This window comes from Amblyomma americanum, chromosome 2, assembly GCF_052857255.1.
Source record: "Amblyomma americanum isolate KBUSLIRL-KWMA chromosome 2, ASM5285725v1, whole genome shotgun sequence".
Taxonomy (NCBI): domain Eukaryota; kingdom Metazoa; phylum Arthropoda; class Arachnida; order Ixodida; family Ixodidae; genus Amblyomma; species Amblyomma americanum.
The window spans coordinates 3,866,998-3,993,281 of NC_135498.1; the positions used below are offsets into that span (position 1 = coordinate 3,866,998).

Below are 126,284 nucleotides of genomic sequence, written 5' to 3' on the forward strand. Positions count from 1 at the left end.
ATGGCACAGTATCTGTCTCATATATCGTTGGACACCTGAACCGCGCCGTAAGGGAAGGGATAAGGAGGGAGTGAAAGAAGAAAGGGGTCCCAAAACACATTTTCAGTGCATTGTTTTGCCTGTTGGTTGCATAGAATGAGTTATAGCGATGCTATTAGCATCGGTCGTACTGCGTATACTGCGGTTTTTATTATTTTAATTAGATCGCAAAAACAAATTCGTGGCGCTGACGGTGTCATCATACAGTGATATATGACATCACTTAGTGGGAGCTTGATGATTGGACAAAGAGTAAATATACTGCAAATTGTGTTAATAACTAGAGATACGTTTTGTCAAGTTTTTGTCTTTTATATTACATTAACAAAACCAACTTGTTTGCTCTAGATAAAAGCACTGTAAATAAAGTAAAACAAAATACACCACCAGAGGCTCTGGCTACTTTTTGCATCGAAGGACTTTGTGCCTCTAGGTAAGTATCCTACGATCAAGTACTCAACACTTATGGCTACTCTCTATGTATCCGAGAGCGGCTTTGCGGAATCGATCCGATCGAGCCATTGCACTCTATAAGCGTTAGTTTCGGTCCCAAGGAAGGATGCATTCGTTTCACATTTAGCAGGCAGTGCGCATCGTCAGTTTGTGGAAAATCACCGAGCGGTGGCGCCAGATGGCGCCACGTTCCCGTCAACAGCGCGCGCTCCTTGCTCGCCGTGGCCAACCAAGAGCGACGGGCAATGGCTGGCGGTAAGCAGTAGCGGTACGCGCTATGCTAAATGTGTCTGATATTTTCCGCAGGCTGTCACACCGTCGCAGTATCTTTCGCTCGAGTTCGGATCCATAAGTAAGGGAACGACACTGATCAGTGTTCCCTTCTGAACCGTCGACGTGACAGTGAAGCATCGCTGGGTCAGCTGGGCGTTCACGTGGTTGTTGTAACCATGCAAACGGCGCTGCCAGCCTTGGCATGAACGAGTTACAAAGAACAGGCAACCATGGAGTGCAAACTTCCGCCACGTGCTAAGATAGGCTGTTTTCGTCATAATAATAAATATTATATATTTCCCATCTCACTCTCCCAATGACGACACTCAGGGCGACCAATCAAAACAAAAGGGTAGAAACTTGGGCTTGTTGGTACATTTTCAAGGATAGAATTGGCAGCGCAAAAAAACACAGGGACACAGAAAGACAACACCACAAAGCGCTAACTTCCAACATAAGATTTATTTCGTGAAAGACGGGTGGTTTTTATACTGACTTATCATGCACTACTCTCAGACCACCGCTAGCACCGCATATCAGACAAATATAGGATCTCCTTTGGCAACAGAGCAACTGAAGGACTACTTACACAATCATCATCCAACAAAGAAATCCATTCCGCTTCAATTATCTCTCTAGTTAAGCGGTTTTTGTGCATTTTCAAGACCACACATTTTTTTAGGAGTGGTACGCGATGACACACACGGCAGCGGGCTGACAAACCTTTTCCATGCATATCACTTACATCACGCCCATGTTCCCGAAGCCTGTCATTCAGGCATCTGCCTGTTTGCCCTACATACTATTTGCCACAGGAAAGGGGTATCTGATACACAACATTTCCAATGCAGTCAACACATTTGTTTTTATGTTTCTTAGTACAGCCAACCGTCTTTTTGAATTTTGTCAAATTTTTTGTGCACAAATAACTTAACTTTTTAGGGGCTGAAAAAACCACCCTGGCTCCCGAACGCTGCGCTATTTTTTTAAGATTATGGGAAAGCCGATGAAAGTAAGGAATAACTGCTACTTTCTCTTTCTTAAGCGTAGCCTCTTGAGTGTCTTGCGTTTTTTTCCGGCAGAAGTTCTTTAAAACGCCTTCCGCTACTGAAACCAGAACATGGGAAGGGTAACCGGCGTTTTCCAACCGCTTGCACTGCTGTGAAAAACTTGCATGCATGAGGTGCGGACAGGACTTCACTAGAGAATTAACAAAAGAAAGGTGAACAATGGAACGTTTTACGAGTTTCGAGTGTGCTGAATGAAAAGGTAGTAAAGGTTTTTCACCTCGAGGTTTAAACAACCAGCAAGTCCGATCATGATGTAGTATAATGTTGATGCGTCAAGGAATTTGATTGCCCCTTTTTCAGGTAGTTCAAACGTTAGTTCTAGAGGACGGAAATGGTTACGGAACGAAGTGAGGACATTACGAACATCATCCTTGAAGGAACCGTCATTTCTGTTAAGTACAATAAGAAAATCATCCACATATCTAAAAATCTTGATGACATTGGTATCTTTTACTATATCCGCAAAAGACCTTTTAGCTGTTTTTAGCTCAGTTGGACAGGTTGGACACAAAGAATTCATCTGAAGTGTAATCCGAGACCTACTCAACTAGAGACCTGCACATTTGGCACTGCTCCAGGGCGCACCTTCTAGTTCATGCCTTTTGCCGCTAGGGAACGGCATCTACGGGCCTCTTGGCGCTACAATAGGTGAGTCGCGTTTCCGAAGTGGACGCAAAGAACCACGGGAAAATCGTCTGCCAGCTACTTACGGTTTCAAATTCCTCGCGCACACTGGCTTTTGAATAGCGATTGCCGTGCATGCATGCATTGTTTATTCACTCATTTATTTGTGCTGCGACACCGCTTATTGCAGAGCAGCTCCGTAAGATATGCGCGTGCAGCGTATGAACGCGTCCTGAGCGCAGAAATTGACAATAACGAAAGTTAGGTGTGTTTTGTCGTGGTTATGATATGCCCGAGTTGGCTGTCCGCTCTGCGTATGCACGGCAGTGAGTTGAACTAGTTTAACGCGTTGGTCGTTATATATTTGTTTTTTTTTTCGCCGCACTACGATATGCCAGCGAAGGGCTGAAACGTGTGCAGTTTAGCAGGGGATAGATGTATTTTCCTCACAGCATGTAAGAGCTGCAAGTGGGCTGGCAAGCTATCCACACATGCCATTGTGCGCACACCCCGCCTAAGCACATCGCACTGAATACGCATAGAAAGCCTCCTACCATTTACAATATATTGGTTGCATTTCGTGCGAAAAAACACGGCGAAGCATAGCAGAGTCGATGTCACGTTGGTCTTGCGATGATGCAATACAATAAGTGGTGTTTGCAGTGCAAATAAATTAGTGTAAGGAGCGATGGAGGCTTCATGACTGCTGTGAAGCCAGCGAGAAGGGGGAGAAATTTGGAACCGGAAGTAGCGGTAGCAGACGACGTTCCCATGATCCTCTGCGCTGAATCAGAAAACGCACCTCACCCATTAACAGATGACGTCAGTTATTTTACTTCAAGGATGCAATAGTTTTGTCATTTGTCTACATTGTGAGTATTAATCATTCATCCATTGCCTAGCAAAGATGCCAGAAAGTACCTTGGAAAGTCTCACGCCAGGCATGCGCGCAAACAAAATATTCACCGCTAGGATTTGAAGAAATGTCATATTTGCATTGTTAATTACTAGGTTTCAAAATAATAAGACGGGACATATGCACATGGAGGCAGTGAGAGAAGAAAAATCATTTGTCGAAAGCAGTCGATGATGATGATAATGACAGACGATAGATGGATGGATGGATACGGCTGAACCTTTTAAATCGGGCGGTGGCTCAAGCCACCTAGCCATGTCTTGTGAAATTTTACTCTTGTCTTGCTTTTAGCCAGCCCTGCCGCGGTGGCTCAGTGGTTAGGGCGCTCGACTACTGATCCGGAGTTCCCGGGTTCGAACCCGACCGCGGCGGCTGCGTTTTTATGGAGGAAAAACGCTAAGGCGCCCGTGTGCTGTGCGATGTCAGTGCACGTTAAAGATCCCCAGGTGGTCGAAATTATTCCGGAGCCCTCCACTACGGACCTATTTGTTCCTCTCTTCTTTCACTCCCTCCTTTATCCCTTCCCTTACGGCGCGGTTCAGGTGTCCAACGATTTATGAGACAGATACTGCGCCATTTCCTTTCCACCAAAAACCAAGTATTATTATTATTATTATTATTATTATTATTATTATTATTATTATTTAGCCACCAATCGTATAACCTTCGCTTGGTTACTTCTACCCTCATAGCAGATGAACAGGTCAACTGAGCGCCTTCAACGGCCGAAAAGTTAACGAAAATTGGCGCACGCAGTCCCATACATAGGTGCGCCAATTTTCGTTAACTTTTCGGCAGTCTTTTACGTGCACTGACATCGCACGGGCTAAGGCGCCCGTGTGCTGTGCGATGTCAGTGCACGTTAAAGATCCCCAGGTGGTCGAAATTATTCCGGAGCCCTCCACTACGGCACCTATTTCTTCCTTTCTTCTTTCACTCCCTCCCTTATCTCTTCCCATACGGCGCGGTTCAGGTGTCCAACGATATATGAGACAGATACTGCGCCATTTCCTATCCCCAAAACCAATTATTATTATTATTAGTCCTATACATAAAGCTACTACTACCAGTCCCATAGGACCCCGCCAAATGTGCAGGTGTCTAGTTCCGTAGGTCTTGGTGTAATCGGCATCCGTTCAAGCGGTGTTTTGCAGCCCACTCATTAATTTGTTTGCTTTTTATGAATCGATGGTTAAAATTACTTGCGTGAGCGCAATCAAGAATTAAGAACCGCGCCACGTCACCGCCTACGTGTAAAACTAATAATAATATTATTATTATTATTATTATTATTATTATTATTATTATTATTATTATTATTATTATTATTATTATTATTATTATTATTATTATTATTATTATTATTATTATTATTATTATTATTATTATACGATTCGTTTTTGCCCTTAGTAAAATGGCGGAGCACAAACATTACTTCAAGCATGGAGGAAGAAAACCTTCATTTCTCCATGACTTAAGGATCTCTCACTCGTCATGTGCGCGTTTGTTCTGCTGCGAAAGGCGCATGCTAGCCGCGGATAGCGTCTATGTTATTGTTGTCGCGGTGCGATAGTTTTCACAGTTTAGGGACCTTCTCTTAGGTGGCCTATGCACTGTAAAGCATGTGGGAACCTTGAACGTAACTATATCAGTTAAGGTAGTCTCTGCGTTGGTAAGAAATGGACAAGATGAACTCTAAATCGACGCCAACGTCGGAGCGGTGAGCATTGGTTTCGTTGAACACATCTCGTCACTGTATTCAAATGAGCGACATTAAAACCATTTAAAGGGGACAGATGGGCTACTTGGTGATCTTTAGATTCAATGCACATGGTAACTAGCGCTAAAGACAAGGACAAAAGAGAGACGGACACCACGAGCGCTAATCCGTTTCTCTTCTGTCCTTAATTGTCTTTAGCGCTAGTTACCATGTGCATTGAATCTTAAAACCATGATTGAAGAGGACTGATACGATCATCGATTTTCCCAAACCTGTCGCCGTTTTTGAAACGGCATGACTTAACAGCGCTTATAATCCGTACGGCTCGACTTGCGCGAATTATAAGCGATACAGCAAAAGTAAGGCTGTGGCTGAAGTTCTAGTCGTAACAGAAATCGCGCTCAGTTATTTCCACACAGAGCAGTGGCTGTCACTAACTCCCCTAGTAACAACGAACCTAACCTGACAAACCAAAACCGCACAGCAGCTAATATTTATAGTACGTTTTGTAATGCTATGCGCTAGTACGACTGGACGGAACTCTAGCAGCGGTTATACTGTTCCGTCTGGATGGAACTCTAGGCGTTCTGTATATATAAAAAAAGGACCTTTGTTGGAGTTATGTCCACAAGCTCACAACTAACCTAACATAACCAAACCTAACCGCTTCAGACGCAAAGGGTATGAAAACAAACCACGCATCATCGTACATGCTGTGATGGTATGTAGTTGTGCTAGCCTGATCAAAACCGGCTGGAACATTTGACACTAGGTGCTGGTCCCAAAATGAATGTGAGATCCGGTATGCATATCAGTAAATGCTACGTCTGTAAATGTCAGTAAATGCTACCATCTGGACAGAACGCCAGACATCCCGTAAAAGGAAAAGGGACTTCGATTGTGTGTAAATTTGGTTTCGAAATCTTGTTTATTAGCTGTCCGGTAACATCAACTTTGAAAGTGCTTGCGAAAAATGGTGCATCGCAGGAAGCAAGCCATCTTGAAAACAATTGAGAGGAGAGACAGCTGCAAGAAGAGAGCTGCGCAGGTTGTGGAGGAGTTGCTGGAGACTTCTCTTTCAGAGGAATGGCTGCTTGGAGTTGTAAGTACTATTGGCCCATGTGTTGCAGGTTTCACAAAATTCTGTAAGGTGCTGAGAATGCTTCAACGACATTGACCTTAATGTGCAAGCACATGCTTATTGTTTAGGTAAATGTAGACTGGCACAGTGTAATTAAAATGGTGCCAGACCCCTCTTGCAGTCTCTTTCCTGTGTCTTGTTCAGTGCTTCACTGTTCTCTGTTGCTTCTGTCACATTGAGATGGAGCTTAGTGTGTAGTTTAAAATGAAATGCCTTTTACAAGAGCTGCAAATTTTTATAAAAGAAAAAGATGTGGTGGAAAGCTATGTAATTGGCTGAGCATTGGGAGTGCTACTTATTGTGCACTTTACATGCACCTTTAGTTTGCAGCGTGGCATAAAATTAGGCAATAGTCTTACAGACAAAGAAATGTCCAGCTTTGATGATAGGTGGTTTACTGTTTTGAAACATTCAGTGGTAGGCCCTCTGTTTTTTACTACTAGTTATTGCGTTTCAGAAGACGCAGAAAAGTTGCACTCACGAGGGTTGCAGAATTATTTTATTCCTGATGTTCTTTGTTCTCACAAATATATGGAACATATCTGTTTGGATTTGTAGCCACTGGTTAGTAATGGGTCCACTTGGAAAGCGAGTATTGGTAGCAAAACAAATACTCTTGATACAATGCTTATTGATTGTTACAAAGCAACATTACATTTACTTAATTATTATTATGTTAGATAAAAGGATAACTGCTAAGCAAGAGAAGGCAAACTTTTTTTAGTCTACAAAAGTGTGGTGGGAGTCTGTGGGGGTGCAGCCTCATCAGGTGGCCTTCAGCCCTTGCCGTTTGGCGACTTCTATGGTGCTGCCCACGATCCATGGTTGGACACCCAGGTCGCAGCTAAGCAACACGGACTCCCACTGTTCGGAGTTTGATAGCTGCAGGCCCTCCAGCGGAATGTCCTGAGGGCACTTATGCAGAATATGTACAAGGGTGGCCTTGGTTTGACTACACAGCTTGTAGGAGGAGGTGTATTTGCCTTATATATCATGGAGTATCTGTAGGGGTTTGGGAAGGTAGTGGTTTGGAGTTGGTGCCAGGTGACCTGCTGGGGTTTTGTGAGAATTTCTTATGGGGGAGGGTAGATTTATCTATCATTGCAATAATGTGGAGTGGTCTCGGGGTAGGATACCATATGCTCTCTCGCCGACCGCAGGTAAGGGCAGCTCAAAGCCCAGTCGATGAAACTGTAGGCAAAATTGTGGGCTGCCTCATTATCATGGTTAGCTGAATGTTCCGGAACCAAGATATTTTGAACCTGCGGTTTTCGAGGGAGGTGTTACGGAGGAGTTTGATAGTGGTTTGGTAGATGCTTCCCATTGCAAAGTGTCTAACCGCAGTTTTAGAGTCGGTGAGGATTACTGTTGTTGAGGCGTGAGCGATGGCAAATGCTAAAAAGCGATGACCGCCTCTTTGGCCTCAGCCGGGCTGTCGAGTAGGATGGAAATGGCTAGGAGGGGTACGCCTCTGTGATTGACAGCAGCTAGAGTGTAAGCTTTATTGTTGGAATGTTCACTGACATACACGTGAACTGCCTCCTGCCTGTGGGCGAAGTTTGTGCGGGGCTTTGGATCGAGCCTAAAAGCAGGCTATGTGATGCAGAGTGCGTGTTCTTTGGAATTGGGTTTATGATGAGGTGTTTGAGAATTTCTCTAGGGAGGGAGCGGAGTGGGGCAGTTGAGAAGGACTAGCCAAATCCTAGTTAGTGTAGGATGTGTCGTCCTGTCAGGCTTAAAGTGAGCTGTTCATAGTGCGCAGTTCTTTGGCCTCTGCCGGCTCTATGATGCTAAACAATCCTCAAAAAGCTACAAAAATTCCAATGAGGAAAGTAATTTTATTTTATGCCTGAGCTAATATGTTTAAAGGCATGGTAAAATTAAGAGGTAGAGCCTTGTTTGCCAGTGGTGCTTGGAATGAATCCTGGTGGCTCCATAATTATTCTGCAGTTAAAGAAAAACTGATTGCCGGGGGACCTGAAACCAGTGCTGAGATGATCCCTGATCCTGATTAACAACTCTGAGGACTAGTCAGGCTATGATAGTCAAGGTGCAACCATGCTAGGAAGTCTTGCTGATTGAACAGCAAAAATACATTGCTTTGCCATAGCGAGAGCTGGTTGCCCTGATGCAGTACTTGGCCACTGCTTCTCATAAACCTTTTCAAAAAGTACTCCCTGCATACTGCCATATTGCTTGCTGGACTGTAGTGTCGACTTGGAGCGAGTGGAAGTGCAAACGCTCTGTATGTGTTTGCAACAGTCCCTTGAGAAAGCACATATTTCTGTCCTGCTACTTAAGCAGTGTGGATGTCTACATGTGCACATCAACCCTTGGACCCCGGCCAGTGTTGAGTGACTGACTAAGATTATAGCCGGACCTGAATGCTGTGCAGGGTGCTAGGAATTTCTCTTGACCTGGACAGGCCACTATTGTGACTGAACCTTGAAACATTTATGGACTTGGGCCAGACATGTATGCAGAGAGCAGATAACTGATGGTGCCTCATGGTGGTAGAATGGACTTCAAGGGAAGGAAAGCATAGCCAGGGGTGGCCGAGAGTCAGACAGGATATAACTGAGGTAGGGTGGCTCGTGCTGATACTGGACAAAGCTAGTTGGAGAGGTCTACTATGGCCCATGGTAATGATAATGATCGTGAAAATTCATTCCTTTTGACTAAGCAGTGCAGGGAAAGTGATAGTTGTTGCCATCTTGATGACTGCGTCTGTGGATGCTGTTTCATTTGCAGCAGATTGGAATAAAGCGTTGCGTGCTGGAAATGAAATTATTCATGCTTACTGGCAACTTCGCTACCACGAGGCTGAGAAATTTGTTCAAATGGCACAAAAAATGATACTGCCAGTGGCCTGAATTGCCTTATGTTCATTGTGTTAAATTTTTGAGTCTGCAGCCTTGCTTTTGTTCACCTTATGAGCTGTAGGCTTGCATTTATCACATGTCAAACTCTATCAAGTTCATAAGCCCGACCTTCAAATGCCGGCATATTTATATGAATCCAGCGAAAGCAAGTAGCATAGTAGTCAAAGCCATATGAGAAGAGTAGTTCACTGTGAAGGTGCGAGTGCATCAGAACGCACCAGTGAGGGCAAATTGACGCAAAGGAGTGCCTGCGCTGTATGTGTGCAAGCATCTAAAGCATGTAAAGGCAGGATGGAATTTGTTTATTGCCTGGCATGGACTGTTCACCGCTAACTGCAAATATGAAAAGCAGACATAGATAGCTCCTACAGGCAGTGATTGACATTTACACTAATAAGCTCACAGTGACAAGAATGGTGCGAATTGCCCTCATGTTTATTTGGGAGTATTTGACTGACTGACCTGTCATCTTGTGACTTGCTGTTGTGAAACTGACTGTATGATGTTTTTATTCGTTACACTTGTTTATGTTTTGCCTTCTCAAAATGCCTGCATGGATTGCTCTATTATGCACATATTAATGTCAATATTTTTCACTATAGTTTCTATGTATGAGCATGAATGAGAATGTGTTATTTATATGGCACTTGATGAGCGTGAATGAGGATGTGTAAAGGTTATGTTTCAAGTGATGCCATTAATTCTAAAAGATAATGTCACCATCTTTACTTCTATAGCACAGCTCCAACTTATTGTTCCAGTTAGACATGCTCTCAAAGGAAAACTGCAGTATAGAGTGCAAATGTTCATGTGGCTTTTTCTTTAGCTGCATGACCTTTCTCAGCAAGATTACCAGGATGCGGTGGAGGAAAGAGTAATACTTCTTCTTTGTGGATATCCCCTATGCAACAAGAAAATAGCTGAGGTGAGTTTTGGTACTTAGCTGTGCTAATATCATTGAAGCCTTTGTTGCATACTTTGAAAGATGTTTTGGTTTGGTTGTTTTTTGCTTGAATTGCTGCTGTTTTTAGTGAGTACCTGAAAAACCTTTCCTTCCTTGTTTCGTGTTTAGTTGCCGAAACAAAAGTATCACATTTGCGTTAAAACCAACAAGGTCTACGACATCACACATCGCAAGGTGAGAAAAAGTTGCCCATTGGTAGCTTTGTTTACTCAAGTAAGTGCTACTATACTTGGCAGCAGCTTCTTTTGGCAGTGAAACGAAAGCTGCAGGGGTGAGTGCCCACAACTGTATCATTCCGCCAAGTAGTTCGGCTGTGCGACAGTCCGCTTGGCCACCTGGCGTGTTGCTCTCCCTGCGGTAACTATTCTGTCGATAAAGCAGCTGGCATCATCTATTGAAGCTTCTTGTAACAAGGCGTGTTTAGCAGATTTTTTGTAATCAGGAAAAGTGTGCTTTCTTTGACTTTCGATGTTGAAAGTTGGCAGTTGCATTAGAAAGATGCCTTGAATAAGGGATACTGACAAGGTACTATGTTTTAAAGGAAAACCAAAAACTGCGAGCAGGACACTGCATAGGAAGACGGGGCATGTTTCAGCTCCGTAGCTGCCGCCCCACTGCCAGAAAAAGCTGTCATGGGGTATAGGAATGTATCGTGAATGACAATTTTTGTGATGGCCTGATTCCTAAAACTCTTGCAAGAGCTGATGTGGTGACTTGCATAATGAGCACACCTTTTCCACCAAAATTTATGAAGATTTTAGGGTGCATTCATTGTCTAAGGTAATAATATATCAACAAGAATTTATATTTCGACAAGCAAAATTGCTGGTGCATCCATTATGCTAGCAAATATAGTTATTTTGCAGTTTTCATGAAACTTAGGTGTAGTGCTCAACAAAGGTCCCTTTTTTACGTCTTAAGGTATGAAGTGTGTAGCTATAGTGCAGGAACAGCACTTGCACTTGGCCCAACTGGTTTATAATTAAGAAGCTTGGCAGGGCTAGAAAAAATGGGACAGGTGAGGAACCACTGTGCCTGTCCTGTCTTGTCTTTTTGTACTGCTAAGTTTCTTGACCGTAGTGCAAAAAGTTTAGATGCATATTAAAGCCTTAAAGGAACACTGGGAACTAGAATATCTAGTTTTTGCTCTTGGTTGAAAGTGGTTCCATGCTTCTCTTTGGCTATGTTGATATTTGTCCGGCTGTGAAAGTGTTGTTTATTGCTAAGAAAATTGGAGTTATGAATGGAGCACTTTTTTCTCTACCTCTTGATATGAGACTTGGTCAAGACCGAAAGGGACTCCATTGATCACCACTTCAAGGTGAATTGTGGTGTAACCTAGCCTCAGGGATCCCTTTGCCAAAAAGTGCCTTGATGCATTGGACTTCGCTTGTGAAATGGCCAGTAGTGGTGATAACCATCTTTTCTTTTTTGGCCTTTTCTAGCTTGTTGAAACTCTGTGCCATCAGTGGAAATAACCTCTTTGTCATTATAACGGTGTAATCATTAATAAAGCCCAACTTCAGTTTGTCCCCAGTGTCCCTTTGATCTTGATGGTATCAATTGCTGTATATTATGACAGCCGTGGATGTTATTGCCCTCCAGTTAGCTTTGGCAAAATGCTTAAGTATTGTTGACTCTGCTCTGCTCTAGCAATTCTGCAGCAATGCTTGCTATCGTGCATCAACATTTCTGAAGGCTCAGCTCTGGGATGGACCCCTCTGGCTTCGAGATGAGGCTGACAGCAACACGAAGTACAGGATTTACCGGGAAGAGGAGCAAAGCATGCAAGTGTAGTGGTCACTTTGCTAACCTTGTTCTAGAAAATTCAGTTCCTCTTCAGCCCTTGCGCCTAGTTTTTTTCACTGGGAAGGTGAAACCGCTGCAGCTGTGCTGAAGCGGTGGAAGCTTTGGGTGGTGTATACATTATAGTGCACAGGTGTTTATGGTATGGCCACCAGTGACAGCGATGTGTACATTATTACCAAAATACATTCAACATATGGTGGTTGTTTTGCTTAATTGATTGAATCAGGATGTCTGCTGCTAATTTTCAGACCATTGTGGCTACATAGCAGCTATGAGGGATAGTAAGAATGTCGAAAAAGTGTACTGTACTAAAGTGATTATTTGTACCTTATTTACTAGTGTATAGTTTGACCTGTTTTTTCAGGATCACACTCTGCAAATTTGGAAGGTTGACTAATGGGTGATTCATAGCCGGGATGAGGCGCAGGCCTGGTTACAAATTCAGACAATGGAGGCAGAATGACACTAATGCGGAAAGTAGCGAATTTTGGCCGTATTTGAGCTCTCACAAACTACAGCAGTTGTTAAACTTTTCACGTGCTCCTTCTTTCTAAGAGAGCCGTGCTAAACATTCTCAGACAGGACCAGTACGAAGATAAGCTCAGAGTCCCACTGTGCTCTCGCACTGTGTCATTTGCTGTAAAAACAAACTTCTGTCAATCGCTCGGCCATGTAACAAGTCATGCTTCCCAAATGTAGACAGTCATTCTTGGCAGTATATAAAGAAGCCACACATTTAAAGGCATTAAAAAAAAAAAGGATTGAGAGCACAAGATTTTGATGCTGCCAAAAAGTGTGTCAGAGACTGGGGCAAGCAGTGGGAGTTCCTTTCAGATAATGAGTTTCTCACGGCATCACCACAGCTCCAGTAAGTGGTGCACTGTGCCAGTTGCTTTAATTGCACATGTTTGTGGCTTGGAATTTTCGTTGAATGGCCAATAAGACATTCCAATTTTTTTTTCTTTTCAAGTTCTCGAAGTTAGAGGGTTGACCTACGTGACATATCAACCATTGTGCGAATAAGTACAGTAGAATGACTTTAAGAAGTGCATTTTATATTCTCATAGCAGTTGGCATTAAGGTGCACAGCTTTTCATGTTAAAGGAATATTGACACCGAAATTTTGCTTGTGTGCTTTCTTCTTTCAAATGAAGTGTTAGACATCAGGATGCGTGGATCACCGCTTGGTACAGTAAAACCTTGTTACAAGAGATGCGGTTACAAGAAACATTCGGTTATAAAGACATTTGAAACTGGTTTTGTTGCTTATCCTATGTGTGCCATGTTAACAATATTGCACACAAGAGACGCTATTACAAAAGACACTTGGTTCTGAAAGCAACATTTTTAGGTCCCTAGAATAAATTCTTCACTATTTAATAGAGACATAACCCAGATAGGCTTATTATTTATGCTTACACAACAAATTCTACTGCCAAGGATTTGGATTTAGTTGATGCGCTACTGGCTTTGGAGTCCACAGCTGTTTTGATATCAATCTCTGGGGGACAAACAGCATGATGCTGGTGATTTATCCCCACGTTGGCGAGAGCCAGAAATACAAGCATTTGTTGTTCAGCTGTGTGGCATCTCGTGATGAAAAACTGGCTTCTCCTAATACTGCATATTTGATGGTTGTGGAGTGCTGTCTGAAAGCATGAAATAAAATCAGGCATAACAAAGAAGAATTAACATTGAGCAGTCTATATGAAGTGAAATATATATAGGTTGGTAACTTGGTCTGTATGTGCTTTGTGAGGACTTTGTGAACCTGTCATTACAGGTGTCAGCTATGACTGAAATTATTAGGCTACTTGGGTACGATGATGCCTTGCAAACTGTAACTAAATGTGAAAGAATTCTCACCTTGAAGCATGCACTGAAGACCTCACCCACACTTGCTTTAGCTTGCATGTACTAGTGTCCAGTCATCTGTTGTTTTACCCTTTTTCAAATGCGAGTTTTGCAAGCGTTATGCTCCTTGCGTGTTTTTCAGTCTTTCTTTATGCATTGATACTTCGCTGTTGTGTAGCATGTGCCAAGGTCACATGCTTGCATTGTCAGATTTAATTCCTTGATCACTATATGTCTGGGATACTCAAACAGTTTCGCTTCAAGAAACCTCAACAGCTTTCAGTATGTGCTAAGGAACCGGTGGACCATGCACGGATCTCACAGAGCTGGAATGGGACGTCACATGATGTCTGGTCCGTCTTGTAAATCCACCTTAAAGGGATAACTCAGAACAATTATTGCTCCAATTAAAATTGATTCTCTGGCTCTTTATGACAGTGGTGACATTTGTCCAGCAGCAAAAGATGCATGTATGCTGAGAAAACTGGATTTAAAAATCTTCCTGCCAGTTGGCTTGAACTTGTGACATCCTTTACTGAAAAGTATGGATTTCCACTGTTTTGAAGCGAATGGCAATGTAGCATAGCCTCTGGATCTGCACCCAGAAATCAGTGTCGATGCACGTGTTTGCGAAATTGGCGGTGATGGTAACACCTGCATTTCGTTTTCTGGGCTTTCCTAGCTAATAAAATCTGTTTTCGGTGGAATTAGAATGCGGTACCCTATCGATTAGGTCAGCTTGTATTTGTCCTCATTGTCTCTATGAAAGGGTGTGGGTGCTTGTGGAACCCAGTTTGAGAACCAGCTGCCACAGTGGCTCAGTAATTATGGTCCTCGGCTGCTGACTCGAAAGACACGGGCCCGATTTCAGCCGTGGTGGTCACATTTCGATGGAGTCCCATGTACTGTGTGACATCAGTGCACGCTAAAAAACCCCAGATGGTCGTAATTATCCGGAGCCCTCCACCGCGGCATCCCTCATAGCCTGAGTTGCTTTGGGACATTGAGCCTCACAAAACTGAACCAAGCCCAGCTTGAGAACCCCTGTTGTACACTATCAGCAAGAGCGAGTATGAGGTGCATCTGCAGACTGGCATGTTTTACTGTTACTGTCATGCATTTATCAATGAGCTAGACCCTAAACGTGCACTCTCATGTTTTGTTTATTTTGTGTTATGAGGAGAGCTTTTCATTTTCTGATTTCATATGTTTATATTGTTTTTTAGCAGGAATTTCGGAGGAGTGAAAATTGAGCTTCATTTTTTTTTGATAAATTGGGTGAGAATCAGAATTTTCTTTAATCTGTTCCGTGATTCCGATTAGAATTCTTTTCAGGTTTACAAAATTACGTGAAATTCTTTCATTCCTTAAAGAAGCTACTAAAGCTAGGATGTGTAAAAAAAATGTTTGCAAACTTGGATATTGCAGTTTTTGCCTTTTTCGAAAACTTTTTTCTGCTTCGTCTGCATTTGTTTCCCTTGTTTTCCCAGTCTAAGCCTGCTGGGCTTCTCTATGCACTGTACCTGGCAAAACAATTTTTGGGCATCATAGTTGCCAATTGGCAAGCGCACAATACAGCGTAGGAAATTGAGAGACGGCGTTTGCTGCAATGATGCCAAACTCGTGTCTTGTGAGCTGGTTTCCAGCAGGCACTGTTCTAGCACATCTCAAAGTGGGTATACTTGCCTCGAATGAGTGGACTGTAAGAGGGTCGAAACAGGGCAGCAAGAATCGAAGCACCAGAACTGCTGAAGGCTTTTTCAAATGATCTTGCGGTTGCCGCCGCTAGTTTCTGCATGGTTGTTCAATTCCTGCTTGTTCCCTAGTGTGAAGAAGGATGGCCGTGGCGATGAAGTGGACCTTGGTCACAGGCGTGTGACCCAGCAAGATGCCGACGGGCCTCCAGATAGCACGCCTGGAAGGATACTGAAACCTACCAAATACATCTTGCCTTACGTGACACCGGATGCCTTGAAGAAATTGGCGGAGGGCATTGACAGTATGACTCTGGATAGTGCAGCTGAGTCAAGGTGTATATTGACAGTATGTACATGTATTTCAGAGCCAGGTTGTGCAGTATTCACCATACTTCTGTTGTAGATTGTGAGGGTTGCATGAAAAGTGTTGTGCAGGGATGTCTTTGTGTGTGAGCCTTTTTGTTTTTGTTTCTCAGAACAGTGGCCTCTTATTTATGACATTGACCTTGTTTTATTCTTTTGTGCAGCTTTGTGTATAAACAGCAGCTGCAGTAGCAAACATAAGAGAGGCTAATGTTAGCATTCAGAGCCACGCCTTGAGGAAGGACACACGATACTGACATTCCTGTATGGAATTATAGTTCGAGACTTTAAATTGTTAGCCTGTATGTCTTAATCTCTTGGCTGTGACATAACAGACCTTTGGGTGTTCCGCACTGTAGAACATGCTGGAAAATAAAGTTTTATTAAGCATTCTGGGTGCTGATCGTTAGTTTATGTGGGTGGGTTGCATCTGCAGACCGGCGCTGCATGATGGATAACCAGTGTTCATGTCATGTGGGAGAATGCTATCATTTGAATTTATTTGTTTTCTTAATAATAATTAAATTGAGTGCACAAGTGTGAAAAATTTAAGCTTGAAAGCCACATTATAGATTGGAACACCTTACATCTACCTTCAAAATTTTTGCAGATGTAATGTCGCATCTCTGTAGCTAATTGTTTTCCTGTATATGTCTCAAGTGCTGTTAAGATAGAGAAGCACATTCAGTGTCATTTGCTAAATAGTTTGGTGAGAACCCTTTTAATTGCTTTTATCAATAGGATTGGCACACTTCTTCAAAGTCTGGTGTCAGGTGGTCACCAGACTACTGAGAAGTCAGTGGAAAATGGTTTGTGTGTGGTACTTTCTGTTTCAGGGAGATTGAGGAATCAGACCCTGATGATTTGGACATGAGTAAGTCCACTTCCTGCTATGTTTTTATATCTCCCAAATATGAAGCAACATGACTGGCACATTAAGGTTTTAGTGTCCTAATAAAGTAATGCTACTTTGTGAGTCAATCAGTGGTTTTTACACAAAGATATGCCGAACCTTAGGGTCCTTGATTATCTTTTAGGTCCTTAGAGCTCTTGCATTTCAGGGAAGCCTGGTATTTTATTCCTTGGCTTCACTATGGAACCAGATGCAACCAACTGTTTACTCAAGTGCAGCATAGGAATTGTGTATTTTAGGAACACTTCTTGCACACTTACGAGCAGGCGTTTTAAGGTCAAGTGCTCCAACATAGACGCACAAAGTGAATTGACACAAATTTCTTGAATTGTTGTTTTGTGTATGCCCATAAACCAGTTTCAAATCTTTATTATGTTTGGCTACATCATCCAACACATTGCCAAAGTACATTGTAGTCTGTGCATTGTTCACCTTGGCCGAATATCTTCACTAGTGCTTAAGTAGTCCCCGTATTGAGAACCACGCTGATTTTGTGAGAAACCGGCCTCATATTTTTGCAGGCGATGCACAAGAGCACCTGCAGCCTCATGAAAGCACAAGGCAGACTGCTGCAGCTTCAAGTCAGCCTAAGCATGATGCAGGAGCAGGTAGCATTCCGAGCCAAAACCAGAAGGCGTGGCAAAGTGCATTGGCAAGTGAGCAGCAGAGCAGAGCAGCAAAGGCTTCCCCGACCAGCAGTGAAGCACCTGGGCTCCCCATAGAAAGGGTTGGGCATGCCCTGAAGCAGTGGATCACTGCCAGGACAGTCGCGTTTCTTGTCGGAGAGGGTGCTGCCAGGAGGTTTGTGCTCAACAATCAAACACAGGAGGAAGCTGTCAAGGCTGAACGCTATCGGATGCTGTACTCAAAGCTTTGCAAACGACTTGACGAAGAGGAGAGGGCCGAAATGAAACTTGCTGCATCCTGTCTGGACTCGGACGACGATGAAGACGTGCAGGTGCCAACAAGACCAATGGCTCCAATGCCAACAATGAACCAGCTTAAACAAGATTCGCGGCTGAGCAAGCTGCAAGTTCATGAAAAGAACCAGGACCAGTTTGAGAAACAAAATGAAAATGTCAAAGCAAAGCAAGCTGCTGTTGCAGCATTGAGGAAAACAAGCAAGGCTTTGAAGGAAAAGCATATGGAGGTGTGTGGAGGACTGTTTTTTTTTTTTTTGTTTAGAGTTGTGTTTAACCTTTTAACTCGTGACGTCGATAGGGCCTTATTACAGTATTACAGATCGGTGTAGGTCTAAGCACTCCCTGTTGGATGCATAGTCAAGTGTTCGTGGTTAGCTCTAACGGCCGTGTGCGACTGAACTTAACTGCAACAATGTTTTCAGGTTGCTGACTGTGCACATACGTGTGAACGACAGCCTGTTCTTCCCCTTGTTGACAGCCACGCACAAAACGTTCACCGACGCAGGATTGTGTTGAACTGGCTAAGGAAAGTGTGAGTACTCCATGCGTACTCTGTGTTGAATTCATGTGTGCTGCAGATATGTTCTGTGGATTGCCTTAGTAGCAGTGTTTCATAATTATGTAAAGATAGGGCTTAACAGCTCCACATCTTTCTTTACCAAAACCCACATTAACACCAGCTGTGTTAGCAACAAAAACGTCTTAGTCTTTGTGGTGAAACTGCAGTCTGTTGGCGTGCTGCGCATAAAGGATTGGACACTGAGTCAGCTGTGCGGGCACACGAAGAGCTTTAAGGACGTGAGAGTCGAGAGACGGGAATGGGGAAAAAAACAAAACGCAAAGTTACAGTCACGCACCCAGTACAGTGTCACTCAAAAGGCCTGTCGCCCCCAGAACACGCGTCACAGTTTGATGGTGATCCGGCATTGATCCTATGGTGTCTGATGACCTAGCAGCGGTGCGGCGGCTTCCTGATGGTCCTTCTGTCAGACAGCAACGAGGTCGCTCCGGCCTGGCTGGCTCTCGGCACGGTACAGCTGGCTCCTGGGGCTGCGACCATGGCCCAGGTTATAACATGGGGGGCATAGCCACGGTTCGTGTGTGTTATGTAGCGGAATGTGCCCAAGTGATTCCTGTAATAGCGCTGCATGTACTTGTGAAGTAATAACATGAAAGCTTAGCACTTTATTTTCATTTTACTGATGGCCAGTAATGCCATGTCGTGCAACAAAAGTAAAAACAGCGCTAATTTTTACACACACACACACACACACACACATAAAGACCAGACAGGACGGGCGCTTCTGGTATTTCTGTGTGTTTGTGTAAAAATTAGTGCTGTTTTTACTTTTGTTACACGATGTTACACCAACTAGCCCAGCAAGAGGTACCAGTAATGCCATATTAGGACAATGTGCAGCGTGGGGAAGCCAGCCTAACGAATTATGAAAAGGGTCCTTTGCGAGTTTTAATGTTATTAAGAAAAAACACCCCCTATGCTCTTTGGTTTCGGTGACTGTTGGCTTCCATCTGGCATAGAGAAGACAGTTTGAATTGCTTATTGTACATGGCAGGGCACACATGTTAAGAGCTTTGGTTTCACCAGAAAAATAATTAGTGCTTAGGTGTATTATAGTTTACATAAAATGTTTCCATATCTATTTATATAGGAAATAAATGTTTAAAAATGTCTATTTTTGTGTTGAGATGTATGTGAAGAACATGTCTTGATGCTGGTGGAAATAAATCATACAAGAGTACAGTAGCTATGAAACGTATACAACTGTGCTTGTTTTGAGCTGTGAATTTCTGCTTTTAAGGAAGCGTGTGGAACGTGTACAGTGGTTGCTTTCAAAGACTATGGCCACTGTGGCTATTACTTTGAAGACAAGACTCTAAGCCATAGTGAATGTGTTTGAGCGGTAGAGGGGTTTAGTTGCCACTGTGTTGTACTTCTGTTGTCAGAGCAGTTACTGTACAAGGAAAGCCATTTCACTGACATCTGTGCCTTGTGGGCGTCTGTTTGGCTGCGAATTGAATTCACCGCCTCCTGAAGCTTAGCACACATATAGCTGCTAGATTGTTCACCACCTGAACAAATCACGCCATGCAGAAGCAACCAGCTACAGATTCAGACCTAGCACCATGGAGGCTTGTGGCTAACAATGAAAAGGCCTCCACTGAATGTGCTGACAGCAACTTGTGGGTAGTTTGAACTCGTGCATTGAAATGGCAGTCGCTGCTGTGAACTAAGCTGCACTCGGTGACAACTGAGGAGAAATGCAAGCTAGAATTCAGGCAACTTGAGAAGTGGCATAGGCAGAAAAACAAAACAAAAAAAAACAGTTTTTTTTTTCTACAAGTCGCCGTATTCAAGGTTGGGTGAGAAACATTATCTGAAGCTTGCTTCATTTAGCTCTTCACAGCAGTATTTGCAGGTTTGCAGTATATTTGGCACACAAAATGACTGGCGCATGCAAGTTTTCGTGGCTGACAAACAGGTGCCTTGTTATGCTTGTGTTATCTGATCACAGTTATGGTTTATGAGGGTTTAACGTCCCAAAGCGACTCGGGCTATGAGGGACGCCGTAGTGAAGGGCGCTGGAAATTTCGACCACCTGGGGTTCTTTAACATGCTCTGACATCGCACAATACACGGGCCTCTAGAATTTCGTCTCCATCGAAGTTCAATCATTGCAGCTGGGATCGAACCCGCGTCTTTCAGGTCAGCAGCTGAGCGCTATAACCACTGAGCCACCGCGGCGGCTTGGTCACTATTACAATCTCGTAATATTGATAAGTGTGCTACCACTTTTGAATAATTGCACTTTGGACGTGGTGACAGCTATCCCTATATTCAAATTCTGAGCATAAGATCTGAGGTGTTAATATGCACCCGGCATACATTTGAAAGGAGGTGCATAAGATTGCAAATATGGTTAAGTAAAAGCAGTTTCTTTTTCAGACTTCCAGATCTCTTGGACATGTTATACATGGACCTCTCGGAAGTATCTTGTTATCTGACGGAATTGGTTCTAACATTCAGGTATGCAACATTACTCACAACTCTAATACCCCTGTAATGCCTTTGGTGCTGTTGGGCTTGCATAATTAGGTAAATAAAAATTGGAGCAAACGGTTCTTATGAGATTTTAAACGCCAGATAGATGTTATTGCAATTTTTTCTTGTAGATGCACGATGATGCAAAAGTCTGTACATGTGTAAGGAATCTTCACGCAGACTTAGCTATCTACTTTCAAGTTAGCATATAGTGGCATTGTGTATCCACAAAAAAATACCAAATTTTTACTTAAGGGAGACATTATGGGTTTGTTTTTGGCACTGCCTTTGACTGTGTGGTTTTTTTTTCTTCAGGCTTTCTGCTGAAAACATCACCTTCAGGCTGGAGACATGGACACACATAGCAGCAGCTGTATTGATCATGTGAGTTTCATGTTGTGTGATCCACTGCCATGGCTCAGTGGCTGTGATGTTCAGGAGTTGAGCATGAAGCCATGTGTTCGGTCTTAGCTGTAATGGTCACATTTCAGCACAAGCGAAATGCAAGGCTGCCTGTGAAAAGAAGTTGAGGCGATTGTAATTAACCTGGAGCCTTTCACTGCTCCACTGTGGTGTGCCTTAGAGCCAACAGTAGCACTTTGGCATGTTGAAACTCTTTTGTTTGTTAATTCTATCATATTGCATTATCACTGCGACCTCGTGGTAATTGTTTCATGTGTACAAAATGCGTTGCATGGCCCAGTTGTGTGCTGCTGTTTAGTTCTGCTTCTGTAAGGTTGTGTTAGCTGTCGAAGATTAAGTGCATCTGATGAGCAACAGTTGTGATGATTTCTGTTTTGTTGCTTTTTGAGGAATCTGTATTGAGCTTTTTTGCATATTTGTAATAGTAATACTGTTACACCAGGAAGGTTAAACTGTGTGGATAAATTTGACAGAGTGAATATATCTGTTTGATTCTCTCCTCGCCTCTTTTGTTCCACTTGAGTTTTGCTAAAGTGGGCACTGACGGCAATTGTATTATGGCATTTTTGATGGAAGCCATGCATGTTGAGAGAAATCTTTGGTGTGCAGTTGCATTCCTTTCGGACACTGTATCTGCTTTGCTTATTTCCACTGTGGAACTTGTCACCTCTGCACAACTTCACTAGTGTTTCATGCCAGAAAGTCTTGTTTGGTGAAGGTGACTTTACAGTTGCTTATTTTTTTTTGAATGATAGAAATCCAAATTTAGCACTCGGTTTGCATTTCGATCATCATTCTTGTGATGTGTATAGGTCAAGGACTATAGACACGAAATTTTTGCTTGCATGATTTTTTCTTTCAAATGTAGTAAAACCTCGTTGATACGTTTTTTTAAGTGCGGGAAAAACGGATTATCCTGGAAAACGTATGTTCCAAACCACCTGATTTTGAGAAATGTAAGTAACTGTTGAATGAGGCAAAAATACATTTATTGACAATTTCACTTGATAAAAATGTCGATTGGCATTTTTTTGACACAAGAGCTGAACAGATCCTATTCCAGTGCTCGCTGAATTCAGTCCGCGTTCGCGCTGTCTGTAACGCATCTGGTCCGTCGACAGCAGTGACGAAAGTAGCTAAAATCTCTTCCTTGTCATTTTCGGATGCTTCGCTCATTTGCTCCGAAGTAATGTGGGAAAGCCACCGCGGCGGCTGATCGTCGCATCGCCGTAGTTAGTAGAATCTTCACTTCCTTTCCTTTATGCTCCGCGAAGAAATCTCAGCGTTTCTCCTCGTCATATCGCGTCCCCACAGAAACGGCCGTCGCGACTGCTAGCGCGCCGTTTTTATTTTTTAAATTGCTCTTGGTGGTGGTGGTTGTGGTGGTGCTTCGCCTCGTCGCATCGAGGCATTGCAGAGAAGCCACCACGGCGGGTGACTGCCGCAAAAACATGTTGCGTGACCTCTCGTTCGACCTACTTGTATGTTTGCACATGTGCGGCTGGTCAATAAACGTATTATACGACCGCAATTTGCCGGAATTTTAAACGTAGTAGCCGGGGAATTGTGTTTTCCCGGAACGTATTAACTGGCGGAAAAAATATAGTGTAGCTCTATAAAACATTTTTAATGTCCGCGATTTTGAGCGTACGAACCGGGAAATCGTATGAACCGGGAACGCATCAACGACGTTTTACTGTTACATGGATCTTTGTGTAATATTCGCCTCCGACTGCTAAATAATATATAATCGAATTTCTTCTGGAGGCTGTTTCGGTTTCATCAACCGAACGATGCCTGTGGCATTTAGTTGACCTTTAGGTGACGTGAGGCATGAAAGAAAAAGGTAATAACTGCTGATACATCGCTTGTTGTCATTTCGGCTCTTGGAGCAGGCTGGTTCGAGTGTTGTAGTGAATTAAAACTATGTATCAGCATTTATATTGCAGGTTTTTATGTGTTTCACATTGCCTAGAGGTCAGCTACACATCACAGCCTTCTTTCATCTGATAAAACCGAAACAGCACGAAAGAAGAAATTAAATTATAAATTATTTAGTGATCGTAGGCGAATGCCCCGCCGTGACCCATGCATTCTGATATCTTGCGCATCATTTGAAAGAAGAAAACAAGCACCGAAAATTAAGGGTCTACGGTCCTTTAATTTACAAAATTTGTCTTTTCTGGATCTCCTTCTGAAGAAGCTTGACAGTAATGAGACTAAGGTTAAAGGGGCACTGTGGACAGCGCCATGCAATTATTCTGGCTATGTAGATGTTTGTTCAGCAGCAAAAGGCATATTTATCCCTGAGAAAATTGGGATTTCAAAATCTTCTTGCGGTTGATTCAAACTTGTGATATCTTTACGAAAAGGACCGGTTACTGTCGTTTTGAAGTGAAATCGCGGTATGGTGTAGCCTTTCATATCCGCACCCAAAATTCGGTGTCTATGCTCACATTTTGCTTCCGAAATCGGGTGGTGATGGCAACACCTGTATTTTTCTTTTTTGCCTTTTCTAGCTTATAAGCTGCCGCAGTGGCTCAGTGGTTATGGCGCTTGGCTGCTGACACGAAAGACAAGGGTTCGATCCCAGCCGTAGCGGTTGAATTTCGATGGAGGCAAAAATCTAGATGCCTGTGTACTGTGCGATGTTAGTGCACGTTAAAAAACCCCAGGTGGTTGAAACTTCCAGAGCCCTTCACTACGGCGTCTCTCATAGCCTGAGTTGCTTTGTGACGTTAAACCCCCATAAACCATAAACCAAATCTTTGCTAGCTTATAGGAGCTTCATTTTCGGCAAGAGTGGTCTCTTTGTGTTTAGATCATAGTATGCTACCGATGCAGGCCAACTGCAGTTTGCCCTCAGTGCCCCCTGTAAATATACTGAATTCAGAGGCAATTCTTGTACTGTGCAGAGGTAGCTGTAGTGTGTTTAAATAAAAATTAATAAATCAGCTCATGGGAGAAAGTTTGTTCTCTCGGACACTGCCAGTTAATTAAATCTTGCACCACATGGTACGAAATTTTGTCTGTGGCTTAGAAAAGAAAAAAAGAATCGATGAACTGTGCTCACCGACAAAGCCACAATTTTAACTCAGGTTCTCTAGTTTTTCTGCAAGACAGTAGAGCCTTTTACCCTTGGAACAAGGTTTAGAAAAGCCAAATTAGCATCATTCTGCTTCCGCACTAAACATAGATGCAGTATACCACAGCGGTCGCCTAATGGTTTGAGCACCTGCCTCGCATGTGGGAGGTTCTGACTTCGATCCCCAGTACCGCAGGGTGCCCATCGGTGGTACAGTGGTACAAGCTTTCCTCTGGCCTGGTGCTCTGCTTATTTGTGGTGAAATGCTTGGGAAATCGGTCTTTGACCCCAGCTTGTGTAATGAAGGCCACCTTGTGCCATGGCGCTCTTTGGCCAAAGCTGCCTTTGCGCTATAGGTGTGCAAATAGTACTTTTTCCAAACTGAATTGAATACGAATAGCGTAGCTAAAAAACTAATCAAATATTAGGACTAAAATTTGCTACGTGTTTGAATATTGATACGAAACAAGCAATCATGCGAAACATTGATGCAATAGTTCTGGCACTGCTGTTTACTGCTATAAGTTTAAAAATTATGAAGTTACAGCTACAGCTGCTAAAAGACTCTCAACACTAATCTTCATTAATGGGTCACAACATGAATTCACTACATTAACTTGATCTCCCATTGATGAAAACCACAAATTAAAAAAAAAAAAGACATCTCCTATGGTCCTTGGTTTCAGTGACTGTTGGCTTCCGTCATGTATGCCATAACGAGCACCTCTTTCTATTCCCTTGTCTGCTGAATAGTTTAACGAGGGCCTCGAATCTGGCAGCCTTGATACCATAGGTGGCATAAGAGGGTTCTCGCACAGCTTCTGCCCTCACCGTTTGATCACATTCCTGCTTGGCACTCGAGGTAATACAGGACGTACTACGTCCGCTGCTATGAACGAGGGTAGCATTGGTGAACACACTCAAGGTTCGGTTACACCATACATAAACACCCCTGAAAGCAGGAGATTGGACAGCCGTCACTGTAGCCGTAGCTTAGTTAGTTAGCAAAGCACTGTTTGTGAAATCAGAGGTCGTGGGTTTGGATCCCACCGGCAGCATGTGGTTGTTTTTTGTTCTGCTTTTATTAATCTCCCATTGATGAAAAACACAAATTGAAAAACAAAAGATCCCCTGTGCTCCTTGGTTTTGGTGACTGTTGCTTCTGTCATGTGTGCCCTAGCCCCTTGATAATATGAAAGTACCGCCAACCATTGAACTTTGCCGCCGCCGTGCGACCTCCTCGCCTTCTCCTCGCCCCTTGCTCGCCCCTTCCCTGAGGGTCAGCTCTCCGCCCGATTTCCTGAGCGACAATTGGTCTCCCTGCCGTTGCCCTTGGAAACGCGCAAGTCCGGCGTATTGCTTGTGTTTTAATTTTTCCTCCGCTCTATTTTTCTCCTACGCTCGGCGAGCGAATATTACAGCGCCGTGCTTTTATCGCAACGTGCAAGCGCTATGGTGTGCTGTTGCGCGTACAACAGCAGCAAGCGGCCTGATGATGGTTATGCGGTATTAATGATACCATATATATTCTCGTTGGGGGATTTTCACGTTGTTGAGGTCGGTGCTTTGTGGTGTCTCCCCTCGTGTCCGTGTTCGTCTTTGCGCTGTGAATGTAAGCATGGAATACCAACTCGCCCGGCAACTCATTTTAAGGATTAACCACGACGTCATAAAAAAATGGTTGACACCGTTGGTTGGAAGGCATCATTCGAGGGTTGTTTGCTGCTTCGTTTTTAGGTTATTTTGCATGCGAGGCCAGAACGGAACGAATCTCCAAAGCATTTGAGCATTGCATCTTCTCTGGAAATAGCGACTGGGCTCAAAACGTGCTAGTTCTTGCACCTGTAGCATCGTCTTTATAACAACAAATAGGCAATTTTTAACAGACAGTCTTTTAGCCGAAGATCCCATTGTCCATTAACTTTCGCTTGCATGAAACTGCTGCATAGATGTACAAAATGATGTTGATTTGGGCTATGACATACACCACTGTTGTATTTCCTTGAGCATGTTTTTCTCAACTGTCATCAATACTGCATAGCACATTTATCTACACTAGCGTGGATGCTGAATATTATGTGATACTGCCGTCTGTTACGTGTATCTTGTCAATCAAGGTTCTTTTGCGTGCGCGATAATAAATCACCCTGCTGATCATGCTCTCATTTTCTTTAATGATACATTTTAGGTGATGCCTAATCAAAATACCAGCTTTAGATCACCTACTACATACTGGAACGAAATTTGAGTGTCAAGTATAATATTACATTACCGAGAGGCGTTCATCTTGCCTGGAGATAACAATGCGTTCTCTCATAGGTATACCGAGTATATTCTTACGCTTCCTTGGCACTAGTGCCTAATAATGTTCGATGAATGGTTGTCCGCGCTCCTTGATCACATTGAAAGTGCGCAATTAAATGCAAAAGCAAAGAAAAACATTTCGAAGCATTTCGTGTTAAGCCTAGTTAGAATGTTAGCTCTGTTTTTGTGAGGTTTTTCTTTAAGTTTGGCCAGCTAGCATAACGCGTTTACGCTTGCCCTTAGTTTTCCATCTATAGCGCAAATTTAGGATTTAACAGCAGTTAAATATTCAGCACTAATTAATTCGGGCCGATAACTAGCACACCTCATTTGCACTGAACCTAAGCTTTCGAAAGGTATATGACTCGATACTACAATGCAAAGGGTGGTTTTGATTGCATATAGCTCAATAACGCTAATTAATAGGTATCGTAAACTAATTCAGAGCATTTGCATTCATTCTAAGCTTTTCAACGGTATATGACTTTAGCAAGGTGGAAAGTTGGGCTGGTTGGTGCATGATTTTGCGACAGGAACAGCGCAGCACGAGACAAAGCGTCGTGTCTCTCCTGTTCCTTCTTTGTCTCGTGCTGTGCTATACGGTATGTGGCTTCATCGTCTAGCTCATTGTTTGGTTTTGTAGCAAATTAAATAATTAACGCAGATTAATGTGGATCGCTGACTAGCACGGTGCCATTACAGTTGGCCTAAGTTTTCCAACTGTATATGACTCGATGCTGCAGCGCAAATTTGGGTTTTAATTGCAATTTACTAAATATCAGTTAATTTGGCTTCCAGTAATTAGTCATAATAAATATATAATTAACCAGTGATCCAAACTCACGGTTTACCACGGGACATATACTATGCCTAGACTCGTAGCTTGACAGTAGCGAAACAGACTAAGTCCCGCTTTGACCTTCTCTGATCTTGAAGTTCAGAGCACCAGCCCAGGTCGTTTTCCGAAGTTTTACTGCGGCGACAGAGTTCACGCTCTAAAAAAACAAACACAGACAAAGTCAGAGGCAGTACTAAATCAGGAGCACAAACTAAAACACCTTATCATGTGACTTAAATGTCTGCAGTACCGAGCTCGCCTGAAGGCTTTGTTTACGTCAGTATTCCCCATTCACACACTTCTAAGAAGAAACCATTCTCTTCATGAACGTTACTTTCGGCATTCTCAATGTTTTTCTTGCAATTTTTCAAAGATTTTGTGCACTCCTGGAGCGCAGAGCTGGCCCAAAAACACTCGCTTCGCTGACTGCTGCGGTCGGCCGGCGGGCGCCGAGGAGAAAAAGCGTGTCGTGCGCAGAGCTCGCAGCCGCCGCGCGAGGAGAATCGAGGAGGAAAGCGCAGTGCGGAGGAGAGTGTCGCTACTTTCAAATTATCAAGGGGCTTTAATAACAAGCAGCTTGTAGCAGCCCTCTCTTGTGTGGCACCGGGAACCCGGATAGCGCACGCCACCTGGCGAAAACAATAAAGACGGCACCTCGCCGTGGCTTGTGCAGCCACGGCTCGCGAGCCACGGCTGACAGTTCTGTTCTGATGTCGGTTCGCAGCAGTGGTCTTGTTCCTTCGCTCCTGAGGCGTTAAGCCTACATTGGTGACCTAGGACGAGCAATGACCGATCCCGCAGCATTCACGGAACAGGACTCATGTCCGCAGGATGTCTCGTCACTGCAGGTTTGCCTCCCACCTTTCTGGCCCCAGAACCTGCAAGTTTGGTTCCACCAGATTGAGGCGCAATTTTGCCTTTCCCGCATCAGCACTACCATGTCGCCTCGAGCCTTCTTCCTGACGTTGCCGGTGAGCTCTCCGACGTTCTCTCTGCCCCATGGGTGCTACACCATATCAGCACCTGAAAACCAAGGTGCTGGAGAGATTTATGCCATCAGAACGCACCCACCTCCAGCAGCTCCTTGCCGAGGAAGACCTTGGCGACCGGCGCTCTTCCCAGCTTCTGCACCAGATGCGACAGCTTCTCGGGGAGCGCGATATCCCCAACCACTCGGCGCTGATTCGAGAGCTTTTCCTCCAATGCCTTCCCCAGCCCATCCGCCCCGTCCTTGCGGCGGCTGGTGACGTCACCCTCGACCGCCTGGCTGAGCTCGCCGACAATGTTCATGTGGCTACCTCCCCGTCCGTCACTGCTGTTTTGCCGCCTACAGACCCGGCGATTTCGCACCTTGAGGCACGTCTCGATGAGCTGGCCATCTTAGTCGCCGCACTCCGCAGCCCACCCCAAGAGACCCGGCCTCCTCGTCTCGATCATCGCGCTCTTTTGCACCCACGTCAAGCTCGGAGTCCCAGCCCTCCGTCTCTCTGCTGTTACCACCGGTGTTTTCAACACCGGGCCACGAAGTGTACACCGCCCTGTTCGTGGCCGGGGCAATGTCCGCCGGGATCACTAACGGCGACGTGTGGTCCCGCCAGTCATCCGAGCCGCCTATTTATGGTAACTGACAAGTTCTCCGGCACCTGGTTCCTTATGGACACGGGCGCGGAAATCAGCGTGGTTCCACTGAGTAAGGCTGATCGTTCCAAGTCATCAGGGCAGTCGCTCCGTGCTGCCAACGCCTCCTCGTCTATCGCCACGAACGGACTACGATCTCTTACCCTCGACTTTGGGCTTCGCCGCACTTTTCGATGGGTCTTCGTCATCGCAGACATGATCGTCACCCGATCATTGGCTCCGACTTCCTCTCATATTTCGACTTGGACGTCAGCGTGCGGCATCGTCGCCTTACTGACGGTCTGACTCATCTCTCCATCTTGGGAGTCTTGTCCGACCTTGCTCCCATGGGCATCCGCACACTGATACCTTCCTCTAAGTTTGAAAAAGTGTTGGCGGATTTCCCGGAGCTTAGCAAGCCATGCAACCTCACTCAGGCACCTAAACATACGGTGACACACCACATCGTCATCCGGGGTCCACTCGCAGCTGCTCGACCGCACCGCTTGTTTGGAGACCGTCTAGCTATCGCCAAACGTGAGTTCGACCACATGCTGCAGCTCGGCATTATCCGCCCGTCGCCCAGCATGTGGGCGTCTCCGCTGCATCTAGTGCCCAAGCGTGATCCCGGAGACTGGCGTCCCTGTGGCGACTATCGGGCGTTGAATGCCAAGACTGTCCACGACAGCTATCCGCTACCCCACATCCAGGACCTTACGTCGCGTCTCGCCGGCTGCACCATTTTCAGCAAAGTTGACCTGGTTAAGGCGTATCACCAAATTCCCATCGAACCTGCCGACATACCTAAGACTGCCATCACGGCACCCTTTGGTTTGTTTGAGCACGTGCGGATGCCTTAAGGACTACGCAATTCGGCTCAAACCTTCCAGCGGTTCTTGGCTGAGGTCACGCGGGGCCCATCGACTGTATGCGCGTACCTTGATGATGTCCTCATCGCCAGCCCTATGCCTGACGATCATGAGCAACACCTACGTGCTTTGTTCAAGCGTCTACAGCAGTACGGCCTGATTGTGAACGCCTCCAAGTGCGTTTTTGGTGCATCGGAGCTCAAGTTTTTGGGTCATCACATATCCTCAGAGGGTATCCGCCCTTTCGCGTCCCACGTCCAGACCATCGAGAATTATGCCCAGCCTTCAACACTGCGCCACTTACGACAATTCCTGGGGCTGGTTAATTTTTCCAGGCACTTTATCCCGCACTGTGCAGAGCTGCTTCGCCCGCTCACCGACCTCCTCTGGTCAACCGCTGGCCTGTCCTCCGCCATTTCTTGGTCATCAGAAGCCCAGGCCGCCTTTACTGCCACAAAGCAAGCAGCCGCGAACGCCGCGCTTCTCGTCCATCCGCGCAGCAATGCCCCTACGAGATTGATGGTGGATGCCTCCAGCGTGGCCGTCGGAGCCGTCTTACAGCAGTACATTAACTCCGAGTGGAGACCATTGTCTTTTAACTCTTGGAAGCTACTTCCTGCTGAGACCCGCTACAGCGTCATCATACAGCACTTTCGGCATTTTGTAGAAGGATGCCAGTTTCACATGCTGAACAATCATAAGCCATTGGCATATATGTTCCGCACCAACTCATCGAATCTGGAGTAGCATGCCAGGCCGACAACCAGGCAGACATCTCCTATTCCATTAAAGTTAATTTTTTTCCTTCCTTCCAGCTCATCGAAATACGTGTCACGCGAACTCCGTCAGCTCGCTTCTCTCTCGGAGTTTACTACTGACATACGCCATGTGAAAGTTGCCACCAACACCGCCGCTGATGCCCTCTCTCGTATAGCCGCGGTAGCCACTCCATCTCCCACCATCGACAGGGCCGCATTTTATTCTGCCCTGCAGAATGACCATGACCTCGTCGCTTTTCGAGAGAACCCTCGTTCTCTCCGACTACGGCTTGTGCCGCATCCCTGCTCGCCTGAGCTCTTGTGGTGCGATGTGTCAACAGACCTTCCCCGCCCTTTTGTTCCAGCTTCACTACGTCGCCCCATCTTCCATTCTCTACATGACATATGCCACCTAAGCATTCGGGCTACTCAGCGCCTTCTCACCCAGCGCTATGTTTGGCTCGGCATCAATGCTGATGTGCGCGCTTGGACGCGCCTGTGTCTGCCCTGCCAGACGACCAAGGTCGGTCGTCACACCAAGACGCCTTCCCAAGCCTTCCTACCACCTGGCCGTCGTTTCGACCATGTACATCTCGACATCATGGGCCCTCTACCCGTGTCTCGAGGCTACCGTTATATCCTGACCATGGTCGACCGCTTCACTTGGCCGGAGGAAGTCCCCATTCCTGACATCACCGCAGAGACTGTTTCCCGCGCCTTCATTTCTGCGTGGGTATCTCGATTTGGTTGTCCTGGCACCGTGACAACCGACCGTGGGTGCCAGTTTAAGTCCTCCCTGTTTGCTTCCCTTAATCACATTCTCGGCACCAGGCATTGCCGTACCACTGCTTATCACCCGTGTGCCAAAGGCATGGTGGAACGCCTTCACCGCCAATTGAAGGCCGCCCTAGCTGCCCGCCTCAGTTGCGCCACCTGGATCGATTCCTTGCCCCTTGTGCTTCTTGGTCTCAGGGCCGTCATCCGGGAAGACTTGCAGTGCTCAGCTGCAGAGCTGGTGTATGGCAGTGCTATGTGTCTTCCAGAAGACTTCTCTACATCCCAGCAGCTCCTAGCCCAGCCCCAAGAATTCCTTCGACGCCTACTGGACTGCGTGAAAGACCTCCGGCCTACTCCACCAAGTCCGTCCCGCCACCATACCATTTTCGTGCACCCTGACCTGGCCACTTCGACCCACGTTTTTGTGCGCCGCGACGCTGTCTGAGCTCCACTAACATCGGCCTACGACGGACCTTTCCGCATTCTTCGCCGCACCCCGAAAACCGGCACCCACCTGCAGAACGGCCTTGAAGAGACCGTCGGCCTAGATTGCCTTAAGCCGGCTTACAGGGAGACTGCACTGGAAAGTCTCGCAGCGCTGCCTGACCTAGTGCTCCAGTGCCAGCGCTGGCCCTTCGTCTGTTTCGACTTCCAGTCTAGGCGGGGGTAAAGTTACTGGAACGGGAAAAGTACCGCAACCAGCCGCCATATTTGGTCCAGCGCCGCTTCCTGTGCACGCTTATCTCGGCCCATAAGAGCAAGTGCTACGTAATGCTCCGGATTATCTGTGTGCCGGCGGCCGCGAGAAAGAAGCGAGCGGACCATTTATGGCGGGGAATGACCGCGTCACCGCAGAGAACGAATCGGGAACGCGCGCGCGCTGGCCGGCCGGCGCGGCGGCGAGAGAAAACGAATGCGGTACTTTTCCCGTTCCAGTGACTTTAGGCGGGGGGGCCCTGTAGCGCCCTCTCTTGGGTGGCGCCGGGAATTCGGATAGCGCACGCCACCCGGAGAAGACAATAAAGACGGCACCTGGCCGTGGCTCGTGCAGCCACGGCTGGCAGTTCTGTTCTGGAGTCGGTTCGCAGCAGTGGTCTTGTTCCTTCCCTCCTGAGGCGTTAAGCCTACAAGCTCTTTCCACTCCCTTGTCTGCTAAGACCATCAAGTTATAGGTATAGGGAAATTACTATTTGCTCTGTTTGGTCGAATACACTTTTGCCAAGCATTTCGCCCCAGAAAAGCTGAAGCACCAGGCCTGAGAGTCCTTGCACCCGTTAGAAAACCAGTGGGCACCTGGTGGCACTAGAATCACACCGTAGAAAACGAGACTGGTGGCACCTATGTATGAGCCTCCGAGATCGAGCATGAAGGCAGGGTTTTCGTGGATTTGCCCGAGTCCTGCCGCATTGTTCAGCCTTAAAGGCCATGTACACACAAATAGACTGAGTCAAGGCACTGAACCCTTCACCTCCATCATACTTTTCATGGAAGGATGAAGCACAGCATTGTGGGGTTTATAGGCGAGATATAAATACGTATTTCCTGTTTAATCGCGGCTGACACAGTTCAAAGCTGCCCGGACCGCACCCCATGATAGCGTATGCTACCGAATGCACGGTGACCATGGCGGGCCTTGCTCTGAGGGAAACAAAGGAACGACACTCTGGCTGACACAAACAAGGCATTTGTTGCTACAGCAGCAATAACGCCAGCTAGCAAGAAAACACGGTAAGGAATCGAGGTCGCCCGACTCACAAGCAAGGTTACAAGCGAATATTCGTTTGTCCACACTATGGCAAGGGGAAACTCCAAAGCCGGATGGGACTAGATGCGGGAGAACGTTCTCCCCGCCACTTTCTTGCCCCGATGGCGAAGAGCGGAGCATGCGCCGAACGGTCCGTACGTGCTAACGATCCCAGCCTAAGAGAGAGTGTCGTCTTCCCCGCGCGCGTGCTTGGCAGTGATGCTGCACATGCGCTTATGTCGCTGTGACCCCCCGTTAGTTACGGTAACTAACAGGGATAGTCATGGAGTGTGCCCCTCCTCGAGGCGAGGCTGCTGCAGGGTGAATCGCAGGAAAGCAAACCAAAGGGGACATCGTGGGCCGTTCTTGGAACATTCATTGAAGAGAGAGAGATAGAGAGAAAAACTTTATTGACGTCTCTTAAGAGATTGGCGGTTCGGTCTTCATCTTCATCGCTGTTGACGCTTGACCTCTTTCAGCAAGGTTGGGCCCCTATTTCAGGGCTCCACTGAGCCTAGCTGCTTCGCTTGCGTGCTGCACTAGTGCCCTTTGGGCAGTGAGCTCGCAGCTGTTGAGCCAGCTCTCCCATTGCTCCGCTCTCGGGGTTTTGTGTTGGTGGAATGTGTAGTTGCGTTCGCACTCCCAGGTGATATGGTATAGCGTGGGGGTTGCCCCGCACCACGGGCATGTGTCCCTGAATTGTGTAGGACACATTTTGTGTAGGATGTGTAAGTTAAAGAAAGTTCCCGTTTGCAGCCTCCGCCAACTAGGTGCTTCTTGCTGTGTTAGAGAATTATGCGGAGGAGAGTATGTACTCCTTCTTCCTCTGTGAAAATTCAATATCTCCGGATATCCGATCTCAACGGTATAGTGGTGACCCAGGGTTTGTGGCTGCTGAGCTCGGTACGTGATCTCGTGAGTTAGGCTATCCGCCTTTTCGTTATCTTCTATTCCCGTGTGTGCTGGAATCCAGATTATCCTGTGGGTTGTGTTGTGTTTGAGATGCCCTACTTTACGGAGGATATTTAGGGCGGCTCTGCAGATTCTACCCTTCGTGTAGTTTCTGCATGCTTCTTTTGAGTCCGTAAGGATGTATAGTGACTTGTTTCTCCGGTAGCCTTCAGCCGCCGCCAGCGCCACGGCGACCTCCTCCGCCTCAGCTACCCTATAGCTTCCGGTGGTTGTGCAGGTAATCAGCTTGCCCGTGTTGTCTACCACTACGGCTGCTGCTCTAATGCATGTTGAATTCCTGTTCCACGGGTATAATGTTGCGTCCGTGTACACCGTGTTTTCGAGCTTGGCTAGATGCTGTTCTACGTAATCTGCCCGCACCTGTCTCCTGGCCGCGTGGAGATTCGGATCCATGTTTTTCGGTATAGGGCTGACCTGGAGGGTCTTACGGATGTCGTCGGTTACGTCAGCAGATCGATCGAGGCGTCCACTCATGCCTCGACCTAACCTCGTCAGGAGCGCTCTTCCTATGGCCGTGTCTGTGAGTCTATTTGTGCTCCAAGCTGCGCTTCCACCAGCTCGCTGAAGGTGTTGCTGATCCCCAGCTGTAGCAGCTTTTCGTTCGGTGTGTTCTTCGGTAGGTGGAGTGCCGTCTTGTAGGCCTTCCTTAGGATTGTTTCTACTTGTTCCCTTTCACCCTTGTTCATGGGGTGGTACGGGAGCGAGTAGGTCACCCGGCTGACTATTAGGCTTCTGACGAGTTTCAGCGTGTCGTCTTCTTTCATCCCATATCTCCTTTGGGAGACTCTGGTTATCATGCGACTCAGCTGCTCCGCTGCCTTGTTGAGCAGTCAAATCAAGTGGCTACATTTTCTGCTCCCCTGCAGCCACATTCCCAAAACTCTTATTGTGTCCCTTTCTGGAATGGTTTGCCCCTCCAGCTTCACCTCGAGTGCTGCCTTGGTGGGGTGCCTTCCTACTCTCAAGTGTTTTGGATTTCTCCGTAGAGCAGGCTAGTCCTCTCTTCTTTACATACTCTTCTACACAGTTTGCCGTCTCCTGTAGCCTCTCTTGTTTTTCTCCCAGGACCCTTGGTTCACCCAAACCGTGATGTCGTCTGCATACATCGCGTGTTGAATGCCTTGGATTTGAAGAAAAATACGGCGGGCCTTATTCGAACCTTCTGCATTATTTGAAAACTATTCAGAAAGTTGAGAATGTGTTCGATTTGTTTTGAATAATTTTGAAAATACAACGTTTGATTCATTAAAATAATCAAATAGAAGGATATTCGATTTACGATTTGAAATTTTTGAATATTCGTACACCCCCTACTTTGCGCCATAAATATGATCATCGTCATCTGAAATAGGTCCTGGAATTTGAAGATGAAGCTCTATTGAAGATGAAGCTCTATAGCAACATTTTTTTCTTCCCTCTGGTAGGGCCTAAGTGGCTAAAATTGATAACCTTTTGGCCCACATGAAATAGTTCAGTCATTTTTATGTGTTGTACAAAACTTCTGAGTGTGAAATGTGCAGTGCTGAAGTGAGAATGATCCAAGTTGTTTATTTTCGTAAACTGTTCTACTGATTCCTGCCATCAATATAACGAAGTATTATTGTTGGCAGTACTAGCTCATTTATTCGACTTCCATTAATTCGGAAATGAGGCTACGAACTGCCAGCTTGGTCCCGGCCAACACCCATGCAAGTCTGTTTCATCGGACGCTTGCTAGTTGCCAGCTTGGTCCCAGCCAACACCCATGCAAGTCTGCTGCATCAAACGCTTGCTAGTTGCCAGCTTGGTCCCGGCCAACACTGCTGCAAGTCTATTGCATCGGACGCTTGCTAGTTGCCAGCTTGGTCCCGGCCAACACCCATGCAAGTCTGCTGCATCAGACGCTTGCTAGTTCCTACGCCACCAGACTTGCACGGGTTAATTGAAGGCGTCCAGGTATGACAGGCGCAGTAAGAGATCATCGTAGTAGCCCTACTTAAAACCGACTTCCATGCTGCAGAATTGTTCACGCACCTCTGACATGCAGGCTACGGCAGGCGTGATGACGACGAAGAGCAGGTTGACTGTTTAGTTTCGGTTTCTCTTTTCTGAGCTTTGTGCCAGCTCGCAGTGATGGTGTCTCAACCAGCCAGCATCAGCCTGCTAACCGAACCCGTCTTAACACCGTTTCGGATGCCGAGTGGTATGTTCTTTTTTTTCGCTTCCATCCGCGTGGTTCCATTCCTCCAGTGCGCCAAAACTGCACGCTCATCACGTGTCATTGCGTACGGTGAAGCCTCCTCATATGGGACGGTGCCACTTATTATGAGTGTGGTGCAGTAGTGGTGGAGCCCCACCGTGTTGCACTGTGAAGGGTGTGGGGGGCCCTTATGGTTTCGGAGCAGTTCTGCTTCGTTGGTCCCGACAGTATGCGTGCAATAAAGCACTGATGGAAACGTAACAATAGTCATTGCCACGCTATTCTCATCTCAAAATCAGGCAACCATTGCCCTGTATTTCATCAAATAAATTTACCATGGTGCAAGCTGTTCTTGACAGTTTTTCTGGGTCATTCAATAATTTGTACTTTTGGATAATTTGAACATTTTTTTCCTGGTTCCATGAAGTTTTAACTAATGTTCCCAGTTTGGAATATCAATGCTTCTGAATTGACCAGCTTTCTATATTTTGTGCATTTCAGAGGTTAAAGCAAAATTTAAATGTCACCAATGTTGAAATTCTCACTTGCTGTGTTATAATTATTGAATTTAATTCCAATTTATGCCGACAACAGCAGCACAGATTTGTGCTTATGTGCACTTAAAATTTTTGGCTACTATGGTAGAGCTACCAAGTGTTTTAAATGTTTGACTACTACGTATTCAGTCTGTCAGCTATGCTGGAGGTATCTGAAATGACACTCAATATCTGATCCATTTTTTTGCATCTGGGCTGTTTTGTTTGAGTCTATACAGGGCAGTTACAATATTTTGCAGTTTTTCTTGACTAGGCTTGGAGAAAGTGTGCCAGTTTCTGTCTTTGCTGGCTTGGTTCTGATCCCTACTTCACAGGCTTTCAAGGAAGTGTCCTGCATTGAACTCTGCCATCATGATGGAAGAATCAAGGAAGCGCTTCTCCCTGTTCTTAGAAGACACTGCGATTTCTCTGCAGGAAATCACGTGTGTTGTCGATGACCTTCTGGGCAGCTAACATCGCCTGCAGGCTATATGTATTTGAAGTAATAAAGCTTATTTTGCCATGCTCTGATGATATAATAGCTCAGGATGCGAACACAGTTTTAGACTTGCTATATACTTGCACAGACCAAGTTTGTTAGCAGGGCCTTGAGCTTAAATTCACATTGGAAAGTCGCTTTGTGACTGGTTTTAGCCAGTTCTTTGAGGTCACTCACTACTTTTTTGGGGCCCCGGGATCATAACAAATTGGTTGAAATCAGTCGTTTAAGGTGCACTTGCATGACGGGTGGAATCACAGGTGTCGAGGATGAACTGCGCATCACGTGGCTTGACGTCACGGATTCAGGCATACCAACTCGTGTCTGCAGGCGACGTAGACTGGAAAATGAGGCTGCTTTTTTGCTTTTAGATATGCGGCTTCCATTCATTGTGTGAATGCTTTCAGCATGCAGATGGTCCCCTGGCTTGTTGGGACACAGGGTATCTAGCGACCTGGAAAACCTGGAATTGTCGGAAATTTTGTGCACCTGAAGAAATAGGGGAATCATCTGGGATACTGTCAAAAAGTTGGAAAAATCAGGAAAATTAAGTGGCTGAAATTAAAACAATGGTTTGATGTGAATTACAATGCTACACTCTAAACATGAAAGGACTAAAAGGGAGTAAGTTGTCCTCTAGTGCCGCCCATTTTAAAGACACGGTATTCTGCCCAATCCGTTGTGGGGACCTGCCCTGCAGCCCCCTGAGTTTGCTTTTCCGCGAGGCACCGTGCAGCGGCAGTCTCACCTCGAGGCTGAGCGCATTCCCTTGTCAGTTACATTAACTGGCAAGAGAGGGTGCCAGCATCGCTGCGCGCGAGACTGCCAAAGCCCGCGCGCGGGAGAGGGGGCATGGGGGGCTTCGGCTGGGATCGTCGGCGCGGGCGGACGTGTCGCTCGCGGCTCCGCTCTTCGCCGGCGGGGCGAGGAAGCGACGGGGAGACAGGCTCCCGTACTCGTCCCGTCCGGCCGTCGGAGTATATATCCCTTGCCCTAGCGCGGGCGAACATTCGCTCGGAACCTTGCTGGTGAGTCGGACGACCTTGATTCATTAGCGTACCTTGTTGCTAGCTGGCGTTATTGTTGCTGTAGCAATAAATGCCTGTTTGTGTCAGTCAATGTGTCGTTCCTTTGTTCCCTCAGAGCAAGGTCCGCCGTGGTCGGCGAGCGCTCGGTAGCGTACGCGATCACGGGGTGGGGTCCGGGCGGCTTTGAACTGTGTCAGCCGCAATTGAGTGGGGAGAAGTACTTATCTCCCCAATTCAACCACCACACCGTGGAGTACATTTCTGTCATTAAAAATATGGAATACTTACGGTTGGCAGAAGAAACAAATTCCCTCTCCTAACATGCGGAGTTCTAGTAGTTAAACAAGAATTTAGCCGAGGTTTTAATCTCCTCTATTTGCTAACCTCTGGTGCCGTGGTTAAAAGCCTCCCATTCCTGTGTGCATCAAGTTACTATGTGTTCCAGTGGGAATATACCATTGCTGCCAAAAGTAAGCATTCTGTATATTTAGTGATCAAAATCTAATCTGGAACTTGAGCAGCTTACCCTAAAAGGGAGTGCACTAGAGGACAGCTTACTCCTACTTTACTCCCATATAGAGCTTTTCATTTACAGTGTACAGCGATCGCCCAGCATGCTATTCGTGCACATTGGCATGACATGCGTGGAAATCGTTGGCATCAAAATCTATGCCGTCAGATTCGTTGCTCTGGAAACATGGCTCTGTGGTCTGTGCTAACTTCTAAGCTATGCAGAAACAAAAACAAATATAGGCGAGTTGCTCTCTAGTTTGAGGTGTGACGGCAAGGTCATCCATAGCTGCTACTTTTTGTGAAAAATCTTCTTGTGCTAGTGCTTGTCCCACAGCAAAGCTGCTGTAGGCGTCCGAGTGAGCGTGCAGTGCCCTGTTGAAAGGCTGAAAGAATGTGTGCATTCATTCTTTTTCGTTGCTGTGTTCTGTGGAAGCACATTTCTCTATTTATTTAAACCATCTGTTTTGATTTCTCAACTGCTTGAGATAACTCGATAATTTTTATTACTCTTATCCACTTCAAGACCAAAAACTTGATATTTGCACACCTTTACTGGAAACATAAGATGCTAAGAAAAATAGGAAGAGGGCAGCCGCCTTTATGAAAGAGTGGGAAGAGAAATAATGGTTACATCATAAGTCAGATTGAATATATACTTCCTTCAGGGAGGAGAAATCTCTCTTAAGGGGAGACGTGGGTCTTGAAATGATCAAAAAATGCGAAAATTTCAATTCTGAAAAAATGGCATATTCAAGTTCTATACCCTCTAAAGTACCTGCCCAAGAAGTTTCAAGGCCTACTTTGACCTCCACTCAGTAAAAAATTATATATTTCGCGCCTACAAAGAGTGGATATGGCGATTACGGAGCGAAATGCGGCAGAACTTGACACCCATCGCTTACCACGACCACGTCCCCAATGCCCGCCATCTTAGTTTTGTTTGAAAACTGGGCCCTTTCCCCACATCCTAGTATTACTGTTGTAAAATTTTTTTGGACTGTCCGCATTCCGCCGTTTTTTGAGACCTCTACAACGACCTCCAAATGGCTGGCACGCGCACTTCAAATGCAATTTTCTCTGCTGCATGTTTCTTGCCAACATGACTAGCCTTACAGAAGTTCTTATTAAGTTCTTGTGGTGCAATTTCAATTAATCTTATACTTTTGAATTCACAAAGCAGCGGCGATTGTCTAGTGGTCTTGCGGAGCGGCCTTTGAAGCTGATCTGTTCGCGCCGCCGTGGGTTCGACTCCCAGTCGTGGATATTGATGCGATTTCTTTTCCTGCCTCATTTTTTCTATGCTCCTGATGTACACACACAGGGTGCTATCTTGCTAGGCCCTGAACCTCTGGATTAGTGCTCTCGCACTAAAAACCAGCAAGTCACATGGCCAATCCTCAAGAGTCAGCATCCACTATAGCCCTTTCCTTTTCCACTGCGCTGTGCTATGAAACGGTGCCTTGGGTGCGGTGACCCAGATGCCATACATTCTTTCTATGTTTCACCATGTTTGTAACAAATGAAAAATTGGTAGGCATGCACTTATTTGCATGCTGCACATGATGCTTTGCTATTAATGTCCATGTACTTGACAGAGTTCTTTCAGATTTTTCATGACTGCGGTTAAAGACAGTCATGTGATGCCTGCTTTCAGTCCTTCCTTTTCATGCTGTTAAATACTACACATGCGCATGCACGAATTTAGTTTTAGGGAAAGCAGAGTGGAAGGTCACTGACCTGAAGCATGACCGGACAACTATCGTCTGTGATGATGCAGTGACACTTTGCCCCTCTACAAAAAAAAATCAAATACAGCACCTTGCAAGGCCTGTATTGTGCATCATCACTAGCAAGCCCAAGTACACACTTTGCCAAGATGTACAACAAATGAGCATTACTTTACATTGGGCCTTCCTAGTCAGCCAGGGGCTTGTTGAGTGCTAAAGTGTCACTTTGGCCCGTGGCTTCAGTAGCTGCTTACAACAATCATTTTTTAGTAAACAAGTATTTTAAATAGGCTGCCTAATACACATATCACCTTCTGTGCACCATAAGTAGAATCAGCTCTCCTCGACTCTCCAAACTTTCCTTTCAACTCCTTTTTCACACAACCCACATGATTGCATCATCATTTAGCGTTTGTGTGGATAACGTCATGCTGTAAGCTACCACAGGCAGCTTACAGCATGGTGAACCAGTCCTTGCACTTGCACAATGGATTGGCCTTACCTTTACTCCTACAGCATTCAGCTAGCTTGGTGCATTTACCCTTGGTGCTACGAAATGTAACCACTATCCACCTTGGAAGTACTGAGCACATTGTGTAAAAGGAGTGCATCATAGCCTGCACTCTGAATCGCTCCTCTATCCATGCACCATTCCCATTCAGTGGGCTTGACTCAAGTGGGCATTTCACCTGGCCACCTAGCTTGGTCCTGGTGTCCCTCGACATATGCCCCACTAGTATGTCTGTGTGGCACTGCGCAACACATATCCCTTGATTGTGGAGTGAACCTGCTTCTGGCAGCACAGGAACACCATTCCAGGTTCGCCAGGTATGGGGGGTGAAATCCTCTAGTTGCTCAAATGTGACATTTCCAAGTTGTCTCTACCCCGTAATGCATCCTTTTGATTTATGTTCCCCTCTAAGAGATGCTGAACTCTATCCAGGATGCTGAGGGGTCCAGATACAATAAAAATAACATGGAGCTCACTTTTGCGTTTGAACTTTTCTCGCGTGCTACGCAGAAAAAACATGACTGTTATTTAATCTTACAAGCTAGTGCACCAGTGGCATTTACTAGTATATGTAATTAAGTATCTCACAATTTTTGCTTAAGTGGAGTTCAAATGCCAAAACTGTGCACCATATTATTTTGGTCACTACTATGTGTGTATGTACTTTCATAACCATCATCATCATCAGCCTGACTACACCCACTGCAGGGCAAAGGCCTCTCCCATGTCTCTCCAATTAACCCTGTCCTTTGCCAGCTGCACCCACCCTATGCCTGCGAACTTCCTAATCTCATCCGCCCACCTAACCTTCTGCCGCCCCCTGGTACGCTTGCCTTCTCTTCGAATCCACTACATTACACTTAAAGGGGCTGCGAAACACTGAACGGATGCCGGTTGCACTTCAGATGGATTCTTTATGTCACACAGATGCTGAATCAAAGAGAATTACAAGAATCGATGCATAGGAACGGGAATTATTCAATGAAGAAATTTCAAAATACAAGCAAACGAAATGCTGCCCTCAACTCGATTTTCGTGCAGCTTCCCATTCCCATTTCACCCTCCCAATGATGACACTTGGGGGACCAATCAAAACAGCCTATCTGAGCACGTCGCGGAAGTTCGCACTCCATGGTTGCCTGTTCTCTGTAACTCGTTCTTGCCAAGGCTGGCAGTGCCGTTTGCATGGTTACAACCATGTAAACGCCCAGCTGATCCAGCAATGCTTCATCGTCACGCCGACGGAGCAAAAGGGAACACGTTTTCCGACTTCTGGATCCGAACTCGAGCGCGAGATATTGTGACAGTGTGACGGCCTGCGCAAGATATCAGACACATCTAGCATAGTGCATGCCGCTACTGCTTACTGCCTACTATAGCCCGTTTATAGAGTGCAGTGGCTTGATCAGATCGATTCCATAAAACCGTTCTCAGATGCATAGAGAGTAGCCTTAAGTGTTGTGTGCTAGGCCGTAAGATGTGTAGAGAGAGGCGCAAAGTCCTTAGATGCAAAAAGTAGCCAGAGCCTCTGGTGGTGTATTTTTGTTTTGCTTGCTTTACTGCACTTTTATCTAAGGCAGACAAGTTGGTTTTGTTGATGTAAATATAAAACACAAAAACTTGACAAAACATATCTCTAGTTACTAACCCAATTTAAAGTATAATTACTGTTTGTCCAATTATGAAGCTCCCACCAAGTGATGTCATATCCACTGCTAAAAACTGCCACTGTATGGTGACATCGTCAGCGCCATGAATTTGTTTTTGCGAGCTAATTAAAATATTAAAAACGAGTATACGCAGTACGACCGATGCTAATTGCATCACTATAACTCATTCTATGCAACCAAGAGGCAAAACAATGCACTGATTATGTGTTTCGGGACCCCTTTAAGGACCAGCGGTTATCTTGCCTTTGCAGTACATGCCCTGACCAAGCCCATTTCTTCCCCTTGATTTCGACTAGGATGTCACTAACACGCATTTGTTCCCTCACTCACTCTGCCCGCTTCGGTCTCTCTTTAACGTTACACGTATCATTTTCCTTTCCATGGCTCGCTGTGCTGTCCTCAACTTAAGCTGAATGCTTTTTGTTAGCCTCCATGTTTCTGCCCTGTAGGTGAGTACAAGTAATATACAGGTGTTGTACACTTTTCTCTTGAAGGATATTGATAACCTGCTATTCGTGATATGAGAGAACCTGCCATATGCACTCCTCCCCATTCTTATCCTTCTAGTTATTTCCCTCTCATGATCTGGATCAGCTGTCACTTAATATTATTAAGTCCTTAATATTGCTAATATTAATATAATAATAATTCATTTTAATTATTCAATATTGTAATTACATTATATTATAAATTTTCATATAATTATTATTAATGCATTGATCATTAATATTAACTCCTTAATATTATTAATATATATCAAGGTGAACATTATAAGGGCAAATAAGGGTTAGGGGAATGGTATAGGGGAAAATATTATTTATCTTTCTCGCAAAACATACACCAAAGTGAACTACGACGCTACGACTGTAGTGTTGTATGACCCCCTAGCTGCCATCCTCTAAGTGGTCCCCCGATGATGACCTCCAGTATGATGCTCCAGGTCGCGGTGAACTTTTGAAGCAAAGAGATTTTAAGAGAACTGTGCCCTAACCTTTGGAGTCAATGATAGTCAGGCATGGGTGAATAGTTAATCACTATTCTCTAGTTAGGTTGGGAACCTAATCTAAATTTGTGGGTATTGAGGAACCACAAAATTAAGTCTTGGATGGCCTTGAATTATATCAACAGCACATAAGCACACTACAAGATGACAGTGCAACCACATAAGGACAATGATGAGGAAGAAGGTAAGTAAAAAAAATACAAAGGGGACACAGGCTCGAGTTCCAAGAATAACGTTTATTCAACTCATGGGAAGCACTCACCACGCCTTGAATCAGAAGTGGGGCATGCAGACCTTTCCAGCAAACAGCTCCGAGATGACTGTGATCCAGAGGGCGAGCACGAAGAAGATGTAGGACAGACCCACCTGGTGGCTGCTGGGCAGCTGGTATGGCTCACCACCAATTTCATCCATGCTGAAGCCCACCGGAAAGATCACCGCAGCCAGGCAGAACAGAAGCACTGCATCAACGCCATCGAATAATGCAGCCATTTGCACGATGAGCAGACATGACAGCAGAATACATCTCAACAGCTCACTCCCGCTACTGAGCACCTGCATGAATACGAAGTGCACAATCCTTCTGGAGTGAGGACACAGCCATATCAAGCCTCACAAACCAACTTTTCGAGAAATTACTGACCATAAGGTGCACCAGCAGCGGTGCTTCTACAGTCAACGTGTTATTTTAACACTGCTCCACCTTTTTGTCCAGCTCAATTGTCTGTGCCCCATAAGTGGCCTTAAATTTCAAAGCAAGACAAAACACGTTAATTCATTTTTAAGCACTAAGTGCTGCTTAATTTCGATCACACAACACAACACATGTTGGCTGACATTAAAGCACGGGTTGATGAAAATCATCTAAAGATAAATTCAAATAATACAAAAATAGTGTTATACCTGCCGAAGGGAAAAAACAGTTCGAAGCCACATAACATATCATGACTAGGCACAAACGCGTTAGAAATGATGGATTCCGTAAAAAGCCTCGGCATCATCTTTTTAACTCACTTAGCATGGAATAACTATGTCAACATCTTTGTTCCAAAGTAGCTTCAGCAGTGGGAGTCTTATCTAGATTAAAACGTATACTTCCCGACAAACTTGAAATCATGCTATATAATTCACTAGTGCTGTCTTTACTTCAATATTGCAATCTCGTTTGGGGAACAACTGGTGTCAAAAACTTGTTGAACCTACACTTACTGCAGAAAAAAAAACCTGCGATGCATAGCAAACGTTCCTTCCCGTTATCCTTCCCATGACCTGTTTTTACGATATGACATTACTCCTAATTTCAAAATGTACAGTTACAGTTTACTGGTGCGCTACAAGTCCTCTGTAAAAACCAGTGGCAACATTTTTGCGAAAATCGCAAAGCTGGAAAAGAAGGATTCGTGTCGTCACACCCGGCATGGTGAAACGTGGAATGTGCCAACGCCCCGCACAAGCTACTGCAAGGAATCAATATCATATACCCTCCCGTCATCGTTAAATTCGTTAGACCAAGAGTCATTTGACCCCTTTTGTAACTCTAATTCAAAGATTAAGTTATCTTTATCAAGTTTACTTTCGTGAGATGCCTATTGTTTGTCATTTTAGTTAGAGTGTTCGTTTCGCTAACAACTGTATTCAGATCTATTATGTTTCATTTCTTGATGTATGCTTAGTGACTAATTTAACGTGTAAAACTTGTGCTTTGTTTTTGTTTGTTTTTTACCTGTTATACACTTGTACAAGAGCTGCATCTGTATGTATGCCAATTTGTAAAAGGGCAGGACCCAAGTCAAGCCGCTTTCGCGGCTTTTAGTCCTGTCTCCTCTCAAGAAGGGAAAATAAAGAATTGAATTGCATTGGTACCAGGTAGAATACTGGCACATCAGCCATGCCAAACACACAATATCTCTATCAAAATGAACCAAATGAGGAGGCAGTAACACGTTGTGAGAATCCACTTTATCCCTCGCCCGCTCAAGGCACTTTTTTGAGGTCCAGAGTTCCACAGCAGTCAACATGTGCATGCTGTATTCTGATCATGCTGCATGCGACATTACACAAACTGCCACAAGAAAAACGTACACCATCTCAAAGCGTGCATGGGAGGCACGCTACAGCTCATTCGAAATGGTGGAGCTTACTGGCAGAGAAGCCCATCCATCGTGCGTAAGGCACCACGCGACTATTCCAGCGTGACAGGCCCAGCAGCACTGTGGTGGCCGTGATGCAGACACAGCCCAGCACGATGCAGACCAGTGCCAGCAACCACTCAGGCTGCAGGCGTGGTGGGAAGCAGGTGGGCGGACGGCCCTGAAGGGTGGTGCACGTCTGCAGCAGCCCGAGCCGCGTGTCGCCTGCACACAGGAAATGTGAACAGTATGGCAGTGGCACTTGCAAACTATTGTCGGCTGTCCCCTATGTGCGATGCCATTTTTCATGAACTGTGGCAACCAGATGCTTTACCATCAGTTGCTCATTTCATAGAATAAAATTTGCATTGAAAGCAGGATGAAAAGCTGTGAAGTGTACCTGTGATGTAAAAGAAAAAGTTGTCTTACAGATTAAAGAAAAACACTGCGCTGTTTTGCTTGTTTAGTGTTGCCCTCATTTTTACCATTTATTTGAATTGTTTATAGCAAATTATGTGTTCACATAACTTGTTTCCTTTTTATGGCTATAGGCAAAAGTCCAAATGAAATGTATTTCTGTATATTTTGTATATAAAATTGTCAGCATTCGTCTGCTACATCCTCCCCACCATATTAATTGGAGAAAAGTGGGCCTGTTAAGACATTGCAGTTTTTCACTACATACCGTTCAGTCTTTTTGCTGCTGAAATATGCTTGAAACTTGAAACGAGGTGTGCACACAGACGAGGTGTGAAATATGCTTGAAACGAGATGTGCACACAGACAAAACATGAATTGCAAGGGAGCACAACTGCATTTCTTTTGTACACAGGTTCTGACATAAAAAGACATCATTTTGTTCACAAGCAGCATGATGCCTGTCTCCAGCATGCAAGTGTGGCCATTGTGCCACTACCCAAAGTTCTGTGCCCAGGCTTGGCACTCCCATGGTGCTGATAATACGTACCAGCTGAATCACTGAAACTGTAGCCTGCAAGCTGAATTTGCACAGCTCAAACATTTTCAGTACTAATGCCACCAGTTGCAGCTTGTGATTTACTACATTTGTGTGCACCAAAGCACTGCTCTGGGCTCAGATACATCACAGCTGAATGGTACAGATAATTTCAGATACCTGATGTTCTTTAATATGACCAAAATATTAGTACCTTTGCATTTCAACCTCTCAAAATAAAGCTGCTGTGGCCAGGTTCAAACCCACAAACTCTTGCTGAACAGCCCAATGCAACTGCCTACGAGCTACTGTGATGGGTGCCATCAAATTTGAATTACACGGAAGCTCAGACGGATAAGAAGCAGCCAATGTGAGGTCCATCAGTATTATTTTACTTTTACAGCAACACCTGTATGGCAGCATTTTCTGAGATGAATCTGCTAGACAACTAGAATGCTATACAGGTGGGAACACTTGGAATTATGCATAGTAATGCGACTAGGATGAAACTGGCCCCTATGGGCTTTGGAGTGGGTGCTCATGTGTGCAGACAAGTGCAGTACCACCATCACCATTGGTTCTTTTCCCTGGAAGAGAGCCAGGAGGAGTGCATTTAACGTCTACATGCGTAGGCCTTGGCATCTGTCATGTCCAAGGCAAACCTTATCTAGGGGCTTTAATCCACAGCTTTCTGTCTAACCACAAAAATTTACTTTGCCCAGGTATAGGAAGAAGTAACAGAAAAAAAAATGACAGCCACGACAGAATATGTGGGCTCTCTATGGGAGCTCCCATTAGAAGACAGCCTCAATAGCATATATAAGGGCTTTACATCTTCAGGGGTCATAAGCAGGGTAAGGAATATGGAGTTAATCTTGAAGCAGCACAGGTGCATGTAGACTATGAGAGATATTGTAGTGGAGGACTCCAGATTAATTTAAGCCACCCGATTCATTTAACGTACGCTGGAACTGCACAGCACATGAGCATTTTTTCATTTTACTTCCACCCATACTTTTGGCCCCAGCCAAATGCTATGGCCACTGCAGTTACAAGTTAAGAAAGGCACTTGAGCTCAGTTGTGCTCGGCACTTTGGTGAAGAGTAAGTTGTGGACAAAAGAAAAGCATGGTTTTTGTCTGAAGCCATCCACCTCTCCTAGCTTGGCTGCACTTGGCATTTTGAGGCTGAGGTTACGACAACACGGAAGACACAGAGATTTCTATAGCAGTTTTGTCTAGCATTTGATTTTTACCGTGATACCGGTCAAGGAAATCCAGTGGACGTATGTGTTTCAGTGACTACATCCGGGACATGGGAAGGGTATAGGTGTGAAGAGGGAAAACAACAAAACTGGTTAGGAAAAAAGGAAAGGCGCACTAACTGTCTCTTGTCTGGGAGAAGCAGCCCTCCAACTGTGACGAGAGGGAAGGGATGAAGGAGGGAGTGAAAGGTGTGCCGTAGTAGAGGGCTTTGCATTAATTTCGACCGCCTGGTGTTCTTTAACCTGCACTGACATTGCACAGCAACAAAGACATCTTTTGCATTTCGTCTGCACTGAAGGGACATCTATTCCCGCCACGGCTAAGATTTGATGTTGCACCCTCGTGTTCAGTACCTGAATGGCATAGAGGATTCTGCAATGGCAGTAGAGAGTTTGGATGGTGCACATACAGCACTGACACATAACCAACCACGGGCAATTGCACATCGTTGGACTTTGTGTTCGGAAAGGACCTTCATAATGTCAACTCTCTAAATTTAGTATACCACTTCAGTTATAATGAGCCTATTATCTGTGTTGTGCTGTAATAAATTACAAACAGTGCTGGACAATGTGTTTTGCCAGTGCGACTGTGTGTATACTCCATTTCATACATCAGGTGCAACGCTGCGAAAGGTACGGTAGTAGTCCGGACGGGAAAATAAAGAGAAGCGTGTTACTCCGCGCTTGTTCTGTGCCCGAGTGGTCTAAGGCACGAGAAAGGTACAGCGTGACGTCAGCAGTAAGAGTCTATTTGATCAAGTTCATGACAAATGTGTCATGTAGTAAGCCTGCAGACAAAGGATTCACTATGTTTCGCTCATCGCAAGGAACGCACTACTTTTTGGTCGTAGATGCAGGCAGTGCAAACAAGTGCGTTAGCTTTGATAGCGTTGCACCTAATGTATGAAACGGAGTATAGTCTGCATGCAGCACGACATGCAGCACAACATGCAGCAGAGCTTGTAGCACCTTGGGTGACACTGTTATTCCTTTGCAGGATACAGCAAGGAACCAGGAATTTTAAAATTAGATAAAGGGCAAGGTAAAAGGGAGTAATTACTCATTAGCATCTATTCTATTGCAGCCATACGGGTACAAAGGAAAGCTTTATAGCTTTCACACGTCATAGTTAAAAAAAAATTTGTCCTGGTCCCTTATTATTAATCTGCTTCTCGGGGGATTGCCCTAAACAATGGACCTCATTTGCTACACTCTCAGATGTCGTCAGATGTTTAGGGGAATTACCCAAGGTGGAGCAGATTTGTAATAAGGGACCATGACAATTTTCGTTCAACTATGACGTGTGGAGCTGTAAAGCTTTCCTTTGCAGCCGTATGGCTGCAATAGGGTGGATGTTAATGAGTAATTACTCCCGTATTACTCTCGGATATGGTATGCCATGCCCATTCCTCGGAGTTCAGTGAAACTGCAGCCAGCAGCCAGCCTGAAGCACAACTTACGCTGTGCTCTTTGCACTAGACGTGTCCTTTTACATTTTCTAGCTGACCTGTCATTATGACTGCAACAGCATGCCTTTTGGCGTAATAAGAAAAAAAAAGTGAATCTGACAAGCACACTTTGCACTTCTAGTCTAGTAAACGATGTGTACCACAGCCCACTCTACCTGTGATAGAAAGCTTGGCCCCAGAGCACATCGGAACATATGCTTCAATGTGTGCACATTAAATGGTTGTATAATCAAAGAAATGTGGTCCTGGTCCCTTGCCAGAGCTTTGAGCGTAAATGCTGATATTTTTGAGTGATTATCAAAAGCATTACTTACGGTCCAAAAGACCAAAAAAAGGTGCAGGGTGGTCTGATCATTGAAGAGCACAGAACAGAAAGCGCACAAAAAATTTAACAAGCTTTGTTTCAAGGTGCTCTACGCCAGAAATTATGGTACGAGACTCTGAACAAATTTCAACTTTCTAAAAACATGCCAGCAATGGCTGAATTTTCTCAAATACAACACATTCTAACAACAAACAGCAGTTAGTTTGACGCATGTGCGTCTGGCTAAGTGTCCTGGGCATGCATGTTTCGCCTACAAGTTTCCCCTCTACAATATTTTTACTTATCCTTTGCGCCATGCATTTCACGTTGTATTCTTTAATTGTTCATATTGTACTTATGACGTTTTGTCCTCCTTACTCAATGCCCTTCTGGGCTATGTACGGTATTCTGAGCAAACAAACAAACACGAAGCACCAAATGCCGCAAACGCACCCAAGGCTTTGCGGCTTTGATGTGCCGCTCGTCATACCCCAGTCCTTGAAACTATCTGATCAAGTTTGCAAATCGATTCGTCCCGTGTTTCCGATACAGATGCCACAATGAACACACGCTAGAAAGTGGCGCATTTTGCTTGCAACCAGGCGACCACGATACGCACCACCGACATCCGAGACGATCCAGTCAGGCAGCACAAGGCTCAAGATGGCAAAAACATTCGCAAGGAAGAATAACGTTCCAGAGATGACAGTCAATTTATCCATTGTCGCATACTCCCGCAGAGCAACGAAACACGAAGCAAGTCACTAGCGCTTTGCGTATCACTGCTGCCTAGCACACTGTCGTCGACGGCCCTGGTTCTCTATACCGTGACGCAAACTCACGACAGATCCATTCTGTGGGGAAAAAGCAGAGATCTGTCAGTTTAGCACCTGGCAGTGCCCTCGATAGGCACGTAAGATGGGCAATATCCATGGCAGGAACTACACCAAGCAGCTGTAGGGGCCGTGCTGCGATCCGCAAAGGCACTGATGTTCCTAAGCAAGCGTAGGCAACAATATGGGAATAACACTGTAGACATTCAGAACATTTGCAGTGCAAATGCAAGCAAAAGCCACCTCACTCGAGCCAAAACTGTCAAAACAAAAACCATTTCTGCAATAGCTAGACAAATGGATGGATGAGGCGCCTGGCGCTGGCCGCTGGCCAAGCCCACTGGAAGATTGGTGGCTCAAAAGCAGAGGTGACGTAAGGTTGAAAGTATAGGAAGACGTATTAAAAAAAATGGCGAATTTTATTAACTTACAAGACAGTTAAACAAAAATAAAGAAAAAAATTGAGCATAGTGGCAACTGCCATCACTCCGTTTCAAGGGGCACGCTCCTACCTTCCATCCACCCATCCAGCCACGTCGACTTTAGCTGGATTCTAGGTAGCTGGATTGACAGCGCCATTTGAGCAAAACTAAAAAATACTTATGCAATACTATTTAAATGTTAAAGCAAATTAGTTCCCTATTTGTGTAAGTTTTTACGTGAGACGAAGCGTTTTTAATTGTTGTCATGTAGTCTAGTCTGTGCAGCGCCTTTTCCGAGATCGTTTGCCAACACTGTTACACGTGCTTTTTCTTTTTTTATTGTGTGTGTGTGCGCGCTGAGGCGCGTTTGTGCGTAAGCAGAGCGCCGAAGATGGCGTAAAGCGGGTTGTGGTGCGCTGTTCGATATCGAAGTTTCTCTTGTTCTAGACACGTTGTGGTCGTGTGAGCGGCAAGATAACCGTCTCGGATGCGCATCTTCCTTGCCCTGCATTAACACGCTGAAACGCTTGCTGAAACATCATGAGCATGAGTGTTGACGCGTACGGACCCAGCTCGCAGACGCTAACATTCCTCGACACGGAGGAAGCCAGCGACTTGCTGGGAGCTGACACGCAAGGATCCGAGTTTGATTTCACCGACTTTACGTTGCCTTCCCAAACGCAAGCGTCTCAAGCGGATGGCGGACAAACGCAAGGAACTCGCGGTGGCCAGGTGGGTCATGTTGTCGCCGGTGTGGCTGCCACTTGTGACGAGACTTGTTGGTTGCCGCGGTTCTGAACGCGCTAGGCCTACTTCGCAGGCGAGTGCGATAAGCCTCATGCTTATTTCACTCGTCATCGGAGCTCGCTCATTTCACACGTGCTATCATTCCAGCGTCGATGCTGTTAACGTTAATTTGCCACAGTTGGCATCGGTCTATGCCGTGGTTGTCTGTCCGCTGCACGATGTTAAACGCAACGCGGCTGTAGTGATCCCGGCGATTTGGTTCGCTAGTGCGAAACCGTGCTCCGAAACCGCGGCGAGACATTTTAGCTTTTGCTCAAGGGAATATAATTTGCTACCTTTACGTGTCTGCCAACTGCGGGACAGCACTTTCCGGGTTGTTGAGCGCATGTTGTTTACTGTGCCTACGACAACGTGTACCGTTCAGAACGCAGCGCGCACGTTCCGCTCAGCCGGCCAGGTCCTTCCTAAATGCCCTCGTGTCGTGGCCGTCATGTGGTTGGAGAAATGAGCCTGCCTGCTTGATTGAATGGCTGCTCATGTTGAAGCAATGGCATGGAACCGCGACCAGTAAAGACGCCTACCGACCTAAGATGTGATGTGAAGCGCGCGAAATGGCTTCAGATTTTGTGGTAGCTTAGTCGGACGTTGATATGGGCGCGCTTCGACTCCTTCCGGGTGAACTCCGGCTCGTGCAGTGTAAAACGCAACATGGGTATATGCTGGTGCGGTCGAAATTTTGGTGCTATTCGTCCTCCATAGTGTTTCACTTGACCTGTTTCCCTGCATTGCTTGAAACAGGACGAGTGATCATGAACGGTGCGAATGAAAGGTCTCAGTGGTAGAGCAGCGCCTCATTTCATCCGTGTTTTGCTCGGGGCAGTCAACTTGGTTAAAGAGAACCTCATTAATATGAAAGTGCCAAAGGAAACCGAAGCCCCTCTTGAGGCTGAAGTGCATAGTATTCACTGTGTCGCCTTTCCTTGGGATCTTACAGTGACATCTAGGATAGTGTCACCAGGTGACTTTTGCATTGCATCATTGAGGCCCAGACTCTCGGCATGAATCCGGCTGGCGTAACTTAAATGGCGGCCAGACTGCATGGCAGGTTTAGTACTCTCTGGGGTGCATGGGCAGCAAATGAGTGCTTCTTGGGGTGGAAGCTGGATTCAGTTTCTCAAATGTATAGTGAAACCAAGTAATCGTTCAGCCAATCAAGTGTGGGCTCATGAGTGTGTACTAATTACACATGGTTACAACTTCTGGCTGTACAGGGTGTTTTGTCTCTGCTGCGAGGATTGGGTGTAGTGCTTTGCTTCAGTGGACAGCTGGCCACTGGCTTGTGTATGTGGCTCTATATTGGGGGTTTACACTGTCTGTTTTAACAACAGCTTCATGTTAGACCAGTTGGTGCCAGTGGTTTAAGAACAGCACTGAAACTCAACTTCAGGCGCTCAGGAGTAGTTCAACCCACTATGGTGACATGCTGAAATTTCAAACCGGCAAGCTTTGTGTACTGACTCAAGCCTTGTAAACTGACTCATCTTGTGAACATGTTGATGTTGGTACAGAGGAGCTGGGGACACAGGGCAGAAAGGAAATAGGCAGCATGCACCTGTTTTTGTTGTTGTTGCATTTGGGCTGTGTTTGGGCACAGCAGTTACATAGCATAAACATCTCATGTGCCCAAATACACTGCTGAAAAGTGCACCCTGTATATGTAGGAGGTTAACCATTGTCTCATGCTATTACTGCACAAGGACTGCTGGCAGTCTCAAACATATTCATGGAGCCCACTTAAAATATGCCCATGCTATGTGGTTGTTTAAAATGCCTTTTAGCTGAGTGTCGTTCATTTCAACTGCCACTTGTGTGCTGCTACATGATGTTTTTCAGTGGTGTTCAGCTAAAATGTCGTTTGAGTTTATTGAACAGTTATGAAGAGCAACAACATTTCTATGCAGGCTAGCTGATGCGATATTTTGAGGTTGAAAGTCTTTGCAAAACTATCATATATAGCAGACGTAAACAGAACGAACCACAAACACTGAAGTGCGCTAGTAGCTATGCTTTCGTAGTGTGAAGATGCCTACACCCATGTATATGGGCAGAAGTGCAACAAATTTGCAAACACTTGATTAATGTCTACTATAATCTTGCTTCATAAACATGTTTGTCCATAATATTGTGGTCCAAGGACCTGAACTGTAAAAAGACATTTGAAATGTTAAGATATCTTCAGATCATACGCATGTGTGCCATTTAGTGCAGTGCCGCCATAGTAGCTAAGTAGTTATGGTGCTTGGCTGCTGACCTGAAAGGTGCGGGTTTGATCCTGGCTGCTGCGGTCGCAATATGATGGAGGCGAAATGCTAGTGGCCTGTGTACTGTGCTATGTCAGTGCACATTAAAGAACCCCAGGTGGTCGAAATTATCTGGAACCCTCCACTATAGTGTTCCTCACAGCAGAGTTGGTTTGGGATGTTAAACCCCATAAAACCAAATCATTTTGTGCAGCATCTTAACACCATAGTTTGAGGGTAAAAAAAAATTAATGGGTGGCCGTCGAAGGCTCTGTGCATTTAAGCACTAGCTTTAAGTTGGGGTTTAAAAGGGTTTGTTTCTGAGGAATATTCTTATTTCTTTTTAATCATTGATGCATTGTTCGTGTCTACTTTGAAATTGCCCAACAGGACGAGCTGACTCATGATTGTGATGATAATGATCCTTGTGGCCCTCCCTTTGTAATGTGCTATCAACGAAAGTTTGGATCAGGCCGAAATGTTAAAGAAAAAAATAAAAACTGGGTTCTGACCAATTAGCAACCCTTGGGCAACGAAGAGGCAGATGTCCCTCAAAGGAGAGGCCCTGCACCCAACGGTGTCTACCGATATTTATGACGCTGCTGTTAATTCGATTAAGCCGTGGTTATTCCCCTTTCGTCTCTCACCCCCTGTGATTTCACACTAGTAGGTCCAAAGGGACCGGTCGAGGGGAGAATCAGTCAACGCTATTGACTAGAGTAGCTTCTTGAGGGGCATTTCCTGTCTTGTTGTTTAGTTGTATCCGACTGTAGCAAGCGTGCACAGCACCTGTGGTGTGCACCAGTGCAGATGCCAGACATTTTGAAACTGGCCATGCATCCTTCAAGAGCAAATGAAAGCTCTTTAGTGAAACCTCTTTACGCCATTTATATCGGTAGCATAGCAGAGAAGACACACACAATTAGTAAATTGACGATAAAGTGGGCACGCAACAAAAAGCCAGTGTTGCCAGACAGTAAAATTAAAGAAGCTACTAGGTGGCCAGCTTATAAAAAGACTTTTATTTATTTATTTACACAATACTGCAGGCCCTTCTGGGCCCTAGCAGGAGGCCACATCTTGTGTTGTGTTAGGACAGGGGCCCCAAGTTGTTAGTAACAACTGTTTGTTACTTTTAACAATACTCCGTGCATGGTCCAGTTGTTTGCTTCAAAGGCTTGGCTAATGTTATCAAAATGAAATTTCATGGCAGTAGTACCATTTTGGCATAGTGAGTGAATGTTGAAGCCTTCTGCTGCCTATGGGCATTGTGGAGCACTCTGGAACCCTGTTTGTTTGGTCAGAATGGCATTCCAAGCCTCGGGTGTTGTTTGGCTAAAATTAAATGCCAATGAGTCAGTGTAGCCTGGGCATTTGGCCTCCACACCAGTAAAGATTGTTTCATGGGGTAGTATGCTTATACTAGTCTCATTAAAGGTAATATTTGCAGCATTGGAAGAATTGTGCGACTGAGTTAACAAGGATGAAATGTAGCAACTTGCTGCAGCACTTTTATTTGTTAACTGGTTGCTTTGTTAAAGTATTAGATTGTGGTTTCTTTTCAGTATTAAAGTGTGCAGCGTTGCTGATTGTGAGTTGTAATGTAAAATATATCAAGAAGTAGTAATTAAGTTTTAGAAGGTCTTTCTCGAGTGGCATGTTAGTTTATAGTGTATGATGTCTAATATGTGATGCATAAACATGATGATTTTAGCAAAGTTCATTGAAATATGGGTGCTTGCAGGCGTTCTGCAGATGTCTGCCACGCCCTTAATTTCTGCAGCTGTAAGTCAGAGCAGAATCTCACTTGGCCATTGCTAGGGCAGGGGAAGCTTTTTGCAGCAACTGGTACAAATGCGCATGCCTCAGCTTCTAGTGCTGATTGCAATATACACCTAGGTACCGCTGCTTTCAGCAGCCACACGATGAGCACAGTCTGGTACTGCCACAATGGCTGTTATCCTGGTGAGACATCATGTCAAGTGCCAGCTGATGAAACGGAATGAAGCCACTTTGTTGAGAAACTTCTTCTTTGTTGAGGTCTCTTTGTAAACGTTACGCTGTTAGGAACCACATTTCTAACTTGAGGTATAGAAAAAGTGACAGCTCATTTTTTTTCTAAAAGGGTATGCCTTGATTGCTCCTTTATGCATGCAGCTGCCGGGTGAGGTGCGCAGCAACGGTCTGGAGGTGGCAGCAGCTGGGCAGGCCCTGGGTGAGCTGACCTTTGAGGAGGATGAGGAGGATCAGTACTATGCCAAGGACCTGCCTGAGCATGCCTGCAAGTAAGCCACCATTGTTTGATAAACTGTTGTGGTTCTGTATCTGTCTTGCACACTCAGTAGAATGCATCTTGAAACCGCGCAATACTAATGGTCACCAACTAGCCCGTCTCTCTCTATTATACTTGCACTCCCCCAGGTGGAAGTGCAGCAACATGGCGGTGCCCTTGAGTAGGTCGGAGAAGCGAGGAAGATATTAGAGCAGTCTCTAAATGAAACAATGACAGTTATTTCTTGAAAGGAGCAAGTGAGGAACTGTTCATGGCGTCATGATTGTAAACCTAAGTGGTCAAGTCAAGCCGCATGGGCAGCATTTCAGCGCATATTCGTATGTCGCCTGTGTGTATACATGCAACAACCTTTTTTTTTTTTTCCCTGTAAAACGACAACTTCTTGGGGCTGGTTTATGGCGACACTTCATTGCGATTTCCTGCTTGAAAACTCACGTGGTTCGGGATATTGGTGTCCGTTGATGTTGGCGGCACGTAGTTGGATGTAATTTGGTAGCGACACCAAGGCTGGCAGATAACCAGGCCTATACTCGACCATTCGTTTTGGAAGCAGCCAGTGCCAGTCTGCACTTGAACTGATGCTGCAAGCTGGCAGCATCACCGCGGAACTCCATGGAACTAGTGCAGTGAGTGCAGCCAAATCAAAGAGACCTTTTGTTGCCAAAGCAAAGCTCAGGGTCACGGCTGAAATGGTTGAATTCAATGGGTAGATTTTCCGGGTCTGCGTCCAGGCTAGAAGTGTGCATATGATGTGATGTCAACTGCAAGTGCTTCATGGTATCAAGAGGAACTGTGTTAAAGTGTGGAAGATGATTGCAGTGTGCTTTTTGTTCAATGCATAGCATTATTTGTCCATTTGAGGAGCACGGGGATGAAGCTACCTTTGTTTAATGGGGTTGCCTCAACTGGTGCAGGTACTGTGGCATCCATGACCCGGGGTGTGTGGTCCAGTGCAATGTGTGCAAGCGCTGGTTCTGCAATGGTCGGGGCAACACGTCAGGCAGCCACATGGTGAACCACCTGGTGCGTGCCAAACACAAGGAGGTGACCCTGCACCGTGACGGTCCCCTGGGTGAGACGGTGTTGGAGTGCTACTCGTGCGCCTGCCGCAACGTCTTTGTGCTGGGCTTCATTCCGGCCAAGGCCGACTCGGTGGTGGTGCTGCTGTGCCGGCACCCGTGTGCCGCCCAGTCCTCACTCAAGGACATGAACTGGGACCCGGACCAGTGGAAGCCACTCATCCATGACCGCTGCTTCCTGCCATGGCTGGTGCGCGCCCCCCTGGAAAGGGACCAGCTGCGTGCCCGGCAGGTGACTGCCCAGCAGATCTCGCGCCTTGAGGAACTCTGGAAGGACAATGTGGATGCCAGTTTCCAGGACCTGGAGAAGCCTGGCGTGGATGAGGAGCCCCAGCAGGTGCTGCTCAGGTGAGCCTCCCCATTCACCTGTGGCCACAAAGTTAGGGAGCCAGGTTGAGACATTTAGGAAAGCCAAGAAATGATTTTGTACAGACTATTTATGCAAATAAATTTCACTTTTGCGTAATTTGCACACCCATATTTATTGCTTAGGTTTATTACTTGCATATCTTTTGCTCCCTGCTGCACCGGACCAACGGCTTGCATGTGGGTGCGCGCATGCGCTTTTCTGTAGCACTTTTCTTTTTCACACACATATCTGGTTCAGGTACCGTTTCTTGTTTTTATTAAAAACATTTTTTTGCCTTAATGCAGTAAAACCTTGTGAATTTGGACTTCAAGGGAGTGGAAAAAAACATCCGAATTATCCGAATGTCGAATTATCGAATGGCCCCCCAAAAATGCAAAACGTGAAAGCGAAATTTATTTTGTGGGAATCTGGGAAATTATTGTCTCCTTTTAAGATGAAAACTTCGCGAGGACAGCAATTTCTTGCGGTTCCATCAAATGTTTTAATTCGTGCGTGCTATCGGGAGTGGTGGAAGCAGAATTGCTCCAGAATGTTAAGTTTCTCCACGGTGTCTTTCAGTGTTCGAATAGGTAGCGCTGGAGCATGTGAGGAAGCGTCACTGCACAAACGGCGAATAGCACATGACGAGCGCAGAGTTTTGGCCCGCTGGAAGAATGGAAATACCACGCAGAGGGAAGCGCGCTTTGGCGCAGGAATGCTGAATGCTTTCGAAAACAAACGAACAAAAAGATCAGCAACAAGGAAATAGTTGCACCAAGCAGTGTGTGGCTTGGCTGGCTCGCTGGTATGTGCAGCCGATAGCCACCTTCCCTGAAGGCTGGCAACGACTAGTCACAAAGCTCCGAAAATGAAACTGCTGTCGGTCTGCCTCTCAGCCTATCGATTGGAACCTGTTAACTGTCAACGCACCTACCTGCCTTTGCACGCAGATCAGAACTGTGCGGGAGAAAAAGTATATTGCACTTGCACTTCAGGCCTGTGGACAAATTCTAGACGATCGCCTGTCGAGCACATCATACAGTGGAGCCCACTTATAACGGCCCCACTTAAGATGAACTTTCGCTTCTAACGAACGAGACCTGCGCGACTATCAAAATATACATTATTTCAATGGCACAAAATCACGCATATAACGAACGTCATTAAGCCCTGCTGATCGGTTACAGTGAACAGACGGCGTAAACCTGGCGCTGCGACGCGAGATAACCTGCCTCCGACCCCTTTGTGCACCCGGCGCGCAGTATGTTTCCCTGTCCCGAGCCTCATCGCAGGTGAACTGCCCGCCCCGTTTCGTGCCACTCTCAAGCGAGCTACCCTTTCCCCGCCTACGTGCCTTCCAAGATCACCCTTTCGCCCCTCCTCACAACTCCGCTCCCCTCTCCTCACTCTTTTGCAAATCCGGGTGTGGCCTCCATGATCAACCTCGCTGCCGCCAGTGCCGATCGCAGAGGCCACGCTCCGTGAAGCAGGCCTTCCTTGGGAGCCAAGAGGTGGCTGCACTGATGCTCAACGGATGCCGCTCATTGGTCTCTCCGCTGGCGCTGAGCGTCTGCATCCTTAGCTTGATTACCACCTGTGCACATTGCGCGTCTACCGCATCACGCGCTTTTGTCGCTCTTGTTGTGCTGGGGACGGTTCGTTGGTTTCGTTCAAATCTCGGGCCCTGTTTGTAATTCGGGATGGCGGACGGGTACACCGTGCCCATTTCCATCGTATTCAGTGGTAGAGATGATGAAAGCGTCCTGGCCGGAGGTGATGGCCACTTGCGTGCGGAACTGCTTCCGCATGGCTGCCTTCGTCGACACAGTTTCTGATGCCAAACCTTATACTTTGGAAGGTGACCAGCCCGGCGGCGATTTGTGGCAGCGCGTCATCGACTCCGACATGGGCGGTCATGACATTGGTTGGAATGATTTTATTTCTGTCAATGACGACGCCGACATCGCGGAACCGTGCACGAACGAGGGCATCGTTTCTGAAGTGCGGGACGAGAGTGACGCGGAGAAATCAGATGAGGGTGAAATTTCGGAGCCAGCACCCATAAATGTGCCTGTAGCAATGGGTTATACACAGTGTTGTAGGCGTTACCGAAAAAAAGTAACTAAATACGTTACTCGTTACATTAACAAAAAAAGAACGCTTTACCGCCCTACGTTACCTACAAAAAAAGGTAACGCGTTATCGTTACCGAAAAAAAGTACCGCACGTTACTTTGCCGTTACTTCATGGATATAAATTTTAAGTTTTCGTCGCCTTAAGAACTTAAGATAACAATTTTATAAAGCTCACATTTCACATATAACATCTAGCCCAAACAACGATTTTACGCCATATCCTGATTTTAACAAGAATAGTTTGCACAAATGTGCAGGAGCTTAGCAATATTATAGTGGCGTAAAGTTGCCTGTAGAGTTACAAGTGTTGGACTCTACCTCTGTTGCACATGGTGAAGCCATCTTCTGAATGTGGCATTAAACACAAAATGACACTCCATCATCAATTCTAACTTCACAAAGAAAACATTGCTGAACTCTCAACAAATTTAGAGTAATTCTGAAAAATGTGGTGTTCCAAAATGCTCGGCATGCTTCCACTCTGTAGAGTTGTGTGTATGAGTGGTTTGGGAAGGAGAGGTAGGTGAAGGCAAGTGTGTGAATGCGTGTTCGTGCAGGTGTTTCGTGCTTGATGGCTATTCTGTCTTTTTTTTTAGTTGGGTGCGTGGTCAAGGGCAGCTGTTTTCTGGCATGCATGCGAGCCCCAACAAGGGATGTCGGGAGCAGCTGTACATTTTGTTTTTTTGCATCACTTTAGGTGCTGTGCGCTTTTTTTTTCTAAAAAAGGGGGCAGAGTGGGTCACAACTGGAACAAAAAGTAACTAGTAACGTGACACCTCACGTTACCGAAAAATGTTAATGTAAGTACGTTACCCGTTACAGTTCCGAATTGGTAACGAGTACGTTACTAAGTTACCGGAAAAAGTAACGCGTTACCGGTAATGCCGTTACTTGTAATGCATTACCGACAACACTGGTTATACATAAAGAGCCTCAGACACCTTGTTTATGCCAAGGGCCTCGACGAAGAGCATGCTTCTGCTTTAAATAAACTGGAAACCTCCCTCATAGGATCTGCGCTGCAAAAACAGACGTCCATCACGGACTTTTTTGCAAAGAAAAAATTTTGTTTTTTGACAGGCAACGAACATTAAAGCTGTGGTCCACTTATTACGAACTTCGGGATATAACAAACGGATGCCGCATGACGCTCATGTTCGTTATAAGCGGACTCGACTGTATCTTGACACTGTACCCCTTTGGTGGCCCTTCCGAGTTGACCGATGTGAGCTGCGCGGTGTCCAAATAAATGAGCATTTGACACCATAGACTTGCGTGGGCGTTTGGCGGGACTCCGGCGAGAATCTGAATCCCTGAATTAACGGAGGCCGAATCTGAATTCCTGAATTAACGGAGGCCTAATAAAAGGGGTTTCACTGTAGTAGCGCTACCCTTCATACGTTTTCGGTTTCGGAATGGAGGTTGGTTTTCGGCCCGGCACTGATTTCCAGGTGATGAAAGTGACATGTGTTTCGAAAACTGACTTCAGCGCCTTTCGTGGCACGTCTTCAGTTTGAATTAACCTGTGCGCACTCAGTCTCGCACCAAATTAACGAGTGTGTAGTGCCAGTGATTTATGTATATTTTTGACGAGAGGGGGCAGGCAGGCAGGCCGAATTATCTGAATTTTTGAATTGACGTAGGCCGAAGCAATGAGGTTTGACTAGTATATTTAGTAGGCTTGTGCGAATATTCGATAATTTCGAATATTCAGTTGAATAATAAAATAAAGTATTCGAGATTCGAACGGAATGTTTAGTATTCGAAATCTCGAAGTATTCGTCCCGAGCGAATAATGTTTCTGTAACTCTTTCTTTGTACTTTGGGATCGCAACGCGGCACGCGTGCAACCAAAGCCCTGACTCCACATCGCCTGCCTGTGCTCCCGTGCGTAGGCCGGAACCAATCTGCGCATGCTCGTGGCAAGAGACGCGAGCAGGTGGAAGCATGGTGCCCAGATCTGTATTTGCCAGGTGTCTGCGGCCGCGCTGCACGCTTGACGTAACCGCGCACGGTGGCGTGCATCACAGAGAGATTTAGCATGGCGCGATCTGGTTCCGACGGGGCAGGGGTTCAAAACAGCTGGCTGGCGCCTTGTGACGTCCTCAGGGCGATCTTTCTGCGCATGCGCAGTGGCTTCCCGCGGAATCAGATTGCCATAGTGGACGCGGATCGCGCTCTAATCGGAGGGCGCGCGGTTCTCTTGATCTCCGCGGAACGAGTTTGACTGCAGGTGCCGCAGCCGCTCTTCTCCACGCGGAATTCGTGAATCAAGGAAGCTAGCACGAGGCACATTGTGATGAATACCCCTTTCCGACGCCTGACCTGAGGCAGCACTGGGCGTGCAGTGCGTACGCTTAGCAGGCATAGGCGTGCACACATGGGGTCAACGCCTTACCCCCAGTTATCTAATGGTGGCGCCAAGTTTCCCCCATGCATTTACTTTTCTGGACCTGTCCCATCATATAAAGTGCACGGTTATGGCCATGCGCAATATTTTGTACAGGGTCGTCCACTCTTAGAATGTCGCTCCGTGCTGCCGGTGCTCCGCGGGGCGCCGTAGAAACTATTGCGCAGGCGCAGTGAGAGCCCCAGGCGGGACGTCACGCGTCGTCTGCTACAATGCGCTCTGTGTAGCAGTGAAGTGGGCTTCAATTTTGCACTGCATCCGCATAACGCCGATCGGAGAAATGCTTCTGACATAACAAAAGACTGCTGAAAAGCCTATCAGTTGCTTTTTTCGCGTTGCAGGAACAGTACCAATGTCAATGTCTTCTGCTTGTCTGGTTAAGTTGAAACCTATAAATAAGGGCACTGGAGAGAAAATGCGCACCACGTAATAGTTAAACCTTTGCTACAGTTGCTGCAAAGGGATAAAAGCGGCTGATAGCAGTATTTTGTATAGTCTAAAACGCTTAGACGCTTCTGCGGTCGGCGTTATGCGGACGAAGTGCAAAATTGAAGCCCATTTCACCGCGCTACAGAACGCACTGTAGCAGACGACGCGCAAACCCCCGCCTACAGCTCTCACTGCTCCTGCGCAATAGTTTCTACGGCGCCCGCCAGAGGCATCCCGTGAAGCGCCGGCAGCACGGAGGGACATTCTAAGAGTGGACGACCCTGTACATGTTGCAATACTATCACATTGAAATAAATATTTTATAACCATACGTTGTTTTTGCACTGTGTTTGACCATAGGGCCGTTGGGGTCTGGGTGGGGAGCGCTGCGGTGAAACTTTGATACCCCTAATGGAGAACCCTGCACACTCGCTAGTAGGTGTTCATGGAGTCGTCGCTTAAAACGACACAATCGCAATTAAGACCAGCACTCGGCGGTCTCATAATAGGTCTCTATAGGGTCTCATATAAGGTCATATAGGCACAATTGAGGAAGCACGTGTCTTTCCAATATCGATATACTTGTCACACGAGCCACTTCGTGTGTAGTTACACTTACTTACCCGACACCGTTGTTACCCACTGACAATGATTCTGAATGAGCAGCCGGACAGCAGTTAAAATTTTAAGCATTTAAGTCCACTCCACTGCCATCAAGCTCAAATACCATCAGGCTATGTCCCCTTCCATATCATCGCGTCAAGCCACCGTGGGTGGTGGCTCAGCCTTCGGTATGCCTGCATATTCTCGGAATACTTAGGAAATCCTTAAGCAAGAGAAATGCGCAAAAAAGGACGGACGAGAAGGGCACAAGGAGCCCGTCCTTGTGCCCTTCTCGTCCCTGTCTTTTTTTGCACATTTCTCTTGCTTAAGTATGTGCGACCAACTCACCCAAAAACATGCACTCTTAGAACTTAAGAAATGCATGGTACCAGTCAGTGCACTGAAGCATCTTGCTCTGGCCTACATCTGGTCAGAATATCGAAACTACCTTTATTTATACCCCTGCCACACGACAAATTTAATGTCATTCTCATCAAATGACATTTGCACCTAACGCCATTAATCGGCTGCTACACGAGGATATTTAATGTCATTAGTTTGGAATGAACCTAATGACATTCGCCATCGAATGAGTTTGGTGAACTCATTCGCATTCAATCTCGAAGCGAATGTGTACTCTGGACGCCAGATACACAGCAGAAACAAGCGGCGTGAAAAAATAGCATGCGCACTGGCAAAGTTAGAAATTGTATTTATTCAGTTCTGCTAAAGAAATGTTAATTTCGGTGCGAACCTCTTGACACTAGAAGCTGTCGTGGATAACTGTTGCTCTCTGTCCCAACAGCAGCCAACGGCAGTGGCTGACCATGAAGCAGGGCCTTTCCCATGACTGTAGATCATTTTGGGTTGCGTGTTTCTTGCTGGTTGGCGTTCTATGTTCGTTTAGCTCGCAAGTACTTAAAGATGTAACTGAGCACTTCACCTTTGGAAGTCATTTCCACCCTGCGCGCGCCGCCGTGTTTGCCATATTGTTTGTTTACGTTTATCGGATTTGTGGTTGACTTTGTACTTGGCTTGGATTTTTATAGTTAAGGTGCTGGAGAATTGCCGGAAATATTTTGAGCTTATAATATTGCACAGAAATGTTCTCCTCCGCTTTTGAAACACTACATAACAATTTCAAACATCTTTTATGTGCACTGATGTCTTTCAATTGTAATTTTTTTCTTTCACTGATTGTCATTGCAATCATTTTCAAATGACATTATTTATTGCCATGTAGCACCAAAAAAGACCGAATGACATTCGATGTCATTCGATGTCATCAAATTCGTCATCAAAGCTGTTTAGTTGCTTGCTGGACAGATGTGTGCTTGTAGTGCTGGGTTGGTGCCATTTGCTAGATAAGCTGATTTCTTCTGGGTTGATAACTGTCTGTCTTGTTTTACTCCCCAGGAAACTAATTTTAATATATTTTTAGATACAATAGCCACTTGGCTAAGTGTAGCAATTGAAATAGGGAACATTTAATTTGGTTAGCAATTCATTAGTATGAGGTTGGTATAAGTGGGTGGGTGCTTACATCCCTGAACCATTCTAGTATTCATGTTGGGGGACATTTTGGGTAATATGGCATTATGTTTACGATGCTAAACTGATTTTGTGCTTGTTTCAATTACAGTTTTTGTGGCCACTGGTGAGTGAGAATGGCTTCAGTGTTGAGAACGCCGTGTGCGTGGTTTAATTTGTGTAATTGTAAATTGTGGTCATCGATACCGTAATATCCGGACTATAGCCCGCAGACTATACATATTTAAAGCAGAAATTTTCTATCATGCGGACTATCTATGTGTGCACACTATACACGATTTTATTTTTTCAGGTCGTTAGTCAGAGCCGGAGAAGCCTTACCGGTGCCTATGAAAGAAAAAAACGCCCCGAATGGGCGCCTACGACATGCTACCATGCTAAATAACATTGCAAACTCAGCTCCGATATGCAGTTAAGGGTTAACTTTGATATGCAAGGAAATGCTGTCGCAGCAGCAAAGAGTGGCTGGTTTCCAGTGCTTGTACTTGTGAGCACATGCGCAAAGCCTCACCAGTATGAATAGTAATAAATGCGGTCTTTTAAAAACCCGGTTTTGCTTCTTCACTGTAAAATGCTTGGTTACCCGTGGTATACTGCTTGTGGACAATCTAAAACACTTATTTTCACCCAAAATTCTTCCCTGCGGACTATACATTAGATGTGGGCAAGCTAAGCAAAAAAAAATTCTATTTTCAGCCGAAATTTGTCCCTGCGGACTATACACCGGGTGTGGACTATAATCCGAAGATTACGGTACATTGTTGAAATGACATTGAAGAGGTGTAGCACAGTGGCATAGGATCATTCGCATATTGTGGCTATTGCAAATGGAACTGCATACCTGCCCCTGGATGCCCTCTGAGACATGAACAATGCCAAGAGGAGAGGGACAGCTTCGATGTACTGGTAGGGAGACTTTTAACGAGGGTTTTTGTGTTTTTGGCCAGATATTGGAAGTATTAGAACATTGCATGTGCTTTGATTTTTGTGCTGCAACAATGACTTTGCACATGTAGCTGCGCTTCACATCTGTCACTTAGCAGTGTCCACTCAGCTAAAATTCGTTTTATCTTTTAATGTGCTGCGCTCAACTACACATTGAGCCTCAGTCCTTCTGCTTTATATGTGTCCTGCTGTGGTAATGGACATTACCACAGTAAAGCACTCTTCAGCATATTAAGCACGGCGGTGTGCTTCACTGTGTGCTGTCTTGTTTTTTTTTAAAATGGTTGCAGGTACGAGGATGGCTACCAGTACCAGAACATCTTTGGCCCGCTCGTGAAAATGGAGGCAGACTATGACAAGAAACTCAAGGAGTCGCAAACACAGGACAACATTGAGGTGCGCTGGGACATAGGCCTCAACAAAAAGATGATTGCGTACTTCACTGTGGCCAAGTCTGACACAGGTGAGTTAAAGACAGTCGAATCTGTTCTGTGGACTCAAAGATCAGTAGAACAATAAAATGCTGCATTGCTTTTAATGCAGTAGAACTCTATACCAGCCAGAAAAAAAAAAAAAGTACATCGTTATAAGCCCTCTCCCATCCTGCCCCTTTCTTTATTTTTTTTTAATTTCTAGTAAGGACAGCATGTTTCTGTGGAATCTGCTAACAGTAGTGGCTCTCGACACCATTCGCACGCACAGAATGTCCTAATGCCCTGTGATGCCAATCTGGGTCTGAGTTGATGGATCGGAGGCGTCAACAAAGAGGGAGGGCGCAGGGAGTGGGCGAAATTCAGGCATGTGTGTGCGCTTCTGCGTTGTTTTTGTTGCGGTTGCTTCAGTCCTATACAACCCTCTATTGCAGTCATGAAATCGTGTAATTAAGCTGGGGGCGACAAGGAAAATGCACGCGACAAACTTGACTCAGAGCCAACCCAGTCAGCAGCATCTCGTACTGCGTCATGCACTCTGTATTTCAGGCGGCACGGTTTTGTTTTCGCACCTTTGGTCATTTGCGCTCGCGCTGCAGCAGTGATGCAAGTGCACCAACAACTACAACAAGATTCTTGCAGCCTGTAAGTGTGCTCGGCGTTGGTGTGGGTGCAGCTTGTCGGAAACCGCCAACCACGGACGCTGTCCAAGCGCCATGGACTCTAGAGTTCCGCTTTGGCCAGTGTGCCATCACCATTCCACGCGCTAAGCGCAGGCTGCCAGAATGCCGGTATGGGGCTAACCACTATTGCAAGGTGACATTGGCGACTTAGCATAAGAGAAGGGAGCCTCAGCTGCAATGTAAAAGCCACGTTTCCATTGCATGAGTTTGTAATAGAGCATGGGCAGGATCGGCTGACGAAAACATAGCAGCTAAAAAAATGCAGCACTTGGCATCCATGAATGGCATCCATGAAAAAGCATCCATGAATTCTGTGAACTCCAAGGGCTCGTCGTGCCACCTTTGTGGGAAGTCCCAAGCACCATCTTGGTGTTCACTGGTTGGCTTCTGTGCATGGCCTGCCCAGTAAAGGGACTGCTTTTCAAGTTGTGGGCAGGATTAAATACTGGACCAGGAAAGAAGTAAAAAGTTGCTCTGCTCTCGCGTTTGTACCTCATCTAAATATGCTGCTTGAACTGTACTTGATTGCTACGTGGAGCACACGCAAATACCCCAAGTTTTTCTATGCTTTATAAATTTTAGGTATATATTGTAAAAGCTCTTAGTTCAAACTTCAGGGCACCGAAAAAGGTGTTGCAATTACCTGAACGTTCGAATTATCATACTACCCTGCAAAGACTGTCAAGAACTGCTTGCATTGCAGTAAATTTATTTGGTGAAATACTGGGAAATGGGTGCCCTCTCTTTTTTTGCGTTTCCATCAATGCGTTGTTGCATGCATACTGTTGGGAGCATTGAAGGAGAACTGCTCCAAAGTCATAAGCACCTTCCCAGCATGCTCCATGGTGTGACGCGGTAGTAAAGGCAGACCACTGCTACCATGTCGCATCCCTCACAAGCGGCATGTCGCGTGTGAGGAGTCTTCACCGCACAAACTGTGAACGGCACATGACTAGCATGCGATTTTGACACACTGGAAGGATGGAACCACATGGACAGAAACAAAAAACATGCTCAGGGTCTTTGATGTGGGGAGGAGGAAAAAGGAAAACCTGGCAGGGGAGAGAGAAAACACCAGTGATGCACTACACAGCATCTAAAACGGCACTGTGGGCTGGAGTTAAGCTCAGAAAATTTGATCCCGGCTGCAGCAGCTGAATTTCGATGGAGGTGAAATTCTAGAGGCCCATGTACTGTGCAATGTCAGTGCATGTTAAAGAACCCCAGGTGTTTGAAAATTCTGGAGCCCTTCACTATGGCGTCCCTCATAGCCTGAGTCACTTTGAGACATTAAGCCCCCATTAATCATAAACCATAATCAGAAAATTGAAACCAAACCTAAATGGTCGGACTGCTGTCCGAGATGGGGCCATCTGCTGGTCACCACGTCTACCGTTTCATTCCGTTGTCAGAGGTTCGCGGGCTGTGAACGACTCTGCTGCATGGAATTTATATTTTGAGTAGGGCTATTTTGACGATCTTGTGCTTGGAATTGATATTTTGAGTAGGACTATTTCGACGATCTCATGTTGCGCTGGCCATACCTGGATGCAACCTCCCATTGGGAGCCCATTCGAATTAACGTAGAAGAACGGCAGATTGGGCGAGTTGGAAATGCTCCATAATATTAAAACAGCGCTAAGCAACAAGGACGAAGAACGAAGGGAGGGAAGTTCTTGTGTACGTATAAATTGACCTGCTTACTTCAAATAAAATTTAGTAAGATCAGCGCCTTTGTGTGTATTCCCTTTGTTCTTCATCCTTGTTGCTTAGCACTGTTCTAATATGTCGAATTAACGAACATGCGACACCGCAGATTTAGATGGACATGACCGGGACTGAGCCGGCACTTCGAATTATCCAGGTTTCCGAATTAATGGGGTTGAATTAATGAGCTTTTACTTTGTCCTTGTGAAGGGTGTGCCAACACGCAGGGTACACTGCATGGACCCTTCTGTCAGTGTGTTGACTGGCCAGTGAGAGCAGCAAAGGATCCTCACCACCATTTGTGTGCCTGATGCGAGTGTCGTTTTACTTTTCCAGATATGCGGCTGATGCATGGAGATGAGCTGCGGCTACGCTACCTTGGGGAGCTGCACAAGCCATGGTCTGGTGTGGGCCATGTCATCAAGATCCCTGACAGTATCCTTTACACCTGCATTAATGCATTGGCCTGGTGTGTTTGGCAACTGTGCAGAAAGCACTGATGCCTTGTGACACTCGTTTTGCTCAAACATTCTGCACTGAGTTAGTTGGTACATTCAGAAGGATGCCAATACCAGCTGGTTTAGTACCTGGGTGAACAAAACAAAACAGTGCGAGGCAGAGTGCAGGGCTGCTAACAGCTATGGAACATTGTACTACCCCTGCAGGGGCACCTGCAGCGTGCAGATGTTGGTGAGTTGCGACACCACAGGTTCCCGAGCATTGGCAGAGACATCTCCGCGGGGGGATGATGGTAAGCAGTGCGTCACCGCAGACCCGAGCACCCGCACTTAGCGGTGCATGGCTCAGCCGTGTTCGAGGAAAAGCGGGTCCTGGTGGTTAAGCCAATGCCGAGTGTTTGGACCTTTAAGGGAAGACTCTCCTCGAAAAACTTTTTTAATTATGAAGTTAGAGGGCTGAAATTTGCACACCTGGTATAAATTAAGCTTTTGTTATGAAATATGTAATCAGTTTTTTATACCTTTAGTAGTTCAATTTTTATCCTTTATGAAATATGTAATTAACTCCTTTTTTGTGCACACAATTTTGCTTAGTAATCATTGTCACAGAGCATTTTAAAACACTCCGGGGTAGTTCATTACAAGCCACAGAATGTTGAAATCTAGGTTAAATTATTTTTGTCTGCATCTTTTTCAGCCAAGAAATTCATGAAAATTAAGGTGTCATTTTCTTTTTTACTTCAGTCTATTGGTATGGTACTCTTATAAAAATATGGTGAGACTAATTATATAAACAAGATTTCCACACACTCTATGCACCCCAAGGAACATCTGTGCAAAATCATTGTGATCCAAAAGGTATAAGATTAAAAAAATTGTGTGCACAAACTTTAAAAATGAACAAAAAAAACACCAATTTGACAAAAGCTCAATTGAAAGTTTATTTGTATGCTGGGATGCCAAAGTTCTCCTTCGTGGTAATGTGGTTCAACATGTTGGCCACTAGCCCACAAGACTAGAACCTTGTCAGGTGATCGTGTCCGACAGTTATCAAACGCGCACCGAGCATCGCTTTCACATAGATAGCGAAACTGTCGTGGGGGTTTCCACTGCACCGCTCTGTGTCGCTGCCTTCACAGCTGTTGGTATCAGAGCGTCGTGACATATACACAGCAGAAATTGGTGCCGCCGGGCATGCTCCATTTGCACATCTTAGCTCCAGGAGAGAAGCGAGGCCTTTCCTCTTGTTTTCAACCTCAATGACGGCGAGTTTGCAGGTCGGGCACATCGCACTGCTAATGAGTTTCATCAGCTCAACTTCGCAGATAAGGACGCTCTCCTCCTTTATCCCATCCCTTACAGCTCGGCTCGGGTGTCCACCGAGACGTGAGACAGATACTGTGGCATTTTCTTTCCTTAAGAACCAATTTTCAATTTTCCTTCCTAAAGCAGCTTGTGGGTAGTAGCGCGATCGGCGAGGGGTATGCGACTGCTCTAGAGGGCTTGGAAAGCGCCGTAATGAGGTCTAGTTCAAATAAACAGACGGACGTGCATAATGGACTTACACGGTCTGACTTTGTACTTTTGGCTCAAACATGGGAAGCCCACTTACTACGAACTTTGGCTATAATGAACGCAATTCGCACGACCGTCAGGTTCGTTATAAGTGGGCTTAACTGTAGATGCGGTTATGTTCACAGGCAATGTTCAAATTTGATTCCGGCCTGATAGTGCAGGGCTTTATGCCATGGTTAGTCGGGCATTGTTTGGCAACATATGCTTCCCTTTGTGTGTGGCTCCTTTCTTGACTGACCTGTTCCCAGACTACAGTGAAGAAGTGGGCATCGAAATGAAGACCAACCTCGGCGTCCCATCTGAATGCACCTCCAACTTTGTGGTGGACTTTGTCTGGAAGTCAACCTCCTTTGACAGGTGCGTGTATCTATCAGTTCTGTTTTGCACTGCCTGAGCCTATCACTTTGCTGTTAAGGCTGTGGCAAGGTTGGAACCCGGCAGTGCCCGTTGTTCTGCAGCACCAGCACATCTCTGCCTCCTTCCATTTTTTCTTTCATCCCTTCTCTCTGTGCATTTTTTGTGTCCACATTAAGCACAGCTGTTACGGTGCCTTTTCTTTTCTTGAAAATTTGTTGATACTCTATTTACTCGATTCTAAGCACCCCCTCTCCCCTTTTTCAGGTTGTGGTGCCCAAATTGAGGGGGGGGGGGGGGGGGGATTTGACAGAACATTCACGAAAAACAGGTGCAAACAGTGCAACCCACTGCTTGTGTCTGGTACTCGGTCACTCTCTCTGCTACTCCAGTCCATCGTGCCACTTGAGCCACTGCTCTCCGTATCCCACAGCAGATGTCTTCTGATCTGTCGAGGCAGTTTGTGATCGAACACTTTTTAAATGACTTGACCACAACGTCAACTTGGACCGACATTCATGTGTTCAAAATCCATGTTGTGGTGGTTGACAGATACACTTTCTGCAGTTTCCCATCAGCATCTGCTTTCTGTTGGAGTTCCACACCCACTCTTCATACTCCTGTCAAAGGTTTGCTTTAAAACACTTGTTAATTGAAATGTGGAGAGATTGCAGCACTGGCATCATTCCACCTGGAATCACCACCAGTCGCATTTACTGTTCTTGAGCCTGGTCTTCACATCCAGGGTAAGATGACTGTGAAATGTGTCTAGCAGAAGCATTGGCCGCGTGTGTGCCTTCGGGTCTGCTGAGCAGTGCTCCTGGGTGCTGCTGCCACGCGACTCGAATACAGTTGGACGTCAGCTGTCCTGTTATCCACCCTTTCTCCTGAACTCTTACGTTGACATCTTGAGGGAAATGCATTTTTTGGCATGTTTTTCCTACTGCAGAAGTTTTCGGTCATCAGTTTGGCATGGCATCACTGTGACACACTGTTTCTCATACTCTGTTGTCTCCACGTTCATTTTTCGAGTGTCTGCTTCATTAACTGTGCATGTCCTCAGCTTGTCAGAATACACCGGCGCCTCATCGGCGTTGCTGATCTGTCCGAGCCTGTAGCTCCGCTTTGTCACATACTGCTAAAAAGCGAACAGTTTTTGTTCAAAATCGGCTGCCATATTGTTGCCCAGCATCTCAAGGAAAATTCATTTCTTCTGATCATATGCGTCACTTAGTACGGCTTGCATGAACACCATGCGGGGAATCTGCATTCTTGTTGTAATCTCCATTACTTTCATCTTGATTGCATCAGCTGTGACTGCAAAGCCTCTGCATTGTTTGCTGTAAACAAACTCTCTTACTTCTTTTTCAAGTTGCGGATGTCAGTTCTTGCGTCATCTCGTGAACTGCTTATGTGCTGCGATCCCTTCGAAAATTTCGTCCCACTGCTACCTCCGCCTGATGATTCAGGCTCAGTCCACGCTGAATTCCGTGGTGGCACCGTGGCTTCCGTTACCTTTGGCAAGCATGATTGCTGTTCACTGGAACTGTAGCCGCTGCGGTGGCTTAGTTGTTATGGCGCTGAGCTGCTGACCAGAAAGACGCGGATTCGATCCTGGCCGCAGTGCTCGAATTTCGGTGGAGGTGAAATTCTAGAGGCCCGTATACTGCGCAATGTCAATGCACATTGAAGAACCCCAGGTGGTCGAAATTTCCAGAGCCCTTCACTACGGCGTCCCTCATGGTCTGAGTCTCTTTGGGACATTAAACCCCCCATAAACCGAACCATCACTTGAACTACAAAGTGTAGGCGGCCCTATTTGAACTCGTGCAGGCTTCCATTAGGGCTGTCAAACAACTGACAGCAAACAAAGCATCAGCATGCCTGCAAAACCCAATCCTGCGGAGTGCCGCTGATACCAGGTCCATGCGGCAACACGCTGATAGCGTTGTCAGGGTCATCTGTAGTGCACTTTGTGGCATTCTGTGCTGCCATCTATCATGTGGTGTCTGAATACAGCAACACAAGAAGCCGGTGATCAGGCCGCTGCGCCGCATGACTTCGACGCTTCGGCTCTACAACTGAGTGAGGAAACGTGCTTGGCTCTGTGCTCTTCCTCTCAAAAGAAGGGGTGCTTAACTCGCATGCAAACTTTTATTAGTGTATGGGGGCGGGGACAATAAGCCTATATATAGATTTGACAGTGGGTGCACGCCCCCTACAGCTTTTCCTTTGAAACAGGTCAGCGCTAAAAAAGACAAACACGGCGAGAGAACGACGACACAAGGGATGAGCGCTCGTTCTCTCGCCGTGTTTGTCTTTTTTAGCGCAGACCTGTTTCAAACGAAATGCTTAACCAACTAGCCCAGCACCAAGTTTTGCCCCTACAGCTGCTTCATCATAGTGAGTATGTCCAATAAAATGGAGAGTTAAGCTAATTGGTGCGGCATACTTTAAAAACACAGCACAACGCTCGAAGGACAAGCGAGCAGACTGGAAAAACGCTATCAACTGCGTCTTTTATTGGAATGACAAAAGTATATACAAATTATCTCAGCAACCAAGTGCGCATGTTCCCAGATAAAAAATTCATATTAACCAGTTTTATCAAGAAATTATATTTTCTCGAGGAATGAATGATAACTGATGGGGTGCTAACGCGCGTGTCAGAGTTGGTGTGAATGAGGGAGGCTTCTTCTAATTCTCTTTTTAGTTGTTCTCTTTGCGTGCCCGTGTTTAATGAAGTATCGGTGGCGTACAAGCACAAGCAAAAATGACTTTGAAAATGTCTATTGTGCCATTCAATCTTTCTTGTGTGCAAGGAGTATTTGAAATGTAGTTGCTGACTGATTTTTCGGACTTGGTGGGACCGGGAAAATGATCCGAATAATCGAACAGTCTAAAAAATTTGTGAACTTAAAAAAAAGATAACTTTTCTGCGAAAAACCAGCTCAAAATCTTGAAAATCACGCTCCTCATGTTCTGCCTACAAGTGATAATATTAGGGTGTATCTGAGCCGTAGTCATGCTTTCATCGTGTCCGCACGCCCTCATGTTATGATACCAGACAGTGCGACACTGCCACAAGTCGGCGCACTGATTCCGTTTAGAAATCCAAGATGGCACCTTTCACGGTGTTGTGGAAAACTGGTTGGTTGTGATAGCAATGCCTGCTTGCGTCTGTATTAGGCCGAAATAATGAACTTTCGGTTGAAAAACGATCTGCATAGCATTGTTGGAGTCTGTTTTAGTCTGAAAGTTTTCAATCTAACTTTTAGACTCCGTGAAGTCCGAAATATCGGGTCGTGAAAATGTACACGTTCCTATGAGGTGCACGACTGTTCCTTAACAAAGTTCGAAATATCGCGCAAGCTCTAATTATTGGAGTCCGAAAAATCGGCCGGCTACTGTATTTGCTTCAAAATTATTTGAAAGAAATCACTGTTCGCTTCGAATTCGCTTCGAACCAAAAAACCCCTATTCCCACATGCCTACTTTCGAGAACTTGTTGCTTTTTTAGCGAGACCCGAGCACTTTTGATGTTGTAACAATATCACATAGAGTCGGACCAGCATATATCGAACTCTGAAAAAAAAAAAAAAAGCTACAAGTTTGATGTAACATGTAATTTTATATAATAGTGGCAGTAAATTTAACAACATACAAACACGTTGAGGTAGGAAAAATTTTTCTGTGATAGCCACTTACTGCACACATATTACCAAGTGAGATAGTCAAGGATTTTTTCTGTTTCTTCATTTCGTTGCCCCGGAGAGAACACATTTTTCAGTATCATCGATTAACTATCGATAAATATTATTGATATTATCGACCGCAGCCGTCTTTGATGTGCAATAGTAATGAACCATGCCGAGCGCCTGAAACCCGTCGAAGCACATGGGTGCAGGTTCTCTCAAGTCCTCTGCACAGTTCGTGGTATTGGCAATGATGTCTTCATTTGCAAGCTCCCTCGTGGTCTCAGCGTAGTCGTTCACAGAGTCAGTTGCCCGCGGCTGCCGCATCACAAGTACCACCAAAAAATTGGGACAACTGGTTCCACAAATAATCAAAAGCTGCGATGGCTTCGTTGAGCTCACTCGACAAAGAATGTGCTCAGTTTTCTTTGGGAAACCAGAAAACAATGTCGGAAGCGGTTCTTATAGTTTTGCTTTTGACATCACTCCATGACCCACTGAGGTCTGTTTAGGTCTGTTCCAGTCCTCAGGTTCTGTAGGAGCCTTTCAATCAGATGTTTCCTATAAGCAACCTTCAGCGCACGGGTTATCCCCTGGTCCAAGGGTTGAAGCACCAACATAGTGTTCTGTGGCAGGAAGCGAAGTTCCATGTTACTAAAATTAGCACTGCAGTGGTAGACAGAGCAGTTCTCTTTGAGGAGGCCGACATTACGATCTTGGCCTATCACGTCGTCCCAAGGCTTCAGCCACTTGGCATAAAGTGTCACGTGCCTCTGAGACGAAGCCTCGCAATCGGAACTGAAATCCAGCCATTGAACATGGTTGTCTAACTCACCACTACTGCTCTAGAGAAAAAAAGAAGTGCCCAGGGAAGCTTTTTGCCTTTCAGGAACGCGCAGCGGAACAGACGCCTTGATTGGTGACCGGTGGTGTACGTCCGGTCAAAGTTTCATTTTTCACGCTGCCTTCTCGCGTTAGAAAATGAAAAAAAAAAAAGAAAACAAACAAAACCTGAAGCAACTATTAGATGGTGTTATAGAAGCAAACTAGGTGGTGCAGCTTGTCCAGAATGATGACTTTAATTTTTGGCGGCAGGTTCAAAACAGGCCTAAGGCGCAAAAATGAGGAGAGGCCTTCTTTGATATCACAATAATAAAAAATGTGCTGGTGCATTAGGTAAAATATCTTGGCAGTATGTTCCAAAGACCCTAAAGCACCAAATAAATAAAACCACTGTTGACATTTACAAATTAAGCACCTGCATAAAATACAATGTGAACGGTAAAACGAAATATGTGAGCATGCACAGATATCCTGGGCCTCTGAGACAAAGTTTTGCTATCGAAAATGAGATCCGAGCATTCTATTTAGTTGCCTAACTCACCACTACTGCTCTAAAGAAGACAGCATAAAAACAAAGAAAACTGCTCATTGTAGCCTTTCGCATTTGAGGAGCATGCGGCGAAACTGACTTCATGATCGGCGACCGGCGGACTATCTCCAGACAAATTTTCATTTTTCGCGTCGCCTCCTGTCGTTATAAAATGAAAAAACAAAATTGAAACCAAAGAAATGATGTTATAGCAACACAATAGATGGCGCAGCTTTTCCAGGAGCACAGTCTTGATTTTCTGGCTGCAGGTCTAAAACGTTGGTCATATATGACCCGTAGCCTATGGCACGGTAAGGAAATAGCTAGACAAACCGCAACAAACACCGTAGTGTACCAGTGTTTAATGATTCAAAAATTTCAAAATACAGTGTTAGCGCACATACAGTAGAACCCCTCTATACATAGTAAAGTCACTCGGACCAGCAAAAATCTTTTATATATCAGTTTTTGGTGACGGCATGGCTCTGAGAATGCTCTCTGGTTACTTACTAGATACAAAGTGTTTGCTTATAAAAGATGCACTCAGATATACTCTTCATCCTGGTCTTATCGACCCTTTATGTTATAATTATTTATTTTCAGTTATCACATTTTATGTTATCACGTTTTTCAATTTCGTTTACATCTTGTGGAAGTACAGCATTCGCACAAATAAAATGTGGCTACACATGTAACGCTGGTTTGATTACGTGCAAAAACCAAAAATTTGCATGAATACGGTGTCATCTTCCGCAGCCTCAGCGTCATTTAGGAGGTAATAATCAAGAAAACCATGACATGGTCAAGCGTGGCAAAACCGTCCACGCAGTTCCACCGCTGCCATGCTGCAAACGTTTGCCCTTTTCTTCCCTTCTCTACTTATTAATGCACTTTTACTAGTTTGCTTTCTTAGCAAACCATGCCGCCTTCTTTCTTTCTGCATAGCCAGCTGCCCTTTTTTTTTTCATGCACGCCGTGTGCTTTGTCTTACGGCCAAAAGGCATTTGAGAAGTTGGCTTATCCTCACTCTCATGAGCATAATGGTGAAGCCATCTCAAAAAAGTGCCTTATTATTTATTGTCTTTGGTACCCATTTCCCTCTAAACATTGGCCCAGCGATCCTCAACTTCGCGCGTGGCGCGATGTCATCATTTTGCGGGAAGTGCGTTGCCACCGCCAGTTGCACTCTACTAAGCAGTTTCCTGTAAAAAAAATCTACTATAAACAGAAAAAAATATCAGTCTATGGATGGCGAAATGGGACCGCAGTTTCACTTCACTGTGTCTGAGTTTTTACCTTATCCTAGTTTACTATAGCAGGGTTCTGCTGTATTTGGCCTAACTACGCAAATCAGCTGCCATTTTTTAGGACCTATTCACAAAATTTGCACCTAATTTGCTCACCTCCTTTTTGGAGTCTTATTTTTTAAAAAATAAAGTGCACAAATTATGTGAGTCTTCGACTAACAATATCTTGCTATAGGCTTGTCCTCTTTCGGGAAGCTGTCAGTGACAGCTTACTGCTGCAGCTGTATTCCGTTTGCACGTGGCTGAGATGACACGTGGCTGCATGGTGCAGGATGCAGGCGGCACTGCGCAAGTTTGCTGTGGACGAGTGCTCAGTGTCAGCGTACATCTACCACCGCCTGCTGGGGCACGAGGTGGAGGAGGTGGTCATGCGGTGCCCCCTACCCAAGCACTTCTCAGCTCCACAGCTGCCCGAGCTGAACCGCTCACAGGTGTATGCAGTGAAGCATGCACTGCAGCGGCCTCTGTCACTCATCCAGGGCCCGCCTGGCACGGGCAAGACGGTTACCTCGGCGACAGTGGTGTACCACCTGGCCAAGCAGAGCACAGGGCCCGTGCTGGTGTGCGCGCCCAGCAACATAGCAGTGGACCAGCTGACTGAGAAGGTGCACCAGACGGGCCTGCGGGTGGTGCGGCTGTGCGCCAAGAGCCGGGAGGCCCTGAACTCGCCTGTCTCTTTCCTGGCGCTGCACAACCAGATCCGCAGCATGGACGGCCACTCGGAGCTGCACAAGCTGCAGCAACTCAAGGACGAGACGGGCGAACTGTCCTCGGCTGATGAGAAGCGTTACCGCATGCTCAAGAAAGCCTGCGAGCGGGAACTCTTGGAGGCAAGCATTTTTATCAGTTTTCTTGGTTTTGCATGTGGCGGCACGGTAGCTCTTATTAGCTCGCTCTTTAGTTTTATCAGTGGTGTCTGCAACACTGCCTGCCATTTGTTTCGGTTGGCAGGTGTGTCAAGATATTGTGGAGGGCTAGATGCTTAATGGGGGGAAGCGAGAATCAGATCGCGAAAATCTCAGAAAAAAATCGATTTTTGGAAAGTAGGCTTTTCGGAATCTTGTACTGAAATATTTCACCGGGAAACAAACTTTGAGCACTAAAAATAAATATATTTGTCTGTGCCGGCGTCGAGACATCCTCCTGAAATCGCGAAAAAGCCGCGAAGTTTAAGGCGTGACTGCTCGGCTTTCCCGCCACGGAACCCATTTATTTTGGTATTGTTGGAAAGCCCGGCTCTTTGTCCCAGCCCTTCATTTCCTCTCCTGCCAGCCAGCAAGCGCACAAAAAAAGTAAAACCTCACGACGGCAGCACGAAGCAGCCAATGGATGCCGCGCCCCGGCTGGCTCTGCGCCACGGCGCATTGTAAGGTGCGTCCTCATTGGCCGACGCCGCGGCATAATGGCGGCCAACGCAAGGAGCGCCTGCTTTTGTCCGCAGCTGGAAAGCCTTTCCTTCTCTTGTGTCTTGAGGACTTCGACCACATGCAATGGATCGTCGCACCTTCGAAAAGAAGTACCGGACGAAGCATGCCTACGGGAAGCGTGAACGCAAGCCCGTCACAGCAAGGAAGAACCGATGATTGTCAGCAGGTGGTTCGGCCGAGCCGAGCGTCCGTTCAGAATCTGTGGAGTACGCGCCCAACGTGCTCTGTGATCTCTCGCCCAACGCGCTGTGGGATTTTGCGCCGAGTCGAGCGCCAGCCAGCGATAGTGAGATGAACCACGACCTTTCGCTGCCGAAGCGCGGGCGCAGCGCTACTTCACAGGTGACGATCGACGTGCCAGTGAGTCTTGCCGTTTACAAGCGTCCAGTCGCAAGTTCGTCCAGCACAGATCACGGAGTGGGCTTGCAACGGCCATCGCCGCCCGACTGCAGAGCATCGGAGACACGCTTCCACGGTGAGTCGTTCAACGCTCAGATGTCTCCGCAGCCAACAACCGCCAGTGAAGGCAGTACCATGCCATCGACAAGTTCCGGCGCTTCGACGGAGCTGCAATGCGGGTGCACGCTCGCTGCCACGGATGCGCCGGCGGCCATCCTTGCCGATCATCGTAGTGTTGACTGTTCGCCCAGTGAATGTCGCACTATTCAAGCTCACCTGAAAACACGATTTGTGTCCATGGAAACTGCAGAAGTGCAAGCGTCGAGTGTTCGCGAATCGCTTCGCACGGTTTCAGCAATGGAGCACAAATTCGGGCTGACTGGCTCACAGGAAAATGCAATTCCTGCATCTCCAGATGAGGAGTTTATGCTTTTTTAAGTTGCAGCTTTGAACTCGTTGATTGGTTCCATGCTTTACCCAACTTGTCAGCAGCCCGGCCTAGCAGTGAACCCCGAGACTGAACTGGGGCTAGCTGTGAAGATAGTACTTTCATGCATTGCCTGTGGTACCCTCCAGTCTGAGTAGTCCTCACAAAGGAAGAGTGGCTCTAGAGCCTTTCAGGTCAACATCAGACCTATGCAAGCGATAAAGAGCATTGGGAGAGGACCAACTGCTCTTAATGACTTCTGGGCCGCCATGAATGTCTCGCATCGTGGGCTACACCACAAAACATACGAAGAGCACCTCAAAAAGACTTTCAAGCCTGCCGCAGCGGCAAATGCACACAACATCTTCACAGATGATGTAGTGGCAGTGAAAAAGGTGTACACTGATATAGAGACTACATTTTCAAAGAACATCACAGTAGTGTATGATGGTACATGGTCGACACGCGGCCACGGTTCCCATACTGGTGTAGGCTGTATAATTGAGTTTTATACAGGGCTTATGTTGGACTGCATAGTTCTCTCCATCTTGGGTGCAGCCGACAGCTAGCAGAAAGTGACCCCAACTATGCTGAATGGAAGCAGCATCACCAGTGCCAGAAAAGCACTGACCTGAATTTTGGAAGAATAGAGGTTGAGGCTGCACTACAGCTGTTCTGGCGCTCCTTGTACAGAAATGATTTATGTTACACGAACATAGTTTGTGATGGGGACAGACGCATGTTTCGCACTCTATATGATGAAGTTTATGGTTTTGTGCATCTATCTAAAGAAGACGGCATAAATCATGTGATAAAATGAATGGGGGCTGCACTTCGCTCTTTGGTAGCCAAGGCAAAGAAAGGAGAGCCACTAGGTGGAAGGGGGGCCTGACACAGCAGCTCATCAAAAAACTGACGAACTACTAGGTCTCCTCGATTTGGCTGCACTTTCTGCACCAGTTCAGGAAGTGCGGCACTCTCGCACTCGATTTGACAGTGCAGCTAGTACCACCTGCACTTCGGCACTCGATTTGGCCTCGTGCTGCACGAGTTCTTCTGCACTGCTGCACTAGCCTCCCGGCGAGTTCTCTGCTAGTGCAAGTAGTGCAAGGTGCTTGGCGCGCTCCGTAGCAGACGGGTCCGTGGCCGCTTGTTTTGTGAACGGCGTTGAGACCATGTTTGAGACGGCCGCGTACCCGTGAAAGACGCGGCATCTGCGCCGGGCCCTCACCAAGCAGCTGAAATGACAGTGCGCGTATACGTGTGTGTATGCGCGCGCGTGTGCGCGTGTCTGTGTACGCGCGTAAGCGACTGGCTGGCATGGCGCACGTACGGAAGTACGTACTGCGTATGGGTTCGCATCTTTCTGTCCAGCCTCGCACGTTGCTTACACCATTTCTATTTTGTTTGCAATTATTATTATAGACGCAGCACGATGGAGCGCTTCCATAAGAGGCAGATTGTGAGATGTTTTACAATACGTGGGCGATCGCAACGTTTGTGGCTCGCTGCGACGTCAGTACCTCTGCTTACGACAGCGACTGGGCTTGAGGTCGCCGTCAGCCCACACCTTCGCCTGCCACTTAGCCTCTGACAGTCACGTCGCCGTCACCGTCCACCGAAAGTGAACGCGATTGAGTTCAAATATAGATCAGGCAACTCTTGGCGGACAACCCTAGTCACTTTTCGATAGGTCGGAAGCAGCCTGAATCACGCGTATGGACTGTAAAAGATTGTCTCGAGCGGTAGTCTGAATAACCTGTCTAATTAATTGTTGCCTCTTCGAAGTACCCATTGAATCAGTGACGGTCGACCGGCCTGCGCCCCTTTAAACAACGCAACGGAATGAACGGTGTCAAATTCTTCACAACTTTTGGAATTAACAAAGTTCATAGCCGCTCCACGAGATGTGCCACTTGGAGCAAATACACAGCGTGCAATGCAGCTAGCACAATCTCGCGCATATGTGAAAACACGCGACAAACACCAACACGTACATGGCCGCAGCAGACGAAAGTTTCTGCACTTTTGTACTCGATTTGGCCGCTGCACCGACAGCACTAGTGTCGGGCTACACTCGCGCCGCAAGAACTGGCACTACACTGACACGGCACTTTTGTGACCTAGTGCAGAAAATGCAGCCAAATCGAGGAGACCTACTATGGGCTTGCTTTGCGGAACCACTCAGAAATCAAGGAAATGCAAAGGGCAGTGATGGCAACATACTATCACATTACATCAACAGATGGTGAGCCCCATCATGAGCTGTGTCCCCCTGGCTCCCCTTAGCTGGTGCAGCCACCGATCAGCTGAGGCAGAAGGGCAGCCAGCGTCAGCTCACAAGTACAAGCTTTCAGCTAAAGTCGCTGAAGCACTTCTGCCTGTGTACCAGCGCCTCTCAGACTCACAGTTGCTCTCCCGGTGCAGAGGAGGAGGCAAAACGCAAAACTCAGGCTGAGAGTCTCCATTCAGTGATATGGTCATTAATATCAAAAGACCAGCATGCCTCACTGTTTGCCATGGGAACAGCAGTGCATGAGGCGATTTCAAGGTACAACTCGGGCAGTCTGAAAGTTAATTCAGACCTGTGCACAACATTGGGCCTGCGCCCTGGTACCCTCTCTCTTCAGTGGGCTGTCGAGAAAGATTCCCAGTGAGTGAAGAAGGCACACAGAGTCCATCTCCTGAAAGGACAAAGGGCTAAGAAGTCACGTGCTACCAAGGACACCAAATATTATAATGCAGGAGCATTCTAGACAGTGTGTGCCAGTATGGAATTTGCAGGCTTGTTTTCTCAAAAGTTTGTTTTGAGCTTATCACCTTGCTTGTGGAAAGCATAGCATGGCAATGGAAGCACGGATTTTAATCCTGCTTCTTTTGTTGCAATTGCTGAAGTGTGCATTATGTCAAGGCAGTCTCAGATTTACCGTTTAGGCTCACCATTTTTTATTACACAATAACTGGAGCATGGTACATTCTAAACATAAAGAGAAGGTGCATACTATGTCGTTTGGAAATAGAGCAGAGAAATTTAAAAAGAAATTAAGAGTATCTTGACTTAAGACTATACAGTCAAGCCCACATATAACGGCCCCACTTAAGGGGGGACGCGGGTCTTGAAATCGCGAAAAATGGTCAAAAATCGCAATTTTTGAAAATTGCGATCTTGAAGTCTTTAATGTCCCATGCCTCTACAAAATATTTTAGCTGAATTCCAGCTCAAGGTATGAAAAAAATGGCAATTTAGAAACCTCGGTGAGCCAAAAATTGACCATTTGCGGAAAAGTTTCTGCGCATGCGCGGTGAAGGTGCAGCTAGCGACCTCTGTAGGCGATTCGGTTTTGATTGGAAAACATGAGCTGGCCGTGCCTTCCAGCGCTGCAGTGCGGCGACTGATGTGAGCTGTAACTGCCACGTATCTGCCATGTAACTGCAACGCGTTTCTAAATGTAGCAGGAACAGTCGTTTCGAAACGTGCTCGATGCGCGAATTGCTGGCTCCATTAACGGCTTCGTGTTTTGCGCGTTGTATCTCGTCGCGGCTTTTATTACGTACAAGTGTGCAGCCGTTGGCGCAGCTCTGTGAAAGCAGCCTGCTGCTCGGCAGTCCAGACGAACGGTGTATCGTCACGTGTTAAACGGGTGAGGGGTTCAGCGATCTTGGAGAAGTCGGCGATAAAACGACAGTAGTAGGCGCACAAACCCAAGAAGCACTTGAGCGTTTCCTTTGTAGTAGGACGGGGAAACTTGGCTACGGCGGCAGTTTTCTCGGGATCGGGTCGTATGCCATCGGCACTCACAACATGGCCGAGATACTTGAGCTTTTTGTAGCCAAAGTGACATTTCTCGGGTTTAAGTGTCAAGTTGGCCAACCGCAGGGCATCCAACATGGTCCGCAGGCATTCAAGGTGTTGTTCGAAGGTTTCTGAAAACACCACCACGTCATCTAGGTAAACTAAACAGGTTTGCCATCTGAGGCCAGCCAGAACAGTATCCATCATGCGCTGAAACGTCGCTGGCGCAGAGCAAAGGCCGAAGGGCAACACCTTAAATTGGGTGTGATGAAGGCCGTTTTTTCGCGGTCACGTTCATCAACCTCAATCTGGCAATATCCGGTCTTCAGGTCGATCGACGAAAAATACTTGGCGCGGCGAAGTCTGTCGAGCGAGTCGTCGATGCGGGGCAGGGGGTAGACGTCCTTTTTCGTTATGGCGTTCAGCTTACGGTAATCCACGCAAAAGCGCAGTGTCCCATCCTTCTTCTTAACAAGCACAACGGGCGACGACCACGGGCTCTTAGAGGGCTGAATAATGCTGTCTGTAAGCATCTCCTTCACCTGCGTTTGGATAGCGTCGCGTTCCTTGGGGGAAATGCGGTATGGCTGCTGTCGTATGGGGCGAACGTCATCGGAAGTGATGATCCGATGCTTCGTGATCGTCGTTTGCCGCACTTTCGAGGAGGATGCGTAGCAGGTTTTGTACTGGAGCAGTAGGGCGCGGAGGTCACGCTGCTGAGTCGCAGAGAGTCCGGAGCTAATATCTATGCGATCCAGGGACGTGTCCAGACGGTCCATGGCCTTGGACGCAAAGCACTCAGTAACATCGGCCAATTGGTCGACCCACGCGATGGCAGTAGCTCGGAAAAGGTGACGAGGCTCGCTCGTAAAATTAGTAATCAGGAGTTCCGACCGACCGTTGCGGAGGTGGACAACACTTCGGGCCACGCAAATGCCATGTGTCAGCAGCAAGGAAAGGTTGCCCTCGGCGACTGCAGGTCCATCACGTAGCCCATCATCGCATTCGACGCTTGCAAAAACACTGGAGCGCGGCGGGATCAAGACACTTTCAGTGGAAATACGAAGGGCGGAGCTGCGTTGCCGAACGTCGGAGGTGTCGTCGGCTTCCGCTGTCGAAAACGTAACGGTCCTGTGGCTCAGGTCAATAACAGCACCATTCTCACAGAGAAAATCTACGCCCAAAATCAGGTCACGAGAACAGCCGCGGAGTACCAGGCAGCTAACTACGAATGTCGAGTCGCTGATCTGGACCCTAGCCGTGCACTGTCCAAGCAGAGTAATGATATGGCCCCCCGCCGTCCGGATCTGCACGCCAGAGCAAGGGGTTGTAACTTTCTTTAGAAGCGCAGCCAATTTGCCACTGATGATTGAAAACTCCGCTCCTGTGTCCAATAACGCACTAATGCTGTGACCGTCGAGAAGCACGGGTATGTCGAGAGAGAAGCGGTCCTTTAGTTCAGCTGCTGTCGTCGACGTCGTCAAAGCTCTATCATCGGATATCTGCGTCGTCTGCATCATCAGGGGGTCTTTACAGCGTCGATATCCAGCGACCACGCCCCCGGAGGTCGCTGTCCTCAGTTTTCCCGGCGAGGGCTGGGCGAGCGGTCCGCCGTCGCTCGCGAGGAGTTCTGCACATTCGGTGAAAACGATGGACGGCGAGGTGACGGTGATCGGGACTGACGGCGCGCCATGGACCACTGAGGTTGCTGGGTAAGGTACTCTTCAATCTCACGGGGCCGTTGGCCAAACCGTGGCCTTGGCACATCGGAGGGAAAACCCTGCAGGCCAAGCTCTCGATATGGGCACCGGCGGAACAGGTGACCGGGCTCTCCACAGTGGAAGCACAAACGCCGGCGGTCAGGGCCACGCCAGACGTCCGCTCTGCGCAGGGATTCTCGATAACTCGGGATGCGCTGCTGCCCTGGCTGCACGGAGTGTAGCAGAAGTCGTGATGGTTAGGAAAAACTGCCGCTGGATTCGGGGCAGGACGTCGCAGCGCGTCAACGTAGGTCGGGCGGCAGTAGTCTGTCTGGTTGGGCGGTGGAAATGCCGGTGGATTTGGGGTGGGGCGTCGCAGAGCTTCAGCATATGTCGGGCGGCAGTAGTCTGTCTGGGTAGGCTGTGGTTCGGAGTGTAGTAACGGAGGCCTGATAGCTTGCTGCACCTCTTCGTGGATAACGCTCATAAGGGAGCTGGCCGCTGGCTGCGACATACCACAAATCTTCTCTAGCTCCTCACGGACAACAGCGCGGATCATGTCGCGGAGACAGTCGGTATTGCGGTTGAAAACCGGGAGGGACTCCGTAACAGAAGCAGCAAGGACTGGCCGGTCGTACGCGGTGGAACGCTGCTGGAGGACCTGCTCCATTGTGACTGCCTCCGCTAGAAATTTGGCAACAGTGCTGGGGGGGCTGTGCACGAGGCCGGCGAAAAGCTGTTCTTTAACACCACGCATTAGGTGGCGCAGCTTTTTGGCTTCTGACATAGCTGGGTCAGCCCGTTGGAAGAGCCGCGTCATGTCTTCGTCGTACATGGTAACAGTTTCGTTGTGCATTTGCATATGGGACTGCAAGGCTCGTTCAGCTCGCTCCCGACGATCAGCGCTGGCATACGCGGCGAGCAGTTGACGTCGGAACTCAGGCCATGATGAAAGAGTGTCCTCACGGTTTTCGTACCATGTACGACCACCGTCCTCCAGGCTGAAGAAAACGCTCCTCAGCTTGGCGGCGTCATCCCATTGGTTAAACGCAGTGACACGTTCAAACTGGAGGAGCCAGTCTTCCACGTCCTCCAGTTGAGTCCCGTGAAAGGACTTTGGCAGCCGTGGGTTCTGGAGGGTGTAGTACGCGGTGCCTTGTATGACCGGTTGAGGAGTAGGCGCCGAGGGAGAGTCGAATGGCCTGAGCACAGGAGGCAGTCGGCCAGGCAGCGAGGTTGTTTCCAATAGCCCATGCTCAGGGGGCAGTCCAAGATTTCTGCTGCTGACCCGGTGCACTGGCGTGTCGACAGGGAGAGGTCTGGGGTCCTCGGTGTTTGGAGGGGTGTGCGACATATTCCAGAGCGATTTACCCCGCACCTCCACCACAAAATGTCACAAATGGGCTGCAGAATCAAGAGGCTAGGCACAGGCCGCAAGAAATCAAGCAGTGTCCAGCTGCAAAGAGCACGCGCGACTCACTTCTTCTTTGTCCTCAAGGCGCCGCCCGGGGACACCTGGCGGCATTTTGAGGAGAGCTCCTGCAGTGGGGAGGGGAGGGGGGGCGCTCGGCGAACTTGGCAGAGCGCCAAGACGTTGTGCGCTCCAAGCTGAAGCTTGAACATTCGCATTAGACACTCCTCACTGTCCTGTTTTTAACCTCGCAACAAGCAGTTTCTCGCTTCAACCAAGGAATGGCAGCAACCAGCAGAGCTGTTGCAGCACAGCTTGGTTACTGGCCTGGGAGCTGCCTCATTGGTAGGAGCCTTGAAAAAGATACAGAGGCTGTGCAGGTCTGATAAGCGTCACACCAATGCTGAAAAGGTGAAGAAGAGGATGGCCAAGAAGCACAAGCCTGACAGCACCCAGGACCACTGCCCAGGACTTTTGTGAATGTGTGGCAGATTCAAAGAAAATAGCAAGTGATTTTCTGAGCTTTTTTTTTTTTTTGTCAAGTGCCAATGCAATATAGAGGTTTTCACAATCTTTACATGAACAGATTTCTGTAAATTTGGTGGTATTGGGTTCAGCGATGACTGGGCTGCATGCTAAAGCATTAAATTTTTCCATATGACCAGTAAACAAAAATGGCAGAGTAAGCAAAACTTTGAATGCAATTTTCTCAGCTTTGCTTTTTCGGTCAAATGCCTTTGCCTTACGGAACTTCTCATAATGTTTGCATCGACTGATTTTATTGAAGTAGGTATCATTTTTTTCAGCAACACCTCAGCTACATCCTAAAGCTTTCCAATTTTCATTAAACACAATAGACTAGCAATTAGGTCAGATGTAAGCTAATTACTCCCACGTTTTTTTTCCTACTTTGTTATTCATTCATGACCTATGTGATGACTTTTTAAAAATTTCTTTAGCTTTAGGATGTGCAATGGGTCCTTAAAAATTACAGCATTACTTTAAAACTAGTTTTTTTAATTAAGAAATCACCATAATGGCCCGTAAGAAAAGACCTATGTGGCATAAATTATTTTGCCATATCTTCATTTCTAGACGAGATATATAAAATCTGAATATATATTTGGGATTAGCATTCAAAGATATATCTGCATGGCAATTTTCAGGAAGATATGTTGTGAAATAAAAAAAAAGTTCTCAAGACCCTCATTCCCCCTTAAGATGAACTTTCGCTTTTAACGAACGAGACGTGGGCGAGCGTCAAATTATACATTGTTTCAGTGGCACAAAATCACACGTATAACGAACGTCATTAAGACCTGCTGACCGGTTACAACGAACGGACGGCGTAGACCCTGTGGCGCGATGCGAGATAACCTGCCTCCGACCCCTTTGTTCGCCTGGCGCGCGGTATGTTTTCCAGAGTCTCATCGCAGGCGAACTGCCCACCCCGTTTCGTGCCACTCTCAAGCCAGCTACCCTTTCCCCGCCGACGCGCCTTCCAAGATCACCCTCCCGCCCTTCCTTGCAACTCCGCTCCCCTCTCTCCTCACTCTCTTGCAAATCCGCGCGTGGCCTCCGCAATCAACCGCGCTAGGGTGGCTAGAACTTTTTGAGGTGTGTAAAGCGGCCGCCGGAAGCTGCCCCCCAAAACGCACCGATGCCGCGCGGGGGCGCTGAAAACAGCGGCGCCGTCAGAGCGAGCAGCCCGGAGTGAGCCACCGGAGCATTGCTCGCAACAAGAAAGCATCGCTTGCGCTGATTTTTGCTTACTGAAGCAGATGAAGTTAAGGTGCATGGACCGCTAGATGCGTCATTTCTGCCGCGAGCTTTGAGAATGCCACCAACAGCAAAAGAAAAAAAAAGACCCAGCGCTGGTGTTTTGTGCCCACAAGCCAAATTTTACTGCGTATAACACGGGTTCACTTTTTTTTAAAGGAGTAAATCAAAAGGAAGACGAAAAGGACGGAAAAACCGTGAAACCATGCGTTCTTTAGCGGCCTTATCATGCTGTTGTGTACTACGTGGATGAACAACTGAAAATAAGCGTTCTTCCAGAAACGCGTCTTTTTCTTACTGTGCTGTTTTGCTGGGGAAGTGCCCTTGTCACACTTCTATGCTTCATGAGCTGCACTTCTTGGGAGCGTTTCTTTGAAAAGGGAATTCTCGTTTGCTGAGATTGCAACGCATGTAAAAAACTCCACGCGGTGGAAAATTAGTCCGGAGCCCCCCACTACATTTTTACTGTTTATTTTCGGCTTCGGCACGTAAAAACCCACTAAATTTCTCACAGTACAGACGCGTATGCGACACAATGTAGTCTTGACATATAATGGTCTAAGGAGCAGAAGAAAAGCATGCAACGCTATCCGAATATGTTAAAATTTTCAACACAGTAGCAGCGCAAATCTCCATGCTTTGTTTAGAGCATTTGGGCTTCAAATCAAAGCTCATGAAAAACAGATCTAGCTGCTCTGTTGTTATCCGTTGCTACTCGACGTGTGTATCTTAGCGAACCCCATCGCAGGAGGCAAGAGAAGGTGCTGACGCAAGACACTCACTTTCCACTTCATACATTTTAACGTCCCAAAGGGACTCAGGCCATATGGGGGACGCCGTAGTGAAGGGCTCCGGAAATTTCGACCACCTGGGGTTCTTTAACGTGTACTGACATCGCACAGTACAGGGGACCTCTAAAATTTTGCCTCCATCGAAGTTCGACCGCCGCGGCTTAGATCGAAACCGCGTCTTTTGCGTCAGCAGCTAAGGATAATAATAACAGCTCAGCCACCACGGCGGCTGCTGACGCAAAACAAAAATACCACACATTATTGAGGAAGCCCATCTGGAAGCAAAAGAATTTCCTAAAACTGAAAGGCTACAAGCAGCGCGAGCGAATCGCTCTAGCGGCGCGGGAAAAGAAGGGAGGGGGGAGGAGAAAAATTTTGGCACTTTTTTTTCATGTTACAAACGAACAGTCAAGCGCGCCATTCGAGCGCGTTCTTGAAAAACGTGTGGATGTATGCGCAGCAGCCTTTCACGCCAGCACACAAATCGGACCTGATAAGCTCTCCAGTTCCCTTTAAATCAAACCTTCGCAAATGCCCTGCTGAAGAAACAAAGCGAGATGATTCCAGCAACTGCTTGTCGTCTGCTGCGCAAGAAAGCGGTTCTGCTTGGTGAATAATTTTGCAGAACTCGGAGCTCATAACTGCATCGTGTGGACAAACCACCATCGCGGAGCCATTTTTCACCATCAGCGGCATCCCAAAAGCAAAGCACAGCGCGCAAATCACGCAATTAAACGCGGTCCGCACGCTTTCCAGCATGCATGATCAGCGACCGTGCGACGGCGCCTCTAGCGTCAGCGCTCCTGGCGGCATCGGTGAGCAGCGGTGCCACTTCCGGCAAGGGAAACGCACTGCGTTTTTCACACCTGAAAAGGTTCTAGCCACCCTAACCGCGCCGGTGCCGATCGCGGAGGCCATGCTCCGCGAAGCAGGTCTTTCGTGGGAGCCAAGAGGTGGCTGCACTGACACCCACGGACGCCCCTCAGTGGTTTCTCCGCTGGCGCTGTGCGTCTGTATATTTAGCTTGATTGGCTTCATTGCCGCCTGTGCACGTTGTACGTCTACCCCATCGCGCACTTATGTCACTCTTGTTGCGGTGCGGAAGTTTCGTTGGCTTCATTCAAATCTCGGGCTCTGGTTGTAATTTGGGATGGCGGATGGGGACACCGTGCCCATTTCCATTGTATTCAGCAGTAGAGACGATGAAAGCGGCCTGGGCGGAGGTGACGGCCACTGGCATGTGGAACTGCTTCCTCAAGGCGGGCTTCCTCGACACAGTGTTTGATGCCGAGCGTGATGCCTCGGAAGATGACCAGCCCGGCAGTGATTTGTGGCAGCGCGTCGTCGACTCCGACATGGGGGGTCATGATATTGGTTGTAATGATCTTATTTCTGTCGATGACGACGCCGACACCGCGGAACCTTGCAAGGATGAGGGCATCGTTTCTGAAGTGCGGGACGAGAGTGACTCAGAGGAATCAGATGAGGATGAAACTTCGGAGCCAGCACCCATAAGCATGCCTCTAGCAATGGGCTACATAGAGAACCTAGGACAAGGGCATAGAGAGTCTATGCCAAGGCCCTCGGCGAAGAGCACGCTTCTGCTATAAATAAACTGGAAACCTCCCTCATCGGATCTGCGCAAAGAAAACATTTTGTGCTTTGACAAGCAACTGTATTTAAAGCTGTGGTCCACTTAATACGAACTTCGGGATAAAATGAACGGACACCGTGTGACGCTCATGTTCGTTAAAAGCGGGCTCGACTGTACTTCTTAGTAACTATTAAAAACATATAAAGACCCATAACCCATTTTGCTGTCACGCTAGGCTTTCCACGAGCAAGCAACATGTGAGCAACATAAGCAATGATAAAATAAAAACTACTGAAGGTATCATTGTGTATCTTTGTAGCTGTCTGTTTTATGCAATTTCAAGCTGGAAAGCATTCTGCGGAAAGAGTGCAAGTTTCCGGAGCTTGAAAAGGAACTTTTGGATTACATCACAGCGACTAACAAAAAATGGCTATGCAGTATCGACGGAGATGGTCCGCGTGAAAGCTTTTTTCACACGGGTATTCTACTTGCAAATTTTAAAGCATGTAGGGGACGGCTTCGACGCTTTATGAACCAGAATGCGCGAGCTCTCCATTCGGTGCAGAATGACATTGTGCCAAAAGCTGCCCAATGAGTACGAGGACGAACTGTTGAAGTTTCACCGTTTCGTTAAGTCTTCAAAGGGAGCACGGCTATGACCCATCTCAGATAGGGAGCGCGGATCAGATGCCTGTCTGGTTCGATTCACCAGAAAATAGCACAGTTGATTTTAAAGGTGCAAAAAGCATCTGTGTGTGTACAACCGGTGCAGAACGGCTGCTGTACATGGCCATGTTGCACATCACTGCTGATGGCAGAAAGCTGCCACCATATGTGGTTTTCAAGAGGAAGACGGTGCCAAAAGAAAAGCTTGGATCCAGATGGAATTATCATGTCCACGAAAAAGGTTGGATATACGATGAACTCATTTTGAACTGGGTAAAAATGGTGTGGGCGAACCGACCGGGTTGCCTGTTGCAACGGAGGGCTTTGCTTGTCCTCGACAGTTTTTGAGACCATCTCACAGACCGTCTCAAAGCCCGACTTACCGAAACTCTTAATGAATTTAGCTGTCATTCTTGGAGGAATGACAAGCACCCTGCAGCCACTGGATGTATCTGTCAATCAGTCATTTAAAGCTGAATTTCGGCGTTGTTACTCTGAGTGGATGGCAGCGGACGTTCACGAAAGGACTCCTACTGGAAAGTTGAAGAGAGCCTCGCTGCAGCAAGTTTGTTTGTGGATTTTAAGTGCATGGCGTTCAGTGCCATGCGACACCATTGCTAAAAGCTTCAAGGGGACTGGAATACTGAACCAAATGGACGGCACCGAATACTATCTCTGGGAAGGCACCCATGAGACAAGCTCTTCAAGTAGCTGCCAGAGAGCAAAGCGACTAGGAATTTCCTTGAAAAAAGTGTGTGGTCATTTAGCAGGGTTTACATTGTTATTTAGAACAGTCATAGCAACAGTTCGTCGTTTCTGCGGTTAGATATAGGCCTGACTCGTGTAAGAGCCTCACCCCGTCAAAATCATAGAAAAAAAGTGTGCCCCTTACACGAGTATATACGGTACTTTGTGCTCGAGGGTGTGGTTGTGGCTTGTACATTCGTATCATCTGCAGTGGGGCGGTGGGTTGTTCGTAGCATCTGAATTTATACCCATTACACACAGTGCACATTAGCCAGGGCATTTTACGAATTCATATCAGCTGGGATGATATCATCGAGACTCTACTGTATTACAGCGAAAGCTGTTACGTTGGTACATGTGCCCTGACTGGCCTTGTGATCAACCTTCTTTGAGCCAATGTTGCATGTGGCTGCACTGTTATATTATTTTGGATTACTTAGTCAGCGAGGTTTTAAAAGTTGCTTGGAATCGAAATGGTGTATGTGCAGCATACCGTATTTGCACAATTGTATGTCGACCCGAATTAAAGTCTACTCCCCATATCACATGTCAGAACAAGCCGCATTCCGAAACGAAAATGCATAGTCGCTGGATTATTTGTCTTTACTAGTGCTGCCGTCGTCATCGCTGCTATGGCCCCCACAGCATATCACTTTAACATCTTCGTTGAGCGAAATCTCGTGTTTCCTCACCGGCATTACTTGTTCCGAAACGTCAAACTTGCGGTCCGACGTGCAGTTGTTCGTTTCTTCAGCATAAAGGCATCTCGAATGTAGCCGTGAACGAGTGCCAAACGCTTCCTGGCCCCGGAGCACAAATGACGACAAAGCACTACATTAAAAATGAGTAAACCCTAGCTGACAGTCAAATCAAATGCATCAAACAGAGCCAAAAAGAAACTGTGTGAGCGGCGTCGGCTGTTCCACCGTCTACCGACTTTCTCCGGAAGCACTGCCGTTCCGAGTGGCGGTGCCGCCTTGATTGGAACAGTGGCCCTTCCATCAAATATCGACACTCCCATAAGCATAGAGTGCGCAGCGAAAAGTAAAAAAAAAAATAATGAAAAATCCTTCCGAACAAGCGCGCGGAACCACCAAATGCTACTGGGTGGCAACCGCACTGTAGCATCTGTGATATCTAGTTTGTCTTGCCTTTATTTACGAAGCCATGCTTTGGTTTCAATTGTAAGTCGACCCTCCCCCACTTAATGCTCAAATTTGAAAAGAAAATAGGTCGACTTACAATCAATTAAGTACGGAACATTCTTGTATTCGTGCATGACGCTCATGGCAACACTTTTTCTGCCTTGCAGGCTGCAGACGTCATCTGTTGCACCTGTGTCGGGGCGGGAGATCCCCGGCTGGCCCGCTTCAAGTTCCACTCCATACTCATTGACGAGAGCATGCAGGCCACTGAGCCTGAGTGCATGGTGCCTGTCGTCCTAGGGGCCAAGCAGGTACTACAGCAGTCACTTTACCATGTGGTGGCAAATTGCTTTACCGTGCATCGTTACACTGGCAGGTAGCTCTCCTTGCTTCAGATGCCTAAGGAGTAAAGAAAGGTGTCAGCACTGGGTTCGAAATGTTGCCTGAAAGTGCTGCTTTTGTTTGTTTGTAGCAAGGAGAAACACATGTATGGAGCAGACACCTTAGTTCTGAGTTTAGCGTAGTGAAGATGTTCCTTGCATCTTTGGGACATGCATTAACAGCACCAGGTGGGCATATAGGCACACTACTGTTGTAGTTTGGGCTCATGAAAGTGTTTTAACCTGAGTCACTTTGTCCCAAGTGCTCATGGTGTATTGCTATCTAAAGGAGAGCCCTTAATACATGAGATCATTGCTTTACAGCTGATCCTGGTGGGTGACCACTGCCAGCTGGGCCCGGTGGTGATGTGCAAGAAGGCGGCACGGGCGGGACTGTCGCAGTCTCTCTTTGAGCGGCTCGTGGTGCTGGGCATTCGGCCCCTGCGGCTGGAGGTGCAGTACCGCATGCACCCGCAGCTGGCCCAGTTCCCCTCAAACTTCTTCTACGAGGGCTCGCTGCAGAATGGAGTCTTTGCCGACGAGCGGCGCATGCGTGGCCTTGACTTCCCCTGGCCGCAGCCCGAGCGGCCCATGCTGTTCTACGCCTGCCAGGGCCAGGAGGAGATGGCCGGCAGTGGCACCTCGTACTTGAACCGCACTGAGGCGGCCCTGGTGGAGAAGATCTGCACGCGCTTTTTGCGCAGTGGCGTCAAGCCTCAGCAGGTGGGCGTCATCACACCATATGAGGGTCAGCGGGCCTACCTGGTGCAGCACATGCAGTTCCAGGGGGCACTGCACGCCAAGCTCTACCAGGAGATCGAAGTGGCCAGTGTGGATGCCTTCCAGGTATGTTTGACCGCATTTATTTTCATAACATGTTCACCAATGCTCAAATCATGGCCTGAGCAAATCATAAACCCAGCTACAAATGAGCCTACACAGAGTACAGCGAAAGGGTCTATGCAAAGGCTTTACACACCCCCTGTTTCCAAGTAAACCAGAAAAAAGATTTTGAGATAAGGCAGAGCTCTACTGTGCTGCATTCTTGAAATTATTCTCTGCCTTCTCCCATGGCGATGCTGGAACAGAACTCAGAACTACCCTATTTACACGATTGTAAGTCGACTCTCCACCCCCCCCCCCACCCCCCCCACCCCCCCCCCCACACACACACACACACACACACACACACACACATTTCGAGAAAAAAAACTTGGAGGTTGTTTAAGCTTGGCCTTTAATAATAGAACGCGATAGCATCTGCCTCGCATAGGCATGCCAATAGCACAATCCAATACGAAAATTTGTTGGTCACAGGGCTACTCATCCACACTTGCGCCATCGTCCTCACTAGTGCTGCCGTTGTGGTCGTTGCTGCAGTCCCACAGCACCTCGTTCTAACGTCATTGTGCAGCGAAATCCCGCACGTTGCCAACAGCCACACCAGGGCATCACCTCAAACAGCTGAAAATTTTGCCTCACTGCAGCTGCCACACCTGTATCGCCCGTTGCAAACGTCGAACTTGCGGCTCGTCGCGCAGTTGTTCGTTTCTTCGGCCCAAAGAATGACAGCCATCTTGAATGTAGTTGTGAACGAGCACCGGTCGCTTACCGGACCCGGAGCACAAATGACTACTGACGAAGCAGCACATTAAAAACTTGTGAAACATGGCCGGCAGTAGTCAAATGCGTCAGAGCCAAAGAGAAGTTAATGTGTGAGCGTCGTCTCGGCTCCTCCGTTAGCTACCGACATTCCCCGGCGCCGCTGTCGTTTCGAGTGGCGGTGCCGTTGTTATTGAACAGCAGCCCTTCCATCAACTATTGATGCTCCCTTGAGCGAAGATGGTGAGGGCAGCGTGATTGTATAGTGTGAGGGCAGGTTGCGCACCGGCTACCTGCGGCACCGTAGAAGTGTGCGCCGGCATCTGTTCACTGATGAAGTCATCAGTAAAGGATGCGGTGAGTGTGTTGCGAGGAGTGCCAGTTGTGGCCACCGCTCGCGATGGCGCCAGAGTAGTGCATGCCATTGTCCATTCACGCAAGGTAAGGTGCCAGCGGATCGTCGTGTGTGCCTCCCAAGCCAAAACTCGGAGCCGCTTCCGTTTGACACTGTGTTCCATATACGGTTGCCTGCAGTTCAAATATATACGGTTGCCTGCAGTTCAAATAACAGATCAGCTGAGCTCAAACATCGCATTCCCGAGAAGGTAATCGTCGTGCAATTTTTTGTTTGTTCTGATTCAAATGATTTTTGTTATACCAGTCTAAGGGGGGCGTTTGCTCCACCTCCCGGGGAATTCCCACGCACGTCAGCAGCTGGCGGAGGGGGCGAGTGTGTGCGGCCGGTGGACCGACATTTTAGTGTGTAAAAACTGACGAGAAGAGAGGGAAAGGCGCGAAGACACGGAAATTAAAATTGACTACAGATAACTCAGCTTCCACAAAACGCATCAAAAATTTTTGCTGAAGGATATTTTTGATGCTGCGTCATTTAGCATCCTAGGCGTATCGCATCTTTGTTGAGATCCCTTTTCACAGTCCCTTTAAGGAGGGACGCGGGTCTTGAAATCGCGAAAAATGGTCAAAAATGACAATTTTCAAAAATTGCAATCTTGAAGTCTTTAATGTCCCAACTATGCCTCTTCAAAAAATATTATAGCTGAATTCCAACTCAAAGTATGAAAAAAACGGCAATTTAGAAACGTTGGTGAGCCGAAATTGAACGCCAAGCGCGAAGGTTTGCCCCATTTTCAAGCTGCCGTAGCTCCGCGCGACGCGAACCGATCAACGCCATCTTGGTCTCGTTTGAAAGCTGGTTTCCCGCTCTTCAATTTGGCGCCTCTCGGCAAGCTGTAGACCCTCGCACAGCGGAGCTATCAGCACCCGTTCGCAAGGGGGGAAAGCGTCGCGAGACAGCCGCCGATTGGGTAAAACGGCCGCCTCCTCGAGGCGCAGCCCTCTGATTGGCCGTGACGCATGCTTTGCCCCCCGCGGCCGCGTTGTCCGGCTCCTTCCAGTCTTCTGCTTTCGCCTGCACGCCCGTCATTTTTCGCGCTCCTCTTTGTTTCCCATATTTTTCGTTCTGCTTTTTTTCCTTATCGTTATTGTAGATATTTTGGCTATTGAATCGCATTTTTAGCCTCAAATTTCGTGCTTTTGCGTGTCTTTGTTCCGTGTGTCACGATGGCCCTAGACGCGCGCTTGAAAGCAAGCACGTGAAAAGCAGTCGGCAAAAAGAGACGCGCATGCAATAAGTAGAGCGCTGCACCGTCGAGAACTGCAGCTTCGGTGATGCCGCAAGCTGCTTTACCCTCGGCGCATGCGGCTGGACTGAGCTCGCCAACAACAGCACCGCCAGTGGACGCGGCTGGACAATGCCGATCGGCGTCAACTTCGGTGTTACCGCAAGTCTCTGCAGTGCCAGTGGATGTGCTTGGACTAAGCCCGTCGAAAATGTCGACTTTTGATACGCTACAAGCCGCTTCGAATTCCGTGTCGTCGGAAGCAGCCGAGCCGGCTGACCTAAGCCTAATGTCGACTTCGGCGTTTGCGCACGCCGCTTCGGTGCCAACGGACGCGGCTGAACCGAGCTCGCGTGCTCAACGCTTCGACAAGCATGCGCAGCGCGGACCTTGGCAGCACGCCAAGCCGCTGCCGCCGCTGATAACATCATTTGTTTTTTTATATATATATATTTTGAGGAGAGCTCCTGCAGGGGGGGGGTGCTCGGCGAAGTTGGCAGAGCGCCCTAAGCTGAAGCTTGAACATTCGCATTACACACTCCTCACTGTCCTGTTTTCAACCTCGCAAGAAGCAGTTTCTCGATTCAACCAAGGAATGGCAGCAACCAGCAGAGCTGTTGCAGCGCAGCTTGGTTACAGGCCTGGGAGCTGCCTCATTGGTAGGAGCCTTGAAAAAGATAAACAGAGGCTGTGCAGGTCTGATAAGGATCACACAAATGCTGAAAAGGTGAAGAAGAGGATGGCCAAGAAGCACAAGCCTGACAGCACCCAGGACCACTGCCCAGGACTTTTGTGAATGTGTGGCAGATTCAAAGAAAATAGCAAGTGATTTTCTGAGCTGTTTTTTTTTTTGTCAAGTGCTAATGCAATATAGAGGTTTTCACAATCTTTACATGAACAGATTTCTGTAAATTTGGTGGTATTGGGTTCAGCGATGACTGGGCTGCATGCTAAAGCATTAAATTTTTCCATATGACCAGTAAACAAAAATGGCAGAGTAAGCAAAACTTTGAAGGCAATTTTCTCAGGTTTTCTTTTTCGATCAAATGCCTTTGCCTTACGGAACTTTTCATAATGTTTGCATCGACTGATTTTATTGAAGTACGTATCATTTTTTTCAGCAACACCTCAGCTACATCCTAAAGCTTTCCAATTTTCATTAAATCCAATAGACTAGCAATTAGGTCAGATGTAAGCTAATTACTCCCACATTGTTTTTTTTCCTACTTTGTTATTCATTCATGACCTATGGGATGACTTTTTAAAAATTTCTTTAGCTTTAGGATGTGCAATGGGCCCTTAAAAATGACAGCATTACTTTAAAACTAGTTTTTTTAATTAAGAAATCACCATAATGGCCCGTAAGAAAAGACCTAAGTGCCATAAATTATTTTGCCATATCTTCATTTCTAGATGAGATATATAAAAACGGCTGTGGCTTAGCTTGGTTAAGCCTGGTGATTGCGAAGCAATAGTGTGTTATTCTCGGATCAGCTGGTAGTATGTATGGTGTTCTTCGAACGCTCAACGCTATTGTCTCTGCTGGGGTGTTTCTTCTGCACGCTGTTTTCTTCGCTTTTCGTTTTCCTTCTCTCGAAACGCACGTTCCTTCTCGAGCCACTGCTGCCGCTGTTCCGGGGTTTCTTGGACACGCCTCTGCCGTTTAGTCGCGTTCTGAACTAGTAGAAGGAGACTCACTGTCGGGCAAACTCGTAATTTCTTCCTTTGCTTCTGCTGTTTCCACAGAGGAGGTTCCACGTTGTCGCCGAGCTGCATACTGGGCACGCCGCTTAGAAAGTCGTTCTTCTCATTCTTCTTCCGTCTCCGTAGCTCGCTGATGCTTCCCCTTTGCATTCTGCCGAGCTGCCTTGTTCGTAGGCACCATCGTAACATCTGGCTGTATGACTGCCTTGGCGAGAGGAGCGGAGCTGTTTTATACAACTGGTGTGACGTCACTCTGACCGTAGCGCCCCTGGTGAGAGGAGCGGGAGTTAGGCCGCCGTTGGTGGCTACCGCCTCGCCTCGCGACGGCGTGAGATGGGGCCCCGTTTTTACACAGCTGGTGTGACGTCACTCTAGGTCACGTGGTGTGACGTCACGCAGCGAGGTCACGCTAAAGGTCAATGGTGCCTACCACCGCCTCGCCACGGAACGGGCTGAAGTGCGACCTAAAGTAGTATTGCTTCGCAATAAAATCTGATATTTGGGATTAGCATTCAAAGATATATCTGCATGCCAATTTTCAGGAAGATGTGTTAAGAAATAAAATAAAGTTTTCAAGACCCTCATCCCCCCTTAAGCGCGGAACTCCACTTCTCTGTCAATAATTTCGCGTGCTTCGGGACAAAATTTTTGGGACAAAACCAATTGTGGATGGCTTCTGTCCAATCATCAGGCAACAATACAGTTGAACCTCGCTACGACGAAACTGAGGGGGCGCGCGAAAAATTCTGTTGAAGTGAAAATTTCGTTGTGGCGAAAACAGCCCAAAAACACTTTCAGGTTGGGCAACATAGTCCCAAAACATCATTTATTCCCAAAGAAGTCGGTCAGGTTCTTCTGCTTCTGTGGCCGAAAAATGGTTCATTGTGATGAGAAATTTGTTCCATTACTGACTACGGCAAGCTGACAGGTAATTGGAAATATTTCATTAAAGCGACGTTTTTTGTAGTGGGGTTCGACTGTATATAAAAGTTTCAAATAAATTTAAGAGGTCGACCAGCCACCCGTTGTTCGATGTTACGTGGAACCACCCTTCTTGGTTAATACCTTTAGAGCAATTGTTGACTGCACTGATCACAATCAGTGGAAGAAAAGGGGAACTACTTCTATTTTTTAGCCTTTTTGAAACTTAGACAGTCAGTGTAAACCTGGATTGCATATGGACTTGTGGCATCTGTTTGCGTCTACGAGGCATCTTGATGTGCCGTCATACAGGCGCGCCAGTACAGCCCGAAGCTGATGCCTACCTTTCCAGTAAGCTGGCCTTTCTTCATGTGCAGGGTCGAGAGAAAGACCTCATTGTGATGTCTTGTGTGCGTTCCAACGAGCACCAAGGCATCGGATTCCTCAATGACCCCCGTCGGCTGAATGTGGCATTGACGCGTGCCCGTTACGGTCTCATCATTGTGGGCAACCCAAAGGTGCTCTCAAAGCAGCCTCTTTGGAACCACCTGCTGAGCTTCTACAAGGAGAACCGGGTGCTCGTTGAGGGCCCCTTGAACAACCTCAAGGAGAGCCTCATCCAGTTCAGCAAACCACGCAAGCTTGTCAACACCGTGAACCCAGGCGGCCACTTCATGAGCACCACTGTGTTCGATGCTCGTGAAGCCATGGTGCCTGGCAGTGTGTACGATCGCTCGTCACAGCTCAATGGCGGGCCAGACTGGCGCAATGCAAGCCGCGCCGGGGCCTGGGCTCCTCTCAAGGAGAACTTCCCTGAGGCCGCATTTGGTCGCCACCACGACCAGTTGGCCTACATTGGGCCGGCAGAACGGGCAACGGCCAATCCAGGCCTGCCCGTGCCTGTGGGCCTTTTCATGAATATGGCACATGTCCCACCTCGCTTTTACAATCAGCACCAGCAAGCACTCCAGGCTCGCCGGGGGGCTGCCGGTCCCACGAAGGGCCCCCCACCCCGCCGTACAACTCGTCAGCAGCAGCTACCACCAGCTGGGCGGCGGGCGGCACCACCAGGCTCACAGTTCAACAGCCAGGCCAGCCAGGTGAGGAAATAATGGTCCTAGGTGCAGCAGCTCTCCCACTTGTATGTGTTGCCATAGATGCACTGTCATGTTTACTTTGAGCACAACCAGATGCAAGTGTCTTGATTGCAGCTTGTCTCTCTTACTGTTGACCCCAAATGTAGCCTTGGGATGCATTTGTTGAGGCTTCAAGCCAGCAGCAGTAACCACGTGTGTTATCCGCATGACTAACCTGGAAGCATGGGCTTGCCTAAAGGCAGTCATTTGACTGAGACAAAACCTCGAATTGGTATGTAGGTGTATTCGTGATGCATTTACCCGGGTTTGAACCTGACTGCGGCGGCCGCGTTTTGATGGAGGCGAAATGCAAAAGCGCCCATGTGCTGTGTGATGTCAGTGCACATTAAAGATCCCCAGGTGGTCGAAATTATTCCGGACCCCTGCACTACTGCACCTCTTTCTTCCTTTCTTCTTTCACTCCCTCCTTTATCCCTTCCCTTACGGTGCTACGGTTCAGGTGTCTGCCAAGATGCGAGACAGATACTGCTCCATTTCCTTTCCCCAAAAGCCAATTTTCATTTTTACTTTAGTCCCTAACATTGTCTGAATAAACCGGCATTTTATGTTTTGTACATTTGCTCATCATTCCACATTCTTGGTGGGCACAAGGTTTTTTTTTCCAGGAGCTGTTCAGTTTTGCCTCAAAGGTGGTTGTGTGTGGCTGTGTTTGCAGGGGGTGCTGTCCCAGCCGGGCGGCAGCGGGCCTCTGTCGCAGCCGGGGGTGGGCGTCCTGTCACAGCTGTCACAGGAGAGCTGCTTCTTAGGGGAGGAGCTGCGCTCGCAGGCCGAGGGCATGCTCTCCCAGGACTCGTCCTACCAAGGGGACCGGCACTGCTTTGGACAGCCGCCTTCCTCCTCCACAGCCCACTTCGTAGCACAGCAGCCGTACTGAGGAAGAAGAGCCAGGCAGCAGCAGCATCGGGCAGGTGAGGGGGCAGCCTCCTTCCTGATCGATGACTCAAGGCATCGGTGCTTCCAGAGACTGCAGTCTGCTCCATCTGCTGTTGTGTCTGCGCAGGCGGACTGAGGCAACAAGGCCATGGGGCCCCCTGACCGGGGGACCGTGGGGCAAGGGCTAGCCCCGGGCGCCGCATGCCGGCGCACCAACTAAAGGCCGGGACCTGAAGGAGGCCGGGCCACGCCCCCTCTTCCTCCTCACCATCACCGCCGGAGGCAGCACCACGACTGCGCAGGCTGCAAATAAACAGGGCACTGTGTGTGCGCGGCGCGGGCGGACACTTCTTGTCTGTCTTCTCTACTTCGGCTGTTTTAGACGGGTGGAAGGGGCAGGATGTCGGGCACCTCTCTTGCAGTGTTTGCCTGAACCCTTGCTCGACCTGCGCAGCACTTGTGGCTGTGTTGGCTTGGGCTTGTCACAGAGTGTTTAAATGTGGAGCATCTGGCAACCAGCAAAGTTGTGTACTATCGGCTTGAAATGAAACTAAACAAGATAATTGAAACGTTAAGTAAAAAATTAAAAGATGTTACACTATGGAGCAGAATATACTGGAGCGGGCAGTTGATTTTCTCATTGAAGCCGTAAAGACCGCTCTTTAGCAGTGTATTTAATCTTCAGCTACTAATATTTTTTATAGTTCGTGCTCTTGTTTCATTTGATTTGTTTGCATTTCATTTGACGCTAACTGCACATGTAGCCAGAGTTGAACAGTGAGCAAGTTGTCCACATTGATGGACGACTTGTGGCACAAGATGGTTTGTTTATGATGATATCTTGGCCCAGGCTTGTTTTTAAGCTGAGAGGCATTCATTTGGTGCTGCACTTGCAAATTGGATTATCCTATGAGCACAGAAATACAGTCAAACCATTCTACAACGAACGCCATGACAGCAAAATTTCTGCCACAGCGAAGTATTTCCGATTCCCCGTCAGCATACCATACAAGGCAATGCAATTTTTCCCCGCAACGAACAATTTTCGGAGCAAGGTTCCGCTTCAACAAACTTTTTCCGAGTAAGCGGCCAATTTTTTTTTTTTCCACGCCCATATGTCCACCAAACGCGACTGCCGAAGACAGTCAGTAGTGCAACTGACATTTCATGAAGAATCTGAATTAATGCGCAGTCATGTATGCATAAAGATGCGATGCAGCGCACGACTGCGTGCGATGGTTTCACAGACAACCTGGACTCCGCGCTTGCGAACCACGATTGTTGGTGCACGGCGGCTTTTGGCTGTTTCGCTAGCTTCACTGACGAAGGCATAACGGAAATGAGTTCTACAACGTTTATTTCAGTGTGAAGCAGTCGTGTCAATGGGAATCGGTGAAAATGTTAAACGTTACATGATAGCCGGTGGCTAGTTCCAGAGTGCTTTTTCCTAGGCTTCTTTGCGGAGCACGTTAGGCGTTAAGCCTAGCGACACTGAGCTAGCGGCGCGTTGTTGCAGGAAGCGTGACCGGCCACTCTGATCTTGGATATTTTGCCGCAGGCGAGAGCATCCCGATAGCGTTTTTTTTTTTTCCTGTCTGGTGCACTCTGACACTGGCCGAATACAGCCACTGCGAGTGTCGGTGGTCCTTGGCAGTTGCCTCAACCGAATGTCATTACGCCATTGTGTGTGTATCGCGTGTCGCAAAACGTAAAACATATTCGAAGAATCGGAGCAATTGCATTTCTGGCACGTCGTCTAAAAGATCGATTTTGACGTGCACGTGACCGCTACTCAACGTGCAGTGTCGTGGGTGCACGTGCGCATAGTCCACACTGAAATGCCTTCAGGCAGCGTGGTCTAACAGGGTGTCTACCAATCGGGAATTCTCGGGCAATTTGGATAATCTGCAAAAACTCGGGGGATTTCTGCTTACATCAGTGAAAATTAGCTGCAGTTCTACATATAAGGAACTAAAGTCGCGATAATGCTTTCTCGTGTAAACAATGCAGACTGGCATTGCACGGATTGTCCAGTGTGGCATTACGCGTCCTCTCCTCTGCGGCCGCTGGCCTCTAACGTTGTCCTGTCAAGTGGAGCGTCCCAGCAAAATGGCAAAAAGCTTTGCGGTGCCAGCGGCGCTTCCAATTTCGAAGCGTACTATGTCAAAAGCGTACACTTTTGTGCTCTTCCCCAGCACTGTGGCCGACAGCAGAGTGCGCGCTTCCTACGGTTCGCACGTGCGCTGTTCGACTGCCAGCGGCCTCCCCTGGTTTTCCTATGTTTCTGAGTGAACAGCTCCAACAAGGCGGCAGAAAACGTGAGAACTTGCGATGGACCCAAATGAACTCTTCCTCCCTGCGCATCTCCTTGATGGAAACATCCATTTCTGCCACAGCAGGTGCACACACGCGATGCAGGCGGCGCAGCTTTGGGGGAAGGGGAAATAGTTTCACACCTTTTCGCGATCTGCCGACGCTAGCAAAGCAACGAATTCTGTCTTCTGTCCGTACTTAGCTGCGCCGTTTTGAACCGATTTAGTTTTATTGGCTGCTGTGGTGCCGTAGGCAAGCTGTGTGTGATGTGTCAAGCATGACTGCCTTCAAGTGCACTTTCGTCCAGGACTAGACGAATGCGAAACATTGCGAGTGTGCAGCATGAATTAGGCCCGTTGAAAGTAACCCGAACACAGCGTACTGTGTGCTCTGCAGAAAGCAGTTTTTGCTCAGCAACATGGGAAGAAGAGCGGTGACAAGTCACGCTGGAAGTAAGAAGCGCCGGCTGGCCATTACTGCAGTCGGGACACCCTCTGTAGCCCCATTTTTGACACTGCGACCACCGTTGTGACCAATGCTGGTCTAATGCCGTCAGTTTCTGCACATCCTTCAAGTGTTTCAACTACTGCGATGGATGTCCAGCCCGATCGTACAGCAAAGGATATCTTTCAGCTTGACTTAGAGGTCATAAATGCTGAAGTGATGTGGTGCCTCAAAGCTGTTATGACGCACACATCACTCCGTGCTGCTGCGGCATTGCCTTCTTTGTTCGTTTTGATGTTCCCATCATCAGCTACAGCCAAGAAAATGCAGCTTGCCAAAGACAAGGTAGGATATACTGCTGTCTATGGCCTCGCACCTTTCTTCAAGGAGAACCCCCTGTCGGAAGTAAGCCAAGCCTCCCACCTCGTCGTGGCGTTAAAGTTGCACAAAAAGAGCAAATTGATTTGTTAGTTCACTTTTGGTCGGATGCAGAGCAGAGCGTGAAAATGCGCTACTTGACGTCATGCTTTTTGGGGCGCATGTGGGCGGAAGAATGTGTGTCTGCTTTTAAAACTTCCGCAGATGGACTCTCCCGATCAAAAATTCTTCAGATCTCGATGTATGGGCCAAATGTAAATATAAAATTTCTCCGTGGGATCAAACAAGAAGTTTGTGAATCCAACGACGGCTGTCGTATTCTCGAAGTTGGTAGCTGTGGCCTTCATGTGAACGGTGCTTTCAAAACTGGACACACGGCAACAGGTTGGCAACTCGAGGAATTTTTGTGCTTTGTACAAATTATTCAAATGTGTACCTCCCTGACACGCTGAATATGTACGCATAACCGGGAGCAACATTTACCCTATGAAGTTTCTCACTTCATAGCTCTCTCACTTCTACAAACTAAGGTTTCTATAATCTGCAGTTTGTATGAGTAGACTTGCTGAGAGAGAATCGCACTTGTGACGCTAAGTTCAGGCCCCACACCATTGCGGTTACTATCAGCTAAACTCTCCCCTATTTTTTAAAATGAAATAAACATTACACCTTAATAATCAAATAGGATTAATTCGTTTTTATTTTTTAACATGCTTACTGGCGAGTGATACCATCAGGCGGCTTTGTGTCAGCTTGTTTTCGCATAAAACAAAGTACTGTGTCACTTGGGGAATTTTACAAATGCCCTCGGGGAAAACTCGAATTTGGAAACGTCAACTTGGTAGACACCCTGTTCAAGTACTGGTTCTCTTGCGATGAAAGCAAGGGCACTTATAATACGCATTCAGAAAAAAAATTGTTTTGATGGCAAATGTAGCTGGTGCGTTTATTATGTGATTCCGAGATTTTCGGAAAGCCAAGGAAATCGCCACGCCGATTTCAAAACGGCTAAATACCAAAAATGACAAATTTTTGTAAAATAAACGTTCATGAACTATCCGGTCCAAGCTATCAGTTTATGGCCTGGTTTCACAACAACGAAGCTTCTGCTTCAATGAAATTTTCTGCAGGTCCTGTGAATTTCGTTGAAGCAGGATTAGACTAATTCCTAACATTTGTGTTGTAATGATCAATAAGTGCTCTTGCCAAGTTCTAGTTTGAGACCACTTGTGTCGTGTCTGCCTTGTTTACATGTGCACATCCAGAAGCAATGTGACCAGTAATGTGACAAGTTTTTGCTTGCATTATGAAGTGCACCTTAATGGGATACAAGGTTAAATGTTATTTGCTTCATCATCACCAGCCTGGCTACGCCCACTGGAGGACAAAGGCCGTTTCCTTATCTCTCCAATCAGCCCTGTCTTGTGCCAGCTACGGCCACCCTGTACACGCAAACGTCTTAATCTCATCTGCCCACGTAACTTTCTGCCGGCCTCTGCTACGCTTCCCTTCCCTTGGAATCTAGTCTGCTGCCCTTAAAGGGGCTGCGAAACACCGCTTGAACGGATGCCGGTTACGCTTTAGATGGATTCTTTGTCACACAGATGCTGACTTAAAGAATTACGTGAATCGATGCATAGGAACGGGAGTTATTCAATGAAGAAATTTCAAAATACAAGCAAACAAAATGCTGCCCTCAACTCGATTTTCGCGCAGCTTCCCATTCCCATTTCACTCTCCCAATGACGACACTCGGGGCGACCAATCAAAACAGCCTATCTTAGCACGTGGCGGAATTTTGCACTCCATGGTTGCCTGTTCTCTAACTCGTTCATGCCAAGGCTGGCAGCGCCGTTTGCATGGTTACAACAACCACGTGAACGCCCAGCGATGCTTCACCGTCACGTCGACGGCGCAGAAGGGAAAACTGATCAGTGACGTTCCCTTCTGGATCCGAACTCGAGCGCGAGATACTGCGACGGTATGACAGCCTGCGCAAGATATCAGACACATTCAGCATAGCGCGTACCGCTACTGCTTACCGCCAACCATCGCCCGTCGCTCCTAGCGCGCTGGTTGGCCTCGGTAGGGTAGCCACGGCGAGCAAGGAGCGCGCGCTGTTCACGGGAACGTGGCGCATCTGGCGCCACCGCTCGGTGATTCTCCACAAACACGATGCGCACTGCCTGCTAAATGTGAATTAAACGAACGCATCCTTACTTGGGACCGAAACGAACGCTTATAGAGTGCAATGGCTCGATCGGATCGATTCCGCAAAGCCGCTCTCAGATACATAAAAGAGTAGCCATAAGTGTTTAGTGCTAATTCGTAGGATGTTTACATAGAGACGCAAAGTCCTTCGATGTAAAAAGTAGCCAGTGCCTCTTGTGGCGTGTTTTTGTTCTACTTGATTTACAGTGCTTTTATCTAGGGCAAACAAGCTGGTTTTGTTAATTTAATATAAAACACAAAAACTCCAAGGTCATTTCTTCTTTTTGAAAATTTGTTTTGAGGAAAGGAAATCGCGCAGTAACTGTCTCGCATATCTCTGTGAACACCGGAACAGTACAGTGCTGTAAGGGAAGGCATAAAGGTGGGAATGAAAGAAAGGAAGAGGTGCCTAGTTGTCTCCAGAATAATTTAGACCACCTGGGGATCTTTAACGTAGATCGCACAGCCCATGGGCGCCTTTTGCGTTTCTCATCGAAACGAAACGCGGCTGCAGCGGTCGGGTTCGAACCCGGGTACTCCGTGATTTCGACTAGGAAGTCATTAACCCATGTTTGATCCGACCCCCCACTGTCCGCTTTCTGTCTCTTAACGTTACACTTATCATTTTTCTTTCCATATAGCTCGCTGCATGCGCCGCTCTTAAGTTGGACCCTTTTCGTTGGCCTCCGCAGTACTGGTAAAATACAGCTGTACTGTTGATGGATATTGGTAAACTGTCATTCATGATTGGCAGAACCTGCCAAATAGCATTTTGGAATATTTTCTCTGTGGAAACGTAGCTTTAAGCATTATTGCAACATAAAATACACGTAAAATGTACTTTCGTTTTGGCTACGTTCGAACCCGACCGCGGCGGCTGCGTTTTTATGGGGGAAAAACGCTAAGGCGCCCGTGTGCTGTGCGATGTCAGTGCACGTTAAAGATCCCCAGGTGGTCGAAATTATTCCGGAGCCCTCCACTACGGTACCTAATTCTTCCTTTCTTCTTTCACTCCCTCTCTTATCCCTTCCCTTACGGCGCGGTTCAGGTGTCCAAAGATATATGAGACAGATACTGCGCCATTTCCTTTCCCCAAAAACCAATTATTATTATTTGGCTGCACTCGCTGCCCTAGTTCTGTCAAGTTCCGCGGCTGTGCCGCCCGCGTGCAGCCTCAGTTTAAGTGCAGCTTGTCACTGGCTGCTTCCAAAACGAACGGTCGAGTGCAGCTGCAGGCCTGCTCGTCGGCTAGCCTTGGCGTCGCCACCAAATAACGACCAACTGCGTGCCGCCGGCATCAAAAACTGGCGTCCAAATCCCGAACCACGTGAATTTTCAAGCAGGAAATCCTAAAGAAATGTTGCCATGAACCAGCCCCAGGAAATCGTCGTTTCACACACAAAAAAAGTCGTGGAATGTATACGCACAGACAATTTAAGAATATGTGCTGAAATTATGCCCACGCGGCTCGACTTGACCGCTTAGGTTTGCAATTATGACGCCACGAACATTTGTTCTCCACCTCCTCTCAAGAAAGAACTGCCGTCAATTTCATGGAGAGACTATACTGTCATATCTCCTGCGTTTCTCCGACCTACACAGGGCGCCGCCATATCGCTTCACTACACTTCCACTTCGGAGATTGCAAGCTAACCAGGAACTCGTGCTGCACTAGGCTGGATCCTTTGCAAAATGAAGACGGAAGGAGGTGCGCCGCCGCGGTGGCCGACGGCGCTCGGCTGCCGGCCCGAAAGACGCGGGTTCGATCCCGGCCGCGGCGGTCGAATTTCGATGGAGGCGAAATTCTACAGGCCCGTGTACTGTGCGATGTCAGTGCACGTTAAAGAACCCCAGGCGGTCGAAATTTCCGGAGCCCTTCACTACGGCGTCTCTCATAGCCTGAGTCGCTTTGGGACGTTAAACCCCCATAAACCAAACCGAAGGAGGTGCGGCAGGGGGCGCGCGCTGCACTGTCGAAACGAATGCAAAAGTGCAGCCAAATCGAAGAGACCTTAATTAGCATGTCTCTAGTTCACTAGCTGCTTATCATATTTCTAAGCATCAGATTAGGCCAACACCACACACACATGGCTCACGCTTACTGTACCTCAGGCAAATCGGCGTGCGTGTTGGGGGCGCTCGGCTACTGAGCCGGAGTTCTCGGGATCGAACCCTGCCGCGAAGGAGGCAAAACGCAAAAAGGGCCCGTGTGCTGTGCAATGTCGGCGCACGTTAAATATCCCTAGGTGGTCGAAACCTCCACTACGGCACTTATTTCATTCCCTTACGGCGCGGTTCGTGTGGCCACCGATATATGAGACAGTTACTGCGCCATTTCGAATTCCTATTCCTGAAAAATCAATTTTGAATTCTCCTGTTTTTCGTAGCGTGCCTAAAGTGGTTGGTTCAAATCCCAGCTAAATTTAAATTATTCTTTCTGTTAAATCACGGAGTGTTTCGAGGAGGAAGCTCTCCGTCCTGGGCGCGGCCACACTATAATATAGGCTTATCTTGGTCGGCAGACGCAATGCAGATGCCAACGTCGCGCACATGGTCGGCCGACGGCGTCGTCGGTCGCCCGTCGCTGATTTGAGTGGTCGGGTGGCCGATTTCGTTGTCACACTACGATGACACGATGTCTCGCTGCCGACGCCGACCAACAGCCGCCGCTGGCTGGCTTCACTGCGCTGTTACGTTTCGCCTATACGACGCGCGGTATAGCCGGCGCGGATGCAACGGACGCCGGGGCTTCGTTCAAAGTGGCGGTCATTTTGGGCCCGTTCAGTGCTGCCGTAACGCCTCCCGCCAAGCGCGTCCAGGCAGGTTTCAATGCCACGTGTCGTCGTGTGTGCGTGTGTGTGTGTGTGTGCATGTTAGTGCCCACGCTTGTCAAAGCGCGGCAGCCGGGGAGAGGAGCTCCCCAACTGGGAGGCGAGGAGGTCTGACCGGCGCCGGCCCGGCGGACGCGTCACTTCACGTCTCAACATGTCCGTGCGTCGCCGTCTCGTGCGACCACGGTGCAAGAATACTCAGGTGTTGACACTGCGCCCGCTGGAGCGTCCCGATTATGCTCGGCCGCGGCGGAGCGCGCCTTGCAGTTCGGCTGTAAGCCGACAGATGGCGCCGATGTCAGTGGGCCCAGATGAGCGGTGCTGGCGCCTTGAGATTCCGCTGCCAAAGCTCGACTTTCGCTTTGTGGGCGTGAATTGAATTGAGAACGCTAAAGAAGTTCGTAGCTTGGAATTAAAATTAGTAGTGTGCCAGTCTTAAAATTTTGTTTGCGTGAAATTATTTCGTGCAAAGCAGTTAATGATATGAACTCGGTCGAGCAGCACTCGATTATCTTGCGCGATGGCTCATTCATGTTTCGATTTCTCGTTCAATTCAAAAATCATCCGATCTAATCATAGATCTAAGCATAATAAATATAAGTGGGGGTGATCGTGCCCTTTTCCGTTCACAAGGGCAGATTATTATGGCACCAGAAAGTTTTTACTTCACGCTTATCGTTGCTTTTTCACTCTGTATGAAGATCGTTCAAACGTTGTTTCGCTGAGTGCGCTAATTTTCAAGATGCAGCGCACTAGTATAGCGCGGCTATTTACGACTGATGTAGTGAAGAGGCTGCGTATTAGGTAAAAACTTTCTCACGCCGGAAATGTACCAGACGGGATGCAAGGGCGCGTCGGATCATGGACCATAACCCAACACGAAAGCATGAGAAAACGGCATTTTTATTCCGATGCATATTATCATAGAACGGACATAATTTTCAATAAGCTCCTTTCCACTGGAGGCTAAATGGCTCTTGAAGGACTCAAGTATGCAGGGGTCAAGGTTCAGCCAAGTACGCTTTCGAAACTCACGAGGTGAAAAAATATAAGGAAATCACCATCTCAGAAGGTCACACTGTCATGTACTCCCACAATAAAAAAACGAAATGAAAATCTTCAGAACTTTATTGCACACCATAGGCACAGTGCAAACAAAAAATGCAGTAACTGGGTGAAATATTCAAGATATACACAGTGTCACTGCGCGGTAACAGCAGTTTTCCGTCTAACGTAAGCAGAAAAAGTCGCAAAAACTTTGGCATAGAGGAACATATGATGAAAATTGCGGCTAAGAGGAACAAAGCTTTGCCAGTTTCTTTTTTTCTTCCGAGGTGGCTTTCTGTGTCTCTCTGGCCGCGTTAGATACTTCGGACAGTTTGGAAATAACGTAGGGACTGCCTCTTTGGAAAGCACGGGCCTCTTTTCCGCGTCAAGCAGCACTCTCCCATCGAGCTCCGCGTAATATGCCCGGGAAATTGCGTACTCTGCGAAATGCTTGGCGCAGACATGGTCAGTGGGCATTAATGTCCGGTCTGCCCTAGGAATCGCGCGCCGCCACTTATCCAAACGAACATTGTCGGACGGAGCTTTGAACAATGTCACACGCTCCGCACAAGTCCGGTAGCCCGAATTGCAGTTCGGCACGAAGCACTTTCGCCCCATTGCGCAGAACTCAGCGCAGCACTCACCAGCTGTGGGCTACTCTGCCGACGATAGCCAAACACAAGGTCTTGGTCTAAAATAAAGGAACTTGTTTAAAACAGCACAGCAAGCAGCCGCATACTCCAAAACGAGGCAAAAACACGTGCGCACTGCCGCGCCACGCCGGACCGAGCCGCCTAGCGTGGGACCCCATTTCGCAGCGCCCTCTAAGTTGGTGACCGGTCGGACCGGTTTCCAAGGCCCCCCCCACCCGAACATATCGTGGCCGCGAGCGGGCGGCGCTCTCGCGCGCGGCGGGGGAAGAGTGTCAACACCTCAGTATGGTATTCTTACACCGTGCGTGCGACTCATCCCAAGCCGTTCCTTCTTGCCCTCGACTCCGAGGGTATAAAAGCCGCTGCCCCGGACGCCAAAGAGAGACTTTGATTTCTTCCTTCGAGTAACATGGTCGCCCTGACCGGCTGCTCTTTTGCGAAGCCAGAATAAACAAGTTGTTCTGTTGCCAGTCGACTCATCCTTTGCCGGGACCTTCGGATGTTTCCAGCTGTGCCCCAGGCCGCCAGGCCAACGCTACCCTTGGGGCTTGCAACCCTTTTGCAACAGCGTCCTACCTACAGCCGCGTCCATCGTCGTCTGCTCGAGCTTCCGTGTTTCGAATACTGCTGATTTCAATATTTACTGCTCGCATTTTTCTCCTGCTTGTGCAGGAAACAACTCGTGTATTCCCTAAACGAGGGCTTTGAGATAATAGAACGCGATGGATTCAACATTTCCTGTATGAGCGCGAAATTCCTTGAGAATGCGCCGATGATTGCATATCCCACCACAACTGTTGTTTACGTCTGTGTACAAAAAGTTATTGTTCATTTGCATAGCAAAGAAAATTCTACTGGTCTCTGCTTATCTTAATTTGTCCTCTTGCCGTCAACTTACAGATTTACGTATTTACGGAATAAATTAACTCTGCGAGAAGCGCTGATGATGCTATTAGCCTGCATGATAAACGCTTGACAGTCGGGCTCTTTACACTGCATAAGGTCGCCGCTTATTGCATCTGCTTTCTCTGATCAGACAATTACTTAATTCTAAATCGCTTTATCCAGAAGTATGTTTGGCGACCGTTTGCATTAATTTAAAGGGCCTGAATTGTTCGCTACAAGTGACGCCGACGACCGGCGTTTTAGCGTAGCTGGACAGCCGTACGGCAAACACGGCAACGCGTTGCCATTGCTATCGCTGCCAGGCTTGCCTAGCCATCGTTTGCCGTACGGTAGAAGTTGCCGGGTCGCACTGGTGCTTACCGCTTATCTTACGCTCGTCCTGCGATGCAAACAATCGTCGATTTCAGACGATTGTGGCCAATGCTACGCTCGATGACCATTTACCGTCATTAAAACCTGTCCGTTTGCTCTCCACAATCTCCGAAATCGCCCACACGAGTCCACTGCTGACTCGCTAGGCCTACTCGTCGTGGATGGGGGCCAGCGTCGACTGAAATTCAAGAATTTGGCAGAAGTTAATCGCTAGTGAGTGTTCAGATGTGAACATATCAAACGCATCCACTTGTTTTACTTGCACGAATAAGGCAGAGAGAAGCGCAGCTATGCAGGCCAGCTGGCGTCGTCGGGCTAGTGTGACAGACGAGTGCATCAGCGACGGGATCGGCCGAGCAGGCCGTCACGTCGGCGTCGCGTCTGCCTACTGTGGCCGGCCCGAAACGGAGGAGGGTTACAGTACAGACGGTACAAAAGGCCGGACTCCTTGATTGGTGAAAGGCAAAAGTGAGTCTAGCATCGCTCTTGTTCTGAATGATTGCCTGTTTGATGTTTTGGCGCCCAAGAACAAACTCTACATACGATGTTTGAGAATTACCACTCAATATTCAGTCGGTAAATGTCCAACTATTTTCAGCATGGTAAAAAAAGTGCTTTCCTCTTATTGCCATCTCAAATCTCCGGAACAAGTACCTGTTGTGAACTTGTGATCCAGAGTTGTTCCTGTCTATGCAGAAAAAAAAAAGAAATCACTCACCGGGCATTTTTTTTTTTGCCAGATCGTATATAGCCAAAAACTTTCAACGCATCCGAAAAAAGAACGAAGTTTCAAGATCTCGACGCGCTACCTCATCTAGTTAGTGGACGCGGCTGAAACTATTTTTGAACACATCATTGAAACCTTAACATAGGTAGGAGCACAGCATAATTAAGTCGCCCTGCTGCGTCCCACTCTCTCTTATGAGCCCTTTAGTATGGGGAAGAAAGTGGGCCGTATGTGTCACATTGTTCCACAAAGGGTTAAAAGGCAGTGCACCCTCCTGGCAGCAGACGTGTTGTAGATGCATGTGCACTGGCGAAAAATGTTTTCACAATTGCTATGTCTTTCAGCTGCATGTCAATGGAAGGTGGCTGGAAATGTAGGACTGATGTGATGCTTGGCTAACTGCCACACCAGCGGAAATTGCTGGCTAGCACAAGAAAAAAATAGCCGGGGAGTTCAACGTGGCTTGAACCTAGTTATTATACGGGCGAAAACTCAGTTAATCATGGTCTCCATCGTCTCAAATCAACTTTCAGGGTCAAGGTCAAGTACCCGGTGGTCATAGTCATATTATCACGTGGTCATACTACCATAGCTTGGCCCATACCGCCACGCAGTTAAGTTTGGCTTGACCTTGTTATCATAGGAAGACTAGCGCAGCAGGGGACGAGGACACACGAAGAAACGAAAAACACGAGCGTTAACTTCCAACAAATTTTATTTCACACATGCATCACATTTATACGCCAAAAACATGCTATAATTTGTGCTGACAGTATCGATGCCTCAGAAACGATAGTTCTTTATCACATAAAACTATAAATGGAGTGCTAACACACGTCACACATGAGACATTTATCCTTTCGGCTTCAATGATTAATCGCGTGGTCATGTCTTTACTTTTTCCTATCAAAGCAGTCTTCTCAAGAAATGGTTCGCATGAAAGAATGTGGTCGACGAGTCAATTCCCTTTCCCGTTCTTGACGTTACGTGCGTGCTTAAATTCATTAATCGCTTATTTAGACATCGCCCCGTTTGGCCTATGTAATGACCACCGCATGATAAAGGTACATTTGTCACGGATCTCTCCGGAGAACACTCGGACTGAAAGAATGGACTAGGCGACGGGTGTAGCTACACAAACGCACATTTAATACACCCTACGTGACACACACTCTAGAACACAAAGCTAACAAAACTAACACAACACACAAAGGCTATTAAATACAGACGACCCGGGCACACTGCTACCAGCGTCTACTACTAGCGTTCGGCGTTCGTGCTCACGTTTGGTTCGGTGTGGCTGCGGCGTTGCATGGATCCAGTATCCGGCGTCGCTGGCGGCGTTCGACGTGCTTGGGCTGGCGTCGCTGGCTGCGTCGTACAAGCTCCAGTTCCAGGCGCCCGTGGAGGTGATGCCGGTGTTGTTGGCTTTGGGGGCACCACCCGGATGGGTGGCAACAGCGCTGGAGATACCCCTGGCCGTAGCAGGTGGTAGCGCCCTCCGTCGACTCCCCGGAACGGGCTCAGGCACGGCAGGAGGTCCACGATGCGTTGCCGTAGAACGCGAGCTCACCGGAGCAGTAGCCGGCGTCGCTCTCTTCCAGCCGATGTGACCCTGACCCACCGGAGCCTCCGCTTCTCTGCTGCTCCCCCCAGTGCCTCGCTCTCACTCGCCCTTTTATGGCCTCGGTGTTAGTCCACGTAAGCCTTGTCGTAGTCTTCTTCTCTTCTCCACCAATCATCTCTCTCCACCTCACCGAATGCTTCTCCACCAATCATCTCTCTCCACCTCAACGAATGCTTCTTCTTCCTCTTCTTTATTCTTCGGTTAATTCGCGTCTTCTTCACACCTTTTTCCTTTAAAATTTAATTTAGGCTCCTTAATATATGTGACAACATTATATATGACGCCTTCGACGTAAGGCTTCTAATGATTAGTCGTGCACCGACGTGCTCTGTTATGTCGGTATATTTCCTGTCTTGCGCAATGAGGCGAGTTTCTTTGGGGCGTATAGCTGCATTCGTGGTTTATAGTGTACTCTATGTTCTCATCTTCATTGACAGTGTTGCACATGCGCACCAGCTTTTCAGGAGCAGTGAACAATACGTCCACACCACACTTGCTCCCAGCTTTTTAAGCACGAATTGCTTTTAGCTGCAGTTGTCGGCGCACCACGGGAAATCTTCGCGTCGAACGGAGGAGAACATGGAGGCCAACCTAAACGAACTTTGGCGAATCTTTCAGTCCGCCTGGTGCCGTGTGCTGCGCTGCCGCCGGAGCAGCGCATGCGTCAACAACAGCGGTTTCGCTGTCCTTCGGAGTGCGAAGCCATCGCGCGGCGCGGCGAACCCCAAGTTTTGCCCGGCAGCCCGAGAGGCTCAAACGCAGTCCTGGTGGCACTTGATAAGCTAGGCGATAGCGCCGTGTGATTTACCGTCGTTACGCAATGAACACGAACCCTAGAACATAGGTCCCGTGGCGCCGTCTGCTGGTCAAGGCCAGTAACCAGCTCTAATTAGCTGCTTAACGGAATAATGGCGCAGATCAAGTAACAGGACAGCAGGAGAGCGCAAACACACACAAGCGCCAACTTACAACTTTATTGTTTGGCTGCCAATATGCCGAATTTATGTCAAGCAACACACCCAAACTGTGAACAATAATCAAACAGTGACGCTCATGGACGCGATGTGCGAAGCGGCAAATCATGATATCGCACAAGGCAAACAACATGACGAGTGCACTAAACTCTACTGCAGCACGTGCATGGAACATCCCTGTCTCAGATGACTAACTGGAAAAAACAGGAGGTAAAAGACGGGACGACACAAGCTAAAACCTAAACTAATCGCGAACATATCACCGAAGAAAAATTATGACGGAAGGCCACGTCACAAAACCAGGGAAATGACAAATGAGGACTAAAAGGGCTAAAAACATGAGAATGAAACCTGAAACATCAACAGAACACGGCAAAGACTCAGTGTAAAACAAGACGCATAAAACAAAACTACAAAGCCAACAAAAACACGGCTAAATTCGATGAAAGTGAAAAACAAGGAACCTGGTATAAAAGCGCAAAAAAACACACTAAGCATGCTGGCACGACCTCGGGGCCCCGTATGGCGAGAAAAGGACAACAAAATCAAAACCCTTCAATTAGGTCTGCCACCTCTAGAGCGCTCTCGTTCGGTGAGCAAGGTTAATTCTTTTTTCGTTAGGCAGATTGATGCCGCGCTGATACAAGCCTTCTCAGCTCGCGCTATTTCTTGCGCTTCTACAATTTCGCGGGTCAGTCGATCTTTGTGCTTGTAAATAACAGAGCATTTCTTCAGTAGCGCCCTGCACTTGCAGGACCTGCAGTGTTCGGCTAAATGGCCTTCAATTGCCAATTGACGTAACTTGCTGCGATGTTCTTTCAGACGCTCGTTGAGGCACCTTCCTGTCTGGCCTATGTAACTGGCAGACCATGTTAGAGGGATCTTGTAAACGACTCCTTCAGAACAGGCTACGAATTTGTTCTCATGGTTGGTTATGCAGTCCGGCTTCGCTTTCTTGACATGACAGGATTTCTTACATATGGCAGAAAGTTTGACAGGAGAGGAACATACCACTCTGGGGGGAGGGGGGGGGGGACTTTCGCACGAGCTCCGATCTTTTTGAGGTTGTGTGAAACGGCATGAAGGTATGGTATCACAGCAACCTTGCTTTTCTTGAGCTAATCCTCACACACACACACACACACACACACACACACACACACACACACACACACACACACACACACACACACACACACACACACACACACACACACACACACACACACACACACACACACACACACACACACACACACACACACACACACACACACACGCACACACGCACACGCACACGCGCGCGCACACACACACACACACACACACACACACACACACACGCACGCACGCACGCGCACGCGCACGCACACTGAAACAGCGTTTTATTGCTTATGTAAAAATGGCTCTAATTTCACGCAAGCTGCTTTTTGAAATATCGACATTCATCGACTGTAATTTTTTTTAATAATTATGGCATATTGTAACGTAACATTTGATTCCCATAGTTGGTGCGGCAAAAAGGAATAAACCATTTTTCGGTATTGCGCAGGGTATAAGCCGGTACAGTTTGAGTGAGGCAAGTCATGTATAGAAACCCTCGGCTATTATATTGTAGTGATTTTTTGTATCTGGTTGCTAAGCGATATTGGTATAAGCTATGAACTGACATAATCCGGTAGTGTGAAAATAAGTGATCGGTAGGGGCGGGGTAATCAACACTGGCAATGTAACGGACAGCTTTCTTTTGCAGCATGTACATTTTATGCATATTTGTTTCTGTTGTAGTGCCCCACACCAAAAAACAGTAGTTGAAATGAGAAAAAAAATGGCATTATGTACCTTTAACTTGACTGAGACAGGAAGGAAGTATCGGAATTTAGCGAGAATACCAACACACCGTGACAGATGAGCGACGACAGAATCAACTTGGGCGTTCCAGTTCATGTGATTCTGGAATAGCATTCCTAATGTTTCAATCATGTCTTTGAATTCTACGTTGGTGCTCCCAAGCTTTATGTCGAAGTTCTGAATGACTGCTGATTACCTTGCATGAAAAAGTACGGCTTTAGTTTTTTCAGTATTTAAAAGTAGTACATTATTTTCACTCCAGGTTCTTAATCGATTCATTGCGTCATTTATAATTGGGAGGAGAAGCTGAAATGAGGTGCCTTGAAAAAATAAGCTCGTATCATCTGCGTAAATGACATATTTTGGTTTAGCATGTATTGTAACTATATCGTTTATATATAATATGAACAGGAGAGGCCCTAAAATGCTGCCTTGCGACACACCAGTACAACTGCTTGAGATGATGACAGATGGGACCCTATTTGGACTTTCTGATAACGATGCTGAAGGTAAGACTTTATAAGGTTTAGGGGCGTTCCGCGTATGCCGTATAATTCGTTTCTGCAGTAAAACACCATGATTGAGGCGGTCGAAAGACTTTGAAAAATCTACAAAAATTCCGATACAGATTTCTCGATTTTCAATTGCATCCAGTATGATTTCTTTTTGCGTTAGCAACGCCGTTTCGGTTGATTTCCCGTGGATAAAGCCATGCTGGGAAGGAGAGAAAAGATTGAACTTTAAGCAAAAATTAATTGTTCTTTTGTAGATTATTCTTTCTAATCCTTTTGAAAAGGCTGGTAATGTTGAGATTGGTCGATAATTAGACATATCACTTTTATCTTCCTTTTTGCAGACAATGATAACTTTTGATACCGGAATTAACTTTGGGAATAAACCAGTAGATAGGGCGAGATTGTAAATATGGTGAGAATAGAAGCTATGCAGTCAATTACGTATTTTATCGGCGCAATTTGAATGTTATCTATATCACAAGATCTGCTATTATTTAAGGAGGCAAAGATACTGCAAACTTCATTTTCATTGGTATGTTCTAAAAAGACACTGTGATTATTGGCTTTTATATTGGGATTTACAGTTCTCGGGGGGGGGGGGGGGGGGGGGGGGGGGTGTGTGGGGGAGGGGGGGGGGGGGGGGGGGGATGTTTTGTGAAACAGCATCCTTAAAAAAATGAACTTTTCTGCAAGCTCGATTCCTTCTACATTATGACCTTCGAGAGTAAGACTAGTAACACTCGCAGAACTTGATTTGCAATCGAGTAGTTTGTTTATTTTCATCCAGACTTGAGCGTTTCCATCGCAATTTGCGCTCATAAACTCGTTATGCAGATATTTTTTTTTCATTTCTTAAATGAGTAGTTAATTTATTTCAGTACTCTTTTAATCTTTGTCGATCAGCCAGCGACTTTGTTTTCATGAATTTCTTGAACAACTTGGATTTCTTTTTAATCATCTTTAGAGATTCGCGGTTGATCCAAGGTTTGCGATTTCTTCTTGAAGCGTAGTTAGGTGCGAAACGAAAGCGGAATAAAAATTGTGACCGGAAGTTTACCTTTGTGGCAATGCAAATTTCAGCGACAGCTAGAGCGCTGAGAAACGCTGGTGCCAGTCAGATACTCTGGCATGAGGTGTGTGTTGTTGTGGATGTATGGAAGATGCAGCGATGGCGTAGAGGTAGAACGTCCGCCTCGCGTGCAAGAGGACCGTGGTTCAAATCCTGGTGCCGCGCAATTCTCCACCGGGTTTAAAAAAAAAAATATCCGCGTGTCGATGGAATTGCATAACCAGGCCTGGAGTGCGGCCTGATCTCGGTGACCAGAACCGACAACGCACTCTCTCACCAGAGCAGGATTTGGCCACCCTGGTGTAGTACTTGGCCACAACCTTCTTAGGATAGGATTAATTGGAGAGACATGGGAGAGGCCTTTGCCCTGCAGTAAGGCTGATGATGATGATGACTGTTATATAGGGCACACGCGTGCGTCATGCTTACGACCGTGGGTCACGCATCGTCGCTTATCTATCTACAATCTCTCTCTAGAGGTAGCGAGAGAGAGAGTTGCAGCCAGGCTGCAGTAAGCAGTTATCGGCTGTGGGGATTATGGGTATGTGGTTGGATTGGGCGTAGCGACCCAGGTGCACCTTGAGGTTTAGTGGGGCGGTTTTGCAGGTCGTATGACACAGGGGTGCAGGGGCGTGGTTGCGCGCGGACGATGGCGATGACGACGAAGACACGATCTCACAAAACGACGCCCATACAGCTGTGCTGTAAATTTAGAAAGCAGTATACATCAGCAGCAAACAAACTGAGGCCACGCACTAAAGCAGTAGAAGTTAAATGGAGGAAAAAAGTACAAAATACTTCTTAACTGTAAAAGAGGTGCAACCGATACATGCTACAGGAAGAATGTCTCCTTAACGCCCGACTTTTTGTGTTTTAGTTGGACAAAATACACTCGTGTTGCTCAGTGCTGATCCATTTAGCGAAATCAAGGTAGCAGTCGTGTTGCGAGTGCTCGTTTTCCCGTCGGCTCGAAAGAGAGCGATAAACACAGGCGCGCACTTCTTGGGAAAACTCTCGGGCTGCGCGCGTGGCCTTCTTCGAGGAATCCTCAGCGCTGTCATTACCGGCCGGCTCCTCCGGAAGGCGTTGCTGGAGGAGGCGGGGAAAATGAGGGCAGCTGCGCTGATTAATCCCGCAAGCTTCTCGAGTGCGAAGTTGTCTGCGCTTACGCACGCCTTTCGGGCAGGGCATGCCCAGGGTGTCGAACTGAAGATCGGCTGACATCTGCGGAAACGACAACGGGAGAGGGAGAGAAAGTCAACCGATAACGAGCCGAGAGTTAGGCACATTTTTTTTTACTTCGAGCTCCGCCCCATAGCACCCGCCCGTGCGATATAATACGTGGTTGCTCAGGGAGGCTGGGGAAAAAAATGGGGACTGTTGCAGTGCAAGAAGGGGCCTGCCGCAAGCTTAGCTCGAACGTACATTTTGTGCGTGCTGTAATTTCTGGTCTAACGTTCGCATAATGGTACAGTTTTTAATAAAAAAAAACGAAATTTTTTACAAGGTCGTCTGCTCCTGGCATGGTAGAGTGCGCAGTGAACGAACGTACAGTCCGAATCCACAAGGGCCTCGCAGGTCAATGGTTTTGTTTTGTTTTCTTTGATGAGTGTTAGCGTCTTTCTTTCTGCAATCTCGACAAAACATTATGCACTATCAGAACCCGTCACGATCAGGTGGTGATCAACCTCGTCCTTTATTGAAATTATGGGTATAGTAGAGAGACGACTTGCGACAGTCTTTCAATGGAGTTAGCTGCTAGTGCCAGTCATCACGCGTAGGAGCAATAAACTGCACGACGACAGCATAGCACAAGTATGACCGACTCTATACTAAATAGCCTTACTAGATTGCGAGAAAGCATTTGGCTCAGTCCAAACTTCAGCAGCCATACAGGCACTGCATAAGCAGGGTGTAAAGAAGCGTATATAAATACTGGAAAATACCTACGGCGGCTGCACAGCCACCGTAGCCCTTCACAGAGAAAGTTATAACATTCCAATCAGGAAGAGTATCAGGCAGAGAGACACGATCTCTCCGCTGCTATTCACCGCGTGTTTATAAGGTTTATTCCGAGATCTGGAATGGGAAGAGTTGGGGATGAAAGTTAAGGGAGGATAAATTGCTGATGACATTACCTTGCTTAGTAACTCAGGGGACGAATTTCAGAGCATGATTGAGGACTTGCACGGACAAAGCAGAAAGTTGGGCGTAAAATTAATATAAAAACTGAAGAAATGTTCAACAGTGTCAGAAGAGAGCAACAGTTTGCGGTAGGCAGCGATGCATTGGAAGTGGTAAGGGATTACATTTACTTGGGGAAGGTAGCGACCGCAAATCCGGACCACGAGTGTGAATTAACGAGGAGAATAAAAATGGGGCGGAGCGTATTTGACAGGCACTCTTAGGCACTGTTAAAGCATGAATATCAGCTTACCGGTAGCTCTCAAGAGGAAAGTATATACCGGCTTTATCTTGGCAGAACTCGCCGATGGGGCGGAAACATGGAGGTTAACGAAGAGGCTTGAACTTAAATTGAGGATAGCTTAGCAAGCTACCGAAAGGAAGATGAGAGCTGTAACGTTCAAAGGCAGGAAGAGGGCAGAGTGGGTAGGATAACAAGCCTAAGTTAGATATCCTAGCTGAAAACAAGATGGAGAAACGGGCATGGGCAGGGCATGTAATACGAAGGCAAGATAACTGATGCTCGTTAAGGGTAACGGAGTAGTTTCCGAGGTTAGGCAAGCTTAGCAGGGGCGTCAGAAAGCCAGATGGGCTAAGACGGGCGGACGGGATTGGAAATTTTGCGGGGATATGGTGATTAGTTGAGACAGCACTGGGTTAATTGGAATGTATATGGCCTTGGTCCTGCAATGGACGCAGTTAAACTGATGCTGATGCATGACCGTAAAAACCGTCATGATAGTCATAACTGCGCGGCGAATGGTGTGTTAAAACAAGTGATTTTTAAACAAACCTAATCAAGAGTCCGCACCTCTAGACAGTCCACACAGCGTAAAATTCTGACATTTAAACATGTATAGTCCGTGGACTGTATATCTGAAATTGCGGTACATTTTGCATTGTGTACGTACCGTTTTAATGCGGTAGCATTACAACCTTCATTTTTGCAAAATCTGCCCGTCTGGTGTTGTGCCATGTCACGGAGTGGAATTTGTAGACTAGTTCGGAGAGGGGAGAGGAAGAGACGTGGGCGACCAATCACAAACTGGGGGGGGGGGGGGGGGGGAGAAGTTGAGAGGAAACGCGACAGCCATTAAGAACATTCAAGACGGGAGGAAGGGCGTAGAGGACTAAACATGGTGGCCAATCACAGAAGGGGAGAAGGAAAGAGGAGCTGGAGAGGACGAAATCACAGCCCACGCGCTATGTAACACGTCAGCGGCAGCGCACGCTCCTTCTGTATGTTTGTATGTTTGTCAATGTGAAGCCTCCATCTTGCGGGCACGCTGCGGGCACCGGACTGTACCTCCTCAGGGCACCCTCAGGGTGGTGCACATCCGGGCACGCGCCGTTAAAAATGCGTCCTCCACCTATGAGCACCCATCCACCAACCACATGCCAACCTCCACTCTCCAAAAGCCTTCACCCACGTCCATCCAACCTCCAGAAGGCTACACCTTCACGGACACGTCGAGAAGCATCCCGGTACAAAAAACCCACCGTTCAAAGACGCAGGTTGGTCGTCCAGCAGCTGAAGCTGAGTACAAGAGAAGCAAACGGCAGGCGGTCTCTAATGCAAACGCATACATTACCGCACGAATCGCACTGATCGTGGAATATATATATATATATATATATATATATATATATATATATATATATATATATATATATATATATATATATATATATATATATATATATATATATATATATATATATATATATATATATATATATATATATATATATATATATATATATATATATATATATATTGCTCTAAGTGACAGCTGCATTGGCACGTTCGGAGAAGATTATGCCGTCATCCTTGCTCTTACTCTCTCCTTCTTGCTCCCCTTCTCCTCTCTCCCATTTCCACCCTTCACACCGGACGTCCGCCTTATATGGATAGGAAATTGCAAATTGAAATTTGAAATCGTTCCTACGGGGTTACAAAAAAAGCGATACACAGAAGCAGGTCAACGACTGCATCGGGAACTCTTGTTACTTGTATAAACTTATACTACGACAACAAGCAACAACGTATTATATTCATATATAAGAGAACTGGAAAAAAGTGAAAATATTACAGCGCACTTAATATACAGAAGAAACTTGGGTGCTTAGAAGTCATAATAAATCTAAGGCAGGAAACATTATACAAATACAAAGAAGAAATGTAAAAATCACATACACTAAATGAAATTGACAGCCCAACTAACTGAAGGGATAGAAAGAGAAAATTCAAATAAACGCGCAGCAATGTAAAAAACCAAAAAGTTTTGAAACTACATAAAAACACTGATTAACAAAAAAACAGCAATAGTGAGTATTCGTGATAGTGAAGGTGAAAAGCAATCAATGTTAGTTATGTCCTGTTAGAAGAAAATCTTTACTTGTTTTTTGAATACAGATATTGAACGTGATGTTTTTGTGCACGGTGATAGTGTATTCCAAAAGGAGGAAGTTTAAAAGTGAATCGTTTGTTTGCCATAATTGTGACGAGCCATGCGTATTATGAAATTGTTGTTGAGTGCAAATATAGTGACAGTTCTGTTTACCAGGCATGTTTTTGGAACTACACGCAAAGAAACTTGATTATTGAATAACTTGAAGACGTATTTGCCTAGCCTATATTTTATAGTGTCGCTGACAGAAAAAATGTTAGTGTGTAGGAACGGGATAGGGCTGGTATTGTAAGAATAATTGGGAGGCTTAACGTCCCGAAGCAACACATGGGCTATGATGGAGCGCCCAGGATTAATTTCGACCCATTGGCATCGCAGACCACGCGGGCGCCTTTTGAGTTTCGCCTCCATCGAAACACGGCCGCAGCAGACATCCGTATCCAGAGTTACTAAACATTTAGGCTGGCATCAGCATTTCGGACCAACAAGCTCTCGCTGAAACTCGTATTGCACGCAAAAATAAACTTTGACGCGATAGCGTGAGAGCTCCCGTTCTGCAGAAAATCCGGCATCGTCGGTGTTGTCGTCGGCGGCGTTGTGAGTGAAACATACCGTGGCGCCACATACCACCGTGACAGTTGGATTGTTGATTGGTTGCGAGAGATTTCTGGGGAAGAACCATCTAGGTCTCACAAGCCCCACCGGTGGTTGTGTTTGGAACAGCCCCCTGTCGAGGCACTGGCGCATCGCTTATAACCGCTGCACCACTGCACCAGTAGTGGTATGAGGACTCCCAGCGATCTGTGACTGCAATGCAATAGAGAATGACGAATTCCGCATATATGTGCATGACGGCAGAATTTAGATGACAGAAAAGGGGTACTTGCGCGGGAGGGATCTCTAATGCTATCGCATTGTACTCTTACGAATAGGTTAGACGTTGTGTGACGGCGAAAGAAATAACGGTGTCCGTGTCTAAGAGGGCCCCATGCCACTGAAGGGACCCATTAACACTATCGCGTCATACCCTTAAGGCAGGGCTTGTGTGGCCTAATTTTAATTTGCTTTTAATTTTTTTGCCTTTTCAATTGTAGTCATTTGCACAGTTTGTCCGCTTTATCATTCATGAAGCAGTATACATGCTCAAGTTCTAGGTCTTCAATAAAGTGGGTGTTTGGGCTAACTGACGCATAATTGGCAGAGTTGCGTTGACGGAAATAAAAATAAAGAACAAAGATGCTTGAGAGAAAAGGCAGGGTCTAGGCAGCCAAGCTCCAACTAGCAACTCCTTTCTTCTTAAAGCTGTCGTTTGCGCGCAGCTGTCTCGCTCTTGTCTCTTCGCTGCCGTGTCTTCTTTTTATGCCCTGCAGCGCAACTTTGAGCTGGTTCGTGGCGTTCTTTATATTTCCTGCCGAAGAAGAAATGGCACAAAGCCCGATTTGACGCACAAAGGTAAAGAATCTGCACACTAAGCCGTAGGTTGAATCCTGGCTAATCGGCCTTCGGTTACATATTGAAGGAAGCATACGCCGAATCACAAAAATGCAGGCACAACTTGGTAAATAGGTTTCTGCTTACCCCTGCTGCTTTCGGATGGGGTATGCCAGGCATCTTGTCGCACTGAAGATAGTTTTAGCAGTGAAATGGAATGAAGAAAGCCCGGATATTTCGCCCTCTCTTTGCAAGGCAGGAGATGCGAACTTCGCGAAAATCATCAGTCGCGCATCCCCGGACTCGCACTGTCACCTTCTCAGTCGCATTTTTCTCCCCTGCTACTGCCAACTGTAATGACCAATCTGACGACGTCGTAAAATGAGCTTGCACCGCGAACTTAACGCAAACTCGCAATTTGCCATTTGCACAACACACGACAGTTAAGTTTGATTATTGCCTGTGAGAAGGTGGTCCCGGGTGCGAACCGTGGGCCAGGACTAATTTTTCTCTAACTACGAAGTTGCTGTGGAAGCCGTATAGCTTTTCTTCTTTGTAGCCGTGTGGCTGCGCCTGAGTGGAGGCTAATGAGTAATTACTCCCTCATTACAAATTTACTCCACCTTGG

General features: G+C 47.0%; 3 protein-coding genes across 10 annotated transcripts; 2 read left to right on the top strand and 1 right to left on the bottom strand.

Moving 5' to 3' along the window:
* The first annotated feature begins 4,837 nt into the window (after nt 1–4,837).
* LOC144120434 (putative RNA polymerase II subunit B1 CTD phosphatase Rpap2) lies at nt 4,838–37,343 on the top strand. Of its 6 annotated transcripts, none has more exons than XM_077652820.1 (12): nt 4,838–5,095; nt 6,083–6,197; nt 9,945–10,043; nt 10,191–10,256; nt 11,781–11,869; nt 15,572–15,775; nt 16,642–16,679; nt 17,240–17,868; nt 18,064–18,173; nt 20,607–20,687; nt 21,018–21,086; nt 37,140–37,343. In XM_077652820.1, the coding sequence occupies exons 1-12, from the start codon at nt 5,055–5,057 to the stop codon at nt 37,276–37,278; spliced, it is 1,680 nt and encodes a 559-aa protein (XP_077508946.1). In that variant the 5' UTR covers nt 4,838–5,054; the 3' UTR covers nt 37,279–37,343. The 6 variants fall into 6 exon arrangements, with proteins under 6 accessions (XP_077508946.1, XP_077508942.1, XP_077508943.1 ...); XM_077652816.1 differs by having other exon boundaries at nt 4,839–5,095; nt 11,736–11,875; XM_077652817.1 differs by having other exon boundaries at nt 4,839–5,095; nt 11,736–11,869.
* On the bottom strand, nt 18,266–51,016 carry LOC144120435 (uncharacterized protein C16orf52 homolog B). 3 transcript variants are annotated; one of them, XM_077652823.1, is made up of 4 exons: nt 50,498–51,016; nt 45,897–46,109; nt 44,018–44,216; nt 18,266–18,691 (listed from the first exon to the last, which is right to left on the bottom strand). In XM_077652823.1, exons 1-3 carry the CDS (start codon nt 50,598–50,600, stop codon nt 44,029–44,031), a joined length of 504 nt encoding a protein of 167 aa, XP_077508949.1. In that variant the 5' UTR covers nt 50,601–51,016; the 3' UTR covers nt 18,266–18,691; nt 44,018–44,028. The 3 variants fall into 3 exon arrangements, with proteins under 3 accessions (XP_077508949.1, XP_077508950.1, XP_077508948.1); XM_077652824.1 differs by lacking the exon at nt 18,266–18,691 and adding an exon at nt 40,619–40,636; XM_077652822.1 differs by lacking the exon at nt 18,266–18,691 and having other exon boundaries at nt 43,972–44,216.
* A 482-nt stretch (nt 51,017–51,498) lies between these two features.
* Nucleotides 51,499–102,057, top strand: Upf1 (Upf1 RNA helicase). The gene is made up of 12 exons (XM_077652825.1): nt 51,499–51,865; nt 56,338–56,465; nt 57,388–57,900; nt 66,265–66,437; nt 69,132–69,230; nt 71,077–71,185; nt 77,828–78,386; nt 93,603–93,746; nt 94,140–94,661; nt 100,060–100,782; nt 101,495–101,747; nt 101,840–102,057. The coding sequence occupies exons 1-11, from the start codon at nt 51,674–51,676 to the stop codon at nt 101,711–101,713; spliced, it is 3,381 nt and encodes a 1,126-aa protein (XP_077508951.1). The 5' UTR covers nt 51,499–51,673; the 3' UTR covers nt 101,714–101,747; nt 101,840–102,057.
* Nucleotides 102,058–126,284: the final 24,227 nt, after the last annotated feature.

Excerpts from the sequence above, each read along its gene's own strand:
- LOC144120434 (XM_077652816.1), top strand. The coding sequence starts at position 5,055 with ATGGACAAGATGAACTCTAAATCGACGCCAACGTCGGAGCG. Across the intron at positions 10,257-11,735 it reads ACGACATCACACATCGCAAG|CAATTCTGCAGCAATGCTTG; the intron begins GTGAGAAAAAGT and ends GCTCTGCTCTAG. Across the intron at positions 15,776-16,641 it reads GATAGTGCAGCTGAGTCAAG|GGAGATTGAGGAATCAGACC; the intron begins GTGTATATTGAC and ends TTTCTGTTTCAG.
- LOC144120435 (XM_077652823.1), bottom strand. The coding sequence starts at position 50,600 with ATGGATAAATTGACTGTCATCTCTGGAACGTTATTCTTCCTTGCGAAT. Across the intron at positions 46,110-50,497 it reads GATCGTCTCGGATGTCGGTG|GCGACACGCGGCTCGGGCTG; the intron begins GTGCGTATCGTG and ends TCCTGTGTGCAG. Across the intron at positions 44,217-45,896 it reads ATGGATGGGCTTCTCTGCCA|TGCTTCTGTTCTGCCTGGCT; the intron begins GTAAGCTCCACC and ends GCGTTGATGCAG.
- Upf1 (XM_077652825.1), top strand. The coding sequence starts at position 51,674 with ATGAGCATGAGTGTTGACGCGTACGGACCCAGCTCGCAGACGCTAACA. Across the intron at positions 57,901-66,264 it reads CCCCAGCAGGTGCTGCTCAG|GTACGAGGATGGCTACCAGT; the intron begins GTGAGCCTCCCC and ends AAATGGTTGCAG. Across the intron at positions 71,186-77,827 it reads AAGTCAACCTCCTTTGACAG|GATGCAGGCGGCACTGCGCA; the intron begins GTGCGTGTATCT and ends TGCATGGTGCAG.